General features: G+C 40.7%; 8 protein-coding genes and 1 pseudogene across 10 annotated transcripts; 3 read left to right on the top strand and 6 right to left on the bottom strand.

Moving 5' to 3' along the window:
• Positions 1–12,058: 12,058 nt before the first annotated feature.
• Positions 12,059–22,677, bottom strand: tmem74b (transmembrane protein 74B). 2 transcript variants are annotated; one of them, XM_080892700.1, is made up of 5 exons: positions 21,986–22,677; positions 21,685–21,854; positions 19,431–19,521; positions 17,560–17,832; positions 12,059–16,476 (listed from the first exon to the last, which is right to left on the bottom strand). In XM_080892700.1, exons 4-5 carry the CDS (start codon positions 17,782–17,784, stop codon positions 15,832–15,834), a joined length of 870 nt encoding a protein of 289 aa, XP_080748826.1. In that variant the 5' UTR covers positions 17,785–17,832; positions 19,431–19,521; positions 21,685–21,854; positions 21,986–22,677; the 3' UTR covers positions 12,059–15,831. The 2 variants fall into 2 exon arrangements, with proteins under 2 accessions (XP_080748826.1, XP_080748825.1); XM_080892699.1 differs by lacking the exon at positions 21,685–21,854.
• A 2,586-nt stretch (positions 22,678–25,263) lies between these two features.
• rbl1 (retinoblastoma-like 1 (p107)) lies at positions 25,264–42,615 on the bottom strand. The gene is made up of 22 exons (XM_080891296.1): positions 42,331–42,615; positions 40,076–40,209; positions 39,512–39,715; positions 38,725–38,789; positions 38,422–38,550; positions 37,787–37,950; positions 37,572–37,636; positions 37,323–37,482; positions 36,623–36,789; positions 35,359–35,471; positions 35,032–35,135; positions 34,584–34,721; positions 34,159–34,323; positions 33,294–33,444; positions 32,984–33,211; positions 32,419–32,609; positions 31,651–31,827; positions 30,930–31,001; positions 30,742–30,829; positions 29,419–29,570; positions 29,160–29,324; positions 25,264–28,156 (listed from the first exon to the last, which is right to left on the bottom strand). Exons 1-22 carry the CDS (start codon positions 42,490–42,492, stop codon positions 27,962–27,964), a joined length of 3,189 nt encoding a protein of 1,062 aa, XP_080747422.1. The 5' UTR covers positions 42,493–42,615; the 3' UTR covers positions 25,264–27,961.
• Positions 42,616–44,858: 2,243 nt separating this feature from the next.
• Positions 44,859–53,437, bottom strand: LOC308403283 (intermediate filament protein ON3-like). The gene is made up of 10 exons (XM_080892576.1): positions 52,952–53,437; positions 49,281–49,489; positions 49,097–49,157; positions 48,536–48,631; positions 47,866–48,030; positions 47,148–47,273; positions 46,921–47,064; positions 46,717–46,793; positions 45,573–45,619; positions 44,859–45,415 (listed from the first exon to the last, which is right to left on the bottom strand). Exons 1-10 carry the CDS (start codon positions 53,261–53,263, stop codon positions 45,297–45,299), a joined length of 1,356 nt encoding a protein of 451 aa, XP_080748702.1. The 5' UTR covers positions 53,264–53,437; the 3' UTR covers positions 44,859–45,296.
• A 6,473-nt stretch (positions 53,438–59,910) lies between these two features.
• On the top strand, positions 59,911–61,100 carry LOC308403079 (mast cell protease 1A-like; the record flags this gene model as incomplete). The annotated part of the gene is made up of 5 exons (XM_080892332.1): positions 59,911–59,971; positions 60,045–60,192; positions 60,272–60,407; positions 60,584–60,850; positions 60,939–61,100. 5 exons carry the CDS (start codon positions 59,911–59,913, stop codon positions 61,098–61,100), a joined length of 774 nt encoding a protein of 257 aa, XP_080748458.1.
• A 9,290-nt stretch (positions 61,101–70,390) lies between these two features.
• Positions 70,391–72,176, top strand: LOC308403078 (granzyme B-like; the record flags this gene model as incomplete). Its single annotated transcript, XM_080892331.1, has 5 exons — positions 70,391–70,486; positions 70,574–70,721; positions 71,235–71,364; positions 71,585–71,857; positions 71,973–72,176. The coding sequence occupies exons 1-5, from the start codon at positions 70,429–70,431 to the stop codon at positions 72,174–72,176; spliced, it is 813 nt and encodes a 270-aa protein (XP_080748457.1). The 5' UTR covers positions 70,391–70,428.
• A 119-nt stretch (positions 72,177–72,295) lies between these two features.
• LOC308402506 (deoxyribonuclease-1-like) lies at positions 72,296–81,862 on the bottom strand. The gene is made up of 10 exons (XM_080891409.1): positions 81,759–81,862; positions 78,119–78,211; positions 77,935–78,029; positions 77,750–77,827; positions 77,521–77,633; positions 75,298–75,410; positions 74,136–74,290; positions 73,235–73,331; positions 72,996–73,122; positions 72,296–72,733 (listed from the first exon to the last, which is right to left on the bottom strand). Exons 2-10 carry the CDS (start codon positions 78,197–78,199, stop codon positions 72,552–72,554), a joined length of 1,041 nt encoding a protein of 346 aa, XP_080747535.1. The 5' UTR covers positions 78,200–78,211; positions 81,759–81,862; the 3' UTR covers positions 72,296–72,551.
• A 1,351-nt stretch (positions 81,863–83,213) lies between these two features.
• LOC308402507 (deoxyribonuclease-1-like) lies at positions 83,214–92,203 on the bottom strand (annotated as a pseudogene). The gene is made up of 9 exons (XR_013974836.1): positions 92,064–92,203; positions 90,810–90,895; positions 90,313–90,407; positions 89,809–89,895; positions 89,314–89,417; positions 88,127–88,239; positions 85,876–86,027; positions 84,752–84,848; positions 83,214–84,644 (listed from the first exon to the last, which is right to left on the bottom strand). The product of XR_013974836.1 is annotated as a deoxyribonuclease-1-like (transcript).
• Positions 92,204–94,219: 2,016 nt separating this feature from the next.
• LOC308402508 (deoxyribonuclease-1-like) lies at positions 94,220–98,292 on the bottom strand. Its single transcript, XM_080891410.1, has 9 exons — positions 98,226–98,292; positions 97,624–97,722; positions 97,227–97,322; positions 96,985–97,070; positions 96,004–96,122; positions 95,716–95,828; positions 95,096–95,250; positions 94,654–94,750; positions 94,220–94,555 (listed from the first exon to the last, which is right to left on the bottom strand). Exons 2-9 carry the CDS (start codon positions 97,702–97,704, stop codon positions 94,502–94,504), a joined length of 801 nt encoding a protein of 266 aa, XP_080747536.1. The 5' UTR covers positions 97,705–97,722; positions 98,226–98,292; the 3' UTR covers positions 94,220–94,501.
• A 13,374-nt stretch (positions 98,293–111,666) lies between these two features.
• On the top strand, positions 111,667–113,163 carry LOC308402580 (granzyme B-like; the record flags this gene model as incomplete). Its single annotated transcript, XM_080891532.1, has 5 exons — positions 111,667–111,724; positions 111,813–111,960; positions 112,271–112,403; positions 112,615–112,869; positions 112,984–113,163. 5 exons carry the CDS (start codon positions 111,667–111,669, stop codon positions 113,161–113,163), a joined length of 774 nt encoding a protein of 257 aa, XP_080747658.1.
• Positions 113,164–131,640: the final 18,477 nt, after the last annotated feature.

Consider the following 131,640-nt stretch of genomic DNA (forward strand, 5'->3'; position numbering starts at 1 on the left):
AAGGCATGAATAAGCTTCCTGCTGGGATCGCACTGGATAAGTGGGAAATTTGTTTTGTTTTGTAACAGCAGAAAGTGGACAGTGCAAAGTTATATAGAAAAATTAGAAGAAAAAACACTGGAATAAGATAAGAATAAGATACTGTACACAACTGTACACAATATAATGAAATAGAATACAAATGCTATATACAATTGAGTATCATACAACGATGCCAGAAAGAGTAAAATGACTTGATTACAGCCTTAGTATGGTCAGTGAAACTTTGATCACACTAACATTTATCACATGGATTCAGGCTGTAGATTCAAGTTGCAACTGTGCATCTTTGTTTTAAACATGTCTCTCTTTAATTGAAGCAAACTGTGTTGCATCCAGACTTCCAGTTTTCAGGGCAGGATCAAAGTCGTTTGAATCTGGGTGTCGTTAGCATAGCTATGATAAGTGACCTTGTATTCTTGAAGGATTTTCCTTTAAAGAAAGCATGTAAAGACAACAGAGGCTCAAGGACTGATCTTTGGGGGACTCCACACAGTATTAGGGTTTTCTCTTATTCATAAGTAGAGAACATAATAATCATTATGAGGCCCAAATATGTTTCTAGCTTCATGCAGATTTTTTGTGGACCAAAACTTGCTCAAATAAACTGCAGCTCCTCTAATGACCACGTGAGGCTGTCACTAAAAGTGAGTCATACCCATGTTTAAATATCCAAAATCACAGCAGCAGCCCTTTTTGTTGTTGTTGTTGTTGTTTACAGCCGCCAGCTACAAAAATAATTTTGAAATCAAATGATTGTTTCTCTCTTCAAAACAAATGTGAGGTGTATTATATTTTATTTAGATTTAAAATTAGGGGTCTGTGTGTCCTCACACTTGGAGTCCCTGAACTGGATTTCGTTTGATGTGTTTGTGCATTTGGGGCATTTTTAAAGAAATTCTCTGATGCTTTCTGAGGTAAATGTTCTCACACATCAAGAAGAAGTTTGTGCTCGAGTACTGATGAGTATTTGTGTGTGTGTTTGTGCAGCACTCATTCAGCACTAGTTAGCAGCTCTTGTGTGTGCATTGTATCCATGTTGTTTGTGGAAACAGCAAGCTAACCAAGCTAGCTAAGCACTCAACTGACTTGGAAAAGCCAACACAGGAATGGCTGCATGGTGTTCTTTTAAAATGTAAACTGAGTTTACCCATTTGAGCTCATTAGAGTTTGGACTGTGAGGTATGTTGCTCTGAGATGTTGTCAGCACACAGTTTCCTCCATGCTTTGACTTCCTCCTCTTTAAAATTCATAAAAAGAACAGTCTGTTCCCATTTATTTCAGGATATTTTAAAAGTTATAGTTTTAGTTTAACACCACATAAACAGCCTTTATGTTTTGCTTTGTTAGGATGTAAATGGCAGCCAGAAGAGGACAGTAAAAAAAGAGTGAGTGGGAGTGACAGGGACATAAATCAGTGTCTGAAAATCAAAACACAGCTCAGTCAGATTCATCTGATGTTTCTCCTATTAAATTTAATGAGAGGTTCTGTGTGAGGCATACTTACCTTTAGATCGTCAGGGGGTCTTTACTAATGCTCCTGTGTGGGTAGAAAGATAGGCAAGGTTCTCATTTTGTCTTGTGGAAAACAGTAATCTGTGACATTTATGAGTCATGCTGACTGGGGATCTATCTGACTCAAGAGCATAAATAAAAGGGACAAGAAACAAAAACAAGAGGAGACATAAAAAGACGTCATGCAGCTTTAAGAAAAAAGAACTCCGTTTAAAGACTGACAGTAATAACAATGAGACAGAGTCCTGGAGACAGACTAGAACATAGAATTTAATGCTAAAGAGCAAAGTCAGTTTTTAAAAATCTAAAAATAATCCACAACCAGCTCAGCCGGGACACTCGGACACTTGAAGGGCGGAGTTTAAATATAAAATCCACTGCAGTGGTTAGATCTGCAGGCGTTTCAGTTAAGCTCCTATTGCTTACTTACCGTACAGTGTAGATGTTGATTGCATAGCTTTACAGCAATAACACAATTCAAGTTTATACTGGTTCCCTTAAGGCCTTCTATTTTGTTTTTTATATAGCCAGGGTTTATCTGCATGATGTCATATCCTTTTGTGAGATGAGTAACGATTAACAAAAAATATTTTTTGCAGCTTTTCCCAGAGAGCTGATATGAAGCCTCCACCATTTGTGATACTGTTTATACTATGATGATGATGATGATGATGATGATGATGATGATGATGATGATGATGATGATGTGTGGGTCTTTAAAAAGCTGCAACCTTCAAAGGTGTAAAGTTAAGCCAAGACAGAGAAACAGAAACTGCAGAGGAGGCCACTGGAGGCTGGCTGTAAAAGCAGGTCAGTCCCAGCAAACTCCCATATTAAAACATCGAACCCTACAGCAGAAATAATCAGGTTCATAAAAGTGCTTCAGTGTCTATAACTATTTTCTAACAACCTGACAACTGTATGAGTCACAATTATTTTATTTTGACATTCTTAACAAGTCAGCCACCCATTTGAATTTTATAAGGACTTGAACGTTTGCACTGCACATGCTCACACAGGCAGCTAGCTGATAGCTGTCTGCCAGGCTTCACCTCAGCTCATTCATCTCATACCTCAGTTTTAGTCAGTAAAATTTGGGGATTTTATTAATCCGTGACTATTAAACAGCCTTGGCCACAGCTTCCAGGTTAGAAAAGTGAAGCTGGTGCATAGCTGCCTTAAACTGAGATTCTTTCTGATGGTCAGCAGGGGGCTTTTCAGATTTTCCTATCGTTTCTTCTGTCCTATCCTATTGAATGCAATCATGCAAATTTAGCAAATCATGGTCTTAAAGTAAAAAACGAGTAGAAAGCGGGGTTTACTCTTACTCAGGGACAGCTCAAGCCCTCATCAGGTCTGATTTCAGAACTATGTGATAGTAACTGACAAAACATCCAAGACAGGATTTCACAAACCGTGTGGATGCGTCATGGTGTCTTCATCCATCTTTCACATACAGTCTATATCTGATACTCACCAGTGTGTAAGGTTGTTGTTATGTTTGATTTAAATAAGTTGAATTGAAGTTGGAAAAAGTTTTCTAAGTTTAACCCGGAGACAGAGGAAGCCTCCCTCTGATTGTGCAGTAACACCAGGTTGCACTGCTGCCACAGCGTGGGAGCTTAATCTGCAGGATGTTTGTCTCACCTCTGAACCTGATGAAATGCAAATAAGGTCCAGCAGAAGTTGAACTGCTAAATAAACACAGAGAGCAGCAGCCTGCATTAAAAACAACAGCAATTTTATTGGTCACGTTAACAAAATCAGACTTAAAAACCAGCATCGTCGTTACATACAGGACATGGCTCTTCAGTATGTACAGGAACAAGGCATCGGACCTTTAGAGCGTCACACATTAATAACATGCAGATTCACTGGCCTCCTGAAGTGCACAACGCAGCGTCTTTTAAAACCAAGTGAAGAGCAAAAACAGGAGATGGCAGATATATTTGTAGTTATCGCTGGAGTGAGAATATATTTGCTGAAATCAGTTACATTTGAAACTGTTACATTCAAACGCATTCACAGAAAGTCGTGAATCAGGATTTCAGAATTTTTAAGATTTATAAAATGGTAATGAACAACTCTCACTAATAAACACTGGTCATGGTAGAGCTTTAACAACACAACTCGGTTTGAGACTGTACAAAATCCTCTGTGCTCTTCATTCAATACATCAGTGAGCAAAACAGGTGTCTGTGCAGCTCGAGCAATTTAGATTGTTCTTAGGCGGGACGATAATATCAGCAAATATGCAATCTAATATTTATTATTGGATGAAATTTAAAAAAAAAACAAAGGTAAGAAAATCCTCTTCACTCTTTGTGGGACTGAGGTTTGGTTTCTTGTAAAAATCATACAAAGTCCTTAAAACTTCCTCTTTAGACAGAAAGAAGCTGATGTATATTTTAAAGAGCATCTGAATCCTCTACAGTAATTACCTGCAGTAACGATCCTTTGCAAGGATTCAAACTTGGAAAAACATACAACAGTTAGCAGCATTTTATGTAGGACTAAAGTTATAAAGGAAACACTGAGAAACATTTGTGAGACACCAGGTTCACACAGAATACATCACATGAATGCTGTTACAAATAAAACCAGCCTTTAATTATCCTGATCTGGTTGAAGATGGTTGCTTTATCAGGAGCTCAGGCCTGTTTTGGGGGCAACTAAAGCATCATAACTACCCTGTAATTCGAATGGCTCCCTCTTAATGACCGCTGGTTGAAGTTAAAGGGAAAACAAGCATCATAAAAGGATGATTTCCTGCTGTTTCTGAATTTCCACAAACTGGAGAAACTAGAGAAAAGGAAAACAGCAAACAGATTCCTGAGCCACATTCATAAAAGTCTGTGACAAAATCTGTGTCTGTACACAGCTTATAAAGCTCTGTGCATGCACGGTCCCGCTCTCTAAAGTCTTAATTACTGTGAAATTTCATGCATGTACACAAGCATAATTTGCACTCTGGTCTTTAACTGTAGGCGCTTCCGTAATTCAACCTTTGCATTTAAATTCTCTGTAAATTCTCGAGTTATTTTGGCAGGTAAGTAAACACCAATGAAGAACAACAATTTGTTGATCTCACTAAGAAACATCTAATGAAAACTGTAATGAGACCATCAACTCTGAAAGATAAGAGAAAAGAAATGGTGGTGCTGCAAAGTTTGCTCAATCCACAACAGTCTGATTGTGCAACTTTTATGCGTCTGGCCTTCTGATAAGTAAAGTTCACAGAAAATACAGGAGGAGCTACTGAGTCGAGTAATATCGAGATTTATTTGACCAGGTTTTCATGAAGACAGAGCTCTGTTCTTCTTTTGTAACAAGTAAACGACTTTAAGATGATTTTTACACAGATATTTGCAACTTAGCACCAAGAGTGAAGAGATAAATGTAGTTCTCTTAAATTCATGAATATAACAATAAATGTGACTATTTTATACTTGGAGTAATAAACCAGCATTATCTCACACACCGCCTGCTCTGTAACAGTCTCTGTAACCCTGGTTTTCGCTCAGGTTAAAGGGCTATGTCACCTTTCTCAAGTAATACAATCATTATAAGACTCAAATATCAACAGAGAGTTTATTTATTTTACTTTCTGCTATTTATAATAATCTGTAATCTATAAACGTTTCCATTAATTTATAATATAACATAACTAAAATTCCACCTTAAAATCAAAGTGATATATCCCTTTAAATTCTTTTTTTTTTTTTTTTGCTATATTTTGTACTAAACTTTACTTTCATTGTCATATATTCATTGCAAAAGACTCACAGACAAACACAAAACTTCTTTCTCAGGCCACATAATATTTTTCATAGTTTTTGTACACTTCTTAGACCTTAATATGCATCCCTTCATTCTGCTTTCATAAAGCGATATTTCACTTGGACAGAAATGTTTATTTTTTTATCTAAATTACTGAACAGTCAGCTGTAAACAGAGGCCGCCTCGGGGGCATCGCTCACTCTTTTATTTCTACTTTTTATGTAACGTCTGAAAATGTTGCTGCTGACACGATTCGAGGCAACGTGACCTCAGATGGTTTCCATGTTTACTTCTTTTAAAGCAGGAACGTCAAACTCATTTGAATGTAATAAACTCAGAGAAAAGTGCAGTGATAACTCAAAGAATCCCATCAGCATGTCCACTCAGGCTTTAATCCACACTATAAGAAATGGATCCATAAAATCACAAAAAAGTACTGACATTAGCCAGACTTTGTTTCCTGATTTAAGAAAAGAGAAATTTTCTGTTATATCACAGATAATTTCTGATTTCTCTTTAATGGAGACAGATGATATTTGATATGGTTCATCTATAAAGAAAAAACAAACTTTTCTGTTATTTAATGCTTTTTCTGTTACTTTTATTGGGATGTGGCAGCCTGAGGTTCAAGCCTTTGTCAGTAGGACCTCAGGCTCAGGAGACAATAACAGTTTGGAGTCTTGTGATTCTTACTTAATGAAAAGTTAAATTTGAGCCCTTCTTCTCTGCAAAGCACGCCGGGCTGGACCTTTGACGGGCCAGTTCTGGCTCTTGTTGTTTGGTACGTTTGACATCCCTGTTTTAAGGCTCCAAAATTAAACTCTCTTAAAACGTTTTTATTCTCATGGTTTGGTCATGATAGGAACTTTCTTTAGATTAAACATGACCATGCTGTGAGCATAAAGGCATTTCATTTGTTATTTAGAGGACAATGCCTTGGAGTTATCTGACTTTAAAGCCTATGTGTATATATCTCAATCAAAGATCCATCAAATCAGGCAAAAACAACATGAATCCTTTATCATTTCAGCTTCATGGAAACTGACTGACACTGAAGATCGTCCAAAAAACTTTCCACCGGTGTGAAATATCACTTTATCTAATCAAATATACATCTATTACCTCTGCATGTTTCAGAGAAGAAGAAAAAAAAAAGTACTTTATACTGAAGTCATGTGACTGTTTACACCAAACTGGCTCACGTGTGAACGACAGAGATCATGAGATTGGGCGACTCTGCCGTGATGCACCAGCTCCAGCGTTACAGTATTAGTTTGTACATTCATTGAGTCTCAGAGTGAAATGCTACTGTTGTTTGTCACATTTGTACATAAAGGGAAACATCGAGCCGCAGCCTGCAGAAGGAAGGACCTTTCAGAACGCTTACATTTCTGTTTTAACCAGGAGCTTGTTGTCACAGCGACCTGCGGTGGATTTTTTCTGAGGCGCCGGGACGTGTTGTGATTAATGAGAATCAAATCAGGGTCACAACCCTGTGTGCTGCTGAAGTGTCCTTGAGCATCGTTCTGAATCCCAAACAGCTGTGAGAATGCTGTGCTGTGTCTGAACTTTGACCTCTGACCACTCAGTGTGGAGAAATGAGGGAGGGTGAGGACGTTTTTTTCTCTTTTTGTGCAACCAGATTGTTTTTGTTCGTTTTAGCTCTGATATTTCTGCTTTAAACTAGGAAGGAAGGAAAATAAAGATATGCACTAGATGAAGTGGGGGGTGCAGGTGCATGCAGATATTTTTAAAAACATAGAGCAGAGCGAAGTCAAATTGTGCCTGATAACTGTCCGCTAGCATTCACCTCGTCATATTTAAGCTGATACCAGGGGCGTTATCAAAGAGAAACACCCGGCACCAAAGACTCCTGAGCTCTCTGAGAGAACTCTGATGGTAGAAATTCAACTTCCAGGGACAGTTTTAACCTGTTTTGTGTCCCATAGAGCACTGAAATTACACCTATTTTAGGAAATGCCCCCAAAAATAAGTCCCGAAGCATTTCATGATGACTGCAGAGTGGCGACTTTAATTTGGAATTGATTTGAAGAGCAAATTAGCAAATCACAGAAAGGGCGGGTTGTTCAGGCTGCTTTAACCTTCCCATACCTGAAATGCTACTGTAAGCTGCTTTGCAACCCACCTCCTCCCACTTGTTTTTCTCTTTCTGACTTAATCGGTGTAAAACTCTACCGCCAATGATGCCTTCTCTGTTCTGTGTCTGTGTGGAACAGAGCCATGCTGATAAATATAGCGACTGACCCTGACTGAACAAGGTTCATTTACATTTCCTGATTCAAGCCTATAAAAGGTGAGATTAGAAAATACATTTAACACCTTGTTTTGGTTAAAAAACAAAGTGGGTCGATTGGCAGCGACTTCTAAAAACACACATGAATGTTTCTGTACATAATCACCTTGATTTCCAATCAAGCGGCTGAAAAATGAAACCAATGCAAATGTGTAAACAAACAAACAACCTGCCGTTCTTCTGAATGTCCATTTGAGGCTGACTATGAACGTGAGTCAGTCCCCACAGACTCTGTTAAAATCTCCGACTTTACAGCAGAAATAAAATGTTTACAGCCTGATGCTAAAATTGTTTTGGCCTCTGTGGACGTTTGTCTTCATTCATAATGTGGCTGCTTTGACTGACTCGTGCTTACACCTGCAGCTGTTAGCTGTGCTGGCTCCACCTTCTCAAATTCAAGTCACTGAACTGGACCTCAACGCCTTGTTGGAGCATTTTAGTGCAATTATCAGACAAATATTATGATGCAGGTTACAGGTCGTCCAACCTTTGCTTCGGAAAGACCAACATGGTGACGGCCAAAACGCTCACGCTCGATTTTCAAAACCTAAAATCCAGAAACAAGCTGGTAAACCCTTCTCTTCCATGAAATGAAATTAGGGTATCATTTCTACAGTGGCACGTTTATCCAGTACTTGTCTTTACATCAATGAGAACAAAGCAAAAAACTTAAAGCTCACAGGTTATTCTGCAAATATTTCTTGGTGCTGGTTTGCCAAGTTGCACTCAGTGAATCAGGGAAACATTAAACCTTCTGTTTATATCCCATAAAACCAGATAAAGAGACTTAATATCATCATATTTTCTCTGTTGTGCAAGGAGTATTACATTTTTATTCATTTTTTAGAATCTACTGAGTATGTCTCAGATGCCAATAAAAGGAAATTTAAGAAAGTCTAGCTGCTAATATTTTATTCATTCAGCCCAGCAGAGTTTTTTGTCGGTTTTATCCTCATGCATTTAAAGTTCTGACTACTCAGCTAAACTCTCCTCTTAGCCTGGAGTGAATTAACGCTCTGATTCTTGGAAAATGTGTAATTTATTTATTCCCACAAAGGCTGAGTGTGCATCTCGTCCTAGCCAGAGGTTTCAGGAGACTCTGAGACACTGTCTCCTCTATCATGTCCTCACAAGGACTTTTCATGACATCCGAGAGCTGCTCTACCAACAGTCCTTTGATATAAATAGACTATTTCCATGGCAACCGAGTCATGGCGGTGCCCGCGGAATAAAGATTGATTTTCTCTCGTGTCTTCGGTCAAAGTTCTTGACATTCAAGGATGTCACAGAGGAAGTGAAACACAGAAACATAGTTTCACACTTTTCAGACGCTAACATCCTCCATCTGTTTACATCTGCTTAATTATAAAATCCATTTGTGCATTTAACTGTGACCTCACTCTTCACCCTTTGTGAGTGCAGCGGCGCTGTAGTAATGCCGTCAGGGCAGGAGTGCAGCTAATAAATATATGCAGACCTATGAGTCACTTTAGCAAACGAAGACAGTGAGTGTTTCTCACTCGTGACTCTTCTTTCCTGATTCCATCTGCATATTCACAAACAGCTCACCTACGTCCTCATTGCAGACTTCATAATGCCCGCCTTCAGGTCTGAATAATGAAGCTGGTGTGGAAGAGCCTCAAAGCTGTATTCCTGCTAATGACCAGCAGGGGCAACGCCCTCTATACTTTGATTGCACCTGTGAGGAAAATGACCCTACTTCTCAATTGATCTTAAACCAGTGCAGACAGTTTCCTGATGAGCTCACAACTTTGGCTGTCAAAAGAAAGCGACAACAGCACAAACAAATTTAGCCAGCATTAAAGGATGTGAGGAGAAGCTCAAGCGTTCGTTTGGTTTCTGCAAATCTGTTTTAAACTTGGCATTTTTCAAAGCTTCCAGCAGCTCAGATATTTATTTTTATTTGCAAAACCAAAATCTGGCAGAACAAAAATCCACAGCAGTCTTTTCTTTGTCTCATGTATGAAACATGTTATTTGGACTCTGAATTCTGTGCAACCTGCGACTGACATTACAAACACACTCAGAATGCAGCTCAGTGATGATTACATTTCTGAATTTCTGCTGGTTTTCTACCATTTTCACACATTTTCACATGTAGTTGATCAAATTCAAACCAATATGAGCTCTAAGACTGAAGTTTTGAAAAAATACTCTCATGCGTGCCCCCCTCCTCCCATCTGAATGAGCTTTTCGAAGTGTAATCCTCATTCTTTCTGTGTCCTCCTCACCTGACTGCATCCATCCACATAACTGAACTAAAGACCCTTTCAAGCCCTTTTCTTCCAGCTCTGTGCATCCAACCTGTGTGAAGTGACCGAGCACCAACAATCGTTCCTTCTGTGATGTTGTTTCTCCCCACTAACATGGACCTGCAGGGTCCACAGGCCTAATCTGTTTCTCCCCCAAAGAGAACCAGGTTCAGACTTGTTTTTTTCCAACCTTGTTAAAACCTTAAGCCTTGTCTTTTTATTTCTGGCTGCCCAGAGGCCAGCGGGGAAACATCAATGTGTCATTCAAAGTATTCATGCAGAGTCACTCCTCGTCTTCCCCGCTAAGCTGAAAATCCGCCTCTTCAAGAATCACCTCACGTCACCCGGCGACTCGGCTGCATCCCACCGCCTCGCCCACATCTCCTCCCCTCCTTCACTCCTCTCTACTTCATCCACACATGAATAGGAAAGCTTCAGCCTGTTTCCAAAGCAACACGATGACAATGAAGTGACACTTTGACCTTTGCAATCCTCACTTCTACTAGCATGACGCTAAAGCATCTCAGCCTGAAACTTTATCTCCATGTTGGCGTTTCTACTGTTTCTGAATCCAGTGCAACAGGAAAGAGTCTGAAAACCTGGAACGACTTTGACATTTTTGCACTTCTGCTTCTTCTGTCTTTTTTTAAGGTTTTATTTTAAATTCATGTCTCTTGTTAATGTCGATGAGGCTAAACAGGATTCAGAACCTGTGGAAAGGAGTGCTGGGGATGCTGCAGCGCTCCGTGGATGATTGCAGAAGAACTTGAGAAGAAGTTTGATTTGTCATTTCATTTTCATGTTTTATTTTATTGCAGTAAGTAAGTGATCAAACTATCATGAACTTATATATCCCACAGAGCGTCTCCAATATTCCAAAACCTGCTTTTGGCTGAGGGAAAAGTTCAGGACTTCTGGAGTGTGATGTAAAAGTAGCAGATGCTGAAAATGTGCCCGAGAAAGGTGTTTCTGACTTTTACAGTTACTGGAACATATTTTTCAGCGCTATGTCAGCCTTTTGTGTGTCTTTGGTTGTGCTCGCAGCCAACATGTTTGCAGCTTGGGAAAGTGAGAAAATTACTGTTGAAGGAGAAGCTTTTTAATGGACTACTGCTCTCAACACCAGACAGCATCAGCTGTGTCGGTCGGATCAGTGCATCATGACTCAGATTTGTTCTGAACCTCCATCACAGCCAGCGTGACTAATCCAGCAGAGACACGTTTGGCTAAAAGCGTGCCTGTAAAGTTTGAGTGAACCTCCAGTTCTCCTCCTCTGTCACAGTGAGCTTGGTGTGATCACACACTGACTGCGGAGGTGAGAAGGAAGCAGGGCAGCTTTCAGCAGCAGCGAAGGACGACAGCTGCTGAAAACATGGGAATCGTTCCCTCACGTGTGTCCCGATGTTAGCCATGAAGCCCCCTCACATGAAGGCGGCAAAGATCTCAGGTTTTGTTTTACTCAAGGACACTTCAGCGGGGGGGGGGGGGGGGGGGGGGGGGGGGTGGCAAGGACCAAATCTGTGACCCTCTGTTTATAAATGTTAACCTGCAGCGAATGAGGTTACACGCTGCACACCGTTAGCCTGGTCTCTACCTGGATGCAGCTCCTGGTAAAATAACAATAACACTATAAATAAATAAAAACCTTTAACAGGTTTGAATATTTGTGTCATCAAACATTTGCTGTTTGTAATTAATAAATATAATAATTCATGTAAAGTTAAAATATTTCTTTATGTCTTTGTTTTACTTTTTAATCACTGCTTACACTATCAATGTTTATAATTACATTAGTGTTGATAGATTCAATATATTTGAAGCTCATGCTTTTGTATATTTATTGGCCTTTTTTTTCTTATGTTAAATGTTTTATTACTAAAATAATCAGAAGACTCATTGAAAGCAGAAATATTTTATCGTTAGTTAAATAACAATAAAGTTATGGTCATTGTTGATGTCCTCAAATTCTTTGTTTCCAAAGTGTGATCATAGAAGGGATATTTAAAAGTGATAAATATATGTCTAGAACATTTTTTTATTGTCAGTGGGAGAAAAAAAAATCAATTTTAGTTTTTTCTGACATTTTAAGGCTCAAACGACCTTCACACCAGCTGATCGGCCGTAAGACCGTTTGTCTGTGACGTTAAAGCCATCATCACTAATAATTACCCCTAAGTCTGTGCCATCAACAATGGGACTTTCACTTTAAAATCGTTCTCTGATATCTTCACAGTCGAATGAAAAGTTTAATAATTCTGCTAACACACTTTGCGAACTAGTCACATTTCCATTTCAATTTTATTTTTATCGCGACCAATCACAACAATAATTGCCTCAAGGCGCTTTATGTTATGAGACCTAACAATAACAGAGGACCCAAAAGTCATTTTTTCTGTTAGGATTCGACCAAACCTCTGATCCTGTGATGGTTTAGGCCTCGCAGGGTTACTCAGCAGTTTGTGTGATGTTTATGAAAGAAAGAACTTGGTTCGCTGTGACTCGTTGTTTTTTTTTTATACTTTTGCATACCTGCGTCGTGTTTCTGGAGCAGAAGTTTCTGAAGGTCCTCCACATCCTGCATGTCTGCAGGTTATATTTACAGTATTTGTGAAAGAAAACTGTAAAACGTCAAAAAACAGCTGAGATTAGTATCAGTGTGTGCGCCACTGCAAGCTGGACTCAATAATGTGTGCATGTGTGTGTGTGTGTGTGTGTGTGTGTGTGTGGCTACATTACCCTTGGCTAACTGGCTCACTATACAGACCGTAATACGTTAGCATAATAATATCAGTGTATACACAATGTACAGTGCCGGTGTTTACTTGTTAAGGCATATCGTATCCTTACATGACATAAATAACATCAGTGTACATATTATACAAATAAGTGATGTCATTAAAGGTTCAATCCACTCAAAAACATCCACAAGTCACTTTAATGTTTCTTCTTTAAGATGAAATCAGCTTTTTACCCATTTTAGGCTTTTGACTCTTTCATAGACGTTCGGATTATAATCAGTGGTGGAGTGTAACTAAATACATAGGCTCCGGCTTCCCTGTGCCCCTGAATTGGATAAGGGGATGGATGGAAGTTGTGTAGGCACAAGTAATTAATTCTGGGAACCCACTGGGATGTCTGATAACTTAGCCACTGGGTATAATGGCTAATTTTGTGGTACCAGCCAGGCCACGATTTCCATTTGTAATTTTTTTATAATTAATAAAAAACTGTCATAAGATACTACACAATGGTTATCTAATATACTTTGACAAATGTAATCCTGCATTTCCTCTCTACATGAACTGTTTACCCGCATCTATCCAAAGCCTGGAGTACAAACAGAAACCAAAAGGCTTCCTGTCCCAAAAATGTCTTCATACTCATACAGAATCTGCTTTTTGGGATCATTATAAATTAAACACAAGTAGAGCTCAAACATTAAGTTATAGAAGTTAATTATTTTTGCCCCATGTTCTTTAAATTGTTTTATTAGCATGTTTTCTCCTACAGTTTTTACTCGATAAAATAAACACTCACTCTCTTTAACACCAACATTACTCTCGGTTGTCTAAATGTCCAAATGAAACAATGGATCTGTGCTTTGTAATCAGCGTGAAGTTTGCAAAATGTGCACAATTACTATCAAGGGAGCCAATTCTGCTCACATCCTGCTTCATATTTTTGTTCTGATGCTCACAGAAAATGCTGATCAGTAACCATGAGGCAACAGTTTTGGATGATGCAGCACGAGACACCAGATATGTGACACAATACTTATTGTTGATGCTGCATTCACTGACACTTTTTATGTAAAACAGGCTTGTTGGAGAAGTCGATTTTTACACACTTTCTTTTTTGGTTCTGTCGCTTGCAAAAATGAATGTGACCCCTGTTAAATTACTCATTGTTGTGGCTTAAAATTTTGATTTTGAAATGCTTCTGTGATAAAACAAAACAAACAAAAACAAAACAACAACAAACAAACTGTGTTCTTCATCTAGTGTCTGCTGTGATAAAACAGCCGTGATTTCCAACCAAGATCTGCTCAGAAACTGTTTGTCAAAGAGAAAAATAAGAAAATAAAAGAAATCATTACAGACAACTATGCTCTTTGACGCCTGGAGCAATGCTTTCTGGGTAACGTGTATCACTTCTGCACCTGCCAGGCTAACACCTCTCATCGTTACCTCTTAGCTCTCGCTGCAGCCAGCCAAACGTTAAAGCTGCATTAAGCAATTTCTGACCACAAGGGGGCATAATCAGCTTTTAAGCTGGTGAGTTAAAGACAGACCATGCACAGAGGAGTATTTCTCACTGGGCTGCCATTTTCTGTACTTACAGTGAGAGAAAGCAGCAGCAGCATGTGCTGTGTGGTTATAGACAGATGGATTCTGGACGTTTGAGGCCAATAAGAGAATCAATATTTGATGGCTTAAAAGTTCCCCGTGGAGGTTTTTTCCTGCCTCTGCTAAAAATCTGCTGGCAGAATATCAACAAAGACACAAACAGCTGTGATGAATCTGTGATTTTAAGAAAAACTTTCTTTTTATCATCTGAACATGAGCATTTCACCCGACACCTTTACAACAAATTAACTGAAAATTTAAGAAAGCTTGCAGCGTCAGATCCATTATTAGCTAAATCTGCAGCTCCTCTTAGATTTTCTGAGCTTTGTAAAAGATTTCTTCTTGTTTAGGTGTTTGTCAAAACCCTGATAGACAAAGCCAGAGGTGAGCTGGCGACCACAGGGCAGTGACGAGCAGCAAAAGAACAAGGTAGAGAGGGAATAATGGAGGAAAAAATAATCACAAACACAAGCAGAAATGAATCATAATGCTACTCTACAACTCTGATCAGCCCCAGCAGGCTGGCATTATAGAGAAAAAAAGGCAAACATCAAACGGGATGAAGTGGGAACACAGTGGAGCTTTTAGCAACTAAAAAAGATCAAAAACAAACTCCAACAAGGTCCCATTAATCATGTGGGCACAAAAATCAGCAATTATATGATAATAAATTTATATTACAAGTAAGCAAAGACAGTTTTACTACAAAAAAGTCACAGAAATATCAGATGGAACGAATTGAGACCTTTTCCAGCTTGAATCCACCTCCCAACATTAAACCACATCTGTCTGTGCGGCCAGAAAAACAAAACAAGCAGCTAAAAGGAGCCAAGCGAGCTCTGTTCCATCTTTTTAATCAGTCACTTATTTTGCTTAATGCAGGTTTAAACTGAACATTTTAAGCTTTTTTTTAGGGTTTTCTGCAGTTAACCTTCTGCATTAATGGCTGGAGGTGAACGTCGCCAAGCTTTCAAAACTGTTGCCTCTGTTTTTTGTATGACTGCGAGTTGCTCTTTCTTTTACAGTAATTTACTGTGAAGTCTGTTATAGTGCTATTCACAGCAGCGTTGCAAGCCGAGTATTTAGTGTGAGTGTGTTAAGGTGAACCTGCTGGTTAGGGCTTAAAATATGGCTAGATTTAATTACCGAACTTCCTTTCAGCATCAGTAAAGAATTTTCACAATAAAATGTTAATCTTACTTTCTGCGGTGCTTTATATCATAATGTGCTTTATATTGTATGAATCTGATTAACATACTAGGATTCAAAATCTTCATTTTAATCTTTGATATGCATCCGTTCATGTCCACATGTGCTCTTATCCACATTGCCACAGGCTTACCTCTCGTCTTCCACCCAGTTGAGCCCTCTGTTGTAAAGTCATACATCCCTTGTGATTGGTCAGAATAAATATCCCTTAAGCTCAGTTCATCCCTACATGCCGGGTAACAGCTCCGGCAGGAAGTCTCTTGCTTAAGATGGGGTTCTCCCCTCGGCACAAACGGGCGACCTGCATCCCCATAATGCACCTGGGGGATCGCGCAGAGGAAGGCAGAGGGTGGAGCTAGTTGACTCCACGTGCAGCAGCAGCAGAAGAAGAAGCAGCAGGAAGAGAAGGAGGAGGGTTTTTGCTTGGTCCCGGTACGGATTTAGAGTCCCGGCTCGGCTCTGGCTGTACGTTATTCCGCGTCTCTGCGCATTCCACCAAAACCTCCTCGCCTCCATCCCCGCCCTCACCTAACCTTGCCTCTCCAGTCGCCAGCTGCTTCATCCTCAGGTTGATGGAGCCGTAAGTCCTCTTGGGTTGAACGAATGCCGCCCTGCGTCGGTACATCTCGCCCCGGCAGATGGACACCATGAGCAGCACGGACAGGAACATCCCTCCCAGGGTCAGCAGGCCCAGGCCCGCGATGATGCACTTATCCAGGTGGGAGCCAAGCTGGGCGTAGTACATCTCCAGCTTCTCCATCTGTCGAGCCGAAACTGAGTCAGGGTCGACTTTGGGCTCCCGTGGGATGGTGTAGGCGATTACCACAAGGACGATCCCACTCACGAGGAACACCAGCGCCAAGATGAAGCCATAGTCTGCCGAGTGGTCATCAACGGGGCGAAATTCAGTGAAGTCCTGACCGTCCTCCTGACCTCCACCTGCTCCACCCCCGCCTTCCTCCTCATCATACGACTGTGGTGAGATCTCCTGACGATGATGCTAGTGAGAAAGGGAGGAAGGAAACAAGGAAAGAAGAGAATAGAGGAAAGAAAAATATAGAAATAAGAACAGAAAAAGGGGGGAATGAAGGGGTTAAGGAAAAGACAGAACAGATAAAATCATAAATAAAAGCACAAGGAAAGAAGGAGCGAATGAAGTGAAGAAACAGAGGGAAAGGGAAAGGGAGCAGGAACCGAAAGAAGGAAGGAATAAAGGGAGATAGGGAGAGGGAGGAAAGAAGGAAGGGAAAAAAGGAAGGTAGGAACAACAGACAGGTGAAGACAAAAAGAAAAATGAAAGAAAAAAGGGTCAAATAAAGGAAGTAGGGAAAGGAGGAAACAATGGAAAGAGTAAAGAAAAGAAGGAATATGAAGATAAAAGAAAGTAAAGATGTGACACAAGAAAGAGAATTTGAGAAAGAAAGAAAAGAAACAAGGAATGAAGTGGAGAGGGAGGAAAGAATTAGAAGAAGAAAACACAAGGAAAGAAAGAAAGAAGGATGAGATAAACAAGCCAGAGCACAGCGCTGAGGTCAGCGTTCACAGAAAGCAGTGAGATCACATCCAAAGAGGAGAAAATGCGTCGGCGCGACGACCTGTTACTGATGAATGTCGCCGACGTGTGTCAGTAAAAGCTGTACAGATACAGATGAGCTCCGTGGAGTCGTGACAGTCTAACAAACAGCACAAACAAAATAAAAGCCCGGGCGGGAGAGTGATGTCACCCCAAAGGCATCTAAACAGCAATCAGTACAAAGCCATTTTCCAATTAAGAAGGAAGCTTAAATCTGTTTGTTTCCTGAAGACAAACATGCCAGAAAACCCTGGACAAGTTCTTTTTCCAGGCCCGCAGCTGTACGCCAGCGTGTGTTTGTCTCTTCTCACAGGGTTCATCTTCCAAAGAGATGCCTGTGAAGCTGGATTTCTGGCTCAGGTTAGATTTGGAAGGTTACATCACTTTTGGCTACGGGGTTCGCTCTGTAACCCGAATCTGCCGAGGTCACATAAGGACTGTTTTAAGCGACTGCTTTAAAAACATCCAAAACAAATGTCTGCCACAACCACCAAACCCCACCGCGCTCACCTTACTGTTTCCTGATGTGGAAGGCGGATAACTCGTCGGCTGTTGCTCCTGCTGACGGAGGTCCTGCTCCTCATCCTGCTCGTAGGAGGCGTTCTCAAAGCCCCGGGCGGAGCAGCCCAGCGTTGCTGCTGTCCAGGGTGCTGAAGTCGGTGTCGGAGACGGGCCTCGCCGGGCTCCACTCCCTCGCAGCTCCCGGAGCTCTACGGTGTTGAAAGAGGACTCCATCGATATGTGCTCATGTCTTCATTGGACCTCCACTCGGCTTTATCCTCACTGAATAAATAGATTAAATATTATATGATTCATGACACATATGAAAGGAGTTATATAATCCAACGGAGCCCGACTTGACCTACAAAAAAAATCATTTTCTGTGTCTCTGGTTAAGACTGGATTGATCGTAGGCTCACATTAATAACATGTAGCCTTATAGTTTATTTATCAGTCATGGTCAGAAGTGGTTCTCAAGTTGTCAAAGGGTTACTTCAGATCCATCCCATTTTTTAGGAATCTTTGTAAAATTTCCATAAACGTACACATGAATTCATCGATGAACTGGTTAAACTTTTAACGTTCAAAGAAGAATCTGACTTCCTGTTTACCCTAATATTAAGCACACATCCTCTACTTTGTTCTACGATATGAACAAACGCACTGGGCCTCCAACACCTCACACCTACAGGAGCTGCTGTGTTGTGGAAACCCAGCAGTGCAGATTTTGTGCTGATGATGATGTCAGAGGAAGTTTGGTCAGTACGTACTGGCCAATCCCTGCTGTGGTTCCTGAATGCATCCACTTTGCAATAATACCACTTACAGCTGATTATGGAAACTCTATGAAGGAAGAAATTTCATGAACTGACTTTCTGCAACAGTGGTATCCTGTTAGAGTGCCACACTTGAATTGAGTGCACTCTTCAGAACGACCCATTCTTTCATAAATGTTTGTAAAGGCAGACTACATGGCTCAGCCTTCGCTCAGTGTTTATGCTCCTTTTTCTTGGTTCACCTCAGCGATCGGTAGTTTTCTTAAGGTTGAGCTCTTTTCAGATTGCACATGTAGAAATGCTTTTTATTCAACTGAATTTCTTCTGTCTTCAGAGATGATGGTTTAACTCTATCTTTCCAGGTTTTAATAACACATTGAACAGTTCTTAACCAGCTGTAGTTGCTTCAGTGTTTCTGTTTGGTTGTTTTCTTTGCTTGATGCAGGTCAATAATTTGATCCTCATGAAACAGAGTAACATGTTTTCCACTATGGGCTGTGTCTTCCTACGTGGTTGTTTAAGAAATGAGAAGCAGTTAGGATTGCATAACCTGCTGGCAGCTGAAACATATTAATAACTGCAGTAATTAAACACTGGATAATAACTGCTGACATTGTTTTTGACCAGGCAGTTTGTGTTACTGAGCTCTGTGCTGCAGACTCAAAATAAACACGTTAGTTAAAACTCATCCCTGACATTACTTCATTTTATTCTGAGGCAATGAGTTTGCATATTTTTAGGACATTTATAACAAGAAGTGACTGAGAACAAGTACAAATCAGCTCAAAATGAAAACTACACGTCTGTGTACTCATATATATATTAATCAAAACTAATTCCAGCGATTTATGATAATTTGATTACTTTTAATGGGTCTGTCTCACAAATGCATTAAAATAACATTTTTACTTTCAAATGCAAATTTTTACTCGACTGTTTTCACATTTGCTCAAGTGAAATAAACGTCTCGCTTCTTCTTCCGCCTCAGTGAAACCAGAAGAATCGTGCACTATTTGTCACACCTGAGAGGGGATTCATCCTGCAGGCCTGCTGTCTCCACACCACCTGCAGAATCCATCACACATTTAATCACACACGTCTCACCTTCATGGTTATTCATTCCCATTTCTTCTCCCTGTCATCACTGTCGCGCTGACACTTCTCCCGGTGATGGAGAGTTAAAACCAGCTAAATCCTAAAGTAAAGGAAGAGAGAGAGATGTTTGCAGCTGATTTCAATTCATTGTAAGCTCTTTAAACCAGGTCAAGGTGAAAACTGATATATGTGCACAGAGATGCGTTAACAGCAGGGAGCAATTTAAACAAAGTGAGACAATTGCTTTTACCTCCTAGGACCTGCCGTCCACATATGTGGACATCACATTTTTGGTTATTTAGACTAAAATACTCAATTTTGCTCTACATGCGCCTGATATCCACTTACGAGGACGTTATACTGCTACTGTTCTATCAAAACTTTAAACGAATATCCTCATATGTGGCTCTTATTTTTCTTAGAAACAAAAATAAGGTTAAAAAAATCTGGTAATTCTCTGTTTTTACATTCATCGGGCCCCAATGTGACCAAATATCAAAGAGAAATTAGAAATGCATGCTGTGAAAGAGTTCGGGTCTTAGGAGGTTAAAAATGCACTGAGTTATTTATTTTTGTTTCACAGAGAAGAAACTGTCTGCCTGTGCTGGTTAACACCTCAGAGCCCCGGGTGTGATCCTTATCAAGCACAAGCTGGTGTGAACATTAAAGAGGCTCGATAGCTCAAGTCTGAAGATCCAATGTGGGAGTATAAAAAACGCTTTTAGTTCATAGTCAAAATCAACCCAATTTGATAAACTGATCTCAAGTGGGCAGGAGAGTTAAAATGACTGGATAATAAAAGCTATTAAATAGTCTATTAAAGTCTTTGTTTTAATGAATTTTTAAAATTGAATGGCACAAAACAAGGCAGGGACCCTACAGGAAATCAGAGCGTTTGATTAAAAATAAAGTGTAGCGTAAAAAACATTACAGAAAAAATGGCCCCACAAGCATAGAAAACAATGTTTCATGTTAAGCAATGTTTAATAATGTTTTTCAAAGTGGTGAAAGAAGTTCTCCTTAAGTAAAATCTATAATCAGCTGTTACAATCATACTGTGCAAGTCTTAAACCTTATTAGTCCCTTATTTCTTTAGATTTTGCTTCCAAGGATCCAGAATTTCTGAAAGTCTTTCAAAGTTTTTCTTTAGACCTTGGCTGCTTTAAAAAACTTTTTTTGCTCAGCCACTTAACACTGACCCATGAATCATTCAAGCATAAAATGGGACCAGTGTTGTGTCTCCAGGCAGCTCAGCAAAAAACCAGTGGTTTTGCCAAAACTGATGCAAAGGCATCTGATGGGCAACGGCATCATTTTCAACATCCCAAACACAATAATGTAATTTCCTCTACACAGCACTCAGTCCCTAACACAGGATAACACATTCATATTGATATTCTTAGATATGTAATATATGACGTAATTAATGCTTTACAATAAATGGTATGAAGTAAAAAGCACTAAAATACTGACATCCAAAATACAGTGGAGTAAAAGTAGAAAGGAGCAACGTCCATTAAAATGATTCTTTAGTAAAGTACTTGAGTAAATGTACTAAGTTACAATCCACCACAGCTTGTATCGATTTCCTTCTAGTATAATTGTCCTGCTCTGGGCACGCCCCTGCTCTAAAGAAAATAAATGCAATGTAAACATGAAGTCTGACTGTTGTTCTTCTTACACGCGCAGGGATATTCACAGCGGCTCTTTAAAGGCAGAAAACATCTCCACGCGGAGTGTTTTGTAACCGAATGAGCAAAATATTACTTCTTTGTAGACCAGCAAAGCAACTTATTAACAATTATTCATCATTATGAATGACTTCCCAACAGCAGGCCACATGTTAGACAGGGCTGCTCTAACACAGCACAGCCTTTTCACCAAGCTGTGATTTCTGCTCCACAAAGCAGCGCATCACTCGTCTGTAATCTCCGGGGAGCTCCGGGCTAAAGTAGCCCACTGACACACTTCTCGTTTATCATCAGAGCCCGCCTCGATGGATCACATCTGGGAGCCCGAGTGCCCATGAGCAACCCGTCATTCCACCCTGTGGCTGTGCTCCAGCACCACCGTGACCTTGCGATGCGCCAAGCTGCCAAAACCTGAACCAGTGCACTCCGCCTGTGTGTGTGTGTGTGTGTGTGTGTGTGTGTGTGTGTGTGTGTGTGTGTGTGTGTGTGTGTGTGTGTGTGTGTGTGTGGAGATGATATCAGGATGAACCAGGGCAGATAAGCACCACACTGACTGACACGCTTTTCATTACCCCGAGCAGACGGCAGATAACACGGACCAAACGAGGAAGGAGAGTCCGAGTCTGCGATGATCGCATTCAGAGGTAAATTATGCAACCAGGCAGCGACTCAAGTGCGGATTTCTCTGGAGGGAAACACCGGGAAACGAGTCAGTATCCAGGCAGGCAGCATCCACCCCGCGCTGCATCCCAGGAACCCGAGAGAAAAAAAACAAAAAGAAAGGAAAAAAAGCCTCGATCACTTGCAGGGGCACCGATGAGAGGACCGGAGCACTGAGAGCGGGCAGTGATGGGGATGACAGCGGGGTCTTACCTGGTGCCCAGGGCGCGACCAGACAGGAATCCGACGGCTGTGGACATCCGGAGAGATGGATGCTGCTGGATGATGATGAGTGAAGAGGACGGAGAGCGAGAGAGGGAGAGAGAGAGGCGAAAAAATGACTGAGGTGAAACTGACCATGCGCAAAACCAGCTCGTGGCTTTCCCTGCTGGTGTCTGCTGAGCTGAGCTGGTGGTGGTGGAGTCACAGGAACCTCTCCACTCTGCGCCTTTTGACCTACATCACTTCACGACATTTTCCCTAATTTAATGAGGCAACAGCGCCCCCAAACCAAACTGCAGCCTGTTAATTGAGGCGTTTGTGATCTGACAGATCTGATTCTTCTCCAAAATCAGGAAATCAGGGAGTGATTTTACCTGAAACTGGCAGAAACCCTGAAAGAAAATATTCTTAGTTCATGAGTAATTTTAGTGTTAAAGAATTTTTTAACATTGGATATTTAAGTTTCTTCATTTTGGTGTCAAATTTACGTCTTTACCAAATCCCTTTATGGCAGAAATTTATTTATTTTTTTAAGTAAATAAACGACAAAAATCTCGCATCAGTTGAACAAATATTGCTTTTTTTCTTTCTCATTTAGTATTATCTCTGCGGAGGCAACACACAACCTTCTACACATTCAAAAGATGTCACACATTTCTGTGTTTTGGGAGGATTTTTACCAGTCAAGCACATCTAAACTCTGTTATTGAGGCTGATGGAAAACAAGAAGAAAAGACAACATTATATGACAGTTAGTCACAAAACGAATGTTGGACTTCCTTCTGCATTTTCTCTGAATCCTTGTACGTCTGAGGATACGTGTGTTTACCACAAAAGACATATTGTCTAGGAAAATGTATTAAATTGTATAGAAAAAAGGGAAGCATGTCTATTATGTCATCCATTTCTACCAAAATGATGCTCAAAATTTCCAAAAGAAAAATTTGTCCAAAATGTAATTTTTGGCCTGCAGGCTGATAGAACCATTATTTACTGTAGACAATCTCTCAAGAGCCCCTTATGAAGCTGCAAGTTCAGAGTGGGAGTTCTTTGGTCACAAGCTGAATGTTTTTTCAACCTAAGAAACTAAGGGCACCACGCCCTGTTTCATCCTTCTTCTGTACACTAATGGAGACCTCAGAGTTTTAAAATCAGCACTGGGTCTTTCAGTAAGGCTTGAAAATTTCAGATGAGACCATTAATTCATCAGTAAAGGGCAGACATCAGGGGAGCAGTAGAGCTGTTTTCTCATAGAAGTCCATACGGTCAGAGCAGTCGGCCCCTGCTGGCCATTACAGAGAATGCAGGTTTAAGGCACTCCCACGATGAGTCTTTCACACCCATAAGCTGTGTCCATCTGATAAATACAGTCTGTGCCTTGTTTAACAGCGTTGTATACTGTAGACCTGACTTTTGGATCTTGGATAAATGGCTGCCAGCAGTGGAAGTGAACCTACAGCGGTGATTTAGATCAGGGCGTCATGACTGTGAAAAGAACCTCATAAAGGAACAGCAGTGGCAGGTAAAATGTTAAACATCACAGGTTTCCTCTAACAGATTCTGAGCCCCCTGCTCGGTCTCAGTGAAGAAACACTGGCTGCTGGTGTGAAGTCATCCATGAACAAAGAGCCGGCAGGGTGTGAGACGGTGAATAATCTCATGTCACGACGACCGGGATGCATTTCACTGCAGCCTCGGGCAAATTATCAGCACTCACCTTGTGGAGACGTAAGGTGGGGGGGACGTGTGGCCCGTCAGAGACGCTGCACAGACAAACCACAGAGAGGATGACTCTCAGGCAGCTTCACAGAGGTGGCCTAAATACTGAGCCGGGCTAATTTTAGATCAGGTCTTTGTGTTCAGTTTAACAGGATAAAAACGATTGCATTCATGAGGATGAGGAGAATTAAGATTTTCTTCTTTTCCTCACAGTGTTTGAGTTGAGAGACAAGCTGCAGTTTTCTCTGAATACCATTAGAGTAACTTTAATACAAAGCTGCCCTTTGTCAGAATTTCAAGGCACAGCCAAAGAGATCCAGTCACAGTCTTTATAGTTTCGCGTCTGTACACAATCACGGTGGATTTTAAATCAAACGATTAAGATGTGATTGAAGCGCAGACTTTTATCTCTTATTCAAAGAGTTTAGCTTAATATTTGCAAACGAAAACAAACTTGGCAACATTTAACCCAGTCAGGAATTTGAAGAGATGATAGATTTATGATTGTCAAGGTCTGTCAAAGAGAAACCACCATAAATGGAATTAAAAACAAGGCGCAAAGCACTGTTAACCTCAAGAACAAGAGCCTGAACGGCTATTTCAGCTGCTTTTCTGTTTGGTAGCCATCCTTTGATGAACTGGTTCATCTCACGGAAATATATACACTTTTTTCCCCCTTTGAGACTCAAAGTGAGTCACGTTGTTATATTCTCCTCTGCCCAAAAAAAGACCCCCACCAGCTTCACTCCATAAGAACTACATTCTCCCCCGTCTTTCCTTTTCTTTGCAGTAGTTTCTTCGATTTCTGCTGAAATCTGCACAGCGTGCGGTTTGGTGTTGACTCAAAATTTTCCCTGTTCAGAAAAGAGTGGGCAGCCAGCACTTAACCTGTGACGACAGTCTTCTCTGCTTTCACTGGCATTTGTAAAGTCTGGCTTTTACCTAAAGTGCCCGGCCTGCGGTGTTCACTTTAGAGCCGATCAAAATGTCAGACATTGTCTCAGCATGCGAGCCCGGAGGACAAAGAAGAAAAATATGCCGCATCTCAGCAAATCATCAGAAAATCACAATGAATATATGAAAACAGAAAAAGTGAACAAGTGATGTCTTGAGTTACAGAATAAAACTGAATCTACCAAATAACAGTTGAAGTGTGGTCACTTCCTGACCAGTGGAACCTCACCACAAGGGCCATTTAGTGGTTTTCAGGAGCCTCAACTTACATTATCCAGTCATCCATCACTCTTCTTCTACTTATTCAATTTAGGGTCACAGGAAGGCTGGAGCCTATCCCAGCTGTCCTCGGGCCAGTTAACCTAACATCAGGTCTGGACTGTGGGAGAAGCCGGAGAAAAACCACGGCGGTGCAGGGAGACTCCACCCAGAAAGGCCTCAGCAGCCCGGTGGCCACTCACCCAGGACCTTCATGGTACTGATCACCCCCCCAAGTGATGTGAAAAGTCAAGAATTCACTTTTAAATTATTTTTAAAAATATTTTCACCAAAGAAAATTAAAAAAAATGAAATAAGGGGGACACATGAAAGCTAAATTTCACAATGAAGAGTTTTATTATACAAAACTTGACTATTTGTAGAAAATACAAATATCACTGAAGATGACGGGCGACGCCCATCGATCAGTGTTTTTAAGGCCTTCCATAAAACAACTCAACACCTTTTAAATGTTTATTTTACAAAACTTTTTTTTTTTAGCAATTATGAAAAAGCCACGGTAGGTAGAAGCTGAGAGACTGATTTCTAACACATCATAGAATAAAGTCGAGTGTAGATACTACACACCTGCGTACAAAAATGCTGCTTCAGCCGAGCAGAACACCTGTAATTACAGCACAACATGGTTCAAACCACAAAATAAAAAGAAACATTAAAACTAATAAAAGACATTTTCTCCACAGAAATCAAGTCTCCAAACAAAAAGGAGACATCTGCAGGAAGTGTAGTGAAAGACATCATCTCAAGGAAACGATACACGGTTTAGACGTTCAACTATTTCAGACATCTGAAAAAGGTTTCAGATACTTCTGCGTTTCCTTTTCTCCACTTATTTTCCTTAATACTGTTATTTATTTGCATATGTACAAAAAAGGCACCAACACAGACAGGCTGAGAGGTCTGACCCTGAAAACTCATGTATAAAGGCTCTCTGAATCAAAAAGTGTTCACATCAGATTTCTCTGAAAGAAGAGAAGGTGTTTATATTTTGTTTGTTTTGGAAATCATGTATGAGAGGTGTGGATGATTAGATACTCCAAATATCAAATATTCTTTGAGTCTGTTAAAACAAAGAAAGGTAATTCCTGCAGTATGAAAGAGAGTTTTAAAGTGCTGAGTCACAAACACGCAAACAGCTGTCGCCACACTGAAAAACAAAGTCTGCTACTACAGCTGCTTAAAGACCAACGTCTGACCCCAGACATGTCATCAAGCTGGCTGCATGTGATGCTCAGCTGGCGACTGTAATAAATGAGATGATCACCACCAGGCTCAGTTTACAGGCAGAGTCCACAGTTTGTCTGTTTTTAGGTGGGACTGCGACTGTGAACGACTCCATGGAGATGCCTCACGCTCGCCTGAGAATGACAAGTTACCGCTTGGCTTACAGAGTCCATTGACACAGACGCTACACCGATCGCTGTTACTGAGTGAAGCAATGCAAGAACAAGGCCGCCATATTGTTCAGGAGGCTCTGGGCTTCTAATGCTTTACGTCTGTGAAGGAAGAGGCCTATGCATAATTAAAAATCATCAGAATTTGCTGAAATTTCAACTGATTTTCAAGCAGTTACAAACGCTTGAATAGGTTTACCAAATTTTAGAATCATAGCTGATTATTTTCAGCTCTGTTTTGATGTTAAATATAAAAGTGGGACTTCTCCATCATTGAATCCAGTTTATCTTCCTGTCAAGTACTTTACATGAAAGTTGCAGACGAGGGATTCAGTCTGAAGAGCTGGAGTCCACGATAGTCTTCTGACTTTATCTTTTAGGAATCTGCACACAGATCAGCAGTTATGTGAACAACGCAGTGCAGGTTAACATATTTATATATCCAGCTACATATTTAACTTTTTAACGCTCGACCGGGTAATTTAGGATGACCACAGCTGACGAGCCAGTTAACATCCTTTATATGTCATAATAAGACTTGTAGCACAGCTTTCATAATAGTATTATAAAAGGTGTTTATCCTTCCTGACATAAGCCAACATTAGCTTATTATAATGCCAGGACATTGATTTAAACAAAAAGTCAGATTAGAGGAAGGATTACTTATTGTTATCTAATCAAACATGTTTCTCAAACAGTAAAATCTGTTAAAAAGAAAAAAAGAAATATATATAATTGGTGCTTTGATTTAGCATCTGTTTCTTTGGAACACCACAGAGCTGAAAAACAACTTTGCTGTTTAGTATAATAATGTGATCCAAAGTCAGTCAGACCTCCTGAATAAGACGGCGGCAGCAGGGATGCATCGTGTAAGCCCCGATTTGGGATCTACATGTATCTAAGGCACACACAGATTTTTCAGCTGCTAGGAACGATTTTAGAAACATTAATCCCTCCATCAACAAAATTTAAAACCAGAACAATTAAAACCGACCTCATTACACATCTTTTTTTTTTTTTTCTCCAGAGGTTTGCGGGAAAGCAAAAACCCTTTCCCTGTGGAATTTCAGGTGCATTACTACAGGTGGCCACTAGGACAAACTGGCAGTAAGTCTGAGTGGAGGCAACTGAACAATTAAAAGCTCAAAGATAAAAAACGGGACCTCTGATTCAAGCGGATTGGTTGATTAAATTAAAGGGGCGGGATTAAAACTGAAAGGAACTGAACGTGAGTCACACCGAGGATTGAACACGAATATAACAAGCACCTCTGTGCAAAGACGTAACGCAACTCTCAGTGAGCGTTTCGCCTCTTGTGTGAGTTTTGTTTCGTGATGTGGATCAAACAATGTGATCGACAGACAGGAAGCAGAACTACAACTTGCTGTGGATAAAACAAGAAAAGCATCAATATCGCTGTGCGTTCGGTGTCTTGTGCCCTTGGATTAAAATCAAATGTGAGACATAAAACAGGCACCTTAGCTTTACGTTTCCTGAAATCAAACACGTCTCTGTGTGTCGCTGGATTTTTCTTTTTGAACCTGAGGAGCCGTTAATCTTAATGCTTCATTACTTTCCTGGCAGAGTTTCAGGTTTGAGTTTCTGTCCCTCTGTCGGCCCATCAGTGACTCTGCCGCTCCGACACGACATCCTGGAGGCGCTTCAGCAGCACATCTGGGCTGCTGCCGTTCTCCGGACACGCCCTCTTACTCGGGGAGTCGCATGCCGACGACATCATGACGTCCCCCTCCATGTTGAAGGCTCTCTTCCTGCTCACGCAGCCCTGCCGGATCATCCGGTTGATGTCTGACAGCTCCTGCAGAGAGGAAAGGACACACTGAAGAATTGCTTCCATTTTATTTTTATAGTGTATTATTGTTAGTTATGAGTTTTAACTGCACTGTGCACTCTCACTATCTAATACTGTATTATCTAACACTTTCAGATAAAAAAAAAAAAAGAAAAAAAAAAGAAATTTCATGGTGTGATTCAGACAAATTCATATTTGTGGATGATATGAATGATAAATGTTTTTTTTTTTTTTAAATCTAATCTGTAGAGGATATTTTCCTGGAAGGATTTTTGTAAATCTGGATTTATGTCCCAGCTGTACATCAGAGCTCTTAACACCCTCCCAACACACAAACAGCTATTGATAACGACAACAAACTAGTACAAAACCTTTCATGTATCCTGAGCAGTGTTTAAAACACTTTTTTAATAAACTGTGAGGCTGTTTCTACAGACCATCAACACTTTTTAAGACTTTGTTCTAGATGATGACTGATTACACTGATGAGACCAAGGACCAAGATTTAAATGAGACTAAAATTATCAACAGAAAGTTTAGGAGTTACAGGACCTTACTCGGCTGAAACGGTTAAATACAACAGTCTTTTAGAAGCAAAACCCACCACTCTGCAGCCATCTTTGAAATGCTTCTGGGCACTTATTGCGAAAGGGGAGAGACCCCCCAACTATAAATTCACAAGAATATTAGAAGCGCCTGCATATAATCATCACTACAATGTGAATCGAAAAAGATGACTAAAAAGTTTTGGGAAGTTAAACAACACTGAACAACAGACACTTCAGAGAAAAGTGTAAAACAACACATTTCTGTGTCCCAATCAGGCCGAGTGATACAACAGCTATGAAGCACAGAACTGTTTCATCCATTTGGCTCAGAGTCTTCGATGGATGTGCCGTCCTTTACAACCTTATAGAACTAACGGCACATTGTGTTTTATCGCAGATACAGCCCGGTCCTGTTACAGAGACTCTTTGGCGCCTGTGTGTGAGTGACAGTGTGTTCTTGCCTTAGACGGGCTGCTGTTTATCCTGTAGGTGTAGGAGTTCGGCGTGAGACAGCCTGCTGAGTTCTTGTGAGGGGAGACGTAGAGCGAGTGTCTCTGAGAGATCCGGCGAGGAGACAGAGGCTGAGCCCGGACCGACGGAAACGGAGAGAGAGGAGGAGCGTCCGCCTGGAGGAACCGACACAGCCACGTCAAACAAGAACAAACATTCACCCACGCAATAATATCGTTACCTTGGAGACAGGTAACGACAGGAGCGTACCCGGTTATCGCTGGTGGCGTATCGCAGAGCAAAGCTCTTCATCTTCAGGACGTACACAGTGTTGTAAAACTGGATGAGGTCACCACGCTCCTCCTCCCCTCCTGATTGGCTGCAGTTTAAGTTTCCCGAGTGCTGATTGGTTTTCTCTGCAGCTGAAGAGAAAAGCAAATTAACGGTTTTGAGTAATTTATCAAATATCGAGCACCACTTTTTCCTTCCTCATATCATCAGCTTTTCAGCCAGCTGCTTAAAGTCCTGCTTTTCTATCACTTAACTACATCGTTAATTTCCCTCCACTGTTTCCTCTTCCTGTCATATACCTAAATAGTGGGTTGAATCAATTTTTTACTTTGGGTGGCATAACACAAGCTCTAGTATCTCCTCCTTCGGTCTGATCATACTCGATGTCGTGTTTTTCCTCATGTATTAAAACAACTTTGTCATTTCTCTATTTCTTTCTTTATTGGGACGTTTTCGTGCATATTTTCAAAGCACTCGTGCCCCAGAATTAGACTGGTCAAATCCCCTCTGATGAGTCCTAATATGGGACCATAACTGAAATAAAAGTATTCTGATTCTGATAATTTTAAAGCTAATTAGCATTTCTCTCAGTTAATCTAAGGCTGTAGGTTCTCAGCTGGAAAAGGGGGAACTGCCTGATCCAGGTGGGGAGGAAGGAGTAGGTGCTTTAGGTAGAGGAGATGAAGTCTAGCTGGGTGTTGTGCATGAGTGAGGGGAGAGTGAAGCCAGAGAGCTTCAGCTGTGGGAAGTCACCAGTGCACTTCCTATGGACGGTGTCTGGAAGGAGGAGCTCAGTTGAGACAGTTTGAGAATCTGAGACGTTTCCAGGTCTTAGTCAGATTTATCTACTGCAGTTTAAGTATTTTATGTTTGTACAGCATGAGTGTCGGCTGCTGGGGCAGATGGAGGTGGTAGAATACACACAGATGGATGTTCTCAGCTAATACATGTATATTTTTTATTCCCCTGAAGATAACACTATAGACTATATGTCTGATGAAAAGCATAAAAAAAGATGGATAATGTGTCAGCCATCAGAGCGCCATCTGTAAAAAGTCACAAGTTTACCTGAAGCTTTCAGCGTGTACAAATACATAAATAAATAATAGAGAATCCCTGACTAACCTCAAACATCTTAAAAGGTTAAATTCAGATATCAAACTGCTGTGCAGAAGATGCTGCCAGTTTTTAAATGCAACAACTGATTAGAAATGTTCATGAAATACGGCTGCCAATAAACACTGCTGCTTTGATGCTACATTAAAGCAAGTCATTATGAAACATATGTCTGTGAGAGCTTACATTCTCCACCTGAAACAGGATCCACCTCCATGTTTTCATCAGCCACCTGCTCTCTGGGAGTGCGACGCAGTAAGACGCTGCGGTACACCTACATGTATAAACACAGAGTGTAAGAGTGGAGCCTCTACAAACATAACATTACTGATTAAGAGAATCAGTAATTAGCTTGTGTTAAAGGGGTTTCTCACGTGGCTGTTGGCCTGCGGCTGGCTGCGGTAACATTTCATGATGTCCTGGAAGGTGTGAGTGTCTTTGGTGATCTACAAGGAAGGAAGGAAGGAAGGAAGGAGTCAAGAGATGTACAAACAAAATTGATTTCTTAAACTAGACGCCCTGTTCCTTCTAGTAAGTTGTTCTGGAGAAATATCACGTTAATACACAGGTGATTCTAAACTCAGGTATCCTTACCTCTACTACAAGCACATGTTTCTTTTGTTCTAGTAGTTGAATTTCCAGCAGTGGAAAAGAAACTTGGGCTCAATTATGAAAAGAACAAATGAACAGGATACATACACACTACTGCGATGATGTGACACAGTTGATGCTGCTCAAACTTTCAGCTGGGCTTCATTTGCAAGGTTAGTAACAGCCTGCATGTATTAAATGTATTCTCCATCGGAGAAACTATACTGACAGCTAAGACAGCTAAAGGATAAAATGTTGTGAATAAACTGTCTGCTTTTCTCTGGCTGACTCAGCCTGGTTTTCCTGCACAGGTCGCTGGTCACAGCAGCTGTCAGAAACACATTTCCCTCCGAGGAGAAAAATCATGATTGAGAAATTAGAAAACAGTGCTAAAATGCCAGAAAGACATTTCCCAGCAAGCCAGCGCAGCAGCCTCAGGCGGTTTAAAAACAGCTGCCATACGTTCTTCTTAATTAAATGTGAAGCTTTTCTCCAGGTTCTCACCTTGGAAATGATGTAAATGCTGCACAGCAGCAGCTGGTCGAGGTGCCGGTCCTTCATCAGATCGGTACAGTGGACCAGAGAGTGCTCGAAACAAGTCCAGATTTTCCCTCGCAGATCGGACGAGATGTCCAGCTTCACACACAAATCCCTCAGACGTACGCTAGCCAGGTGATACACCTGCAAGGGCAGAGGGACGAGATTTATATGTCCTGCAAATTTCATAATTCATCATTTCCAGCTGCTGTACAAGTAGAAAAATAAAATGTCAAAGATAAATGTATGGAGGGCAGTGGCTAATGCAGCTCATGTTACTCGAGTAAACATCTTAAAACTGAAAAGTATTTAGTTCTTACTTATTTTCATATTCAGAGAGAATGAAACTGTATTACTCTAACCACCAGTGTAATGCATGACATACAAAGTTCTGATCAAAGATCTGAAAGAGACATTTTATGTGAACAAAAATACAAATAAAAAAAGGGCTCTGTTTTTTTTTGAGCGGGAAGGAGGAAAAAGAAATCAAGAGATTAAATCTGAATTGTTGGTTGTAGCTTTAGTGGGATGTTTATCATCTAAACTGGAACCTGTATTATGTTCTGCACATTTTAAGGTTTATTTATTAACGCGTTTCTTTCCCAGACAAAAAGAGTAGAGTGATCAGGTTATAGAAACATAACAATATCAAATTCTAAATTCTTAAATTTATAACTAGAGATTTTTATGAAACCAGCCTGTCGTAAAATGTCACACTCCTTTCACAGTCTGTACCTTCCTGAAGAAGAGAGCGAGTGATCCTGTGCGTCTCGGTCGTCCATTTCCTGCTTGGGTATCAGAGGTCGTGGCAACGGCGGTGGGCCGGCTCGGGGAGGCGGTCAGCAGGAACTGAGCCGTGATGGGAGCAGAAGAATCACACGGCTGAACCGGGATCAGCGTGATGGTGCGGTCAGTGTTATTTGTACCTGCAGATATTCCCACAAACAGATGTTTAGCAGGAAAAACCAACTGCCTGAACGTTTATGTGGACTTATTTTAGCAAAGAAAACTATCAGCATGTCAGGGATAGAGGCTTAAATCCATGTCCAGCATCAGAGCAAGGTACTAACACCGTCTCAGTTTGAGGGTTTGACCTTCTTCTGTATGGAGCCTGAATACTCTGTGTAAAGAAATGCAAATGCGAATGCTCCAAGTCTCTGTTTTTGGTGGCAGTTCAGCTTATTCAGTGCCAGGGAGGTTTAAAAAAGGAAATAAATAAAAAATATGTAATTTTATCCTGTTTTGGCTGATGATGTAACCATGACAACAGTGAAACAGGAATGGTGTAAGGTGTAAGCACCTGGCAGTGGGATACTCAGGACGGTGGTTTGTGTCCCCTGTCCTGCGATCTTCAGGGTGCTGCTTGTGCCAAAGGTCAGCCTCTTTGCTGGAGAGGACATTGGGCTTAAGCCGGCGTTCAGGCCTGGTGACGGAGCTGGTGGGTCGTCACCGAAGAGACGCCGTTTCGCGCTGCCAGCTGCAGGAGAGCTGTACCTGTCATGTACGGACAGTGGAGAGGGAGGCACATCTGGAAGAGGTGAAGAGAAAACAAAAAATTTAACATTAAGTTACAAAAACAACCTGAAGACCCGCCCGGCTTAGAGACCCACCTTTACGGGCGCTGCCCAGGCCGGACCTGAACTCCCTGATGCGGGGATGGATGATGGGTGAGAGGGCCACCATGGGCAGGTGGGACTGCCCTCCACTGACAGAACAAGATCCAGAAGCAGAACCTGTGTCAAGACTGGAGGAAAAATTCACCTGCAGAAAGAGATGAGATTTAGTGTTTATTGAAGACTTCTCTAAACAGAGTTTTACATGTTTTTCTTTCCTACTCTTGGCTCTTCATATCAATTAGAGTGACACACAAGCCCCGCCCACCTGTTAGTTATGCGTTTCAACTGCACTGTGCACTCCCAACTTCCTGAATCTGATATGCTCTTATCTAATACTGTATTATCTAACACTTTCAGATAAAAAAAAAAAAAAAAGAGGGAAATTTCATGTTGTGATTCAGACAAATTCATATTTGTGGATGATATGAATGGTAAATGTTTTTTCAACTTGAAAGTTGACAGTTACAGAAAAAGTAACATTTTTCCCCCATACAATTGATGATCTCAGGAGCTGCACCAAGTTCTCAACATGTGATTCATGCAAAGCTGCTCCAGTAGAGTCCAAAGATAAAATTATGAAGCTGGAAATTAGTCTAATAGCTCCCACTTCAGTGATTTCCTATGTAAATCTTTCTTCACTTGCCTCTTGGCCTCATAGTCTTCACCAGTATCGTGTTTATGGGACTGATCCTCTTTATGATGAAAAATTAGACTTGAGACATTTTATGTTTATTAAAATTTCTATTTGAGCCTTTAGAGACAAATTATGCAAAGCACATTGAGAGAGCTTGTATTTCTAGACAGTTTGGAGGTTTTTATCAATATTATAATTATTATGGATTATGTGTGTTCCTCTGACCTCCTCCACTGTGGGAACCTTGTTCCCTGCAGCCTGCAAGGCGCTCCACAGGGCAGAGTCTGTGGTCCACGCCCTGCACTCCAGAACCTGCTCCTCGATGGAGTTCAGATGTTTCACCATGTCTCTGGACAGGCCCTCCTCGGAGCGGATAAACACCTCGATCACCTGTGCACACAAACACACTAAATCAATCCAGAGTGGTGAAAAACCCCAAACTGCTTGGGGAGAGGACAGGTTTTATTTACTCATCAATCCGGAAACAGGAGCTGTTCATTTAAACATCTGTACTGCATCTGGTTTAATGACTTTAAGCAGATGCAACACAGATGGAAATTGATTTTAGTGGTCTAGATATTTTTTTTTTTAACCCTTTATTCAGCAAAGGTTGTGTGTGTGTGTGCGCGTGTGCTCTAAACGTCTATTACCTTAAAGAAGTAGAAAGGAACCTGTTTGAAGACACTGATGATCCAAGGAAAGGTCCTCTGGGAGCTGTAGGCGAACAGCACCACCTCCAGACAGCACGCCATCAGGGAACAGTGGAAGATATCCTGCTCCAGCAAAACCTGACAACACAAACACACCTTTAAACTTGAGCCAGAGACTCTACAGACATCTGTGTTAGCATTCTTCTGTGTTTTCACTACAGTCTGGCTTGCTGCCCGGGTTTTGGGGGTGCTCGATATAAATTAGCTGCGTCTTCGATCCGTGCATCTCATCCAGTAGTTGACAACTGCATAATCGTTTTTGTGACTGACATATGAGTGAGAAACACTGAGTCTGATGCTACTACGCAACATAAATTTATATTTAATTATACCCACAGGTATGCGAGTGGCTCATTATTGTATGAAACACGCTCTGACTGCTGCTTACGCTCATGTCTCTGCCAGGCAGCCGTCTGGTCTCCTGGACCATGACGTTCTCCAGGATCTTGTAGTAGAGGATCTCAGCCAGCTTTAGACGGTTCTCTGCAAAGTCTGGAACAAAAGACACACATTCATTTATGCTTTACAGGGATTTTGGTGAGTCTGACAGCCAGCATAGTTTAATTAATACTATTTTAATTCATACTGCAGAAAAATGATTCAGTGATCGGAGTAGAAAAGTGCACAACAGTGAGATTCCATTAGTCATCACCAAAAACCTCTCGTCTGTTAAACACTGAAGACACCTCTCCTCAAACCACCGTCTGTGTTCTACCTATATGAGAGCCAGGCGTGTCCTCCAAGTCGTTGGTGTAATGTTCTTTGAAGGTTTGTCCCAGTGTCTTCACTCGGGTCAGTATGGACTCTGTGGGATCTCTGGAGCAGGACCTTCAATAAGAACAAAGGCAAAACAAATGTTTTTACATTACTGAGTATAGAAAACACCACAAAGGGACTGAGTGATACTGGTTTCAGGATCATGCGTCTTATGAAAAGCGCATTATTGTAACATTTGTTTCTGTAAACTCTTGTGTTATTCTTGGTTATGTCTTGTGCTTTCATCTACTGGAGGATGTAACTGTGACTCAAAAGAAATGTTCAAAGGATTTTTAATGATTCAGAAATATATGAAAATAGATCCATGGTAACTGAATGCTTACAGTCCATTTCACTAATATTCAAACTCTTATTGTTTTTTTATTTCTCTTAAATGATACATGAATTGCCACTAAATATTAAATACTTAATAATATTACTACTACTACTACTACTACTACTACTACTAATAATAATAAATATTAGCCTTTTTTAAAAATCTGTCTGAGAATTCAAGCTTTTCAAGATGAGGATTTTCTCATCTTACATTTCCCTACCTGCAGGCTAATCAGGGTGATGTTGTAGTTATCTACAGTATCATTCAGCTGAGTAATGACACCTTTCATTGTGTAGTACAATGGACCGCAGCTTCAGTGTCTTACACTGCAGCTGATAACAGATATCCTAATCCTCCTGGCACAATCACACCAAAACAAACCGGTTCATTTCCTGCTACACTGAGTTCATTAGCTAGCAACTGGAGTCCAAAATGGTAGAGTAGGAACAGGATGCTGGTGAAACTTACATATGGTAGCATTTCATAAACAATTTAAGAAACTCCTACTACATGCACATGCCCCACATTGCTCTGACCCCTCCCACCACAAGGTTCAAAGACTCTACAGACAAGAGGAGGTGGGGATCAAAGAGTCCTGCTCAAAACACCCTGACAGAAAAACTAAAAATGACTGAGTCAAACAATTTTACTCATAAAACCACAGACTAATGATCATGATTGAATCACTTTTTCTCCTTTTTCCTCTACTCTTTACTCACACTGTTAAATCTACAGTATACAGTCTTTCTCCTCTAATTTAAATGTATTCCTTTCACTATTTTCATGCTCAAGATAAGTACAGTACAGTACGAGTCTGAAGTTTGGACACCCTTTCACTGGTGCTGTAGTTCTGCAAAGACAAATAAAAAGAAGAAAAAAGACTGACTTGAAGATCTGCATCAGATGGTCACTGGGGGCCGTCCTTAAACCAGCCACCATGCTCTGCAGCCTGCTGACACTCTGTGTCGCCGAGGAGACGGGAGTGACGAGCAGGTCCTTCTCCTTCAGGTACACTCGTCCGGTCAGAGGGGTGGAGGGGGCGAGAGAGGCAGACTGCATAGAGAGAGGGAGAGAGTAAATTTCCTTGAAGTAACACCATAATGGTTTTTTCCATCTCTGTGACTTTTTATTGAGTTCGCTGATCCAGGTTTGAATCAAAGAAGGATCACACTTTTTGTAGTTGAGCTTTAGATTGCTGCTTCATATCAGATCTACTCCTTTGTTGGCTGCTTTTAAATCCGTGCTTAAAGACAAAATAGTTCATCCTGGGCTGGGCCCATTTATTCTTTATTTAAACTACATTAAAAGTAAAAGCAGTGGTTTTCCTGTTATTCCTTTTATTTTCTTAGTAATTTACTAACATTGGTCAATAATTGTTGCTTTAATACAAACTTTATCAAATGGATTTTGCATTCACCTCGCACTTTATTATGAAAACCTCGATTATTTAAATCGAAAATCACTTTTTCTTCTCAGTCTTATGTTTGATTTACTGGTGACCTGGTATTTTCTGGCAGGTGTTTCAAATCTTTTGTTGGTGACTATACCTTCAGTGTGTGTTGTTAATGGTGTGTGTGTGTGTTTACCTTCTCCACATGTTGCTGCAGCTGTTGGCTGGCAGGTGGCTCCTGAACGATCTTCCTTGGAGTTCCGATCTCCTCGTCGGCATCGGCTCCCAGAAACACTCGCTCATCGAAGTCTCCCACCGTCAGCACATACTCCTCATACTCCCTGTTTATGGCTTTACTGCAAACACACACATAAATGGATCTACATTTCTAAAACAGAAAGAAGAGGGAAGAGCACAAGCTGTTTTCTGTTCTCTTGTTGCTCACTTGTTATCGATGAAGTTCTGAGGATCCAAGAGTTCAGTCAAAAGCTCATCGTGACCTTTCAGGATCTGATTGGTGAGAAATGTGAGGTAGCAGCAGATTGGAGGGAAACAAAATTACTGCTTGAAAAAAATTAAAAATAAATAATGAAAAAAGCTGGAAAAGAACTGTAATGATTAAACACATGTATGCATGTGTTTAGGATAAATCGAATGCACCTGTTTCTGAAAGAGCTTCTGTATGTAAGGTTTGAAGTAGTGCTGCTTGATGCCTTTAGCCTCCACCACCAGCCCGTCGTGGAGCTCGCACAATCTCTCCAACACACATGGAGGAGGCTCATCAGAGGAAATATGTCCATCAGCACGGTACGCAGCAGGCAGACCTGCACACAGACACACAAATGAACCAATGTACTGTGAGGGTACTGGAGCAACAACAGCCTGTTCCAAAAAGCAGGTTTAGTGAAAACTCTGAGCTACTCGATCCTAAGATTACATTTTCTGCTTGATAAAACCTGATTTTAGATTTTGTGATCCTCAGCTGCTCAGAGTTTATTCCCCAAACTGAATTTCCCGAGAAGCAAATCAGTGTCTCACTGTACAAACGTAAAACACTGATCATATAAAAGGAATTTGTCATGTTGTGATTAATCGCCCTGATGTAACATTTCTGATCACAGCTGTAAAAGTGTAAACAATGATCAGCTGTTTAGGAAACAAAAACCTGAGGAGTTAATCAATGTAGAGCTTTCTGGGAATGCATTGTGGAAAAGATAACACATAACTGAAAGTTTTAAAAATCGGTCTTGCAATTAGTCTAAAAACGCTTTGAGACAACCACACAGGTCCCCCACCTCTGAACGTCGGGTTGATGAGGTCTTTCCTGTTGGCACAGAGCAGAGCATTTCCAAACACCAAGTCCAGACAGCAGAGAAGCAGGTGGTACGAGTTCACCAGGTCATCCCCAATCATACGGAAGTTCCCTTCACAAACAGAAACACACAGTTACATCATATATCACGGCTGTAATGAATAATAATTATTTTAGTAGCTGTATTTAAAGAAACTAAAACGGAGAAAAAAATTTAGCACATAATTATTTGTGAAATCAGTTATTCGAAAATGTAAAGTGTCCTTTCAAGCTTAGTTGTGGGTACCTTTAGTGTAGACAAACAGAGTCCAGCAGAACTTGAACACATCACTGATGTGACAGGGCAGCCGCCTGCAGACCCAGAGAGAGGACACGGTCATGCTGTGTGTATTGACTAAATGTGACAACGAGAATAAAATCTCTGCGTTTCCAGACTGAAGGCTGGTGACTAAGTGTGTGGTCAGAGTAACTAACCAGAGGCAAAGATGGTATGAGACAAGATCACAAAAAACAAAACAAAAACGACCCTGTGTCCAAAATCAAATGTGTTCTATCTTTCTGGTATGAGCTGCTGTTGACAGGAGGAAAGCATACCTCTGATAAACAGGAGAGCTTTTAAGAGAATTTGTCCTCTGTGATGTTCATACGGCTACATGAATTAACCAGCATTAGTGAAATTTAGGACTAAAAGGACGTCCTGTCCTCTCTGGGCTTAAAGTCACCAATAAAGTGAATTTGTGAAATTTACAGAAGCTTCTGCTAAAGACAGCCCATGTTTAGCATGGAACTACGCATTTAAATAAAGTGAGAATCCCTTCATTATTATTGCTCAGGTGCTTTTTTTACATGAAGCTCTAAAATACATTCACTACAAAATTAAATCTATAGTAAGTAAATTTATAGCTAAGCAGTGTCGAAAACTGAATGTACTTTAATATAATTTGCACTGCAAAGTCAGGCATCAGAAGGATTTAAAGCAAACACCTTCAAACTTAAATCTTAATACTTTAGATATTATAGAACTTTACAAGAATGTTAACCAAGGGTTAGACCAGCAGCTCCGTGTGTGTTACCTGTGCTTCCTGCTGCGTGGTTGCCGTGGCGGGTCGGTTCCCTGCGGATTCTGAAACATGTCCATGAAGATGGGTTCAAACTTGCGGAAAATCACCGTGGAGACCTCAAAGTTGCGTTCCAGGCGCTCCATTCGGAGCCTGAAGTCCTGCGAGAGCTTGGACATGTCGGCCCACTTCCTCATCTTGGAGAAGAACTGGATCAGACTGAGGAAGGGACAGAACAAGCAGAAGTGTACATGTTCAAACACAAAACAATGGAGGATAGGCTCCCATTAAAACTTAACTGGAAATGTTGTAACACACTTTTTAAAGGATTTCAGTTTGTAAACATTCATCGTTTATGGTCACATTTTTCTACAGATAATACAGAAAAATCTTTCACTTTCTGTGTTATCTGTAAAGAAGACACTGAATCTGAGTCTTTTCTTCACCATCAGTCATCTAAAACCAGGTAAGTTACCACCTCATAATTTATTCGGCACACTGATGTTTTCACTGCTTTATCAGTTGCTACATTTTTCTTAAACTGCACAGTCAGGTCGCGCAGAGCTGACAGAGATTCACCTGAGTTTCGAGGAGCGAAGAATCCTGGTCAGCGAGACACAGTTTCCCTCCATCAGCCCTTTGCCCACTGTGGGAGTGGACCCCTTCCTGCAGGCTGAATACAGCGAACATGCTAGCCAGTGTACAACATCCCCCTGCAGAGAAACAGCAACACAACATTTACACATCTGTCTTTGATACATAACATAAACAGAAAGCTTTGTGATCAAACAGCTGCGTGATGCACAATCATATTCATCTTTTTAGTCAAGAAACATCAAACTGATCAGAAAACATTTTGCTGTTACAGCTTCATAAATATGAATTAGGAATCAACATTATACTTATAAGAGTGTGTCTGTGTTTTTTAAAAATATCCTTTCCTGCTTTTATCCATGTTTAAATTTTTGGATTCTACTTAAGTTTTAATAATAATAAATTTTATTTAAAAGCACCTTTCAAAACACTCAAGGACACTTTACAGAACAAATAAGACAAGCATGAAAACAGGAAATGAACACAATAATGAAACAAAGTTTAAGAGCATGGAGTAGTTACACAGAGTAGGCTCTCTTTGCATGACTCACGGTTTCAAATAATTCCCATTTATTGTTTTTCATTTTAATTTTCAATAAACAACATTGCCATGAATTGTATGCATTTAAATGAATAAAAAAAATCTAAAATTTCATCAGTGGTGCATCCCTATACCACAAGCACTCTTTAAATTACTGCACAGCTTTACCCACCCACACTAGTACAGGGAGTGCAGAATTATTAGGCAAGTTGTATTTTTGAGGAATAATTTTATTATTGAACAACAACCATGTTCTCAATGAACCCAAAAAACTCATTAATATCAAAGCTGAATGTTTTTGGAAGTAGTTTTTAGTTTGTTTTTAGTTTTAGCTATTTTAGGGGGATATCTGTGTGTGCAGGTGACTATTACTGTGCATAATTATTAGGCAACTTAACAAAAAACAAATATATACCCATTTCAATTATTTATTTTTTACCAGTGAAACCAATATAACATCTCCACATTCACAAATATACATTTCTGACATTCAAAAACAAAACAAAAACAAATCAGCGACCAATATAGCCACCTTTCTTTGCAAGGACAAGGTAGCTCTGAAATATGGCCAAACTGGTGGCAAGTGGCATCTTGGCAGCTGCACGCTTGACTTTTCTCAGTTCATGGGCAGTTATTTTGCGCCTTGGTTTTTCCACACGCTTCTTGCGACCCTGTTGACTATTTTGAATGAAACGCTTGATTGTTCGATGATCACGCTTCAGAAGCTTTGCAATTTTGAGACTGCTGCATCCCTCTGCAAGATATCTCACTATTTTTGACTTTTCTGAGCCTGTCAAGTCCTTCTTTTGACCCATTTTGCCAAAGGAAAGGAAGTTGCCTAATAATTATGCACACCTGATATAGGGTGTTGATGTCATTAGACCACACCCCTTCTCATTACAGAGATGCACATCACCTAATATGCTTAATTGGTAGTAGGCTTTAGAGCCTATACAGCTTGGAGTAAGACAACATGCATGAAGAGGATGATGTGGACAAAATACTCATTTGCCTAATAATTCTGCACTCCCTGTATACAAGAACAGGCTTGACATAAACAAGTTAAGCGTCTTTATGTTTATTAAAAAAAATTCATGACCAAGGTCAGTGGTAACAATACGTTTCCCCCTTTTTGTTATTCAGTCCAAACCCTGATATGACCAAAGACTGTGGTTCTGGACAGTAGTTACATTCAATAAATAAAACATTACGATTACTCTAGTGTCTACTTTATCAGAAACTCACGCCATCACAGCAACCCAAACAATAAACAACATATGACAACAACAGCTCAACAAAATAAATGCCAAATAAATCTATATACGCTGTCTTTAGTCTCATCTATTTTTAGTTTATTATATTGTATAAATTTAGCTTGATCCAGCTGATACCTGCTGTAGCACTAAAGCTTCCCTTGGACATTAAGTATTTTTGCATTACAGAGGCTGAAACCAGGGGTGACTCTGACACAGGAATAAACCAGCACGATCATTTTACTGGCAATATAATTAGTTCATAAACAGTGGCGATCGACTAACCGGTGCGACTCCAGCGTGGAAAGTAAAAACAGAGCCCTTTAACTGCTGTATTCGTGTCCGGGTCTAGCATTCACTACACATGAAAATTAATCTACAGTAATGAGCTTAGCAGGAGTCTGACTCAATAAACAGCTACTGACTATTTAGAGGACATTATTCACCTCCAGAGTATATGTATTCCATATGGCAGTAAAGTTGTCCATAGCTTCTGTGGCCGTCTGTTCGTCCATGTTCAGCTCCTGACACAACGTCTCCAAACTCCTCCGCACCGAGCTCTCCTCCATCCTGCTCGACTCCGAATCCGAAGACTCTTCGCCCCGCATCCGCGACAGGTATAATTTCAACCTGAGTTCAAATCTAAAAACCAAAACACAGCGCCCCTCTTTCCCACTGCCAAACAACACAGCCCACCAACTTGTTCAGGACACAACAACTTCCGTTATCAGTCCCCCACAATGCAGCGCGTTGGCGCGAAAACTTCACGACCCGGACCAATCAGAGGCGAGGGGAGCGTCGGTCCTGAGCTGTTCGCCCAACCCCCTGTCACAAGCTGAAAGCTCGTGCTCAGCAGACGCTCTGGCTCTTTGCTTTCAGCAAATTAATGTTCAGTTAATTTATTTTAAATTTTGATTATTGGTAGTGATGGGTAGATGAGGCCTCGTGAAGCGTTTCAGCACATTCCCCAAACTGTATCGATACTGTGTCGACACAGTGTTGCTGTTTTGCTCCATACTGTCACCTGCTGGACTTTAAGTATCATTGCAGGCAACTTACTTGAGACTCACAACAGGCACTGATTCAATGACCTAGTCATACTTGTATACACTGTGAGGTATTGTACTTTCCATGGAATCATTTTATATTTTTTACATTGCAAATATTGTAGACATCTTTAAAATATATTGTGAATGACATTAAGTGAAAATTAAAATGAAGGTATTGTGAATGTAACATTACCCATTTAAATGTATTTGACTCAGAGTTTATTATAAATTTCTATTCAGAAAAACAAGTTCATCCAATGTTTTTGCATTCAGTCCATTGCGTTTTTGGACACCATTTCCTCAGCTCATAGGGCTCAGATGGAGCTGGGGTACACAAAAACTGTAAACCCGGGTGGAAAAGGTTCGGATAAGATGTCTTCCTATTTCCCCAGTACGTTAAAGGATCCTCTGATCTTGGAATGTTTCTCTCCAACACTCTCCACAATACTAAGGGATTGTCTTTTATAAAAAAAATAAATAAAAAAATTCAGGACTGCCTGGTCAAAAACAGTCTTCCTAGATGCTTGATTTCAAAATAATAAAACATATATTTATGAAAAAAAAAATGATGATAATGCTGCTCAATGTCTATATAGGCCTACCTGTGTTATTCTCGGTGTGTTTGTCTCCTCATTTTCATGTTTGGCTCTGTAATGCCTAAACATTGAGGAGGTGCTTTTGTTTGTGTAAGAAAGCTCCGCAGAACAGATGCGACATTTAACCTGCATAAAATGAAATAAATACTTTACACTGCAGGTCACATTGCTGTTTTTCCTATTCTGATAGATTACACTGAAACAAAGACAGACAGTTACCTTCTTTGCAGTTAAAAGATTGAAATGATCCCACACAGCAGAAACTTTTCTTTTTCTTTTGGGCTCCATTTTTTATGGAGAGATGTGTATTATCTGTTTCTTTGCGAGAGTAATTTTGGGTTTTTTTTGGTGGCGACTCATTCTGTTGACAGATGCAGATGTGGTACCTTTTAAACACAGTTTAGTGCGTTGGCAATGAGCGATACAGCAGCTGTATCGATCACGTGACTTTTTCTTAAAGCGACACACGCACCGATACAGGCTTCGCTCTGTGAGCTTGATACATGCGCTGGTGGGTCAGTGCTGCTGGACCCATCACTAATTTTTGGTATTTAATTGAACACGAGCAAAGCTATTAAATACGGAATAGAAAATAGAAAACGTTTTTGCGTTCCATTCCACGCCCCCGGAAGTTTAATGTAGGACTGAAAATATTGGAAAGATTGTAAAACAGTCAAAAACGTAGCCCTTGTAATAACCGGAAATTTTGACTTATGGGTGGCTTTTTTGTGATTCTAACTATGCATTTTTAATGTGTTGGATAACATTTATATTAAATTGAATGTAGTAATAAAATAGTGACGTCTACAGGCGTGTTTAAAATACGTATTGTGGCAGAACTTCCTTCTATTACTTTGAATCAAACTTTTAACTGCTAGAAGTAGCGACCCTAAACTGGATGAAGCTTGATGGATGGATTGAAAGGTATGTAGTTGTTTGTTTTACTTTGCCATGGGACAAACCTCTAACCTCAGCAGGGGCTCTGGTATTTTCAGATACTGTATATTGTTAACTCTGGGTATATTCATTTTAACTGCTAGTGCATGCTCATGCTGTAATATTGTTTGGTCTTTTGTAACAGTGATGCTTAATTACATTGAAAAAGGGGAAGATGGGGCTGACTGTATAAAAATAGCACATTTTTGTGGGTCCTCTGAAATGCTGAGTCTGTGTGTAGCAACGCGACAGAGACATCAATATAAATAAATCAAATGTGATGCATGATTAGCATGGTGTTTGTTATACTTTGAATTTTTTTTTTTGCTTTTACAGAAGTTTCAGAAACAGGAAAGAATAAAAACTCACGAACATTTTTGTTTATGATCACTTTATTTTTAAAAGCAACGAAAGAGTAACTTAGCCCCCTCAAACTAAACTACTTCTGTAAATAAAGAAAGTTAATGTTCTTTATAGTAGCATAAAAAAAATCTCTTTATAACCAGCTATCCTAAACTCTAAACTCCAATAGTTGTATGACCTTATGATCTCAGTAGATATTAGACAGTAAATAACACAGCACTCTACCACAGTGGTTATCAAAACCCCATATGATTAAAGCTAGACTACTCAGCACACTAAACTAAACACATTTAAATCCTTAACAGTATTAGAAACTAACAACAAACCCCAGCACTACTCCCACTCGGTTTTGTCATTTACATCATTTGTGTTTCCATTATTCTAAGTAAAGTAATGAAATGTCCCGTGGAGCCCCTCACACATTTAGAGACAGCTTTTAGAAATCAGAGCGGACCAGTGAGTGTGCTCTCAGTGAATGCTGTATCTGCTGTTATCTCTGGTCTCAATTGTCTTTATCAGCAGCTTCGGGGCAGGAGAGCTGGAGGCACTTTGGTAGCCATTAGTGCTTTTAGTACTTGAAGAGAAACCTGAAGAAAAACACATGAAGATGTGTAAAACAGAATTTCATAAAATACAAATTCTCTGTCTTTATTAATGTAACCTCTCAGTCCAGAGCATCAAGGGCTTAGTCATATAAAAACATTCGTATTCATACACTAAACTGCCTTAGTGTGTGACACTTACTGTAGTTGGAGATGGGCTGGATGTTGAGGATAGACTGTTGTCCAAGTCTGCAGAGGCAAAAAAGAAACAAAGAAAAGAAAAAGAGGTTATTTATATTTCTACTTTTGTGGACTCTTTAACTCTTCTGTTCCATCCTGGGCTGTAACCATGTGGTGTCAGATTCCCACCCGTAGAGGGCACTCTACCCTAACATTAACCTAAATTCTGTTTCATTTCATCCTGGTGTAGTTCTCACTGATGTCTCTATTATCGCTCTCTGTGGGGTATGATAGCCCTGTTGACCTTGAATTAGATACGCAGAAGAAAATGGGTGGATGAATAAATCATGATAAATCTCCGGCTTCATCTGGGAAACAAAGAGCTGCAAAATGGCTTATCAGCAAAAAGTATAAAAGTCATGAGCACCACAAAGGTTTATCTGGCATTAGCAGAAAGAGCTGAACCTTACAGCATTCACACAATAAAGACAAACAGGAACTAGTTGTTAGCAATACAAAAAACTTTCCATTGGAATCAGATCCTTGTCTGTTTCCACTGTTTCTAATTATTAATTTAAGATTTAAACTACATTATTATTATTGTGGCACACCGACAAATTAAAAAATGTTATTTATTGCAACATTTTCTTTGTATTCAGAGGTTTTCTGAGGGGAAATTTGGGCGCAGGAACAAAAACAGAGTATATAAAAAAATCCAAAAAGAATTTAGCTCCACTGCTTCATTCACTCATCTACAGCGACGTCACATTTTTGTGAAGCTGTTTAATTTACAAAATTATCATATGAATATTTGTATCCATAATATCAATTTTTAATTTAATCACTCTTAGTCTCAGTGCCGGTATGTCGCTGCCAATCTCATTCCAGTAAATCAAGCATCGAACTAAAATTACCCTAATGATGGTCATAATGGTGAAAGTCAGGCTCAAGGATACACACATCCATGCATACTCCATCCATGAGTATGCATAAATAAAGAAATGGTTTATGAAGTAGTTTACATTTAGTCAGAGTCAGCAAACATAAGATTATGCAAGTAACATTGTACATAAGCCCCTTGCAATTTATTCTTATTGGATTGGAAGGATGTATATTCTGGTGAACTCTCTGCAGTGGTAGAGTCTGAATGGAATAACCATAACCACCTGTCCTCCTCTCCTTCCAGCAGCTTCCTGTAGGTGGCGATCTCAATGTCCAGAGCCAGTTTCAAGTTCATCAGGTCCTGCAGGTGAAGACAGAATCAGTTTCACTTCACATAATTTCATTTCACTTATGTTCTATGTTTTCTTGTCTATCCTTTGTTTCTACTTATAGTTTATATTTTCCATCCATGTCTTCTCCTGACTCACCTGATACTCCCGGAGCTGTCGAGCCATATCCTGTTTGGATCTCTGCAGAGCTTCCTCCAGGTCTCTGATCCGAGCTTTGGCTTCTTTCACAGCAAGCTCTCCACGCTCCTCCGCCTCAGCCAGCTGGTTCTCCAGACTGGCACGCTGAAGAGAGGAAGGGAACAAGAGATCATCCATGAGGGACCTGAAATGCATTTTTCTGAGTTTAATGTTGCTTCCATGTGTACCTGTGCTTTGACCGCTTCTATCTCGCTCTGCAGGCGGCTGATCAGTCGGTTGATCTCGGCGATGTCTCCCTTCACGATGCGAAGCTCGTCCCCAAACTGGCTGGCCTGGACTGACATTTGGTCAAACTGCAAATAGAATAGCTGTGAATGGTACGGGGACCGCAAAAGAAAATTATTTCATGTAAAGGAGGGAATCGTGGACGTGCAGTGTTAGCACTGAAGATTATGCCTGGGACCTTTCTGTGTGATGTTTGCCTGTTTTTCCTGTGCGTGTGTGGGTTCTGTCCAGGTACTGTGTCCAAAGACACAGGTGTGAATTGTCTCTTTTTTGTGTTAGCCCGCAATAGACTGATGACCTCTCTGGGTGTACCCCGCCTTTCCATCTTGAATTGGATACATGGTTTCAGACTATTTTCAACCATCGGTTCTGCAGGATGTCAGTGAGCTAATGCTACTGATGTTTTCATCTCAGACACAGAAGCTTTGTGTGGGGCAGCCAGTCAGGAGAAAGTTGTCTTAAAGGGAGAAGAGCTAAAACAGTTACTTTGAGTCCTGGAAAAGCTACTTTTGTACAGTTCAAAATCTAGAACTGGAGCGTGACAGGACACATGTTTATGCAGGGGAACTCTGACAACCGCTTAAATAAGTGACTGTAAAGCGCTTGTGTTGTTAGCGTCACTCCTTTGGTCCAGGGATCATCCTGTTTTCTCTCCTTTACCTTATTCTTGTACCAGGCCTCTGCTTCCTCTCGACTGCGGGCTGCAATCTCCTCATACTGAGATTTGACCTCAGCTACGATCTGCTCCATGTTCAGACTGCGGCTGTTGTCCATCTGCACCACAACTGAAGTATCTTTAATGCTCGCCTGCAGCTCACGCAGCTCCTGGTCAAGTTGAGGGAAATCAAAGAGAAGCAGTCAGTATAAAAACCCGCAAGATCAACTATTGTCTCATGCATCTTCCTGCACTTGTGCCACCCCATGGGAAAAAAGATGATAAAAATATTTTACGTGTTGCTAATATGCTCAGCATATGGAATCACAATGTTAACACACAAACACACTGCATGTCTGGGCCTGTTTCAGTGATACTTCAGTGGTCTGAAAATCTCTCTGGTGACTTAGTGTGTTTTATTTTTATTAATTTAATTTAATTTATTATGAAGATCTCTAGAGAAGTCAGTTGACAACAACAAATGTTTCCGCAGGTTGGCATAAAAAGCATTTCAAAGGCAGACAGTGTTTTGAAGTTGACTCTCCAGTGAGTCATGATATAAAACAGAACAATGAACAAAGTGGAAATTGTAGCTTTATCCGAGAAACAACTGGAAACCAGAAAGGAAGAGTGTGCAAATCCAGGATTATGCCAAGCATGAGGACCTTTGTTTACCTCCTCATACGCGTTACGCAGGAAGTTTATTTCATCAGTCAAAGCTCCGACTTTATCCTCCAGATCAGCCTTGACCAAATAGGCTGAATCTACATCCTAAAACACACAGGGAAACACACAACTGATTAAAAGACACTGATTTTTGTGTTCAAAAATCCCCTGCACTTGGAGGAAATACTCCTGTTTGAGTCATCAGGAAGAACAATGAGCAGGATTTTGTTTATTCAGATTAAGAAAACTTTGAAGGTATGTGTGCAGACACCAAAATAATGTATTTTGGCTTCTTTTAAAGAGCAATTTGAGACCCAAAGTTGGAGCCAGAAAAATTGGGAAACTTATAGTATGAAGTCAGAAATCTTTGCTGAGATTACTGTAATGTCTAAGAAATGACACAAGATGCTGCTCGCACAGCTGCACAGGAAAGTTGCTAAATTATTTATGGATTCTGCGTGTGAGAATACAGGAGAGAAAATCTGGACAATGAGGAAGGACAATAGAGGGGCTTGTATTACTCGCCACACCTGTATGAATGAACATGAACGGATGTGTCTATATGCCAACCTTTTTTAAGATAACAAAGTCGTTCTCCAGGTTGTTTCTCTTGTTAATTTCATCTTCATATCTGTGACAGGGAGAGAACAGGGTATTTTATTACAATAAAACATACACCTGTGTATATCTGTGTAGGTTCTCCGCCATGCAGGTCGTACACCTGAGCTGAAAACTCTAAAGTGTCATTTTTTACTTGTGCTTGTAGTCCTCTACCAGACCCTGCATGTTTCTCAGCTCCCCATCCAGCTTAGTTTTGTCATTGTTGACCAGGTCCATCTGGCGCCTCAGACCTGCCATGTAGGCCTCAAACAGGGGTTCCACATTGGATCGGCTGACCCCCTGACCCTGCAGCAGCTCCAGTTTTGTCTCAAGCATCTTATTCTGCTGCTCCAGATACCGTACCTGGTGAGGGAAGAAGACCCAGATCATTTAGCATTTTCAAAGACACGGTGAAGGTTTGTCATAATGCACTTTTTGTTTCTGATCATCAGGATTGAAGGAACAGCTAGAAAACAAAAGTGACTCTATTATAAGATGTTTATCAACATAACAACTCTTGGAAAGTCTAGAGCTATGTCATTATGTCGTTTGGGCCGATTCAGTCAGGTCTTCCAGTGGGCATCTTATTAGTGGAGCTTTCATTACTCCAAGACGGGCACCAGCTATCCTCTAATTACAGTCTCTGAACTGGACCCATATGTCTGTGCCGTTGATTCCTTTTGGTTAAATAGACCAGTAGCACTCCACCCTCTCGACCAATTTGGGTCACTTCTGCCCCCCCCCCCCCCCCCCCCCAAAAAAAAACAACAACAAATAAACAAATAAACAAAAAACAAAACAGCATGGCAGCAGCCAACAGTTCAGAAAGCATTGGTGGCTTCTCTTCCAAAATCCAACTTTTAGTCCAGTTAATTTTGGTGCAGTGGCCAAACTACAACTGCTACAACTTCTATGTTCATACGTAAGCCACCTTTCTTCATAGATGGCAGAACTCTGCACTGATCATTGAATTTAAACTCGTTTAAAGTCACTATTACCCCCAGTGTTTCTTAACATTTGGAAAATGGCTATTACACCACATAGGTGGATTGTATGGCTCATTGCTCTTTTGTAATGTATTGCCTCATTGCTGTATTACGACACTGTTGTTTTTGCTGACAATTAATTTTTGTTTTTCTCCTTGTTTTTCACAATCTTCAGAAAAATGCTTTCAGTTAATAAATAGAGTTTTTGCTTTTTTCTTAAATAATTTCTGCTTCTACATTGAATCTCTTTAGATTTTCAACTAACTGCTTATTGTTATTAAGAAAATAACCATCTGTTTAACCATTAAAGACTGCAATCATCAGCAGCAGCTCCAGAATAAGGCACAGAGGAATGCCATAGCTCCAGCAGATAACCAGCTCGAGCTCAGTGTCAACACCTGAATATATTCCAGCCCTGTACTTGCCCGGCTCGTGTTTCTTACCTGCAGCCAGGTACATCCAGCGCCTATTATACCTTCCAACACAAAGCCCGTGTTCTGTTCATGACAGAATAACCTCCCTCTGAGACACAACCATACCGTGTCTAGTCTGATCTATCAGGTTACAAATTGAACTCAATGGGACGGAAATGGGACAGATAGCTTGAATATCCAGCATCCCAGTGCCATACATTCATGCAGTAAATGACCATTTAATCTCAGATGTTTAACTCCAACTTTGATGTTCACTGACGTGCAGCTTTAACTGGAGTCATTGTCTTACAACAAGTGAGACGTTGTCTTCCTGATGCATTTCACTAATTACTTCTCTGCATGAGAGAAGCAGCTCACTAATGTTTAATTTAAACAGTTCCTCCTAAGTAGGATTGGATTATAGTTGTCACTGCAAGGTCTGTTTATTTATCAATTCACTCAACTTTGCATTTTAGTAATTGTCCTCATCTGTAAGGGGGTCATTTTACAACATCCAGATTTTAATCCCAGGTTAAGCAGAAATCCAATCTTGGATAAATGAACAAAGAGGGGAAAACTGGGCTAGACATCTTTTAAAAGCCAGGTTGATTCTCGTGAGCTTCTGCAACAGAAGGTCTCTAAGAACAAAGACTCTTTGTGTGGGGGAAGTCACATAAGCCATCTCATTTACGGAGACGAATGGACGGTGTTTCCAAATGTTTTCTATGAACATTCACAATATTTTGTCTTATTCAGTGGATAGACTGTCTGGTTTTATTTTACAGCTCTGCAGAACTGCACACACAAAATATCAAATAAACTCCAAAAGCATTTAAAATGAAGATGTTTTGGTGATCTTTTAGTTTTTTAGCTACAATTTACACACTTTTAGCTGCTTCAAGAGGTATTAAATCATTACCTTAGATTTGTCATTGATGTCATTGTTATTGATGTCTTCATTGAACTGAATAAAAATTCTTATTATTAATATGTTTTATTCACTAATTGAATCTTCACAAAAATATTTGCATATTTTTGGGCATAAAGTTCTCTGTACATTTCTTTAAATGTGCACAAAAGTAATAGAGGTACAGGACATCAGAGAATATCAAAGATTGTTAACAACCTTTCTGATAAACATTCTCTTTGGGAAACTATGTCAACATTCACATAGCTCAAAAAAACAGGAGGTTTATTTTGCACATTTGGACAAACGGGCTTCCGTCCAGCTCAGCTCTCTGTTTCTGTACGCCTGAAGTGAATCTCCGCTGATGTGAGAAGCCAACAAAGCCTCTATTGTGAAAGTGTTACCTACTCCGTGAGAAAGCAGAGATGTTCCCTAAGTAGGGTATCGATGTCCAGTGTTATCACAGGGCCGATTGCTCCTTCTGTGGGAAATGTGTGCAGCCTGTGTCCTTCAGGAACTTCAACAAGGCATCTTCTCATTCACATTTACTCCCCTATTTGCTTTTTCATAACACTTAGAATAGAAACTTAGGGTCCTATATATGCTGCCCACGATAATGTTATTTCTACTTTCAATTAGCCAACAAGACTGCAGCTTTTTCATAACATGTCTAATAAATCCACAGACTCATAAATGCACAATCTTGATATCCTGGGCATGTCAAAGTTCATCTGCATTGTTCATAAACAAGAATTTTACAAATAGCTGCAAAAGCCACGATGATGCAACCTTAAAACAGCTTTTCCACAAATGTATTTTAAAAAAAAAAATGTGTAAGTGATTACTGCTGCCAGCCCAATAATGTTTAACCATCTCCTATAAATGTTCTCCTGTAAATTTGGACAAAACTAAACAGCAAGAAGAAGAGACTGATCTGAACTTTAGACTGAACACAATAAATAAGAAAAGGCTTAAAAAATTCTAATACTACAAATTAATGGAAATAAATGCACAATATTGGTGGTGAGAAAAGGGATGAGTCACAAATACACAAAATGAAAAATAAATGTCATTTAAAAACTTGAATGAAATATAAAATTGTAAAATATACGCAACTAATGCGGAACCTGGCTGAACACTTTATATCTTTATAACAGTTCTTTGAGCTAGACAGTGTTATGTTCCTCTGCTGCATGAAAAACAAGTGTAAACTGAACTTGCTGTAGATAATTAGTTTGAAATTGGAATAAAACAGTAGCTTAATTTCCTTTTACATTGAGTCAGTTTTTCATTCAAACTGAAGAAGTTACAGCTGAAGCTGCTCGAGCTTTTTAGTCCTCGTAGTAGTACCACTCTGAAGTAATCTAAACATAAAGATGCATTTTTATACTTTACAGCTGTGTGATGTTTAGATAAGAGGAATGATAAAACTTTGAAAACTATAATGTATATTTTCTTCATAAATTATCAAAATACTTAGTAATAATTTCTGAACCAGCCTCAGCAGAGGTCCCTTTACCTTATCTATGAAGGTTGCAAAGCGGTTGTTGAGGCTCTTGATCTGCTCCTTCTCGTGGGCTCGGCTCATGGACAGGTTTGGATCGATCTCCAGGTTAAGAGGAGCCAGCAGGCTCTTGTTGACGGACAGGGATGCCAGCGGAGCCCCCAGGCCGTGGTGATGCCCGTTGGTGCCCGCATACAGAGAGCTGCTGCTGAGGGAGATGCCACTGAAACCTCCCTGAACTGGACCGAAACCACTCAGCCTCCTGGAGCCGCTGCTGCTCCGAACTGAGTTACTGGAGCTGATTCGCTTGGTACGACTCAGACTCATGATGAAGCGAGATGGAGGATTAGATGAAAAACAGCTGATAAATGTTTGGATTGGCTGGAGATGACAGAGAGAGATGATGAAATTTGAATTGGACTGAGCAGAAAATGGACGACAGAAGCAGAAAGAGAAGTGAAACAGGTGAGTGCAGGATGTCTGAACACAGTAAGGTGTCTCAGGTGTCTCATGACCATTTAAACCTCCCCAGGGTGGAGCCAGAAGAGGAGGAGAGAAGCAGGGACACAACAGAGCTGTGGTGTAATATATCCAGTGTTTACAATTTAAGGCCAAAAAACTACAGCATTTTAACAATCTAAAGAGGAGACGAGACTTTGGACAAATTGTGAACTTCCCCTTTTGCTGATGTGACACACTGAAGACAAAAGGTCAATCTTCATGTTTTTGTGTCAGTTTTCCTACTTTTTTTCTCACTTTATTGCCTCGAGAAGGTTAACTGACCTGAGAACATGTTGGTGTTTCCATAGTTTCAGTGGCCCAAACATTGCTAATGCAGCAAGCCAGTTATACGTGTTAAAGTGTTGATCTCTAATGCAGTTTTCTTCTGTGACTTACTACTTCAAATTAAATATATAATTTGGGTCAATTATGAGATTTATTGAAAATAATTTAGACAGCTGTTTGTTCTAGTTTCATAACTGGTGGGAACGTTAACTCGGCTGTTTAAACTGTGGTGTCAGTGGTTTGTCAAGTCTCATTTCAGACATAGAAAGAGGTCATCGGTTGGAACATAGAGCAACACTGAAGTACATTGCTGTGTTCTGTGGTCTTCTAAACCTGCTCAATATAAGCGACACGTGGTGACTTTTACAGAAAGACAAGCAGAAAGGATGGTAGCCTCATGCATCTTGCTGCACCGTGCATGGGCATCTTCACTTTGCTGCGATGCTTCCTGGCTGAGGACCTCTATAACATTATTACATCAGTACTTATTATCAAAGTATAAACTATTAGCAGACAGACAGGAGTGCTGGAGGGATATTTTTAGAACTGAACCTTTTGTGAAAGTAGAAATATCTCATGAAGAAAACACCTAAAATTCACAGAAAAAAAACGTTTGTAGTCAATATCTGAAAGTGAAATTAAAATATCAATGGAAAAATTAATGTGGCGAGTTGGCAGAAAAACTGGGTAAAGTTTGTATGTTCGGTCAACCAAGTTTTCTCATAGATATTAACCTGAAAAAGTTGGAGCCCGGAATTCATTTCCATTCACTTTTATGTAGTACCAAATCACAAAAACAGGATATTGGAACGTAAAAGCCCTGAACCTTTATAAGAAAAGACACCTAAACAATGAAACAATCTTCTGTCAGCACCTGGTGACAGTGGGAAGGAAAAACACTTTTAACAAGAAGAAACCTGCAGCAGATCCTGGATCAGGGAGGGCCAACCATTTGCTGTGAGCAGCTGAGAGATGAGAAGAAAGAGAAAAGGAAGCACAGGACGACCGGCTGACCTTTTCATATGCCACTCTAACTCCTCTGTGTCACACATTTTAGCCAAAGTGGTTGGTAAGAAAAACCTAATTTGTTAACATGATCACAGAAGTTACATAAGGTTACTTGGATACTTGCTTATGCTAGCTCTGTTTCCACAAATGCACAGATTTTAACTGATTTCTTTTTTTTTTTTTTTTTTTTTTTTTTTTTTTTTTAAATGACATCAGAAACAGCAGTATGCGACATTACGTGATGGCAGAGCTTCAGTTCATCCTTTGTCATTTTTTTTTTTTTTTTTTAATAAATAGGACAGGGGGAATGAATGAGAGAGAGAGGGGGAGAGAAAGAAAGAAAACCAAAGGGGAGAAGAGACGGTGAGAAGGGGGGGGGAAGAGAGAGAAAAAAAAAAAAAACTCCTGGGTCACCTGTATGGAGAAAAAAAAAAAAAAAAAAAAACAACAAACAACAACAAACAGAGGAGACAGCAAACAACAAAGAGCAACATAATAATAGAGAAAACAAAGCACCATCACAATAAACTAGCTAGTCATAGATATCAGTATTTACTAAGTAATAAACGATATTGTGCAGCACGCAAGATAGACAGCGCACAGTGTGCTTTGAGGCAGCAGCCAAGAAAGCTTTAGTCCGCGTCTGTGAATACCCATGTGTGCATACCTGTGTGGATCAGCATGCTTGCATTCCAAAGGTTTCTCCATGTAATGATCTGCTAGGGAGTGTGGGGGGGGCCACAGCCCCGTCCTCCAGGGTGTGAAGCGGGTATGGAGGAGATCAAAACTCCAGACATCCAGAGGCCCCCAGAACACAAGAGACCATGGAAGACCAACAGAGGGGCAGCCGCGCCACTGTCCCAGTAAGAGCTGAGGAGAGTCCCAGATGAGGGCTCGCCCAGCAGCCGCGGAGCAGAAGTCAGGGGGAGTTGCAGTGACGCGCCCGTGAGCTCCGCCGGCCCCCAGCTGCGCCTGAGTGACCGAGCCCTAGGCCGAGAGGCCGGGGGCACCCCACCTCCAAAGGGGCCCGAGCGAGCCCCAGGCCCCAGGCCCCGACAAGCGGCCGCCAAGGAGTGAGCCGGTGTGCACCCGGACGCCCACCCCCAGACACAAAGAACCACCAACACACCGACACCTGAGGGAGTCCGCCACCGGCAGGGGAAGTGGTGGTGGGTGGAGATAGGCCTCCAAACCTTGGAGGGCCTGAGGTGTCCCCAGAGAGGTGGCGTCTGATACCCAACCTGACATATAGACACAGACATACAGGCACACACAGACACAAACATCCATTCCCACCCTCATGCTCTCATATGCACTCACTCCACACTCAACCAACGTGGAGACAGACATAAAGAGACGCTGTACACACAATCACACTCCCCAAGCGTACTCTACAAACCGGGTCTAGGTACCCTTGCCCCTGGAGGGGGGAATTGCACCCAGACCCAGGTGGTGTTACCCTTTTCCCTGCGGTGGGGAGAGGCAGACCACCCCGACTCCGCAGCAGCAGGGAGGCCCCACACCCCAGACCGCAGTCGGACGGCCAACTCCTCCTACTAGCCCTCCCGCTCCAGCAGGCCGCAGAGAATGGGGGTGGGAGAAGACTCCAAACCTCCCTCCACCCGCTCATTGTAGTGTTGATGCATATGTGTTCTAAGGTGCAATTAAAACCCAGGAGGGCATGGAGCTACCTGCCAAGGAGCAGCAGGTAAGCGCATAGTCCCTCCTGCTAACCCTCAATGACTAAGTGTATTTAAAATTGAGAGGTGGGCAACGACGTCAGGGGTGAGGTATACACCCTGATGGTGATTTGGACTCCGTGATTGTGCCCACCCCCAAGATCCTATATGTATGTGTAATGAGAGTGTGAATAATGTGAATGTCTAAGTTGTGGGATAAAATTGAGGCAGAGGCAGCCAGAAGGGGACGGGGGGGGGGGGGGGGGGGGGGGGGTAGCCTCCTCTGCACCCTGGTGACATACCCCCACTCCAAGGCCCTGCATGTGTGGGTGGTTGTGGAGGAGCGGGAAGAGGGAGGCAGCTGGAGATGGGGAGGGAAGGAAGGGAGGGGCAGGTAACCCCTCCCTGGGGCCAGCTCCCCCGCTGACCCCAGTAGGCACTCCCACCCTCCGCGACCCGCCAGGGAAGGGGGGCCCAGGCCCATCAGACCGGGGCCCAGTGCAGTAGCGCCCCCCGGCTCCACAGAGCCCTGGACAGTCCACCCAACCCCACCACAGAGAAAACTGCACCCACCCCACCATCCACTCATCTTCCAGACTACATAAGACGGTAAACGCCCAGGCTGAGATCTTCCTCCACCTCTCCTGTATCTCCCCCTCCTGCAGAGAGTTCCTGAGAGAAGAAAGCTCCTGCAAGATGTGACCATCCCCCCCACCAGTTGAAGAGCCCCCCAGGCGGCTCGATGCACCGGCGGCACCCTGCTCCAGGGCCGGGCCCCCATGCACCCACCCGCCCACAACCCCGGCAACACACCAACCAGGACCCGAGCCCCCGAGGCCCGGCCCGGGCCCCAGCCCAGAGACGGAGCGCCCCCAAAACCTCACGCCCATCCCGGACCCACCCAGGGGCAGCCAGGTTGCCAGGTCAGTAACCCACGTCCGTCAGCACAGACCCTCCCCTAGCCCCGCTGCACGCAGCCGCGAGGAAACAGTCACCTGAGAGCCAACAGAGCCCTCAACCGGACGTGACCGCTACCCCGGGTTGAGCCCCCCAAGGAAGATGCCTCCGGGGAACCCCCCGATGCCCTAAGCCTGTCCCTACCCCCTCACCAATCACAACAGTGAAGGCGGGACCAATTTTAACTGATTTCAAAGCAGTGAGGCAGAACCAGCGGCATCTTGTTCAGCCCTCTGGCCTCACAGATAGAATAAATAAAACATTCTGTAAGCTAAACACAGGTTATTATGATCTAAGCAGCTTACAGGCTGGAAAAATAAAGTCCCATCGATTTTGCCGTTGCTGCTGACTTCCAGACGGTTGCCCCAACCCCCAACGATGCCGGCCTTCTGCCTGGCTAAAGGTAGGACTCCAGCTTTTGCTGGCCAACCCTGTCAGTTTGTGTGTCCAGAGTGATTCAGTCACTGTCACCACGGCTGGTGTCACATCCTGCCACCTGTTTTGTTCACCTCCAGCCTTGCCTCCAGAAGGTCACCGTTACTGCTGATGCCAGCCCTCTGTCAAACCATTGTCTCCTCCTACTTCTTCGCCAGTCTCCAGAAGAGTCCTGTTTCTTCTCCCAACGCCAGCCTCCAGAGTTCCTCTATTTCAGTCACTGGCAAGCTGGTTGGCTTCCGGATTACTTGATCTCACTGTTGGCCTCTGCAGGTGAGCGTCTTGGATTGATTTTTGAGTTTCTAAGTAACAGCCGTAAAGCTCAGTCCTTTAGTTAATGCCTTGGGTCCTCCTGTGCCTGCCACACAGATGTACCCGACACTTTCCTGTTTAGCTGATAGGCTCAGTCACTTCTTTGTGGTCACACTGAATAAAACATTAAGTTTATTTTCTAAATTTCATCATGCGATGTTTAAGAAAGGAGGATTGTCAGTGTTAAGCTCATTGGCTAATGACTTGTGACTGACAAGTTGAGCAGACCTAATTTTTTTTAATCTTGAAATGTCAAAACAAGATTTCAGAAAATTGTGGTGGTTACATCTGCTTTTAATGCTGTCTGTGTTTAGCACCATGGTTTCCTGACAGTTTTTCACGAGGCCAGAGGTGTATCCACAATGCACCTGTGCAAAAACCCTAAAAAACATGCTAGACTCTAAGTTTGACAAGCTCCAGGCTGTGTTGAGAGGATACAGGCATGCTCACGACAAAACCCTTAACGCTACTGCTGGAAACTGTGGTTTAGATTCGGTTTAAGTGTTGCATCATGGCGCTCTGCACCAAAGAACATTTCTTTGTTCTGTTTTTTTTAAACATCCTTCACAGTCACCTTAAATTCATTTGATGTGGCTACATATCTGGTGGTATGCATGAAGAGAGAACACAAGAGAGAACAGTCAATAGCAAAACCTCTACATGCCCATCCCCTTTGACAAAGTTCTTATTTCCACAACCTCACTTATCAGAAAACACCAATCAGATTGTGATCTGATTATGATCATGCTGAGTCATTCTGTGTGGTTGTGTTTGCTCAGAGTTTCATTTTAAATGCTGCTCTCACCTTTTGTAATGTTTACAGTTACACCCTTATTAATTTAGCTTTTGTTTCCCATGTTTTGTCCAAAAAGCATGCAAAAAGGACAATGCAGATTTTTTCTTTTTTACATTGCTTTAAAAGACAAATGAGCTTATTGAACATGTAGATAGTTACACTGATTTAAAAAAAATCCCTATAAACATAAAAAATGTCCAAATCAGCATCTACATTTTTCACATTGATACTAGTACATAATAATAACAGACTGGTTAAGAATGTTTGACTGCAATTCTTTTGGTAAATGCTACTTTCATGCATCATATATTACTCTATTCCACAGTATTCCAACTTCCTTATGTGTTCTTTTTATCTGAAAATTATTTACAAATACCCGACTTCATTTTCACATTTCATAAACAAGAAAGTCTTCGAACCAACAGCCAATAAGATCACTGCCTCATTGCCCTTTTCAACATGCAGATTACTTACTGAAATAAATAAGCATTGTTGTTTGTTTATATTGTTGACTGATTCAATGACTTTAAGCGTTTTATCAGAACAGAAGCTGTAAGAAACTGCAAGAGAGCAAAGAGTCAAACCTAAAGCTTGTATGTGTGGCTTTTCTTACTCATCATCTACTCATCTAGCATTGGGTTTATCGTTGCCGTGATAGCAACCCACAAACAGGCTAAAGGTTTAAGTTTTTCATTTTGAAAGCCTGGAGAGGCATTTAAACGAAAAACACTCAATAGATGCAGGAGGAAAAAAATGTCACAAGCGCCTCATAACATGCTCTTTCCAGGCAGCACAACCACAGGCGTTGTATTTACTGAAACATTAGTATGGTCTGTGATGCCTCACAGTTTGACTGACCGCACAGGCTCATCATAGCGATCCTTTTAAAGGTTGCACTCATGCAGAAACGATATAAGTAAGAAGTCAAGGGCAAGCAGATGAAAACCACAGTCTGAATATCAGGGTCTGACTCAACACCTCAAAGACGAAAGTCTGAAAAGATGATGCATGCTGTGCACGATCTTATGTTTCTCTATCTTCTAACATGTCTTGGACAAAATGGTAAGATTGCAAAATGTAAGTACTTATCTATTGAAAAAATCCTACATTAACTTTTTTCCTCTCACTCTTGCAGGGCATGGAAGTGAAATCATAAATGGCAAAAATGTCCCACAGAACTCAATGCAGTATATGGCTTCTGTGCAGATCAATGGAAAACACGTATGTGGAGGATTTCTTGTCAGTGAAGACTTTGTGCTCACGGCTGCACATTGTTACAAAAAGTAAGTGAACAAGCTGTGAACTTTTATTTGTTTTTCTCAAAAAACCCAGCTAACACCTACTTAATATTCACTCGCTCAGTTCTCCTATGGAGGTTGTAATTGGAACCCACAACCTGAAGAAGGTTAATAACAACAAAATGAGATACAGTGTAAAGACATGCAAGCACCCACAATATGACAAAGTTGTATCTGGTAATGACATCATGCTCCTCAAAGTAAGTAAATATCTTTGAATGTGAATCATTACAGTCACAATCAAAAACAGGTCAAATGCATCACTGCTTTCAACAACTCCACTTGGTACTTCACCAAAGACTTGATATAAGATCAGAAATGTACCGAGTTGGTTTCTATCAGTCCTTTTATTCTTTTCCTTTGTTGCTTCTTCTAGCTCTCGAGGAAACTTCAACTGGACAAGAAAGTGAAACCGATACAACTGGCAAGGAAGGAGATTAAAGCAAAAGACAATGTAAAGTGTCAGGTGGCTGGATGGGGTTTCACAGAAACCAATGGCAAAGCTGTTGATGTGCTGAGATGGGTAGATGTGCCTCTTATTGACCTTAAGGTCTGTGAGAAACAATGGGCATTCGAGAAAGTTATTCTTCCAAAAGGTGTTATCTGTGCAGGAAGATCTGACACAAAGAGTGGATTCTGCCAGGTATGTCCTCTGTTCTTTTGGAGAAAGTATAATTTAACTTTTAGTCTTAAATAAAAGATAAATAAAACAAGTGTCTTCCTCCTTACAGGGTGATTCTGGTGGCCCTCTGGTGTGCAATGGAACAGCAGTCGGTGTTGCGTCTTTCAACATGAAAAAAAACTGTAACTACCCAAACCGACCCAACGTCTATACAGATATATCAAAGCACCTTTCCTGGATCAAAAACATTCTGAAAAAAAAGCAATGCTAAGTATATGGTTGTTACAGTATACACTGTAACAATGTGCAATCTGCAATATCTGGCATTATAATACTGTATGTGAACTGCAGGATAAATGTAAAATAGCTTCAGATATCTCTCCTGTATTGCAAAGATATTCCTGCTTGCTCTTAAATTAGAAATAAAAAATAATGAAGCTACTTTCAAATCATGTGTCATTTTTTCAGTTAGTTTGGTTTCACTGATGTTTTTTAGCGATAAAAACAAACAAACTTGTTTTTGTAGCACATTCATATCTGATGTTTGGTTTGCACAGAAATTTCCTGTGAGCCGGTGCTGCAGTGGTTAACATAGTCATGTCACCGTGAGAATCTTCTGGGGCTTTTCTGTGCTCAGTTTTATTTCACCTACTTTTAATTTTAAGACATGCACATCGAGTAATTTGTGACTGTAAACTGGCAACTCTCATGTGGCTTGTAGTCTCCCTGTTCTACCTCTGTGAGAGTCTTTTCTTTGGTTACCAGTGCATCATTCAGTTCAGTTCAATTAAATTTTATTCATACAGCACCAAATTACAACAACAGTTGCCTCAAGATCCTTTATATTGTAAGTTACAGACCCTACACCATGTTTTGATGCACTGGCAGCCTGTTGAGGGTGTACCCTGCCTCTCACACAATATTATGTGAGAAATGTTTCAGGCTGCTGAGACCCTGCTTGCATACACAGTAAAGAAAATGGATGGATGGACTCGTCCTGTTAGACCATAAGTCTCTTTTTCATATGTGGTGGACAGAAAATGACAAATGTCTGTTAAATCCTTGGCCATTTAATGTTTTAAATGAAAAAAAAAATTGTAAAGCATTCATTTCAGTGTGACTGTGAGAACACTGGAAACTGTGGTTCCTGTGGTTTAACTATAGCCAGAGAGAGATCCAAAAAAGTTCAGAAAATAAACAGTTCCGGAAGTCTCTGTCTCTGCACCTGAGATCTGTGAAATTGGTGGTCTCTTTCAAAAAGCAGCTAAAAACGCCTCTTTTAAAACTTGCTTTTAGTAATTGTTTGTTTGAACGATTTTGATAAGGATTTTGGAAGGGACTCAGGCGCAGGCCAGGTTTTTCTGTTATGCAAAAGACAGTGCGTTTATTTACAGTGAACACAATCACCAAGTGGCTATATACAATGTGCAGGGGAAAGGGGTCCAGGTCGCCAGGGTCCGTGGGGAAACAGGGTTAGGGGAAAAGGTGCTCCACACTCTCTGTACAAAAGCTCCAAGTCCTCCTCCTCTGCCACTCCTCTCGTAATCAGGTTCCATAAACGATCTACACACAAAAGGTCAGGTTAGTGAGATCATCACAAAAGCTTTAAAGATTCAGGTTTACAGATGCACAAGTTGACTGATAGCTCAACGATCCAGCGAAGACTGGCGCAGATCCGCCATCTTAAGCAGTACTGATCGCACCGGGCGATCCGCAGTAACTCGCTAACGGAGATTTGCCGCGTTAATGTGGTTATGGCGTTAACGTAATTTAACGAGATTAACACTGCCAGCACTAGTTTGAATGTTTTAACATTTTGGTTGTGAAGCATTTGTGATATTTATCTTGATAGGTGCGACCTAAATAAAAATTTTACTTTGAATGTCTCACCCATCTAGTTTATCACCTACGTCTGTGCCACAGTGCATCCACAGTGGTTGTGGGGGTTAAAGCAAAAGTTTATTCACACCGACTTAAAAGAAACAGCTTACATTTAACAGTTCTACTAGACAGACAGCAATTAGCAGTGCAATAGATAACAGCAGTCAAGTCATCCATCCAGCTAGACCCGCCCCTGCACAGTTACCAGCTGTCAGCTACAAAGGATCCTGGTGTTATTTGTCTCTCAGAAATAGTTCATAACTTCCCTTCAACTTGACATTGTTTATCTTTTCTTGTCTTTTGGTTTCTGTTTCTGTGTTCCATAGTTGCTGTCTCCCCTAGTCAAGTCCACGTCTGTTATGTTTCCTGATTTACTTTGAAAGTCTGTGTCCTATGTCACTGTATTGAGTTTTGCTTCCTCTTGGTCTTGTCATGTCAAATTACTCCCAGCTGTGCTCTCCTCCTGTGTAGCATTCCCCTCGTTATCGCTCAATGTATTTAAGCCCTGTGTTTCTCTTTGTCAGTGTCACGTCTTCTGTGATCCATCCCTGAGGTCAGGTTAACTGTTTTTCAGGATTTCATGCAGGTCATGGTCAAGTTAGCGAATTCATGTATTTCATAGTTTTTTCCATCCACCTGCACAAGTCTTGTCATTTCTAGTGTTTTCCAGTTTAGGTTTTGGTGATGTGATTGTTAGGGACAGTAGAGAATGACAGGAAAGCGGGGAGAGAGAGGGGGGGGGACATGCATCAAAAAGGCGCAGGCCGGCCTGCTCCTCCAACTGAGCTTAACCTGTGCTTAGAAATTATATTCTCTGTTAACTGTAGCTTGGATCAAAGGGGATCAAACGCTAGCTTATTTTGATAAACAACATTTTTATATGCAAAACTCGAGTGGCATTACGGGTGGCAAGAGATTATTTTAGGGTGGCACATGCCATAGCAATTTACATAGCATACTGCGTAAAATCAGTACATTTGAATGAGGTATCAGTGAGTTAACCCCTAAAGGGTGATAACTTAATATTGCGTTGCTTAATATAATTTCAAAGGCCATAATTTAATCTAAAAATTAGATTTGCTGAAGTAACTGTGATATCATTTGGGTTAAAAAAGTGTTTTTGTGCATTTTTATTCTGCACTTAAGTTCAGTAAATTTTCCATTCTTATGCTAAAAAGTTGTCTGGGTCGATTCTTTCGTTGGTGTCTAAACTGCAGGAAAGGGGTTTACTGTTAGTTTCTCTGATTCCTGTCTATATAAGAACTATTGTGGTATCTGTTCTACACTGTAAAATCTAATGAGTTCCCAGAACTAAAAAAAACTATACAAACTCGTTGCCTGAAAAAATTGAGTAAAGCTTACTTACTGTCCCGTTTAGTTCTTTAGCCATCAGAATTATTGTGTGAAGGCCAAGAAACATGCCCAACGGATTTAATTTACCAAGTGCATCATTATGGCCTTACCGTATTGGTCCATTTGACTGACCTTTGTTATTATTATTTATTTATGTGACGTCATTTCCAGAGTAAAACTGCAAAGGATTGTAGGTACAAGTGGTGAGCTAGAATGGCAAGAAGCGGTTGTATTATTAACTGCCATAGCCGGTCGCATGATTTGAACCTAATTTGTTGCGCTATGCTGCTTTATTTACTGTGGCTTTGCGGGCTAATGTTGGTTGTGTTTTGTAGGTAAACTAGCCAACAAAATGCTGGAATGCGATCCAGACTGGGCACCCTCTATCAACCTGGGTCATACCGGGTTTAAAACTGCTACCACAGATTTGATCGGTTAAGAGGTAGACCGATATCAAACAGTCACGAAAAGTCCTGCATTCCTTTTCATTCCATTTCTCCCTATTTTAATATCCTATGATATGATGGATATATTTCATGATATTTTCACAGAACATCATTCCACGGTTTTCTAATGGGTATTTCTGAAGACAATTTTTGTGACTGGTAAACTTACCTTTGTACAGACGACGGTCTTATGTTCTACTCTGAAGATTTCAAGGTCCTGTACCCATCCTTCAGTAAACTGGACCTGGGCTTGTTGCAGGGATCTGAAGTTACCAAACACTTCGTGAGTGTATGCACTCAAACTTAGGCCCATATAATTAATGAGCGTGATGAAAGCTGGGCAACACGCTAACGTCCTTGCGCCACTCTGTATGCTTGCATGGGTCTAACTCTTTCACTCCTTTGATATTTTCCTCACACTTTTTTTTTTCCTTTTCATCAAGCCTGTCTTTGTACGGACCTGCCGTGTTCTCCTTCGTTTTGTACATAACTGTTTTTGGGACAAATAAAATGCAAGTAGGGATTAAAACCACAGAATTAATGGTTACCAGTGTTGGAAATGCTAGAACTTGATGCAGTGTTTTGATTTTGCTGCCACTCGTACCTACAATGCAATGCTCGAAAGTCACATGGTCTGTCGATTTCTATATGTCTCGGTTGGTGAGGCAAGCAGTGTGAGGTTATTAAGAAGGACCCAAGATGCAGGCACAGACTTTGATGCGATGAGTGACACGAGGTGAAAATACAGACTGACACTGACTCACAAGCTATAACCTAAACTGGGAAAATCTAACGAATGAAACTGAAACCGTGGGCAGCACGGTGGTTAGCACTGTTGCCGCACAGCAAGAAGGTCCTGAGTTCAATTCCACCATCAGGCCGGGGTCTTTCTGTGTGGAGTTTGCATGTTCTCCCCGTGTTTGCGTGGGTTCCCTCTGGGTACTCCTCCCACTGTCCAAAGACATGCAGCTTGTGGGGATAGGTTAATTGGATAATCCAAATTGTCACTAGGTGTGAATGTGCAAGTGAATGTGAGTGTGAATGGTTGTCTGTCTCTGTGTGTTGGCGCTGTGACAGACTGGCAACCTGTCCAGGGTGTACCCCGCCTCTCGCCCTATGGCAGCTGGGATAGGCTCCAGCGCCCCCCGCGACCCTGAAAAGGATAAGAGGAAGCGAATGGATGGATGAAACTGAAAACTAAACTCATGGGAAGACATGCAGGGACAAAACAGAAAGAAGCGCAAAGGAAACAGACAGACCCGTGACGAGCACAAGAGGACACACACTATAAATACACACAGAGGGACACGCAGCTGAACTGAATTTACATGAGGAGACAGAACTTAGAGACACGACATTGACAGAACAAGGGGAAACACACGGGCAGGGATGACTAAACACTACGCCGAGGAAGAACAGGACCCAAAACCATAGCCAGAATACATAGTAATAATAATAACAAACACAAAATGCTGGGTTAAATAACCCAGGACAATGAAACAATAAACACGACACCACAGCAATAATAGATAACTAACTAACATTTAATACTAAATATTCAATGTTATTTTGTAGCATGTAAGACCGACAGCGCACAATGGGCTTTGAGGGAGCAGCCAAGAAAGATATAGTTTGTGTCTGTGCGCACCCATGTGTGCACCTGTGTGCATACAAAAGGTTTCTCCATGTAACGATCTGCTAGAAGGCGTGGGGAGCCACAGCCCCGCCCCCCAAACATGCTCTATACCGCACCTCCAGAGAGGTGATGGTGCCTAGACCCAGGAGATGTTACCCTTTTTCCTTGGGTGGAGACAAGCAGACTACCCCAGGTCCGGCAGCAGCAGGGAGGCCCTGCATCCAGACCCCGATCCGGTGGAGATGAAGCCAGCTGCAGAGGTGTGCAGGTGGATAGCGAATGAGCAACAGCTTCTAACTTTTCACTAGTACTCATTTATTTAGAATATCAAAAATAAGAGTGCTACCTCTACCACACATTACTTGAGAGCCCACTAGTCCGCATACACACGGAAGAATCCATTACAGAGATGATACAAAGAAGAACAAAAACAGGGGTGACACACCAGTTATGAGACCGGAGGCGCCACCATGCGGCGCTACACTGCATTACAACAGCAACTGCTACATGCTGCGTGCTGTTCTAAAGTGCATTTAAAACAACACTTATATTAATATTACACTGTATGCAATTAAAAAAAAACAATTAAATAAACTTCATGTAATCAGCCCAACTTTTATTTTTCAAATGCAAAAAAGTATATCAGCCAACATACTGGACACCGTTCTGCTGAACAACAAGCAATTATATTGCCATCATTGTTGTAATCTTACAGCAAAACAAAGTCTCCGATTTAAGATATAATTGCAAATGTAATTGCAGAAGAAAGTTTTTAACATTGTCCCAATTTCCCTTAAGTACAGTGGCAGTGGATGTGGGTTGGAGATGCAATGACCTTGAACATGCAGGTGACCATCTTCCCTGACCAACCATCTGTGACAGAGGACTCATCCTTCCTGGTGTCCTCTAAGCAAACCATCATATTTTAGAGCACTAACTTATTTGCTGTCTAAAACATTTTGTCTGCATTTGCTATAGAACAGAAAGACAATTCAGACAATCTCAGGCTCCCTCCCCATCCGAGAGCTGACATTCAATGTCCCGTTTGTCAGTCTGCATAGCCCTGACCACCAGTCAACACACAATAATGTCATGAAAGCATATTTTTAAAGAGGCTATGCAAACATGGGCAATAACTTTTCATTCTGATGATCTGCAGAATAATTTGGCTATAATCATTGGCTTCCTGTTAAATCCAGAATTGACTTCAAAATCCTGCTCCTCACATACAAGGTCTTAAATAATCAGGCCCCATCTTATCTTAATGACCTTGTAGTACCATATCACCCTATTAGAGCACTTCGCTCTCGCTCTGCAGGCCTACTTGTTGTTCCTAGAGTATTTAAAAGTAGAATGGGAGGCAGAGCCTTCAGTTTTCAGGCCCCTCTTCTGTGGAACCAGCTTCCAGTTTGGATTCGGGAGACAGACACTATCTCTACTTTCAAGATTAGGCTTCAAACTTTCCTTTTTGCTAAAGCATATAGTTAGGGCTGGACCAGGTGACCCTGAATCCTCCCTTAGTTATGCTGCAATAGACGTAGGCTGCCGGGGGATTCCCATGATGCATTGAGTTTTTCCTCTCCAGTCACCTTTCTCACTCACTATGTGTTAACAGACCTCTCTGCATTGAATCATATCTGTTATTAACCTCTGTCTCTCTTCCACAGCATGTCTTTATCCTGTCTTCCTTCTCTCAGCCCAACTGGTCGCAGCAGATGGCCCCGCCCCTCCCTGAGCCTGGTTCTGCTGGAGGTTTCTTCCTGTTAAAAGGGAGTTTTTCCTTCCCACTGTCACCAAACTGCTTGCTCATAGGGGGTCATATGATTGGTGGGTTTTTCTCTGTATCTATAAAGCGCCTTGAGGCGACTTTTGTTGTGATTTGGTGCTATATAAATAAAATTGAATTGAATAATTTGGGCACAAATCAAAATTTAATGTTCAAAAACTTGTGGACTTCACTATATACAGTTTAGACAGTTTGGAAAACCAAAAATACATACCACTCAGTTGATGTCTTTCTGTCTAACAGCTTATTTTCTAGACTTGTAAGAGTTTGATGTAATGTGGGGAGTGCTGGTCCTGAGCCTCAAAGACAGTAAGAAGCAAACAGAGGGAAAGAAAACCCTGAAAATTTTTTAGAACCTGTTTTGATCTTTAATGGCTGTGCAACTGTTATAACTAGGGTGGGTTTCAATTATCCATTTTCTGATTAAAATCTATTTCAGCTTGAATAACACAATATCGATTCATGAAATCCTGAATCAATTTTTAAATATAAATGTATTTCACCAGAAACGAAGGAATCTCAGGTTAAAGCTTTCATTTCGTCAACCACCAAAAAGCTAAAACAGTAAATGAGAGCAGGTAGACAAATTCCACACAAAGACGTAAACACAAAGCACAGACCCGATGCATCAGAATCTGTGAGGTGTCGGCTTTCTCACCCAACGGCACAAACATGGACACGCCGCTAGGGCTGAAAGCCGACAGCTCACAGATTCTGAAGCTGCAGATTTTGTCACTCTCCAACTGAAGTTTACTGAACCAGGAGCAAGAGAAGATCAAAAGTACGCTTCATATTTCTTAAACATCGTCATGAATTCTCCCTTACCGTTGCTGTTTTGCTTCCACCACAATAAAATCACTTCCTGCAAAGCTCTGTCTCTCTCAAGAACAGTTTCCCATCTCAAATTTCAGTTTTCTGCATTATTCGTGTCACGGGTTGCCGGGGCGAGCCGTATGAATTTAACAAAGGACCCAAGATGTGGATATGCAGTGAAGTGAGAGGGCTTTATTGACACAGAACCCGAGTGATAACAAACAAAAGGTGAGTGTGGCGAAAAACAGAACTTAGAAATAAACTACACTGGGAAAACTAAAACCTAAACAACAAATCTGAACACGAGAGAAAGCAATTTGCAGGGAGAGTTCACAGGATGACGGAGGGAGATTCACTGACAAGAAAACCCCAAATAACACAGACGAACCAGCAACTAACAGATGCAAACACGGGGTTTAAATACACAGAAGGATAACAAGGGAATGAGACACAAAAGGAGGGCACAGCTGGGAGTACTCAGGCATAACGAGACAGGGAAAAAGTAAACTGAACACACTGAGATCAGACACACACAGACTCAGAGACGCGAGCTAACACAGAGACCTTAATACACAAAAGGGGATACACAGGCAAAGATGACACCAAACAGAGGGAACACAAACTAAACCCAGGGAACCCAAAACACAACAGTCATAATACATAAAACTATCAAAAGTAAAAGTACAAAAACCAAAAACGCTGGGTCACCGACCCAGGACCATGACAATTCGCTTGCTTATTATGTGACAGTCTACCGTTGTGTACAGTGCTGTCAGATGATGGTTTTTTTTCAGTTCAACACTGAAGAAATGAAGAAGAAACTTTTGAAATTATGCCAAATTGCAATACGCAAATATTTGTGTCTCTAATAAAACCTCACTTCACTTCAGCAGCATCAGATTCATGATTCATGGTCTTCTTCCATTTTTGTTCTACTGCAGAATATTTTTAATGTTTATGGCCAGGAAAATCTCCTTCATGTTTTTCTGTGTTTTATCCTCAGTTACTTTGACTAAATGGCATCTGCTGTGATGCTCACACCGCTGACGAAGTATCACGAGTCTCAGTATTGATAACTGATCAGAATTATAATATTTCTGACTGTCTGAGGCAAAATTTCCCCAATTAAAATCTAATCTAATCACCGGTACCAGTCTGTGAGTCGTTTGGTACCGGGCCGCGAGAGTTGAGGCTCGGGTGTGAAATGTGTGGTTTTCAGGGTTTTTATTGGTTTTTAGCGTTATTTTGTTATTTTTATTGTTAACTCGGTTTTCCTGGGTCTTTTCACGTGTGTTATGAATAAATCTTTTTTTTTTTCGGTACCGGTACTAGTTTTATTTTGTTGTATTTATCCGCGACACCTTAAAGGCCGGTCCGTGAAAATATTGTTGGGCATAAACCGGTCTGTGGCGCAAAAAGGTTGGGGACCGCTGACTTAACAGGCCACTAATCTGGTTTATGCCTTTGGACTTTAGCTGTCTTTTGTTTGAAATTCATTACTGTTAGTGGGAAAGGGGTGCACATATAACAGATAGTAATAACGAAGTACTTACTGTAGAAAGTTTCAAAACCACACTTCCCTAGGAAGTGGTTAAAAGTCATGTGTTATAAATGTATAAACACATGACTCAAAAGGACTGACCCCTCGGTCTCAAGCTGACAGGTCAAGCCTTTCACCACCGAGATGTTTGCTCTGCAACAATTTGTGGTCGTTCATATGCTGACATTCCTCGGGCAAAATGGTAAGTTGCACCATGAATACTCTTCTCCAGCCTGCATGTGGAATATTAATATTTTTAATTAAATTCTTTTCCTCCTACTTCCATTAGTCCTTGGAAGTAAAATTATAGATGGGAAAATAGCCCCAGACAACGAAATGCTGTATATGGCATCAGTGCAGGATCACGGAGGAAACCATGTTTGTGGAGGATTTCTTGTTTCTGAGGACTTTGTAATGACTGCTGCACACTGTGACCTGTAAGTAATCACCTCTTTGAGGAAATTCCTGATTAGGAAAACAAATGATTGCCTTAAAATGTCCTATGCTTCTCTATCTATCTATCTATCTATCTATCTATCTATCTATCTATCTATCTATCTATCTATCTATCTATCTATCTATCTATCTATCTATCTATCTATCTATCTATCTATCTATCTATCTATCTATCTATCTATCTATCTATCTATCTATCTATCTATCTATCTATCTATCTATCTATCTGTCTGTATATATATATATGTATATATATATACTGTATGTGTGTGTTTGTGAGTATATGTATCTAATGATCATAATAATATAATAATTCTGATACCATCTGAATTATTGCAACAATCGTGCTAAGAACCTTGAAGTAACTGTTGTAGTGAATAAATAAAATTGAATTTAATAAAAAAGAAATTTATCATTTAGTTTTTGTTCATCTTGTTGTGCATGCAACTGCAGAAAATCTAATTCTGATGATCTCAGAATTATATCTTATTCAGGGATCTTAAACGTGTAGTTCTCGGTAACCACAACCTCAAGAAGGCTGATAAGAAAATGAAGATTGCCAAGAAATGCAAACACCCAGATTATAAGAATGTTGGCCATGGATATGACATCATGCTCCTAGAAGTAAGGCTTTTTGTCTTTTTTTGTCTTTTTTATTTTCTTAAATCACATAAGAATTTTTAAATTTTTGAGTGTTCTATTTTGCAAGCTGCTCATTTAAAACAAGGCATTTCTAGTTAAAGTATGAAGTACTTAAAAAAAAGATAAAAGATAAATGTTCTCTATTGCTGTTACATGGTTTTCACTCATTTATAATCTTTACTCTTTAATTCTGTGCCTCTAGCTGTCTAGACCTGTCCGACCAAGCAAAAGAATTCAATTCATTCGACTTCCCTTATGTGAAATGACATTAAAGGAAAATGAGAAGTGCCAAGTGGCTGGATGGGGTAAGATAAACACTTACGGTAGTGTTGTTGACGACCTGAGAGTGGTGAATGTGTCGGTCATCAGCCCACAAGTCTGCCAGAATGCTTGGGCTCAAAAGGTTCCTGGATACAATCTTCCTCCCAATATTATCTGTGCAGGTGGATACAACACAACAAAAGGATTCTGTCAGGTACCTTTTCTGTCCTTTCCTTGAAAAGTCATTGCTAACTGCTCTGTTGTTGAGAAATATATGAGCACTCTGCATTAAGTATCACATGAACAAAGTAAATACTTCCTCCTCACAGGGTGATTCTGGTGGCCCTCTGGTCTGCAAGGGAATGGCTGTCGGTATTGTTTCTTTCAACAAAAGCATTCCAAGAACCGAGCTGGGAAATTGTAACTATCCGGATGTCCCCAATGTCTATACGGACATCTCAAAATACCTTAACTGGATCACGAAGATTCTCAAGGGAAAAAATTACAAAAAGCTTTGCGTCAGCACACTGTAAGTGTTTACAGGAAGCTGTGCCTCTGTCAGCTTTTGCTCTCAATGCAGAATAAAGAAAATGTTTGAACAGTATTGTCTCTGTGCATGAAAAATATTTTATTATGACTTCAAAAACATGTCTATAAAACATTGATATCAGTTTGCCATGGAAAATGAATTCATGCAATACTAATATTTGTAAACAAATTTTTCATTGCTACAGTACATTCATCCTGATTTGTCGAGTACTATAAATACTAGAGACTAACAGAAGGTGTTTTGGTATCACAGAGAACCACCTGATGTGGTCTAATAAATCAAACAAACAGAAGCTTTGACATTTTAATACTATCTGCTCTAACTACAGTAACTCTACTTTTTTAAATTAATAGTAAGATCATGAACATTGAACATCCTGACGTCTTCTCTTGGTTGGTGTGTTGGATGCCCGCCCTCGCTTCCTTTTTGTTCTCACATTCTTCTTCTTCTGTTGTCTGTCTGGTTCATCTTTTTTCTTCTTCGGTGCTCCCGCTCGCTTGGGCGCCATCTTTGGTGACCCTGCTGGTTTGGTCTGTTTCACTGTTGTTTAATATTAGAAGAAGGAAATGTAAAATCTGCTCTCAGAAGCATCCAGGATACAACACTGCAGAACATGTTTGCTATAAATTTGTTACTATTAGTGTATTTCAGTTAAAATGAGATATGTCACATCACTTTGATTCCGAAACAAGCAGCAACTCTGCATAATTAATTAGAATGTAACTGAACTGAGATCAGCCCTGAGATTCATGAGGTATTTGCTCCTTTATAAAATTCATTTTTATTAAACCATCTCAGACACCTTTCTTCTGAGACTGTTCTTCCCCAGATGTCATCTCTGTCCCGTCAGGCACAGCCATCCTTTTCTGTCTTCCTGCTCTGGTCTTCAGCTCCACCTCCACGGGGTAATGGTCACTGATGCTGAGTGCCTTAGAGAGTAAATATAGTTGAACGACAACACTGATGCTGTCCTTTAAAATGATGTCAACTGTCAAATCATTTCTATCTTTCGGTTTAGACAAACACATAAGTGAGTCTCACCTCCTCATCAGTCAGCTTAAACTCTTGCTGGAAGTTGAAAGACTTGGCCGAGTTGGGGACGATGGCGTTCGACATGGTCTCTCCATACACAACAATTCTGTTTGAGGAAGAGGAGACACATAAAAAAAAATTAAGAACTTCTTTCTGTACACTTTACAGTGTGAAGCTCCAATAATTTTATCCCTTTATTTTTCTTTCAGTTTGAAATTCCCTAATGTCCCTAACATTAGACGTTAGCTGTGAGAGGCACTCTGTTTAATAATAAAAAAAAGGCCTGTCGGCCATGTTGCAGAGGCTTTGTTGTCGCTCAGCTCACAAAAATACACAAATAGTGCTTCCCCACAAAGTAAACTGTACAGACATCAATCAGTGATTCATGAATATTTTCCTATGTGAATTAGTTCGTCTGTTTCTTTCTCCTGGTTTTTGCTTCAGTGGTGCAGATTTCTGTCTTAAAAGAAAGTCGTCACTCCGTCCACTTTACCTCGACTTGTGTCCTTATATGGAGAATTGTGTTGTGATAGTGCAGATAGTATGAAGAGTAATATACTCACTAATTTTCATTAATATTATTTCTTGTAGAAGTATCTTCCTCTTTTTGAGCTCTCACATGTTCAAACTGCTGCTTTCAGGCAGGCGTTACAGACGCTGTTTACTAAACATGCTGCCACCACAGAGACAGTTTTTCCCCCCACGCTGTCACTCTGATGAACGCTGAAATAACCCGCTGCTTTTTATGTATGTGTGTGTTTGTGTGTGTACATATATAAACACACACATTTCTTTCACAGCATGAAGAGAGAAAAGTGAACCGGAGTCAAATTCCTTGTTTGTTTGCACAAACTTGGCCAAATAAAAATGAGTCTTTAGTTTCCTCCTATGTCATTATCATGTGTGTCACCTGTCGTAGGTGTTATCATTGTTGTTGCTAGCTGTGGTGTCGACATCGTCATCAATGAGCCAATCGTAGGACGGAGAGCAGATGCGGATCTTTTCCTTCTTCTTCTTGGAGAGATATCGTCCGTCTGCATTAAAGTCCCCCAAAATCATAATGTTCTACAAAAGAAATGAAAATGTCGACAGAGAGCAGAACTCACTTAATACAATGACAGATTCATTAAATAACAGCACCAAGGTTTATGTGGTGTCATATATTTATTATTATTGCATAATTCTGTGAGGAGCTGGCAGAACAATAACTGAATACCACTCTCTGTGGTTTACTGCAAATTACTTCACTGTAAGAGGCCAATTGAAAGGCACAGAAACAGGATACGATGAATCAGGAACTTTATGCATTTGTGTATTTAAAGCTGTTTTTTTTTTCAACTCCGCTGTTATCAGTTTGTTTACATGAAAGACAAAATCAAATAGTTAAAATATAATCTGATTCTGATTCACTATGTGATTAAAAAAAAGATAATATTAACATATAATATAATAATAAAAAGATATATTTTAAAAATTTGTCTTGCTCACTTTCAAACTCCAATGTTTCCTGCATAGCTTATCTTCAAGATGGTTTTTGGTCTGTGATGCTTTATCAAACCCAGACAGAATTTACATGTAATTAACATGCAAAACATCTATAAAATGTAATACAGTAAATGCATGCATGAAGTTTAAGTTTTTATATATATATATGTAACCAAGCTAAGATCCTGTGGGACTTCCAGATACAGACGGACAAAATGGTGGTGGCTAACCAACCGGACATAGTGGTGGTAGACAAACAGAAGAAGACGGCCGTAGTGATCGATGTAGAGGTTCCCAATGACAGCAACATCAGAAAGAAGGAACACGAGAAGCTGGAGAAATACCAAGGGCTCAGAGAGGAGCTCGAGAGGATGTGGAGTGTGTGTGTTCACACAATTTTTATAATAAAATAATTTATTAATGTATGCATTTCAATATTTTGCTACCGCTGAAGGAAAAAATAATCTCATCTACAACTCAACAAATTACTATGATCAAACCACGAAGCAACCAAAATCTAAAGAAGGTGTCTCAGAGAGGAGAGAAACACAGGAACTAAACTCTTAGTGCTCTTGTCTCAAACTTACATCATTTTTCCATTTCTTCCTGATGTCTTCAACCACATCGTGCAGCTCGTCCAGCTCCTTCAGAGTGTCTTCTGGCTTTGTGTGCACAGGGATCAGGACCAGATCTTGTACAACTGAAAGAGTTCACAAGCAAAGAGGCCTCAATACAAAGTACACCTGAATAGAGTAAATATTACAAATTCACAGTGTCAGTTTAGTCTTTCCATAAACACGGTTCAGGGGTCCTGTTCAGTGGCTCAACTTAGCCCAGGTGAGGACAAGTGGCAGCAAGCCCTCAAACATCCTTCAGCAATTCCGGGCCAACCTCATCTACCCCAGGGGCCCTGCCACCAAGGAGTTGTTTAACTGCCACAGTCACCTCACCCCCCAGTGATGGACAAGTCGTCCCCCTCATCCCCACACTCTGCTTGGTGACAGAAGACGTGTCAGTGGGAATATGGAGATCCTCAGAGTGTTTCTGCCACAACCCGACAGTATCCTCAGTTGACGTTAGAAGCACTTCCCCACCAGAGAGGCGACATTCCATGTCCCAGTCGTTAGTCTCGGTGTCACGATCCTGGGTCTTATGACCCAGTGTTTTGAGCTTTAGTTCATTTTGATGTTGATAGTATGTTTAAGCTCTTTAGGCCTCCTATGTTCATTTGCTTATTAGTTCCCCCTTGTGTTTCCAACCCATGTTAAGTCTCCCCTGCTCTTCATGTGTTTCATGTCTGTGTCTTACGTTGTCAAGTTCTGGTTGTCATGTCTGCGTCTCATTATGTTTCCTATTTTATTTTGAAGAGATCTTGTGTTTTTATATTATGGTTTATGTTTTGAGTCCTTTGTTGTTCTTTTTCTTGTTTCCCTAGGTCTCAGTTATGGTTATCATAGGTTTAGTTCTTTGGCTTTGTAATATGGCTTCCCTGTGTTCCATGTTGTGTCTACTGTGACGTTTGTTCTATGTTCTGTCTCCCCAGTTGCTGTTAAGTTTACATGTCTAGAGTTCAGTCAGTGTGTTTCCTGTTTTACTTTGAAGGTCCATGTCTCATGTCAGTGTTTCTAGTTTTGCTTCCCTTGTCTCGTCCAGCCTGATTACTCCCAGCTGTGCTCTCCTTCTGTGTCTTGTTCCCTCGTGTATTTGAGCCCTGTGTTTCTCCTTGTCAGTGTCGTAGTCTCCCTCATGGCTGTGTTTCCCTGTGTGTTAGTTATCCATGTCCCAGTTTGGTTTTCCATGCCATTCTGCAATAAAGCAGCTTTTTGAGTTTAATTTCGTTGTCGTGAGTTTTGCGTTTGGGTCCTTCTCCTGCCTGTACACAGCCGAAACATGACACTCGGTAGCTGGGGATTGATCTGCCAGGGTGCTTGTGCTCCTGGACTCAACACAGCACACACTGCATCCAACCCCTACAACTGCTGGTGGTGGACCAACAGGAGGGTGGGCTCATGTCCCCTGTTCGGGCTGTCCCCGGCTGTGCCCCATGAACTAAGGCCCAGCAGCCAGGCGCTCACCCTTAGGCCTGGTTCCAGGGAGGGACCCGGTAACTCTATCCTGGGCAAAATGAACTGTTTCCTATATTTTATACTCATAGGGGCTTTTAAATCACCCAAGACGAATTTGCCATCATAGAAAACCCACAACAACAGAGTCCTCAGGATCCCTGGGATACACAAACCCTCCACAGCGATTTGTTTTGCATTTCATTTTTCTGACAAAGACATTTCATTTAATTTCTGACATTATTTCCATGTAAGCTAGTTATTGAGAGATTTTCTGTAATTCCTAAAACTATAATTTCAATACTGTGAGAAGTCAGCTAAAGTGTCAGCTCAAATCAAAAAGATGCATATGTTCCAGCTTACAGTTCATGTTATGCACTACCTAAAATATGATTTCTGTAGAAATGTATGTGAAATATGTGTTAGTGTGCTACTGACTATATTCATGCAAAGAAAATGTGGATGAGGTGGTACTGTTTGTAACTGAAACTCAGTACAGATGACTGAAGACAAGAGCAGCATGCTGCTTCTTCATCTTGCCTCACAAACTCTCTATTTAAAGGCTCAACACTGATTAGTATGAATTATGAAACTGATAAAATAAAAGGATTTGTCATCAAAACTGGAGTACAAATAAGCAGTAGGGTTAAACAAAAGTTTTAAAATGTAGAACTGCAGTGTTTGGCACTTCCACTTGTTTTGTTTTGTAACCTAAAGCGTTACTGAAACACAGTAAAAAGCACAAACCTGTAGTTGGACAATCAAACCGCAGGATGAAGGGCTCTCTGGCAAAGGCATCTTCATCTCCAGCCTGATTATCTTCATACTGGTGTGAGTCCTTCAGCGTCACTTCATCTGGTCTGAGAGATAAACACAAATAGTCAGACATCAGTGTGTCTGGCCATGAATCTCACAAATTAAAGTCTGATTAATAACCACTGAGATGTTGTATTCGAGTGAACTTAGACTCACACACCTGTAGAAACAGACATACTGCTCCTTGTAGGTGTCTCGTCCCAGTTGTTTGCTGGCAGTTTTTTTGTAGGGGTGTTTTCTGTTAGTGCCGAGGAAAACAGAAGCAACTTAAACATGCAGTTTTCTACATAGAAATGTTGTAAATAAAATAATTAAATACACACACTATCACTGCAGGGAACTCACTCAGTTTTGTTGAGTTCTTGAAGTAACGTTTCCATGGCTTTGCCGCTCTTATCCACCACCTCCAGCAGGACAATCACACTGTACCGAGATATGATCTGGAGGAAACACATCATTTAAGTGTTACACATTTTGTCATTGATGTTGTATTTAAAGCTTTCTGTTGTAAAGGTAAAATTATTATCACCTTGGTGAGGTGTTTGACGACAGACTTGTCATGGACTTTCTTATGTCCCAGGTTCTTGCCATTAAAGGCTGCTATCTTCATTCTGACTTGATTCTGCAAGAGATCAACTCTGTTTTAGACGACCAACACACAGTGTGTGACGTATTGTTCAAACGTCTGCTGAATCAAAACAGAGGAAGAAAATGGAGAAGCGTGGCAGAAAAAAGAAGAAACCAAAGCAAAGGGAAGAAAGAGAAACTAAAACTTAAACACTGAAAAAACTGTGGTTGGTTGTATTGCGACATGTATATTCTAAAATATGTCTCTGATCACTTTAAAGCTACAATTTCCCAGGTGAAGGCCTGAGAAATTGCAGCTTTTATTGAAAATGGAGAAGTTCCAGGGAGTCCAGTTCCTCTAATGCGGTTTATCATTGCAGTAACATTTGGCACATGAAAGGTTTTTTTGACCTTGGGTAAGAATTCCCAATAATAAGTTTATATTAAATGTATGTTTAATCCTAAATAAAGGTTTCAGAGAGCAGGGATAATTTATGTTTTAAATGTTACACTTGTCCTTTACCAGAGATGTGGAAGTGTGCCTTTGTACTCCCACCACTGAAAGGTGGTGATTCTTCAATGGTTAATAATAATTACAGTCCAATTTCCAAACTCTGTCTTAGCTAAGGTTGGTTAATAATCAACCTTTGTTATCGGGAGTAAAATAGTATTTTATCTCCTTTCCAATCTAGAGTTAGGAAACTGCACAGTTCTGTCACAGCTTCCCTAAAATTTCTCAATGACCCCCATGAAGCCTCGGACGCAAATAAGTACTGTGCAGCTCTTTTTATTGATCTATTCAAAGCTTTTAAACAGTTGACTATAGAATTTTACGTCAGAGATAACTGGAAATTGGACTTTCAAACAAAGCAGTTGCAGCTCAGTGGTCTCTCTTCCAGTTTTTTTTTTTAAATGTCACTAATGGAGTCCCGTAGGGTTCTGTCCTGGGGCCTACATTATTTACATAGAAAATACTACTATTTACTATGTAAACAGTGTGAGACAAAATCTAGATGCCTGTTCATTTTTATGCACATGATACAATTACTTATTGTTGTGCTCTTTTAAATAAAGGGGGAAAAAAGTCAAGCTGTTCTCAAACAGAAAGAGGGTGCCGGCAGTACTTCCTTCTCTTGTATCTGCTCAAGGCATTTCTACTGAAACTGTGGCCTCATACAAATACCTAGGTATTGTGATTGATTGATTGATTGATTGATTGATTGATTGATTGATTGATTGATTGATTGATTGATTGATTGATTGAATTGTGCCTGAGTCTCTCCTTTAAGCCACACATTGACGATCTTTTAAAGAAACTGAGGCTGCAGTTGGGGTTCGTTTTCAAAAACAGATCATGTTTCTTTTTCACAGCCACAAAAAGGCTTGCTGCCACTTTTTTACCCATCCTGGATTACAGTGATATAATTTATATGACTGTCTCTGCTCACTCTCTTCATCTGTTGGATTCTGTCTATCATGGGTCACTATTTTTTATAACTGTCTGTAAACCTTTAACGCAACACTGTACTTTATTGTCTGGTAGACTGGTCCTCATTGGTCTTATGCAGGATGGTTCATCAGTATCATTTTATCATTTTATTGGTATCAGAGTACATGTTATGCAAAAGGTTTAGTCATAGACTGCGGTCTCAGGCATCATTACAGAAAGCATTCTCCTTTTCTGCCCCGACTTCTTGGAATTCATTGCAGAAGGATTTGAAGCTCTCTCAATTGATTTGACTTGCAAAAGACGTACAAATGTTTTGGTGATATCGTCTCTGGGGACTTGTTCTTGTTTTGTACTTTAGACATATTTAGCCATTTTATTGTTTGTTTTATTATTTACTTATGTCTTTTTTATTGTTGTAACTGTATCTGTATCTGTAACATGCAACTTCTTTCGGTGCTTTGCTACTGGAAACTGAATTTCCTGGAGGAACCCACCCGAGGGATTAATAAAGTTTCATCTAATCTAATCTAATTTTAATATGTTTGTCTGCAACAGGTCTCTCTTGTAAATGAGACATTGAGTCTCAATGGGACTACCTGTATGAATAAAGGTGAATAAAAAATAAAACTGATCAGTCAAAGTGCTTTTAACTACAAGTCACACACACACACAGGTGAATGGAGAACATTCAAACCTCACACAGAAAAGCCACAGCTTGAATTTGAATTGCCACGGTACTGGATCACGGACCAAGTGCTTTGTATTTATTGGTGAACTGATAATTCTAAATATAATTATTATGATTTATGGTTTTCTGTTACATCTTTAGTCCTTGGATTGCGGTTTCTGTTTTGTATCATCTTTGTGCTTCAGGTTCCTATGTTCCCATGTCTTAGTGTCTAGTCTGTGTCTTGGTGCTTTGTCTTTGTTCCCTGTTTTACTTTGGTAGTCCTTGTCCCATGTTTATGGTTTCAGTTCTGCTCCCCTGTGTCTCGTCATGAGTGCATTTCCCTCCTGTCTCCCATTCCCTGATTACGCTAGTATGTGTTTAAGCCCTGTGTTTTTCCCTGTCGTTGTCGCGTCCTCTGCGTTAGTTGTGTTTTCCTCAGTCGTCATGTTTTGTCAGGTTATGTCATGCCAAATCATGAACTCCCAGTTTAGATCATACTTCCTAGTTTGAATTTTGTTTTAGTGCTCATGTAAAGTTTGTTTTCTGCCAGTGAATAAATATTACCGCCTTGAGTTAAATATTCCATCTCTGAGTCCTGCGCGTGGGTCCAACCAGCCACACAGCTCAGCGTGACATGAACCAGGAAACCTCTTGCTGTGTGGTGACAATCGTAACCACTCCACCATCCTGTTCTAGTGTCTGGGTCATGGCAGCTTCTCTCTAGGCACGCTCTGACCTCGGTATGACCTCTGTATGATGTGTGCCATATATGACCACTCCTATGCTACTTTACTATAAAAATCTTTTGAGATTCCCAAATAATCCTGTCTCCATGGGAACCTAGACAAATATGGCGAGAACAAAGACAGCTCAAGTGACAGTGTCAAGATGGCATCAAGATCCCCAAAAACCAACATTTTCCCTGATTTGACCAATACTAAACTCCACCTGTCTAATTCATCAGCAGGTTTTAGCAGCAAAATTAGCTCAATGTAGCAAAAGTAATAGATTGAAGCTCAGAAATAGTTTATTAGTAATGAGGCATATTATTATATGTAGTATTCCAAACTAAGATAATGGCATGTTTGCTGTTTAAAACATTTTTATCCGCGCAGAATAATTGATGTATATTTTTCTTAAAAATATAGAAATACAAGGAAGTTAAAAAAAACCCTTATATTTAGTTCCTTGTTTTATTTCACTTGAATTAAAACTTTTTAAATAAGGGATTCTTTGAATGGCCACTAAGTAGAGATATAACTCTATAGATATAACAGCTCTTTGTTCATTCGCTGACATTGTAGGTTTTCAAACATTACAAATGAGCACAAACAGAAGTATTTGGGTTTCATTTTGACTCCCCTTATAATGAATGCAAAACATATTTTACTCATTTTTTTAAAGTGAGGAATTCTAACTAACGCAGATGACCATTTAGTTTTATAAAAGTAAGAAAACTAAAAATGTAAAAATAATACTCACGAGTGTGGGTAAAACAGCAGAATGAAAAATGAAAGAAGCGGCTAATCTGCCAGCAAACAGACTGAAGCTGACTTTTGCAGAAACAAACTGGACCAGGAAGTTCTTAACCATACACACACACACTACATATACAGCATATGCAAAACCACACCACGCCTATCTGTGTCTGTTTCCTGTGTTTGCATACAGCTGAGGGGTTTATCATCAACCCGCAGCACTCTGCTGCAGTCATGGGAAAACGTTTACCTTCAGTTAACCTAAAATACCCGTTTCATGTTCACTGGCTGGTAGACACCAATAGAGGGCGCCCTGTAGTCATCAGAGATACAGGCCTCCAGCCCAAGGAGGAAAAAGGGAATCTTGTATTGTGCAGTGCCAAGAACTGTAGTTCTTTTTGTGACCACTTGAAGTTGGATTCAAAAGGAGGTCAATCACCAGACTTGAGTGTTTAAAAGAAACAATTTTTTTTCCAGGCTGTAAGAAAAAAAAAAAGCAAACATCCTGAATTAAACCAAAAAGGTTTAGTCTTTAAGGCTATTTAACCAAGTCATAACGTCATAACAGCTGTACAAGGGAAGAACCACAGTGGATTTTACTAAGGTTTAACTTTATGCACGTGGCTGCTTTGACTGACAGCTACCCTGACAGTAGCTCCTGCACCCAGTCAATGTTTGTTGGCCTCACCTCCACTAATATGATTTACTGGATGTTACGCAGAGAGGTGTGGTGAGGAAAACATCAGACATCATTCTGCCTTAACTGAAGTATTTCTGTATGTGCAATCTTTTGCACATACAGACAGCAACTTCTCAAAATGGCCCCCTATCCATTTCTTTCCAGCTTTGAATACTCTAGAGACCACGCCTTCTCAATCCAGACTGGCCTATAAAAGAGCTGCAACTGAGGCGGGCCTTCTCCTTACAAGGAAAACAAGATGGCCACCACAGAGGCAACCTGAGAACACCTTGCCACATTAGTGCTTCCCAACATTACCCACTACCCCTTATGGGTAATGTTTGTATTCATGCTTGTATTCAAAAGGTTCCTTCATGTAACGATCTGCTAGAGGGTGTGGGGAGTCATAGCCCCGTCCTCCAGGGTATGAAGCAGGTATGGAGGAGATCCAGGCTCCAGACATCCAGAGACCCTCAGAGCACAAAAGACCAAGGAAGACCAACAGAGGGGCAACCAGAGTGGACCGAGCCCCAGAGGCCAAGGGCACCCCAGCCCCGAAGGAGCCCGACCGAGCCACAGGTGCCAGGCCCTGACAAGCAGCCACCAGGAGTGAGCCGGTGCATACCTGAGCGTTGATGTCTTTTAGAGTTTTTTTTATTGTGGAAAAACAAAATGCAAAAATTAATAATCTTTCAAACCAGATTTAATTCTTTCAGATTAGTTTATTGCAGATAAAACAATAAAAACTCTGTGCAGCCTTCTTCTCTGAACCTGTTTGATGTAGAGTCACAAAAAGGTACAACGAAAACAACAGAAGCAGAAATAGAATTAATCTCATATAAGCATTCAAAGGTTTTATCAATGAAAGCTTATGTGTACAGCAACTTCCATGCAGGTTCAAAATACTTCAGTTAAAAGCGAATAATACGATGTGACAAAATGTGATAAAACAGAAAAAATTTATATGAACTGATTAACCACAAAAAATGAATTAAAACACCCAAACGTCACACAAATAGAACACACGTTAAACTACACTAAAAGCAAAGTAAGAATATTTCAATAAAAAATAAGAGAAATTAAAAAAATATGAAATGATTTGTTCACATCTGATGTCGTGAGCAAGAATAAAAATCCAGCTGTGATAGTGACTTGAAGTGCTCTCACCCTGATGACGTTAACATCTACACAAGGTTCATGTTTACACAGACTGATACCCTCCCCTTTGTGTATGAAAAATACTAATTTCAGGTCTGAGTTCATTTGAGTCACTCTATCTTCTGCTTCAAAAGTCTGACATTTTGCTGTGCCAGATCTGGACAGGCATCAGATGGATCACCTCCCAGTTTGTCTGAATTCAGTGTACGCCTATTTGGGGATCACAGAAGTTTTCATTGAGTGCTTTGATAGCATCTCCTCCATAATGTCAAACTCTTTTGTTGTCCCACATAAACAGATGATTAACTGTGTCAGACATCAGAGCGCTCATCCAGAACCAAGGAGAAAAAGTCACATTTTTACATGAAGGAACATTTATTATTTATATAATTTTTTTAACTGAAGCTTCAGATTTCCTTCTGTCCCCGATCCATCTTGTTATACTTTTCACATTCTCTCATTCTAGCAAAGCAGGATCTACCAAACACTTTTTTTTTCAGAGAATGTCATGTTTTTCGATTTTGTGTGAAAGTTGGATCCATAAAAAAGTCATTGGTGCTTTTGCAGTTTTTGCTAACAAATTTCCTAATGTCCATTCTCGCTCTGCATCACTTGAGTTCTTGTTTTTATTTGCATCATTAGTCTCATAATCTGATTCAAATTGCATGAAAAAAATGCATGATATGCACTTATTTTGTTTTGGATCCTAATTTCTCCTTGACCTCACACAGGAAGAGGATAATCGATTAGCCAGGTGTGATCCATGTGTGCTCGGGTCTGCGTTAGATATAAATGGAAGTGTATTTGTAGTTTTCTTTTCAGTGAGCAGAGTGGGCTTTTCTTATTTATTATGTTTTCTACAAAGGTCTCCTGAGGGGATTGCTATCGCTATTGTAAAGTTTAAATATTTCTGAGGTGACCCATTCACCTATATATTCCTCATAGGGTAAAAATTACCTTTCTTCCTTGCTGGAGGTTCAATGAGCTCATTTTCAAATGTTAATCCTCTTCAAGCTCCACCTCCACAGGGTAGTGATCACTGATGGATTGAGCCTGAATATAATCAAGTCAGAAATCCTTTTGAAGACAGCATGGTGGAGAATGCACAACGTTATAATACCAGTGTTTGCATGTGAACACTTTCATGTGAAAAGTCTTACCAATTTCTTCTTTAATTTGTAGGCTTTCTGGAAGTTGAAAGGCTTCGCTGAGTTAGCAACAACAGCATCATACATCTCATCTCCATACACCACGATCCTGTTGGCAGAAAATACAGTCACCATTCTGTGCACTTTCATCGACACCATTGTGCGTTTATTTGAATTGAGAAAGATTTATATGTGATCAGATCATTCACACTTTTCTAGTGACATGTAGCAATGCAGGGAATCCAGTTTATACAAATGTTTTCAGTGATACACTAAAGCTCAAGGCAACAGCTGTCCACTGTTCTTCAACAGCAGGCGGTTAAACAGATGTGTTTTACAAAAAAGCAAGCTGGTCTGCAGGGCTGCTGAAATATTTTGTACTGTTCAACCAAAATTTTCTGTAATGTACTGGGTCAATAAATAGGTTATGATTGCACTTGTTCCTCACTTCCAGTGGGTGCTTACTGCTCGTCTACATCTGGGGGCAGCAATGAGTCCGTTAACGCTCAGTGATTAAGAAAACTAGACTGAAATATTCAAGTTCATTTTTATTGTGCCAAATCACAACATGTTGGTTTATACTGCAGCATAAGGACCACACAGTATGTGGAAGACACATTAATTAGCGAGCAGTGATATATAAATACCTGAGAAGTAAAGAGAGACTTAGTAGAAAAGAAATGCTGTCCATCAGTGTGTCACAGGAAGTCACGCGGCGCTCTAAGACCATAGCAGCATAACCAAAGGAAGGTTCAGGGTCACCTGATACAACCCTAACTTTATTCTTCATCAAAAGGAAAGTTTTAGTCAACCTCCCAAATCAAACTGGGATCTGGTTCCACTGTAGAGAAGGCCCCGCCCCCCTGTCTACTTTTAACACTTGATAACTTGAATTATGACACAAAGATGAAATTTTGGATTAAATCTTATAAATGTAACTTGACCTTAAGTTTAATTCTTTATTGTCATACTATGTACAATCGTACAGCGTACTGTCCCATATTGCTGCTAAACGACCATAAATATATATACAAAATACAACACACACTATATCCAGAGATGAAGAATATGTGAAAAAAATACAGAGTCCCTGCAGACAGTGACAGTAGAATTAGACATGGCAAATCTGAATAAACCTGTCATAGGTATGGTCATTAGCCCCAGTAGTGGTGTCAGCATCTTCATCTATCAGCCAATAATAAGGAGCAGAACTGATGCTTAGAGCTTCCCTAGTTTCATCATTCAGGTAACGTCCATCTGCATTGAAGTCGCCCAAAATCATGATGTTCTGCAGAAAAAAGCAAAATTAAAATTAGCATTGTTAATTAAAACACATGTTGATTACATCAGTGCTATTATCGATTTTCATTTTACGCTTTTTATTATTCTTTTTTAATTAAAAATGTCTTTTAAATTCACATTAGTATTTGGAAAGTGTCAATTAACATTATATAATAACTTTTGCAAGATCCACTAAATTATGGCTGGAACAATATAAACAATGTAACACCAGCCGAGGCTTTTTACAATCCTATTATGAAGCCTGTAAATACCCACATTAATCCATTTTTTATGCCCAAACACAGTTTGAGCCGATGTAAGTAGTTAGTTAATGTGGCCATTGGTGTTATGAATGAAGGAGAGTGTCACGGTCCCCGTGTCTCTCTGGTTGGCCCACGCTGGCTACAGGTTTTGTTGTTGTTAGTTTTGGTTTTTTGTCTCTCCTCCTCCTCTCTGCCTGGGTGGAGCTCATTACGGGCTCTCACTCTTGGCCCACGCACCCCTGTGGATGGTGTCCACCTGCGGCTGATCTGGCTGATTTCCCCAGCTGCTATTTAAGGCAGTGGCACAGAGCAGCTCACCGCTGGAACGTTGAACCACCTGAGTTCGTGCTCGCGGCATATTCAAAGAAGAATCGCTTACATGTGTTTTTTGTTGTGGAACTAACCTTTGACCTTCTGTCTGTAGATTCTGGACCGAATCACCGGACCTGTCCAAGTGGGGCAGTGTGTGGAGTGTTGGAGCGAGTGCGGCTGAAGAGGAGTGCGTGTGTGCGGAGGAGCGGTGGCGGTGACTGAGTGGAAGAGGAAGCGTGTGTGTGGATCCCCCCCCCCCCTTCTCTCCCTGGAGCCCTGGACCCCCTCCCAACTCACAGTACATATATTTTGCACTAAGGTGATCCCTATTGTAAATAAATCCCCTTTTTGTTTCCTTGAAAGAACTGTCTGCGCGTGAGTCCGTTCAGTAGCCATGACAGAGAGGTTCAGACTTGAAGCTGCGCTCTCCCTGCCTAATGACTGAGATGTGACTGATAGGATGTTAGCATGTGAGCATATCATGGATTATTGTTTTTTTCAGACACTTCAAATGACTACAAGGCACAAAATGAAATTATCGTTTTATTGAATATGACTTAAATGAGTGACTGAGATAAAAGTCATCAAGAAAGTGTTTACTGGGATTAGGGCAGAGGGTTTTTTTTTTTTTTTTTACCTATTATAATGATCAATTATTATTTTTAGAAATAACGGTATCTTTTATGCTGTCAGTTCAAAATTATTAAAAAAACAAACATGGTCCATAATACATGTAATGTCAGACAGGCTGGCTTTGAGCCAACAGTAAATTAAGTAATGGCACAAGGCTGAGATGTCATCTGATCTGATATTTGCTGTTTTCACTATGTGCATTTATTTGAAATGGTGTTTTTGCTTTAACATGTTTCATAATATTGCATTTAACTTTATACAAGGAATTCGTTTTTACTTTAATAATGGATCTGTTTGGTTACATTGTAAGTCGAATGCTCTACATAGGATTTATGTCTCATATTTCTTACCTCCTGCACAAAGGGAGCCTCCTATCTATGGTTGTGAACAGACCGCCACACAGAGCACATATATTGGCATTAAAAACTGGGATTTAAAAAACATTTTAAACTTGTATAATGATTAAATATCTAATTATATAAATTATATAATTAAGAACACATGTAATTCTTCTCTATCCTACCTTATATCAGCCGTATAACCCTGTGTACAAACCAGGTCAGTTTATATCAGTAGGATAAGTAATGATATTCAGGACAATAGCTCGGGCGCTTGAGTTTGAACCTTCAGTGTGGGCATTTCAGGTTTTTTCTTAACGATATTTTTATTAAGTTAGTTTTATTTTGATGTACCTTCATCCTGCTTACACCTTTTCAGTTCTGTGTCTTATTATCAGCTTGTCTAACATCAGCAGAGGTAATGAAGAATTTTAAACTGCACTAACTTGTATGAAATGTGCTATGAAATAAAATGTGATTGCGTGATAATCAAATAAAATATTTATTATTTTTGTACCATATTTAACATATCGATTATATGTTATTGATTTAAAGCTTACATCAGTTTCCAATGTTTCCCTTGCATCTTCAACCACATCATCCAGAGCTTCCAGCTCATTTTCAGCATCATCTGGATCAATGTGGACTGGGATCAGAACCAGATTCTTCACAACTAGAAGCACAAAGAGACGTTATAAACATACGATTTACTGATTTACTTTTGATGAGGTGGCACTAGTGACTTTAGTAAGTTGACTGTATTGGGTGGCACAGACTGAGCCTGAAATATGGTTTGCCCCGGTGCCCCTTGTCTATAATACTGTAAGTCTTACAGTGAAAAATCTGTTGCATTCAAGCATTTTCCTGAAGTACAGCTTTAATATTCTTGCACCTTATTTCTATGCTTTTTACTTTCTTCTTTATTTTGGATTCCAAAATACTGCACACCAAAACAATTGTTACTTTTAATATTTTGAAATATAAATCTACTAATAAATGATATATTAAGATATAAAGATGATTCTGTTCACCTGGATGTAGCATTTTCCACTGAAAACGTTACAGAAACTTTTAGAGATTTTCTACCTGGATGATTGAGCATCAAGGCATCTATTGGCCACTTTATGATGGTTAAAGCTACAAAGTATATGAGTAATTCATATATGTTTGAGAAATTCAAAAAATCCCCAGCTATAATATTAAAGTAATGTACACACTAATTTTGCAGTCATCTCTGGTATGAATCTACTGGCTGGCTGGGAGTTTCCTGTGTTTACGTGTCCTCGCTGTGACTGCATGACCTCTCTTCATGTACGCTGGCTTCCTCACACAGTCCAAAGACATGTATGCTATGTTAACTTGTGAATTTAGAGTGTGAGCATCAGCGGTTGTCTGTAGCCCTGTGATGGGCTGGTGACCTGTCCTGAATGTGCCATGCCTTTTGCCAAAGGGCTAATGAGATGGTACACACGGAACACCTGTGTCGCCAAATTAGATAAGTAGTTAAGAAGATGGATGGATGGTTAATATATGATCCTACATAATGACTTTATTTACTTTGGGCACTTAGAGTAGATTTTTATAGTAAAATTGTTGTACTTCTTCTGTTCTTGGTCATATCTGTGCCATTAATTTAACAATAATAAATAATATATTTAAATCATAGTAAATGGATTTAAGTGTTTATCCTGAAACGGGAGAACCAAGTCAGACTGATCTGAAGCAAAGATCATATACACATACATACCTGTATTTGGACATTCAAACATCACAATGAAGGGCTCTCGGGCAAGCACATCTTCGTTTTCTTCTTCATACTGGTAGTAATCTGTCACGTTTATTTCATCACGTCTGAGACACAAAGATAAACAGCTGTATTTTAATCTTTTCTGGGGATGATAGATTGACAATGATTAATTTCCTGGATGCTAAACAGAAACACTGAAATATGAAAAGGACTTACTTATTGCTATGAACAACAATTCCTGTACTTTTGTGTTATTATTTCATATTCATATTTATTTTTAGTTTTAAGATTAAAATTGAAGTTAATTTGTTAGTTTTTTCAAAAACTGGTTCAAAGATTTCAGTTTAACCTTTTAAAAAGTTAAAAGAAAAAATAGTTTTCGGTACAAAATAACATTTATTCCCTTTATCTGTGATACACACACAAACAAATTGTAATGTTTTTAATCAGTAGGTGGTGCTACAGAAACACAACTGTGAACCTCGTGATGGATACCTGTAGAAGAAGACAAACCGCTCCTTGCGAGAGTTTCGTCCTATTGGGTCACTGCTCAGCATCTCAAATGGATGATATTTGTTTTTTCTGTTGAAAAACACAGCTCAGCTCGATTTAACTTTTATTCTTTATTGTGTGACTAAACGTGTCAGCGATTTAAATCCCAGTGAAAATGTGACGCACAGCTGCTGAAACTTTACAGCTGGTCTTCATTCTGTGGTTTCAGTAACAAACGATTTAACAGCTTTCAAGTATCAAACCTATTCCTTGAGCATAGAATCTATATTGAACGTACATAAAACATGCTGTATATGAAAAAATCAGCAAAAACATGAAGGTTCCAGCCAGTTTTAAACCAAAACTCCTCCCACCCAGTTTAATAACTGGCTAACAGCGGTAGTCACATTGTTCTAAAACAACAACTCGCTAAGCCACAGTTGCTCCATCGTAAACCTCTCAGATGTTCTGTGATTGTTACAGGTTATATAATTTGAGATAAATCACCCATATTTATTGAGCTCCGTGAGAAACTTTTTCATCGCATTGCCAGTGGGATCCTGAACTTCCTGCATCACCACCAAACTGTACCGGGACACAATCTACGAGAAACACATGAACACGGTAAAAAACACGTTTAAAGACTGTAGCATAAAAGAAAATATTAGAAGTAATTTGAAGAAGCTTCAAAGACAATTTAGCAAGCACCACAAATTTAAACAATGCATCAGCTTTCATGAGCCAGCGTGAACAAAATCTGGAAAATGAAAGGAATAAATGGTCCTATAATCAGCTATGTGTTGTTAGCATTTAGATAATATACTTATTTTTGTGAGATATGAAAAAAAGGAACAGGGCACAGACTGTAGTGGTGGATTACTGTGTTTAAAAACAAACAAACAAATTTAACCTCATGTTGCATTCAATAGCACAAAACTAATAAACACAATCAAAACTCTAAGTAAGTCAAAAAGGTCACAGTGTGCTCCACGACTATGATTTACCTTGATAAGGTTTTTCAGTATATTGTCATTATTGACTTTTTTCATTCCGAGGTTCTTCACATTAAACGCTGCAATCTTCATGGTCACTGTAAAAACAAAATTAACAACAGAGACTTCAGCAACAACAACACCGTTTAGCAACTTATTAACAACTCAGGGATAATGGAGTGTGCTGATGTTCTCCATGTTTGTCTAATAAATTACAAATATTGGTAGTTCTACACCCAAAGTATTAGTTTAAACATTTTAAGATAAAAAATATATATATTTAAATCAGAGCACAAGAACTCAGGCGATGATAAAAAGATGCAAAGCAGGGAGGTGCAGAGCCAGGGGATAGCCAAATTTAGTCATTGGAAAATTAACCAGGAGCAACTATCTTGATTAAATTTACACATTTATTGTTTGGGACGGTGAATCTAGAGAACAACTTGGCTTTACCGTGTGTAACCATGATCACAACCATACAGAAGTGTACAGAAAATAGGATTATTTAATTTATTATCATATGTGTTTTATTAGCATGGAAAGATTATATCATTTAGCCTTATCTTTAAATAAAATAGAGTGAAAAAGTACAAGACAGTAGAAGAAAAAAGTGCAAAGCGTTTTTCTTAGTGTGATTTTATTCATTAATAGCCACAAGAGACATAAAGCAGACAGCAGTGTTGTTGACACGTTACGAAGAAATACTGACACAGGAGGATGCACATGCTATTCATAAACACTGTTCATGAATAGAAATTAACTATTATTCATTCAGTCTATTTAAATTTGCAGGTGCAGATCCTCAACAGTTCACTCAATAGATGAATAATAAAGTGATCATAGCAGTGAAGATAACTCTGCTTCACTAAAACTGGCACACTGTGCGGTTTTCAGACAGGAAACTCTTTCATTTAAAACTGAAACAAATCTGAACTGTCAAAACCAGTCGCGTTCTTCTAACAGTTCCTGAAATATGTATTTATTAACACACTTTTTATAGTATTATAGTATTTTTATTATTATTATTACTATTATTATTACTTATTACTTTCTTTTTCTGCTTGGCTGACTTTAGCAGATAAATATCTCCCACCTGCAAAAAACTTCCCCTGACAAAATGCATATAATCTGAAAATCATTTTGGCAGCTTCACAGCAGTCGAGCTGGTTTCCCGCCAATTCTAACTTTGAATTACACAATGCAAATTTTGCAAGTCCAGTCAAATAAACAGCTGCTCAATTGCCTGCAATTATTTCTCAAACTTACCTTTTTCTGTAGAAAATGCAGAAAACTAAGAACAGGAATTCACCAATCTGGCTATGATGTCCTTTTGAATTGTCCTTGCTATCAATGGGACTGACTGACTGTTTCTGCAGGCAGAGAGACAGCCCATGCAGTATGAGCATGCTCATACATGCAGCAGACACTTCCCTGAGAGATGGCACAGACCAAATGCAGAGCTAACATGGCGAGTAATCAAATCATAAAATCATTGATTACAAGCAACATTTTCACAACTTTATATTTATCTGGTGCCTCCTGTCAGCACAAGACGAGAGGACGTTCTTTTGTGGAAATGATGTTAAAAAGGGCCTCAGGATAACACATAGATGTCTAAAGGGTCAGTGAGGTATGGCTGTGTGACATGTTTTTATCCATGGCTGTGTTCATGACAATCCATTCATATACCAAATAGATAATATAGTTTCCTCTATCCTCAGAGATATATAAAGCTTCACTTGGTAATAAAAAAATCTTCTTTCCTCCACTGTGACTCAAGCTGTGCCTTTCATCTCTTCCTACACACAAATATTCCCGCTCCTTTCTTGCTTCCCGGTCATTTTAAAATACAGGATGCTTCCTGTTGATGTGCAAAAAAACAAAAAATGTCCTTCCACACCCACACCACTGAGACATCTTGTCTGGATGGTGCGGCTGTTTCACAAACGCTGTGGTAGCAGCTGTTTCCTTCCTGTTATGTTGCCTGTCTGAAACTGCATAATAACAATGGCAACAAAGTATTAACAGAACAAAAGAGTCATGCTAGTTGGGTTCTTAATTCTTTGTTGGACAAAATACTAAATATAACCAAACAAAAGGTATAATGCTCACAGCTCCTTTGCATCAATATCATTAATAAAATGAAAAGATTAAAAAGTGATGTTAAAATGTTCTACAGTAGAACAAAATGTTTACAGCTTTCTTCTAAAGACATTTCTGTACAAATTCATACAGAGAATTTACAACTTCAGTATAAATATAAACAGACATTTGTTTTCTTCAACTCAGCAACTTGGACTGTTTTACCTCAGAAAGTCAGGATGTCTGCTGTTCAACAAGTTTCTCTTCTAGTTTTGGTAAAATTAGAATACTTTATTAGTTTGTTACTTACAGAGTATGTAGAGCAGTTGTTATCTTAACACTACATGACATTGTCGCTTCTGTCTCAAATAAACAAAACAATACAGAAAGGCAGCAATTAAAACAGCCAATGTGTCCATGGGATACGTGAGAGGGGTGTATTTTTCTCACAGAAGAATATTACATCTATACAGTTAAGTTAAACTTGCGACCGGGGCGTTAAATTTCTGTCTGGTGTCACTTTTGTCTGCAAGGACTGCTTCAAAGATAACATTTATAGTTGCATTTGTAGCCCTGCCACTGTCTGGCACCCTGTCGAGACCTGTCCAGGGTGTAACCTGCTTCTTGCCCTGTGGCAGCTGGGCCAGGCTCCCTCCCCGGGTGGAAACATTAATGAGGTAACTGGATACATTTGCAAAATTCAATCCAAATCAAAAATACAATAAATAAACAAAATGATTATTTAAAATGTAAAACTATATTATTAAATAAAACCTGTAAAATCACTTAGATAACCATATTTCATCTCATTCATGTCAGGGCTTCGTGTGTGGAGGAGAGGAAGAGATGACTCAAAACAGGCACGACTTGTGGTGAAAGCTGGTGTTTAGTGCAGATGGAGTGAATGAACAGAACAGGAGCAGGAAATGGCTGACGGACGGACAGACGGACGGACGGACTGAATGACTGAATGAGCAAAGCATACAGTGACAACCTAACATCAAAAACAATGACACGACAATGAACTGATGAATCTGAGGGACTTCAATACACAGACTGAATGATTAGTGATTAGAGACCGGTGAGTGAATGGTTGAACATAATCTAACTAATGACACATAAAAGTAACAGGAACAGAACAACAGAAAATGAGAACGAGTGACAAAATAAACTGAACCTGAACAAGCTGAAAACACTGGGTTACTGACCCAGGAACCCTGACAATTCATGCTCCACTTGTCCAGTCATTGCATAAAATTGAACATGAAAGAAAAACAAAGCAAGTTGTGCGTGGATGTAAAGGTTTATTTGCCATTGTGTTGGTTGATTGAAACCCAGGGGATCAATTCAATCCTGCTTTTTTCTTTGAAGTTCCTCCAAAAACACAGTTGTTAATTTTACTAAAAGGCAGAGTGCCTCATTTACTCTTCTTTGACATAAAATTGCACATAATATGAAAAAAAGACAGCAAAAACTATTTTAACATGAACCGTTATATAACTACACATATAAGACACATACATGGTTCCTGATTAAAACTGGGGGTGAAATTTGTTTGCTATCTCACTTCAAGGCAGGTTCTCAATGTAAAAATAAAGCTTTTTTCTATAATTCTTCATACGTTAATTGTCCCGAAGCTCCACCTCCACGGGGTAGTGGTCACTGACGGATCGAGTCTACAAGTGGAAAAACATGGCAAACAGCGGTGAAGTGAGATGTTTGCACGTAAACATTGCCATGTTGAATTAAATGTTTTTAATATTAAATGTCTTACTGTGTCATAATTTAGGCGGTACGCTCTTTTGAAGTCGAAAGGCTTTGCAGAGCCAGGAACAACTGCGTCATTCATCCTCTTTCCAAACACAACAATCCTGTTGGCAGGAAATAGAGTCACAATCATGCATTCATTTGACTTTGCCTGTTGTTTAACATGCAGATGACAATTTGCCATCAAGAAGCATTTCACTTTCTTTGTTTTAAGACTGTAATGAAACAGAACTAGGGAGGTGTAGGCAGTGAAACCATTGTGAGGCAGGAGGGGCGGTGATTGTTTTTTCAGCATAGAAACAGATCTTGCCCACCCTGATTTCCTAATCTTAAAATAGGAAAGTATTTATATTTATAAATAATACTATTTAGATATTCAAATATTTTCTAAGCTAAAAATAAAATCGTGTGACTCTGAGCAAGACAACAACAACATAAAGAAAAGATACCTGTCATATGTATGGTCATTAAGGTCACTAGTAGTGGTGTCAGCGTCTTCATCTATCAACCAAAAGTAGGGACGAGAGCTCATTCTGATGTTTGTCCTTTTAGTACTTGACAGATAACGTCCATCTGCATTGAAGTCCCCCAAAATCATGATGCTCTGAAAGACAATATATATGAAAATACAAAGGTAAATATTTTATAACAATATCATTTAATATAATTTTGTTCTCCAGTCTTTAGGTTTGAGCACATTTCAGATTTTTCATTTTAGTTACGCTCATATGTCAAACATAATAACGGCACAGGTTTGGTTTTCAAAGAACAAATTAATTTAAATAACTTGAGAAGCAAATTATTTTGACTTCTTGTCAACAATAACTTTATCTTAACAAATAAAAATAGTTTACTGTTATAAAATTGTGCTTTTATAAAACTAATTTGTCCACAGCCTGCTGTTGTGAAGTGCTTGAAGAGTCTAGAATGACAATCAGACCAATGATTGTAACTATCAATCATTTCATGACCTTTTCTGCTCTAATCAACATATTATTGTTATTATTGTTATTTAGCATTGTAAACAAATCCATTCTGTAAATTCGTCACTCTTTCATTTCCAGCCTACATTAGTGCCCCATCTCCTTCTTGCATCTTGGACCACATTATGAAGAGCACGCAGCTCATGTTCAGCATCCTTTGGTTTGGTGTGGACGGGAATCAGAACAAGCTTCTTCACAACTGGAAGCACAAACATAACCAGTTAGTTACAGGTGAACATGCACAGTAGTACTTGTTTATTTGTATACTTGTATGGACATTCATGGACAATTTATCCTGTATCCTGGAAGAAGGAGCAGCGTCACCAGTTTCAAACTGGTCCCTGTGAATGTAGAAGTAGAGGACAAAAGCTCACACTCATACATACGTCTGGCTGAACGGCGGCGAAACTGCACAATAAAGGGCTCTCTGGCAAGCACATCTTTGTTTTCTTCTTCATATTGGTAACGGTCAATCACACTCATTTCATCCTGTCTGAGACAGAAAATACACACACATCTGTTTCCCTCATGCTAACATATAGCCAAGGTCTCAGCCCAAACTGAGATGACTTATATCGTGAGAAGTTGCTTATTGTTGTGAATCTTGTGCTGTCTGAGGAAGTCTGAGGCCAGGAATAGGGTGGAGTCCCCACTCCAGGTTTTTGACTCTTAGTGTGTCGGGGTGTTGGTGTATCATGTCTCTCTGCTGGCTGGGGAACGCCTCCGTGTCCTCCCAGAACAGCTGGAGTAGGTGAAGAAGAGGAGGTGATTTTTCTAAAAGCCACGTTCACCTATTCTCTTAAACATTCATAGAGTGCTTTTATTTCTTTTAAAGGAAAAAATATCTAATGCAATAAATGTTGAAGAGTCTCCCCTTAGACCAGAGGTGGGCAATTCCAGGCCGCGAGGGCCGGTGTCCTGCAGGTTTTAGATCTCACGCTGGGTCAACACACCTGAATCACACGATTAGTTCGTTACCAGGCCTCTGGAGAACTTCAGGACACGTTGAGGAGCTAATTTAGCCATTTAAATCAGCTGTGTTGGTTCAAGGACACATCTAAAACCTGCAGGGACACCGGCCCTCGAGACCTGCAGTTGCCCACCTCTGCCTTAGACTGTTGCTCCTGCATTCTGGACCCGGATAAGTGGCATAAAATGGACGGTGAATAAAAGTTAATATTTTGGTTTGAAGAATATCTGAAATCATTTCTGTGGATTATCTTAAACTTTTTAAAAAATGTTTTATTTTCCTTAAAATCTTCTCCTAAATGCAATGATCTGTCTTGACAGATTTGAGCTTTTAATTCCGGACATGTGAGACATCTATGAAACATATGAATGTCAGATGATTGTACCTGTAGAAGAAGACAAACTGCTCCCTGTAGGAATGTCGTCCTACTGGGGCACCGATCTCCATCCTGTATGGACGAGATCTGTTCCCCCTGTTCAAAAACAGACATAACTGTAGTTCAGTTTTATTTTTGGGAGGTTTTGTACATATTGTGTGTTTGGCATTACAGCAGGAATACTGTTGTTGTCAGTTAGTTCCAGTGGTCAGCAGGTGTAAATGCCTGTTAATGTGGTTTGTGATGACTTTCCTGTGTCTGTTGAGCTCTGTGAGAAATTTGCTCATTGCCCTGTCATTGGGATCCCGGACCTCCAGTAACACCACCACACTGTACCGAGACACAATCTAAGAGAAACACACAACCCACTTAGTAAAAATACATTTAAGAAATAAAAGTCTGGTGCAACAGTTCAGCAACCACTGGGAATCCAACACATCAACTTTTACAAGCCAGTGTGAACAAACTTAAATAACTCTGTATACTGCAAAAATGGCCTGACGTCACACACTTAAAAGTCAGCAACTCTTATTGTGGCAATACGTTCTATAATTAAGTGTTTGAATATGTTGATGACACAAACACACTTCAACAATAAAACAGCATCATAATTTAATCAAATTAAGTTGTAAATGTCTCATGACTTACCTTGATTAGATTATTTCGTACAATATCTTTGTTGAGTTTTCTCCCTCCAAGATTCTTGACATTGAAGGCTGCGATCTTCATTCTGACTGTAAAACCAAACTTTTGAGAATATCACAGCATTTACATAATTTCAGAGGCTTTAACATCAATGAGAATGCTAACCATACTTAGACACAGTGCTTTGTGTCTAAGCTCACACTTGCCCAGAGCGACCTCTGAAAGGCGTCAGCCCTGACTTTAACCCTTACTCAGGTAAGCTACTAAGAAGGTGATGGTGGTGGATGTATTAGACCTGTCCTTTCACTTTTTAGTTTGGTTTGGGCACCTGGCTGCCAAATTGATAATTGTTTGACTTAAAATAAACCATTTTACAATGTTAACTAGAAGTCAAACTTCAAAAGTAAAATTCAAATTCAAAGAAAGAAAAATGAAAACAACTAAATATAAGAGGCTGAGAGAAAATGTCTGGCTGGTTTCCCGCCAATTCTGACCTGGCATCACACAATCAAAAGTCCAGTAAAATGAAAAGAAGCTCAATCACCACTTTGAATACTGAAGCAATTTTTTAAAGAAAGAAACAGAAAAGAAAGAAAAGAACTCACCAATTAGGTTAAGATCAATAACCACAAATGTCTGAAGACAGAGAGAGCTGAAAGAGGTCCTTCACTGTCAGTGGAAAAAGGACGACTGACTGAGAGTCTAAGCAGGAAAGGAAACGTCCGTGTTAAACCACACAGCCAATAAAACTGGCTCACAGACACAGTGAGAGAAAAGCTGGCACGGATCATTTAGCATTTGAAAAACTGGATATTTCCCTTTGGAGCGGTGGAGTCCAAAACTGAGCTAAAAGAGAAGTAAAAATCTTTAAATGGAAACAAAGAACTACACATTTCTTTGACTGGATGTGTAATTTTATGTGATAGAATAATACACATAGGCAAAGTGCACACATAACCCTGGGAGCCCTTTATGTATGTAATATACATGTATGCTTTATGTACATTACATAATTGTATACATGTACTTATGTGAACAATTATAACATAAAGTGTAAAGGTATCTTTAAAAAGTCTGTAAATGATTGAATCATGTTAAAATAATGAGAACTATTAATCAGATGTTAAATGTGTTCTGTGAATGTTTATGACACACCAGAGATAAATCTCATGTCAACAGTCGACATTTTCCTAAGAATATTTGATGCTTTCAACATCTGCCAAAGAGAATATACTCTTTGTGTAAAAGTTCAGGATGTATGAAATGAACTGAGGATTTCACTGAGACACCTGAAGGGCCTTTGATGGTCAGTGAAATGGAAGCGTCTGATAGTTTGACTTTAAACGTCTGATTGTATATTTTCTCTAAAAACAAGAAACGTTTTTCCACTGCTGTTTTATTTGGATTAAAGTGTGTGTGTGTGTGTGTGTGTGTGTGTGTGTGTGTGTGTGTGTGTGTGTGTGTGTGTGTGTGTGTGTGTGTGTGTGTGTGTGTGTGTGTGTTGTAGTACAAGACATGCACAACATCTTGCTGTTGTTCTTCCATCCCAGCTGCTGCTCATAAAGGATCTCAAACATTTCAGGGTTTTTATTTTACAGTACAGGTAAGTAATTGCCTTGAAATGGCCGGTTCCTCATTAGTTGTTAGAAACAGCTTCTTTCTGTCACCTCAAAATATCCACAATATTTACACAAACTTTCTGTTTGAAAGTATGAAGAATTTTAGAGTTGTTCTCTGAAACAATTGGTGCTGTTTTCAGTGGACTGTTTTTTGTGGTTGTTTTTTTTTTATATACTTTTGTTTTCTTTCTTTTTCTTCAAACAGTAAAGTGGCCGTTGGTACTCCTCAAGCTGGCTCATTGATAATATCTGGAGAAACATTGTATATGAATCAGGGCAGATTTTTGTCAACTGCATAAATCTTTGGAAACTTAAAGCATCCCACCAGTGATGCGACTCGATCAGAGTGGTTGGTTGAATGAAATAAATAACTGGATAGTTAATATTCAACGTATCGACATCATTAACGTCATTAACCTTGGAACAGAACCTTTTGTATTTGTTCTAACGATGTAAACTTTAAACGTGTGTTTGCAGTTTCAGTTATAGATAAAAATGACAAATATATGGCCAGTTATCAAGATGAGGTACCGTTAGTTGGGCAAGACCTTTTTTTAGCAAACGCTGTAGCAAACTGATGTTTCCGTCTTGTCATATTTTCAAGGGGAAACTGTTTAGTAACAATGGTAACAAAGTGTTTACAACAAAGTCAGTCATGTCACTTGATTTCTTCCATGTTTCTGGGAAAAGCAAAATATAGAGCACTCATACAAAATGTTATATTGTGGTCTTTTAGTTCTCCCTGCTGACATCTTCAGGTTTTGTCTCGTCTCTTTCTCTCTGCTTCAGTTTCTGTCTCTCCTCTCTTCTATCTGTGATTTTTGTTGTTGTTCGTGCTCCCTGTTGGGCCTTATTTCAGGGTCTTGGCCTTTGCTCTACACACCTGAGGAAATCACCCACCTGTCTCACATGATCTTATCAGCTTAAGGTAGTGGCTGGCACCTGAAGTCATTTGCTGGCCTTTATGCTTTGAGGAAACTTACTGTGTGTTTTTCCCTGTGTACAGACTCCCTGTAGTGCGGCGAGCCTGCATGAGTTAAGAGTGTACTGACCCGAAGAGAGGTGGATGTTATGGATGCCTGTTCCCTTTAAGAACCCTAGATCCCCATTCCCCATTAGTTTTGGATTATATCTTAAAATCCTTTCCAAGGACTACTTTGAACCTTTTATAAAATGAGTCAGAGCTCAAATGAAGCTGTTTGGTATGACACACAAACCTGCAGAACTGTAATGGGTTTCCACCTTTAGGTGGTGCTGTAGAAACACCAGAGACAAGCAGATTAAACTGTTCAAACATACTTTTTTAAATCCTATAACATGTCATGCTCTACTGCTGTCCTCCGTGTATATTTCCCCAGTCACGTTTGTGTTTGATCCCCCACCCCCTCACAAGGACAGAGGAAGACCTTTGAAACCCCCTCCCCCTCCCCAGTGTCTACCTCAATCTATAGGTGCTGTTTTGTCTCCCTTTTCTGTTCCCATGTTCCTCTCCTTGTGTTTCATTCCATGTCTCCCCTTTCTTCTTATGAAAAGCCTTGCTCTAAATGAGCTTCTTTTTCATATGCCACTCTAACTCCCGTATGTCACACATGTTAGCCAAAGTGGTTAGTAAGAAAAAGCTACACTACAGAGGTTCCTTAAGGTTACTTGGTTACTTGCTAATGCGAGCTCTGTTTTAGCAAATGCACAGACTGTAACTGTTATAGACAGTGTTGTTGTTAATGTATGTTTGGGGGCGTTGCACCCCGGAACCTTCAGTGGTTTTTCAGGGTTCTCCCTGCCGGAATGTTATGTGTGGGACAGTTTCCTGTATGTATGCGACTAGCTGTGGTTGTTTCTAAAAGTGGTCAGTAAACGTCCTAAAACTGGCACTTGAGTTTCCGAGTATTTTTATCCTGAGGTTATAACAATAACTAATTTCACAACCATTTCTTATTTGGCCCTCTGAGCTCACAGAGAGTATAAAAACATCTGTCGCAGCCTGTAAGCGAAACATAGCTTTTAAACGAAATTGTCACGGCTTGCTGGGGCAGACCGTGTGTGTGAGTGAGTGAGTGAGGACACGGAGGAGACAAAACTGAGTTTAAACGAAAAGCAAGCCTTTATTATGGCTGATGTCTCCAAGCATGACATCCCGGTGCATTTCAGACCCAGCAACACGCTCAGACAAAAACTGGTTCACCCGAAAGACAAAACGCCAAAACACAGACTTAACAATGTGGTGTATGCGGTACAGTGCAGCGAGGAATGCCCAGACCTCTACATTGGAGAGACCAAACAGCCACTTCACAAGCGCATGGCACAACACAGAAGAGCCACCTCCACAGGACAAGACTCAGCAGTCCATCTGCATCTTAAGGTCAAAGGTCACTCTTACGAGGATGCCAATGTTCACATTTTGGACAGAGAGGACAGATGGTTTGAAAGAGGAGTGAAAGAAGCCATCTATGTCCACTGTGAGCGACCATCTTTGAACAGAGGCGGTGGTTTACGACACCAACTCTCTGCCATCTATAATCCAGTTTTGAGATCCCTTCCCAGACGCCTTAACGCCCACTCACATCCTGGGCCATCTGACCTCAGGAATTCGCATGATAAGGTGGGGCCAGGTTTCACAATGAACTCACCCGAAACTCTGGCTGATTGGGACCCACACCCAGTTTCACACCTTGGCTCAGGCGATTAGAGGATCATCAGGGGGTCCTTTTGTCCCTCTGTGGGGGGTCACTCCCACTAGGTTTATATCTGGGACTCTCCACCATTTGACCTTAGAACTGAAGAAGCTTCTCGGATGAGAGGTGAAACGTCTTCAAGTAACTTAATTTCATTGTTCTTGACAATGACAATAAATAAATAAATACTAAATACTAAATACTAAAGAAGTCCAGACGCTTTTCTTTGCAAGCTCCTTTGACTTTTCTTTGTACACATGACAATAAATGTGTTGAATCTTGAATCTTTAATGACTTGTAATTGGCAAATTTAGCAAGCAGTTTCCCTGTCAAACCCAAACCTCCTGATCACGACTATTTTTGTTTTGTTTTTTGCAACCATGGTGACAGTTTTGATGGTGACGGTGATAATGCTGAAATTTCAAAAGAAATGGGTTGGGGTTTTTTTTTTCTTTCTTTTTTTTTTTTTTAGAAATCATTATGGTGACAGTTATTCTTGAAATTTAAAGAAAAAGAAAAAGATATGGGCTCATTTTTGTGGTCACATTAAATAAATCATGAAGTTTATTTCATAAAACTTTGTCATACAATGTGTAAGAAAGGAGGATTATCAGTGTTAAGCTCATTGGCCAATGACTTGCTCGACAAATCGAGCAAACAGTTTGACTGTCAGCTCGAGATCTCCTCATCAGGTCTGTTTTTTTGTTCTTTTTGCAGCCAGGATGATGAAGGCAATAATCTTGAAACCTGTGATGGTTACATCAGCTTTTCATGGTGTCTTTGTTTAGCACAGTGGTTTCCTGTCAGTTTTTCATCAGGTGTGTCCACAATGCATCTTTGCAAAAACCCTAAAAAACCGTGTGACTTTTTTGGGGGGGGGGGGGGGGGGGGGGGGTAACAACAATAACATTAATCATATTTATATTTATAAAAAGGTGCAATAATGATAATAATGTTTAATAATAACAGTGTGCAATAAACATACACTTATTCTTCTTGTTATTACTTAAGTTAAGTTATTGTGTCTTGTCGTGTTGTGTTGTACGTAGTGCCAACGTGGGACAGTTTTCCAATTTCATTGTACTATTGTACTATGTATGACTGTGCAGTGACAATAAAGTTATCTTATATTATTTTAGGTGGAGGTATGCGAGAGGGCGAGGCAAGATCGTGGAGGTCTGGGCAAGTATGTGAATGATCCAGTCCAGAAAGAATGTGGTGAAGCAAGGAGGCAGGTAGGTGAGTGTGAGTGTAGAATCCATACCAGAGATGTTGCTGAGAAGGCAGCAGACGAGACCAGTGATCGAATGGTGAATAACTAGGTAGTTGGAGGGAATGATCTGTGGACTCGACAACAGACAAAGGGCAAAGGACTCGTGATCACCGGTTTAAACTGTGACACGCAGAAGGTCAGGTGAATACTTTAGTTTTCAGGCCCCTCTTCTGTGGAACCAGCTTCCACTTTGGATTCAGGAGACAGACACTATCTCTACTTTTAAGATTAGGCTTCAAACTTTCCTTTTTGCTAAAGGATATAGTTAGGGCTGGATTAGGTGAATCCTCCCTTAGTTATGCTGCAATACATGTAGGCTGTTGGGGGATTCCCATGATGCACTGAATATTTCTTTTTCAGTTACCGTTCTCACTAACTATGTGTTAATAGACCTCTCTGCATTGAATCGTGCCTGCTTTTAATCTCTGTCTCTCTTCCACAGCATGTCCTGTCTTCCTTCTCTCACCCCAACCGGCCGCAGCAGATGGCCCCACCCCTCCTTGAGCCTGGTTCTGCCGGAGGTTTCTTCCTGTTAAAAGAGAGTTTTTCCTTCATGCTTGCTTGCTTGCTCATAGGGAATCATCTGATTGAGTTTTTCTCTGTATGTATTACTGTAGGGTCTACCTTACAATATAAAGCGCCTTGAGGCGACTGTTGTTGTGATTTGGCACTGTATAAATGAAATTAAATGAAACTGAATTCAATTAAGTTCAACTGATAATTTTGTCCACCTCGAATTGCTCAATGTACTGAGGCGACGGCTTACGGGACTCAGTTCTGGGCAATATGGGAATATCCCTGGAAGCCAGCCATACCTTTTGTTCAGGAGCATACGTGGGTTTGGCTGAGCGGTGCTGGTTAGCATACTGGCGCTGGCAGCTGGCTGACCTGAGAAGCGCTCGCCATGTTCATGGGGTGGGGTGGTAAGGTGTCTTTAATGAATACCTCTGTGCGTATAAGAGAGAGATCTGTGACGGATTCACTGGTGCTAGTAGATTTGACTGGCTCTGGGGGACACGCCAATACAAGGCAATTTACATGACAAAAAAGGCTCTAGCTCGACACCCTTTGCCCCGCCCAATCTAGATGGGCATTTTATACTTTTAACCAAAGAAATCCTAAAATGAGACGGGTACTAGGGGACTGGTGTGTAAAAATCGCTAGTGTTTCTTTGTTATTTCCCAATGTAACTAGTTTGAGGGGTTCAGTTTGGTGCGTGATATGAGCAAGGATGCGATCATTTAATGCCTTGGCGGGAATGGTGGTGGATTGAGCTAGCATAGCGGAAGATTCAACTGTTGTGCAAGGCCAGAATCTATTAGATTTTGCTCAGCCCAAGAATCGACTAGGGCTTGGAACGAGTGGGTATCTTGTCCTACCAACTGAGAGACCGGAAGCTGAAGATGGGGTTTATGGTTACTGTGTGTACCCCCGAATCTGCCGGCAGGCAGATCCTTTTAGTTTTTTTGGATGCGAAGAAATTAAATGTTCAAGCTGTCCACAATAGAAGCGCTCTCTGTCTTCCAGGGATAACTGCATCAGCTCTGGGACTGAATCACTTCTTTTGTTTTTGTTTTTTGAGCGAGGCAAACTCCTCAAACGATGATGGCTTGTCGCATGAAGCGAGTTGATCTTCAAAACGTCATTTAGGGATTGTAAATAGACCCCCTGAAGTGCGTGATCGGAGCAGCCGATCAACTGTGCCTCAACTGGGGCAGTACGAAAATCTATGAGATGGTCCGCCATCCTGCATCTGCCCTGATGGAATCCTCACAGTGTAACAGGGTCATAAATCACATCTTGTTATAATTACACAAAATGTGTTCTAAACCCCCAAACTGTTCCTTTTATACCTGCTTTTAGGACCTCCAAACCTGTAGTTATGTTCATTATCAGTTAGCGCCCCTCCTCATTGTTCTTCTTCGTTGGTGCAACCCTATAAATACAGTGTACCCCTTTTGCCTCTCCCCTTTTCTACAATTCCCCTGTGGGAGAGGTTGGTGTCATTTCTTTCCAACACTGTAAAACACACATATAATTCATATTTAGCCACCCTGATGTTTCTGATTGCAATTTTAGTTCAATTATTGTCATCATTATGCCTGTTTTTTGTTAGATGCTTTAAATGTGTAGTACGTGTGTGCCACATATGTGTTCTAGGAAACGTGAACGCTAGCATGAATAGATAATTCTTGCTAGCTTGGAAGTTGTGGTGGGTTGAGCTAACTCTCTTCCCCAATGTTTGTATTTGGTCATAGGAGCTGGAGTGGGCAAGCTATGGAGGTACTGAGATCCAGCAGGAAGCTCAGAGGGGACAGGGCCATCTCTATCGTGGCTCCTAAATTGTGGAATAATTTGCCCTTGAACGTTAGAGAGGCCCCTTCACTGTCCACTTTCAAATTGCGTTTTAAAACCCACTTTTATTCTTTGGCTTTTAATCTCAGTGAGACTTAGTATTCGCTTGTAATGAAATTATTTAATTAATTATTTTACTTTTTCTTTTATTTATATCTTATGTACTTGTCATGGTCCAGGTGAGTGCTGGGTTTTCCTGTGTGCTAGTAATCCATCACTGGGCAGTCACAACACCCCCCTCGTTTGTGGCACCTGTGTGTAATCAGCTGGCAGGCTCTTAAGATCAGCGTTCTCAAACATTCATCGCCGGAACGTCAGCTAACCCACCTTTTCAGCGGGTTTTGAGTCTCGCTGTCATTAACCACTCTACTTCCTGTCACTGGTTTGTTTTCTGTACTCAGCGCTACTCGACTGCCTGCCTCCCTGCCCAGCACTTCACAGTGTGGTGGGCAAGGAGGCGAACTGTATGCGCACTGGTTTAGCCTCACCCGGACCTCTATTTTCCCCAAAGCCTCGCCTTCTACCCAGACAATGACTTTGAGAGTGTAACCCTGTAACCCTCTACCTTGTGTGCCTGCTCCGCACAATACCTAGTGTCGTGCTCAGGCTATTTTCCCCAGCCAGCTAAAGAGACTTTTTCCCTTTGGATTCTGCTGCCGCACACGCGGTGTGATTCTTGTGTTCATGCTTGACTATTATTGTGGAGATTGTTCTAGCCCAGTCGAGTGCTTCATAGCTTTGTTTACTTTCTCAGCATCCCTCGCAGGAGTTTTGTCTTGTAGTTTTTGCCAGTCTCAGTGAGTATTTAGTTACAGGTACTTAGAGCCCATATATGAAGCTTGCGTTAGTTTATTAGGTTGATTTAATTCAGAGGTCAAGTGTTTTCCCTCTCGCCCTTTTTTCACCACTTTCACTGTGTGCCACTTTTGTGCCAAAATTGCTGCTGGTATGTTGGGGTTTCTCCCAGTGGACGAGAGGGTTGGTTCCCTTCGCCTTCGGGTCAGGGAATGGGTCCTGACAGTCGTCTGTGCTTATGTGCCGTGCGGCAGTTCAGAGTACCCAGTCTTCTTGGAGTCCCTGGGTAGGACACTGGAGGGTGCTCCCCCAAGGGAACTGTGTTGTTCTGCTGGGAGACTTCAATGCTCACGTGGGCAAAGACAGTGAGACCTGGAAGGGCGAGATTGGGAGGAACGGCCTCTCGGATCTGAACCCGAGTGCTGTTTTGTTATTGGACTTCTGTGCAAACAATAGTGGTGCAACGGATCACGGTTGATCCGTAATCCGAACCGATCCCACTCCACGGTTCGGCACGCAAGTGATCCGAAGATTCGAAAAAGAAGAAAAAAGTATGTGTATGGTGCGCGTGGTCAGTTTGTCCAGCGATAGTTATGGCCAGCACTGGAGGAGCAGAGGAGTTTGCAGTGTTTAAGCAGCCTTTTGCTGCCCTATCCGACTGGGCTAAAGCTATTGCAAAAGCTATTGGGGTGTTTAGCTGCAGACGGGAGGCCGTATTCTGTTGTGCAAAACAAGGGGTTTAAACTAGACAACGCGTTAGTTGACTCATTGATGCCGTGCAGCTGCGTTAATGCAGGTGGAGTCTGCTTCTACATTAATGAAGGTTGGTGTACTGATGTCACAGTGTTACAGAAACACTGCAGCCCACACTTGGAAAGTTTTTTCATCAACTGTAAACCTTTTTATTCACCGCGGGAGTTTTCTTCCTTCATGCTGGTCGGAGTTTACATCCCTCCACAGGCCAACGCGAACAATGCACTGTGCGAGCTGGCTGACCAGATTACTACCCTGGAGAGGAAATTCCCGGATTCCTTTACAATTATTCTTGGGGATTTTAACAGAGCAAACCTAAACTACGAACTCCCTAAATACAGACAGCATATAGACTGCCCCACCAGGGACAACATCATACTGGATCACTGCTACACCACTCTAAAAGATGCCTATCGCTCTGTGCCCTGGGCAGCTTTGGGACATTCTGATCACTGCATGGTCCATCTTATTCCAGTTTATAGGCAAAAACTCAAACGTGCCAAGCCTGTAGTCAAAACTGTGAAGAAGTGGACTAACGCAGCAAAGCAGGAACTGCAGGACTGTTTCGACTGCACTGATTGGACTGTTTTTGAAGCTGCATCTGAGAACCTAGACGAGCTCACGGACACTGTGACATCATACATCAGTTTCTGTGAAGACGTGTGTGTGCCAACAAAGACCTTTTGCACATACAACAACAATAAACCATGGTTCACTCCTAAACTCCAACATCTTCGTAAGGCCAAGGAGGACGCCTACAGAAGTGGTGACAGGGCCCTCTACAAGCAAGCCAGGAACACACTGACCAAGGAGATCAAAGCAGCTAAAAGGATCTACTCCCAGAAGCTGGAAGAACGGCTCTCAGCCAACGATCCTGCATCAGTGTGGAGGGGCCTGCAGGAAATCACCAGCTACAGACGCCCCCCACCCACTATTGAAGCAAACAAAGACCTGGCCAACGAGTTAAACACTTTCTATTGCAGGTTTGAGACGGACAGACTCCCACGCCCCACCCTCCCCTCCCCAGGGACATTGCTTCAGACATTGACCCCCAACACACCTTCCACCTCTCCCCCCTTCACCCTCCCCAATCCAGCCTCAACGACCACCCTCACCCTCCCCAATCCAGACCTAACGACCACCACCGCCCTCCCCAATCAAGACTCAACGACCACCCCCACCCTTCCCAATCCAGACTCAACGACCACCACCACCCTCTCCAATCCAGACTCAACGACCTCCACCACACCTCTCACCCCCCTTTCCTCCTCCCTGAAACTCAGAATACACACTCAGGATGTGAGCCGACTATTCCAGAAACAGAAGCCCAGGAAAGCCCCCGGACCAGACGGCGTCTCAAAACCTGTTCTGAACAGCTGGCTCCCATCTTTACTCGCATCTTCAACAGATCCCTGGAGGTGTGAAGTTCCCTCCTGCTTCAAACGCTCCACCATCATCCCTGTTCCCAAGAAACCCACCATCACAGGACTGAATGACTACAGACCTGTCGCCTTGACGTCTGTGGTCATGAAATCCTTCGAACGACTGGTGTTAGCCCATCTGAAAGACATTACAGGCCACCAGCTGGACCCTCTGCAGTTTGTCTACCGGGCAAACAGGTCGGTGGATGATGCAGTGAACATGGGGCTGCATTACATCCTGCAACACCTTGACCGCCCGGGAACTTATGCCAGGGTCCTGTATGTGGACTTTAGTTCGGCTTTTAACACCATTGTGCCTGAACTTCTTTCCTCCAAACTCTCCCAGCTCAGCGTGTCACCAGCTACCTGTCAGTGGATCACCAGCTTCCTGACAGACAGAAAGCAACAAGTGAGGCTGGGGGAGATCACCTCTGAAACCCGGTCCCTCAGTATTGGTGCCCCTCAAGGATATGTCCTCTCACCACTACTGTTCTCCCTCTACACTAACGACTGCACCTCCAAGAACTCGGCTGTCAAACTCCTAAAGTTTGCAGATGACACCACTGTCATTGGCCTCATTCAAGATGGTGATGAGTCTGCATACCGGCAGGAAGTTGAGCGGCTGGTACTCTGGTGCAGTCAGCACAATCTGGAGCTGAACACTCTTAAGACTGTAGAGATGACAGTGGACTTCAGGAGACATCCCTCAACTCTGCTCCCCCTCACCATATCAGACAGCCCTGTGTCAACTGTGAAGACCTTCAAGTTCCTGGGTACAACCATCTCCCAGGACCTGAAGTGGAAGACCAACATCAACTCCATCCTCAAAAAGACCCAGCAGAGGATGTACTTCCTGAGACAACTGGGGAAGTACAGTCTTCCACAGGAGCTGCTGATCCAGTTCTACACTGCGGTCATTGAGTCTGTCCTGTGCTCCTCCATCACAGTCTGGTATGGAGCAGCCACAAAACAGGACAGGAGCAGACTGCAGCGGACTGTACGGGCAGCAGAAAGGATCATCGGCGCCCCCCTGCCCTCCATCCAGGATCTGTACCTCTCAAGAACCAGGAAACGGGCAGGGAAAATCATCACAGACCCCTCACACCCTGGACACAGACTTTTTGATCTGCTGCCCTCTGGCAGACGGTACAGAAGCCTGCAGACCAGGACCACCCGACACAGGAACAGTTTCTTTCCCCTCGCCATCTCCCTTCTTAACAGTTGACCTGTCACACTGCTCCCACTGCCAGACTGCAGCTGCACCTTATGTACATTTTGTAGTATTCATTCCACCTCATTCATTTCTGTATTTTATGTATATAAGTTTAGATTCGTTATTTATAGTTGGTTTACACAGCTTTGTGTATGTATGTGTAATGTGTATATATAGACACGTGTGTGTGTGTGTGTGTGTGATTTACATTACTGTGCTTGAGAGCCACCATCTACCGGAACCAAATTCCCTGTATGTGACTCTGCACATATACTTGGCCAATAAACACGATTCTGATTCTGATTCTGGTTATGGCATTAACGTCATTTTAACGAGATTTACGCTGACAGCACTAGTTTAAACTATGATGAAGGTGCTTGAGCCACGCTATGACATCCCGTTGCGCGTCCACCTTAGTGACAAGATTGCTCCAAGCATGTATGAACAGGAAAAGTTTAAAGTTATGGCTGAGGCATCTTCTGTTGCCCTAACTACAAATGGGTGGACCTCCAGGACAACGGAAAGCTACGTGACCGTGACCGCTCATTATATCACAGCGGAGTGGTAGATAGAAAGCCCTGCACTGCTCTATATTACTTAATTTGTTTTTATATAATTGCGTGGAATGAGTCTTGAGTTGAATGATTTTAATAGGCAAAAAATACTTAAATAAGTAAATGGCAAGTTAAATTTTTGTCTTCTTTTTTTTTCTGCTGATCCAAAAATTGATTTGATCCGTGATGAAAAAACGTGATCCGATCCGAACCGTGAGACTTTTGATCCGTTGCACCACTGGCAAACAACAGTTTGGCCATAACGAACACCAGTTTTAAATATTAAACTGCACCATGCTTAACCATGCTGAAATTGGGTTGATTTTTTTTCTAACATGAAACATAAAAACCGGAAAACACTGCCCACAACCACCAAATGGGTGGACCTCTAAACAAACACAAACCTGGTTTTAGAAAGAAAATACGCACACAAATAAGAAAGAGATGGTCATTTCAGCATTTGTAACTGAACACAATCTGGAACCCAAGCCTTTTTCTGCATATTTGTAATAACCTAAGATCCAAATTTACTTATTTCTATTTATAGTCATTTCAATAAGCTGAGAGAAGATTAGTCAGTCCATGAAAGGATCAAATGTCACAGATATCAGTGGCAACAGGTCTGAATCATGAATCCAATATAGACAGAGGAAGTCAGGAAGGAGGTAAAATAATGAGTGTCTACATCCATCCATAAGAATGGATGTAGACAGGGATAGCTCAGTAGGTAGAGTGGTGGCCCCATGATCGGAAGGTCGGGGGTTCAACTCCACTGAACGGCTACCCTGAGGTACCCCTGAGCAAGGGACCGTCCCTACACACTGCTCCCCGGGCGCTGCATTGGTGGCTGCCCACTGCTTCACTGGGTGAATGGGTTAAATGCAGAGGAACTATTTCCCTATGGGGACTAACACATTACATTACATTACAAGAAATGGTGGTACATTTCAGCCAGTGGAGTTTTTATTCATCTTGCACTACCATCTGGAAAGCATCTAATTTACTCTTTCTCCAAGATTGCAGCATGACAACATGACTCTTGTTAAAACAAAAAACAAATGTGAAAATCTTCAAGTATCTATTTGAGCCCTGCAGTTTGATTTTGGTTTTTCTAGTTCCAAGCTAAAGCATCTTGTCCACCCATAGAAAAAGAAAGAGAGTAAGCAGAACATTTAGCAGTACTTTGTTTGAAATTCAATACTGTTAATGAGAAATGGGTGCGCATATAACAGATGGTGATAGATAGGAGTAGTGAAGTATTTGCTGTGAAAATTTTCAAAACCACATTACTCACAGGAAGTCGTTAAAAGTCAGATATTAGTCAGTACAAACTGCTTAAAAGGACTGACCCGTCGGTCTCAAGTTAACAGATCGAGCATTTTACCAGCGAGATGTTTGCTCTGCAACAATTTGCGGTGATTCATGCGCTGACATTCCTCGGGCAAAATGGTAAGTTGCACCATGAATACTCTTCTCCAGCCTGCATGTGGAATATTTATGTTTTTATTTTCATTTTCTTTTCTCCTAATGCTATTAGCCCTGGGAAGTGAAATTATAAATGGGAAAATAGCCCCAGACAACAAAATGCTGTATATGGCATCAGTGCAGGATTACAGAGGCTACCATATTTGTGGAGGATTTCTCGTGTCTGAGAACTTTGTAATGACTGCTGCACACTGTGACCTGTAAGTAATCTTTGCTCGAGGGAAATTTCTAATTAGACCATTTTTTTTCCCAAAATGTCCCAATGTCCTATATAAATATATATATAAATACATGTATATATATTTACTACTGTATAATGCAATGGTCATAATTTAAGTTACAGTTCTTCCTTTACAAACTGAAACCATGAGAATTTTTGTAAAACTTGTGCTAAGATCTTGAAGTAAAACTGAATTTAACTATAAAGAAATGTATCCATATTTTATTCATCATGTTGTTTATGTAACTTCAGAAAATCTGCTGATGATCTTAGAATTATATTTTATTCAGGTATCCTACATACGTAGTCCTTGGTAACCACCATCTGAGGAGTGCTGATAAGCTCGTGATACAGATTGCAGAGAAATACAAACACCCATGTTATCGGAATGTTGGCCGTGGATACGACATCATGCTTTTAAAAGTAAGGTTTATTATTTTTGTTTTCTCACATCACACTGGAAGTTTTATATCTTTGAGTGTTTGCATTTACAATATGCTGATTGAAAAACACATTTCTAGTTGAGGTAAAAAGTGCTTACTTAAAAAAAAAAGATAAATGATAGATGTTCTGTATTGCAGTTACATGGTTTTCACGTATTCTTAATCTTTACTCTTTAATTCTGTGCCTCTAGCTGTCTACACCTGTCCGACCAAGCAAAACAATTAAATTCATTCGACTTCCCTTCCGTGAAATGACATTAAATGAAATTGAGAAGTGTCGAGTGGCTGGATGGGGTAAGATAAACACTCGTGGTAATGTTGTCGATGACCTGAGAGTGGTGCGTGTGTCGGTCATCAGCCCACAAGTCTGCAGGGAAAGATGGGGTGGTCTTCCTCCCAATATTATCTGTGCAGGTGGATACAACACAACAAAAGGATTCTGTCAGGTACCTTTTCTGTCCTTCCCTTTTAAAATCTTGCTAACTGCTCTGTTGTTGAGGAATATATGAGCAGCCTGCATTAAGTATCATATGAACAAAATACATACTTCCTCCTTACAGGGTGATTCTGGTGGCCCTCTGGTCTGCAAGGGAATGGCTGTCGGTATTGTTTCTTTCAACAAACGGCTTCCTGGAACCGAGCTGGGAAATTGTAACTATCCGGACGTCCCCAATGTCTATACAGATATCTCAAAACACCTTCACTGGATCAGGAGGATTCTCCAGGGGGAAAAAAGTTAAATCTTACACAAAGCTTTGCATCAGCACACTGTAAGTGTGCAAGCTATGCCTCTGTCAGTGTTTGCTCTCAATGCAGAATAAAGAAAATGTTTCAAATATTGTTTTCTTACACAAACCTTTGCATCAGCACACTGTTAGTGTGCAAGCTATGCCTCTGTCAATGTTTGCTCTCAATGCAGAATAAAGAAAATGTTTCAAATATTGTTTCTGTGCACGAATAATATTTATTATGACTTCAAATAACTACCTAAGTAGTTTACCATGGAAAATTAATTCCATGCATTACTAATATCTCTAAACTCCTTTTCACTTCTACAGTGCATTAATCCTGATTTATCTAGTACAATGAATACAAAAGACTAACTGGGGGTATTTTAGTATCACAGTGAACCACCTGATGTGGTTTTCAGTTAAATCTCTAATAAGCCAAACAAATAGAAGCTTTGACGTTTTAATACAAGTACTACATCTGACTACAGTAACTCTTTTTAAAATTAATAGTAAGATCATGAATATTGAACATCCTGACGTCTTCTCTTGGTTGGCGTGTGGGTGCCTGCCCTCGCTTCCTTTTTGTTCCCACATTCTTCTTCTGTTGTCTGTCTGGCTCATCTTTTTTCTTCTTCTGTGCTCCCGCTGGCTTGGCCGCCATCTTTGGTGACCCTGCCGGTTTGGTCTTCTTCTTTTCCCCTGTTGTTTAATATTAGAAGGAGGAAATATAAAGTCTGCTCTCAGTAGCACCCAGAATACAACACTGCAGAACATGTTTGCTATAAATTTGTTACTGTTAGTGTATTAAATACACTAAACCAAATCCAAAGTGGAAGCTGGTTCCACAGAAGAGGGGCCTGAAAACTGAAGGGTCTGCCTCCCATTGTACTGTTAAATACTCTAGGAACAACAAGTAGGCCTGCAGTGTGAGAGTGAAGTGCTCTAATGGGGTGATATGGTACTACAAGGTCATTAAGATAAGATGGGGCCTGATTATTTAAAACCTTGTAAGTGAAGATCAGCCCCTCAGCGGTCAGGCTGAAGTTGCCTGCTTCCCTTAGGATTCACCCGACCTTCTGCGTGTCACAGTTGAAACCGGTGATCACGAGTCCTTTGCCCTTTGTCTGTAGTCGAGTCCACGGATCATTCCCTGATGATTTTTCTAATGTGAAATATTTGCCGTGGCTCATAAAAGGGAGGTTAACCTTACGAGATGTCTGGGTTAAAGGGAAAAAAAGTGATTTTCTCATTGACATCAGTGCTATTGCAACTTATAGTGTTATTGTAAACTGTATGAGAGCATGATTGTGAGTGTTCTTAGTGAAACCATGCAAACTGTGTGAAAGAGTGATTAGAGTGTGACATGAGAAAGGACTAACTGTCCTGAAATTGCTCACAGCAGACTGTGGGTTTCTAACTGGAAGGAGATCCATGTACATGAATTATTTTTGAACTGCTTCAGGCAATAAATGAGTGAAAACCTGGACTGCGACTGAAACTCTCTTTTACCTTAAATAAAAATAACACGCAACAACTGCCTATTGAATAAACATTTCTTATACGGCATGAAGAGAGCAAAGTGAACTGGAGTCAGAGTCCTTGTTTGTGTGCATAAACCTGTCCAAATAAAGGTGATTCTGAACTCAGGGGAAATATCTGAGCAGAACTCAACTTAACTGTGAGAAGCCATTTGAAAGGCACAGAAACATGATGTGATCACTCAAGAACATTTTTTTAATACATCAGCTTTACAAGCCAGTGTGGACAAACTTGGAAGTGAAAGGCTTCAGCCCTGACTTTGACTCAGGTAAGCCACTAAGAAAGTGATGGTGGTGGATATATTAGACCTTTCCTTTCTCTTTGGTTTCATTTTGGTTTCGTTTCAGTTTGGGCACCTGGATGTGTAACTGTTATTGTTTGACTTAAAATAAACCCTTTTACAATGTCAACTTGAAGTCAAACTTCAAAAGTAAAAAAAACACCCTAGCAGGTTTCCTGCCAATTCTGACCTGGCATCAAACAATCCAGTAAAATGAAAAGCAGCTCTATCACCACTTTGAATACTAAAGCTATTTTTTAAGCAAGAAACAGAAAATAAAGAAAAGAACTCACCAATTAGGTTAAGATCAACAAACTCAAATGTCTGAAGACACAAAAAGCAGACAGAGATCCTTCACTGTCAGTGGATAGAGTACGACTGAGAGTCTAAGCTGTCGGAGAGAAAGGAAACTTCTGTGCTAAACCACACAGCCACAGAAATTCTCACAGACAGACTCACAGATACAGTGAGGGAAAAGTTGGTACGGTTCATATAGCATTTGAAAAACCAGGTATTTCTCTCAGGAGTGGTGGAGGGCAAAACAGAGCTAGAAGAAAACAAGTTACAATCTAATCGTTATGTGCAAATAAACAAATAAACTGTTTTGTTTTGTTTTTTACTTGATGTGTTAATGTGAAGCAGATACATCATAAACTGGTAATTTTAGCCCCAAGTGCGATAGGAGAAGGATTGTTGAGTGCGAGAGGAACTGACCTGAAAGATAGGATCATGGTAGTGATGGGTCCAGCAACACTGAGGCACCGGCGCATGTATCAAGCTCACAGAGCGAAACCTGTATCGGTGCGTGTGTCGCTTTAAGAAAAAGCCACGTGATCGATACAGCTGCTGTATCGCTCATTGCCAACGCTCCAAACTGTGTTTAAAAGGTACCACATCTGCATCTGTCAACGGAATGAGTCGCCACCAAAAAACAAAAACAAAATTACTCTCGCAAAGAAACAGATAATACATATCTCTCCATAAAAATATGGAGCCCAAAAGAAAAAGAAAAGTTTCTGCTGTGTGGGATCATTTGACCTGCAGTGTAAAGTATTTATTTCATTTTATGCAGGTTAAATGTCGCATCTGTTCTGCGGAGCTTTCTTACACAAACAAAAGCACCTCCTCAATGTTTAGGCATTACAGAGCCAAACATGAAAATGAGGAGACAAACACACCGAGAATAACACAGGTAGGCCTATATAGACATTGAGCAGCATTATTATCATTTTTTTTTCATTATGTTTTATTATTTTGAAATCAAGCATCTAGGAAGACTGTTTTTGACCAGGCAGTCCTGAATTTTTTTTATTTATTTTTTTTTATAAAAGACAATCCCTTAGTATTGTGGAGAGTGTTGGAGAGAAACATTCCAAGATCAGAGGATCCTTTAACGTACTGGGGAAATAGGAAGACATCTTATCCGAACCTTTTCCACCCGGGTTTACAGTTTTTGTGTACCCCAGCTCCATCTGAGCCCTATGAGCTGAGGAAATGGTGTCCAAAAACGCAATGGACTGAATGCAAAAACATTGGATAAACTTGTTTTTCTGAATAGAAATTTATAATAAACTCTGAGTCAAATACATTTAAATGAGTAATGTTACATTCACAATACCTTCATTTTAATTTTCACTTAATGTCATTCACAATATATTTTAAAGATGTCTACAATATTTGCAATGTAAAAAATATAAAATGATTCCATGGAAAGTACAATACCTCACAGTGTATACAAGTATGACTAGGTCATTGAATCAGTGCCTGTTGTGAGTCTCAAGTAAGTTGCCTGCAATGATACTTAAAGTCCAGCAGGTGACAGTATGGAGCAAAACAGCAACACTGTGTCGACTCAGTATCGATACAGTTTGGGGAATGTGCTGAAACGCTTCACGAGGCCTCATCTACCCATCACTAGATCATGGCCAAGCTTGAAACCTGGACCCCCCGTACCAAGACTACGTGAAGCCCCTCAGAAGGTCTGCTAGATACAGGCTACAGCCACCATTACCGAGACTAACAAGCCGATCTACAATATGGCAGCAGTGATCAGTGAGATGCTTGTCTACAAGTTTAACAGCCACAAGGGGCAGTACCCTCCATGGAGAAGGAGGCTAGAGGCTAAGAACAAGGTAGCACGGAGGGAGGTTAGCCAACTATCGGAGTTGCAGAAAGGTACGATGAAGAAGGTGCCTCTGAAGTACAGCAAGCTGTCCATACCTGAGGCCTTGAAAACTGCTAAGCAACGACTCGCAGCTTGAAGAGGTACACCAGAGAGATCGAAGGCAGGAGAATAAACCAGCTGTTCTCCACAGAAACAGCCAAGGTGTATACTCAGTAGCAGGGGAATATGAGAACAGCACCTCCAAGGCTGGAGACTGAGGAATACTGGAAAAGCATATGGGAGAAGGACGCAACCCATAACGGTAATGCTCAGTGGTTAGTGGATCTGGGGGCAGACCACAGCGACCACCCTGAACAGGGTCCAGTAACCATCACAGTGGCAGACATCCAAGAGAGGGTTTCCAGTATGGAGAGTTGGACAGCACCAGGCTCTGACATGGTTCACGCCTACTGGCTTAAGAAGCTGACTGCACTCCACGAGCGTCTGGCAGCACAAATAAACCAGCTGCTAGCTAACAAAAGACACCCAGATGGGACTCAATTAAAAACAATCTAATTAATTAGAGGCTTTGTAATTAATTAATTAATCTTGATTAATCACATTTAATGACACAAAGCACAAATGTTTTTTAACTCAAAAGGGTTTTATCAAATCAGTTTCGAATCAAATCCGTTTTATTTATATAGCACTTTTTAAAAGAACAGGTGTTGAACAAAGTGCCGTAGGCCTACAATAAAATAAAATTCTACAAAATTTTTAAAAGAAAGTAAAATCAAAGATGAGAGAAAAATTAGAATAAAATAATGACAGACTCATACAGAATTAAAAGCCAAGGAGTAAAAATGGATCTTTAGAAAGAGTTTTAAAAGTATCTGATGTTGAAGAGGTCCTGATATGTAAAGGCAGTTTATTCCACAGTTTCGGAGCAGTTGCAGCAAAAGCCCAATCTCCTCTGTGTTTTAATCTAGACCCAAGGACAACTAGCAGCTTTTGGTCCACAGACCTCAAAGATCTCCCCAGAGTATACCAATTTAAAAGATCAGAAAGACAAATAGGAGCTAGTCCATGCAATGATTTAAAAACAAGTGTCAAAATCTTAAAATCAATTCGAAAACTGTCAACCAGTGTAGCGAGGCAAGTATAGGAGATATGTGCTCTCATTTGCGTGTGCCAGTCAGAAGCCTTGCCGCAGCGTTTTGAGCCACCTGTAGTCGGCCAATAGATGACAAGGTAACACCAGAGTAGAGGCTGTTGCAGAAGTCGAAGCGAGAGTGGATCGCATTGGGGCTCCGAAGACAGGAAGCAGGAGACCACGTCCTATTGTGGCCAAATTCGGCCACTTCAAGCAGAAGGAGCAGGTGAAGAGTCGTGGCAGAGAGCTGAAAGGAACGGATTTCAGCGTGAACGACCAGTTCCCCAAAGAGATCCTGGAACGACGCAAGGTCCTGTTCCCAGTCTAATGTAGTTTTATCCAGAAAGGCTCCCGTCATCGCCGTGGACCGGCCCTACATAGACGGACAGATGTACTGCGACCCCGGCACCATTCCGTGGCTGTATTGACCGCACACTGCTACACTATTCTCTTTACTCACACTCTCTTGTATTAACATCTGTTTAACTTTGTAATATCAGTTTGCTAATTCAGTATACAGTCACTGTCACTCTCAGTCAATGCCTTAATTTGGATGTTTCCGTTTTTATTCCTTTTTTCCTCTCTCTCTTCCTCTTTTTCTTCTCTTTATTTACAAACAAATGATGTGTTTCCATTTTCCTCACCCGTCTAAGCGAGACACACAGCGTACATCATTCACCATACACACACAACTATGGTCGCACTAAGATTTGTCACATGGAATGTGCACGAAGCTGGCTCCAGAGAAAAAAGGTTAAAAAAAAAAATTTAACCAACTTAAAAACCTGCAGGCAGACGTTGTTTTATTACAAGAGACTCACAGGCCTGTCACAGGTTTGAATGAACTTAAAAACCTGAGTTTCCTAATGTGTTTTCAGCCTGTATAATTCTAGACAAAGAGGAGTAGCAATTTTAATCCATAAAAATATTAATTTCACAACTGGGTCCAGAGGGCATCCTAGAACAGAGCTGGCCCTTCGGATCAGCATGTTCAGTCTCTTCCTGTCCCCGGCAGAGATGCTGCCACCCCAGCAGACCACACCATAAAAGATGGTTGAGGTCACCACAGAGTCATAGAAGGTCTTCAGGAGTGGGCCCTTCACTCCAAAAGACCTGAGTCTCTGCAGCAGCTACATTCCAGACCCCAGTCGGAAGGCCAACTGCTCCTCCTAGCCCCCCCGCTCCAGCAGGCCGCAGAGAACGGGGGTGTGTGAAGACTCCAAACCTCCCTCCGCCCGCTCATATGTAGTGTTGATGCATGTGTGTTCTAAGGTGCCTTTAAAACCCAGGAGGGCATGGAGCTACCTGCCAGAGAGCAGCAGGTAAGCGCATAGCCCCTCCTGATAGCCCTCAATGTCTACGTGTATTTAAAATTGAGAGGTGGGCAACGACGACACCCTGATGGTCTTTTGGATTCCGTGTAGCGTGCCCACCCCCAAGATCCTATATGTATGTGTTATGAGAGTGTGAGTAATGAGAATGTCTAAGTTGTGAGATAAAATTGAGGCACAGGCAGCCAGATGGGGACAGAGGGGGGGGGGGGGGGGGGGGTGCCTCCCCTGCACCCTGGTGACACATCTTTACCCCAAGGCCCTGCATGTGTGGGTGATTGTGGTGGAGCGGGAAGAGGGAGGCAGCTGGAGATGGGGAGGGAAGGAAGGGAGGGGCCCCTCCCTGTGGCCAGCTCCCCTGCTGACCCCAGTAGGCACCCCCATACTCTGCAACCCTCCAGGGAAAGGGGGCCCAGTGCAGCAGCGCCGCTCAGCCCCACAGAGCCCGGGACAGCCCACCTGACCCCACCTCAGAGAAAACTGCACCCACCCCATCTTCCACTCATCTTCCAGACCTTTTTCTCACTATCTGTTTATGCAGGTATGACCAGAGGGTGAGAGGTGGTTGCCACAGTGATGGGTGAGGTGGCGTCTCCACATAATGAGATGCCCCAAAAACTGCAGAAGAGGAAATGTGAGCTGAAGTGCTGGATCTCAGCCAAATAAGGAAACCGTGGCTTTCATCCAATTTTTTAACAATCACCTCAGTGTCCTGTTTATCACACATAATAAAAAGCATTTACAGTCTGGGTATGGTGCTCTTTGTTCCTTTAGATCATCTACGGAGCAAAGAGATTTTTAATTCAAACCTTTGATAGTTTGAATAAAGGAAAGATAAAGTCATATTTAGAGTCTGTGTGGATCGTCTTCTTTCATAAAAGAACCAACACATGTCCTCTGTGTATATTTCCACAGTCATGTCTGTGTTTGGTCTTCCTCTGTGTCCATGATTGCTCTCTCCCCCTCAGTGTCTCTCACTCCCTCGTTCTCCAGGTCCTAATCATGTCCTTATGTTTTGTCTCCCTTTTCTGTTCACATGTTCCCCTCCTTGTGTTTCATTCCATGTCTCCGCTGTCTGTCATGTGCATTCTCCCCAGTCCATCATGCTTCTTGCCCTCTCTATCTCTTCTGTCTGTCTCATCCCTATGTCTGTTTCTTTCCTCCTGCCCTGTGTCAAGCCGAGCGTATAGTACTCATGGACATTACATTTTATTTATTCATCATATCTCTATTTATACTATAATGCAACCAACCTTCCTACCTCTGTAAACTGTATTTGTAATAACCATATTTATTATAGTAGCAACAGCACCCCCCACCCCCCACTCAATGTGGGATATCACTGATCACACGCTGCACCTCACAATGCACCTGCTCCTCAGATGGCATGCATGGGTCTGTATAAATATGTGTAAGTGTGTATGTGGAAATATGTGTGTGTATGTACGTACGCATGCGTATGCATGTATATATACTAGGGGTGCAACGATACACAAAATTCACGGTTCGGTTCGATATTTTTTCGATACAAAAAAATGTTCATGCCTTTTTAATTTGTCATTTATTAAAATTATAAATATATATTTTAACTCAAAAGTACAGTTTTTAAATTTAACCCTAACCCTTGTGCATGTTTTTTATTTTGACAGCGAATGCGCACCTGCGGACCACTTATGTGCAGCCCTGGTTATTTAGCTCGTCATATTGCAGCCACAGAAATTCTTTTGTCCATGAAACCATAAAGCTGCACTTTCTTTTTGCCTTATAGTCTGATTTGTCATAACTTCTCCGTTTTGTGGTAAGCTTTTCTTTGGCTGTCACTTCTTCACCCTGACCTGTCTTATTTGGCTCAGCAGAACTAAAATATATATCTGTCTGTGAAGGTTCTCAGTCATCCAGGTCATCGTAGTCAAATATAAATCCTGCTGCTTTTACACACGTACTCACATAAGCTCAGCGATTCTCTGCGCGATCAACCTCTCACATGTTTAAGCTGCGGGAGATTTCACTTGTCATGTTTGCATAGTAAGCTAACGATTAATAAGACGATGTCAGAGGAATTGGTGCACAAATTATCATCACTCACAGATCAGTGCTGTCGCTCTCTATACACAGTTCGCATGATTGCAAAGTGAAAGCAAAAAAACAAGCGCAAATTCAAACGCGATTTCAATATGTCACATATTGACAGTGGCTCACCGATGCCAATGACATAATTGCCCAGCTACATTTCCGAAAGAATGCAAAAGCATTGACATATATTTTTCCTACAATAGCCCGACAGGCAGGGCAGAGATAGATTTTGGTAGCCTGACTGAAAAAATCGCTAGCTCCAGGACGTCGGGCTAGCGATATTGCGAGCCCTGTATCTGATTGAGGAATCACTCATCTTTGGAAAAGAGAGTTTATTACAGAGAAATGTCTCTTTCCAAAATAAAAGCTATACTATCCGCTTCTTCTGGGCTTCTTCTCACATGTTTAAGCTGCGGGAGATTTCACTTGTCATGTTTGCATAGTAAGCTAACGATTAATAAGACGATGTCAGAGGAATTGGTGCACAAATTATCATCACTCACAGATCAGTGCTGTCATTGCAAAGTGAAAGCAAAAAAACAAGCGCAAATTCAAACGCGATTTCAATATGAGGCTCCTGAACTCTCTGCCCCCCTCTCACGGACAATAACCATATCCAACTTCTTAATAGCAATGAACTGGTCTGCATTGGTGCATCATATCTTTATTCTCTTCCCCCTCCTGCCCCCCCCCCCCTTTCTTAAATAGATAACTATCATATCTGATATCATATCTCACAGTACAATAATATTGAATGGGTTGCATTGTTGTATTTTGTCATGTTTCTCAGGTCTTTGTCTGAATTTCTACGAACATTATTGCTAAGGATTGTCTTATTGCATTGGAGTCACACTGGGTTAAATATGTACACTTGGGTTTTAAGGGGTATTTATTATTTTCTTCTTTTTTTGGGTTGTATGGAAGCCCCAAACGCAATTTCATTGTTCTTGACAATGACAATAAATAAATAAATACTAAATACTATGTCACATATTGACAGTGGCTCACCGATGCCAATGACATAATTACCCAGCTACATTTCTGAAAGAATGCAAAAGCATTGACATATATTTTTCCTACAATAGCCCGACGGGCAGGGCAGAGAGATTTTGGTAGCCCGACTGGAAAAATCGCTAGCTCCGGGACGTCGGGCTAGCGATTTTGCAAGCCCTGTATCTGATTGAGGAATCACTCATCTTTGGAAAAGAGAGTTTATTACAGAGAAATGTCTCTTTCCAAAATAAAAGCTATACTATCCGCTTCTTCTGGGCTATATTCTCAGCAGCATAAGAAGAATCACGTGCTAACAGCTGTCTAAATGACTCGGCTAAAGTTAGTAGCATGCTTGTTGTTTTTGTCTTTGCACTAGGATGATGTCGGCGTAAATGTGCAGTCATATTCGTTGTGTTCCCACTAGTGCTTTCAGGTTAATCTCGTTGAAATGACCTTAACGCCACAACACGGCAAATCTCCGTTAACGAGCTACCGCCGATCGCCCCGTGCATGGGGCTAGACGGCCAACACGTTAACGAGCTAACTGTGCTAACACACTAGTTCCCACCCATGTAATTGAGCATTGCATGGCACATCCAACATACTGTTTTACTTTAGTCCATGACTCGCTTACCTTCAGGGTCATACATCACATGAAAACCAAAAAAATTCCAAACGCCAGATCTGAATGAGGGTGGGGGAGGTGCCCTGCGCTCTTCCTTCTGACTATGCTGTCTGTGTTGAGCGCTCAGTGGATCTGCGCTCGACAGTGCAGCCTAGGCGGAGTAGTCGAACGCAGATTCACTGAGCGCTCAACACAGACAGCATCGTCAGAAGGAAAGTTGATAAAATAAATTACAAATGTTGTATTGTTCGATACATATGCGTACCGAACCGAAAGCATTGTATCGAACGGTTCAATATCGATACGAATATCGTTGCACCCCTAATATATACATATGTGTATGTATGTGTATGTATGTATGGGTGTATCTATATGTATGCAGGTGTATGACTAAGTTGTACATATCTTTCTTGTGTAAATGTAAATCTGTCTGTGTTATTATGTAAATACTTACTTAGGCTATTGTGTATTTCACACGGAGAGATGCCAAACTGACTTCCATTGTTCTTGTAACAGTGACAATAAAGAGCTATTCTATTCTATTCTAATTTCAAAGCATTTCTTGTTCAGTTCTCTGGGCTCACAGAGAGCATAAAAACATCTGTCACAGCCTGGAAGCAAAACATAGCTTATAAATGAACTAAATACCTTACAGGCTGGAAAAAATAAAGTCCCATCAACTTTGCTGTTGCTGCTGGCTTCCAGAATGTCGCCATCATCAACACTGTTGCTGACCTTCTGCGTGGCTACTGGTAGGACTCCAGCTTAGTTGCCGGCCTCCAACACAGATTTACCTGACACTTTCCTGCTGACTTGATGGGCTCAGTCATTTTTCTTTTCTTTTCTTTTTTTGTGGTCACATTGACTAAATGAAGTTTATTTCATACAGTCAAAGGAGCTTGCAAAGAAAAGAGTCTGGACTTCTTTAAGTTGCTTGAAGACGTTTCACCTCTCATCCGAGAAGCTTCTTCAGTTCTAAGGTCAAATGGTGGGGAGTCCCAGATATAAACCTAGTGGGAGTGACCCCCCACAGAGGGACAAAAGGACCCCCTGATGATCCTCTAATCGCCTGAGCCAAGGTGTGAAACTGGGTGTGGGTCCCAATCAACCAGAGTTTCGGGTGAGTTCATTGTGAAACCTGGCCCCACCTTATCATGCGAATTCCTGAGATCAGATGGCCCAGGATGTGAGTGGGCGTTAAGGCGTCTGGGAAGGGATCTCAAAACTGGATTATAGATGGCAGAGAGTTGGTGTCATAAGCCCCGCCTCTGTTCAAAGATGGTCGCTCACAGTGGACATAGATGGCTTCTTTCACTCCTCTTTCAAACCATCTGTCCTCTCTGTCCAAAATGTGAACATTGGCATCCTCGAAAGAGTGACCTTTGCCCTTAAGATGCAGATGGACTGCTGAGTCTTGTCCTGTGGACGTGGCTCTTCTATTTCATACAACTTTGTCATAAAACGTGTAAGAAAGCAGGATTATCAGTGTTAAGCTCATTTGCTAATCAACAAGTCAAGCTCGAGATCTTCTCATCAGGTCTGATTTTTTTGTTTTTTTTGCATCCAGGATGGTGAAGGTGATAATCTTGAAATTTCAAAAAAAGATTTCAGAAACTTGCGGTAGTTACATCGGCTTTCCTTGCTGTCTGTGTTCAGCACAATGGTTTCCTGTCAGTTTTTCATCAGACCAGAGATGTATTCACTATGCATCTGTGCAAAATCTCTCTAAAAACAAAGAAAAAAAAAGCTAGACTATAAACCTGACCAACTTCAACATCCTAACTTCTTTTACAGCCATCTTTAATTCCTTTCTTTAATTCAGCAACCCCCCATAAAGCTAGGACATCTTATTAATTATCACTGAAGAAAATAAGAACAACCCTAGGTTTCTCTTCAGCACTGTAGGCAGGCTGACAAAAAGTCAAAACACTGTTGAGCCAATCCTTTAACGTTAACTAGTAATGATAGATACTAGTAATAATAAAGGAAAAAAAATACTCATAATTGTGTCTCACAGACGTGACATTAAAGACAGCTATTTTCAGTACCATTGCAGTGGTTTTTATCATATCTATCTATTAGATTACAATTTGTTCATGCAAATGGAGAGTCTTCTTTACACTATAAATTTCTAATTATGGAGCGCCACAGGGTTCCAGTTCTACACCATTTTACATTATACATGCTTTCCTTAAGCAGTATCATTCAGAACACAAAGCATACATTTTCACTGCTATGCAGATTACACCCAACTTTATCAACCCATGAAGCCAGATAACACACACCAATAAGTTAAACTGCAGGAATGTTTTAAAGACATAAAGACCTGGATGACGTCTAACTTTCTGCTTCTTAATTAATAGACCTCTCTGCATTGAATCATACATCATTATTTCCACTGGCACGCTTCCACAGCATGTAAAGTAAGTAAGTAAGTAAGTAAGTAAGTAAAGTAAGTATGTCTTTTGCCCTGTCTTCCTCCTCTCACCCCAACTGGTCACAGGAGATGACCACCCCTCCCTGAGCCTGGTTGTGCTGGAGGTTTCTTCTATTAAAGGGAATTTTTCCTTCCAATTGTTTCCAAAGTGTTTGCTCACAGGGGGTCTTCTGATTGGTCAGTTTTGTTTGTATGTTGGGGGCGCCTTAGAAGTGCTTTGAGAAGACTGTTGTGATTTGACGCTAATTTAAATAAAATTTAAGTGAATTGAATTGAATCAGTGGTGTGTGGTGACTTTTACAGAAAGACAAGCAGAGAAGGTGGAGTCCTCGCGGATCTCCCTGCACTCTGCACGGACATCTTCACCTTTCTGCTCTCCTTCCTGCAGACCTGTCTAACATTATGTGAGTAGTAATCATCAAAGTAGTAACTATTAGCATATAGTAATAGGTGTTGGAGGAATGGTTTTTATAATTGTTTCTTTTTTTGTGAAAGCAGATAAGCCACATTAAGAAAACATCTAAAATTCACAGAAAAAATTTATAATTGCACTTAATTGTATTTAAAGTAGGTTACAGTAACAGACATACTGCTAAACTATCACGGTGCTGGGTCTGTGACCCAGGGTTTTATGTTTGTTGGTTAATTTATGTTCTTTGATTATTGTTACTTTCATTCTCTTTATTGTGTTCCGCTTGTGTTATTCTTAGTTCCTTAGGTTTCTGTTACTTTGCCTTCCCCGTGTTCCTCGTGTAGTCACTTGTCTGTGCCCTCTGTCCCCCCAGTCAGTTGTCTCAGTGTCAAGTCGGCGTCTTTGTGAATGTCTCTTGTTTCCTCTTTTTCTTTGATAGTCTGTGTCCTGTGTTTTAAGTGTTGCCCCTTTGTCTTGTCATGTTTGATTAGTCCGAGCTGTGCTCTCCTCCTGTTTCCCATCCCCTCGTTATTCCCTGGTATATTTAAGCCCTGTGTTTTCCCCACACCGTACCTCCTCATGTATTGTAAATCTGGCTGTCTTTCTGGTTTCCAAGTGGTTTAGTTTAATTTTCATGTTCAGGGTCTTAGTTTGTTTCTATGAATGATTCTCCCAACAATAAAGCTACCATTTTAAGTTCACTCTTTGTGTTCGAGTCCTGTGTATAATCATGAATTATATTCTAAAATGGTTGCTTTTTAGTGGCTTTCTCGTGAGCACCATATATCTTTAAAAAGTAGCTTTTATTGAATTCAGAAAAACAAGTCTATAAATATAATAACAAAAAGAACGATGAAAGCTGAATTAAAAGGTTAGAGCACATGGTTTGAAGTGAATCTTCAGGAGAATAAATATATTAATGGAAAAAATCAAGGTGGTGCTTGTAATTAATTTCCATTCACTTCTGTTTATGTTGTACCAAATCACAACAATAATGTATTGTAATTTAAAACCCCCAAAACCTTTTAAAAAATAGAACCTAATCAATAAACAATCCTTTGGTGACAGTGGGAAGGAAAAACTCCCGGTTAACACGAAGAAACCTCCAGCAGAGCCTGGATGAGGAAGAGCTAATTATTGCTGTAGGCAGCTGAGAGATAAGAAGAAAGTGAAAAGAAAGGGGGGAAGCACAGGGGGATTGGATAATCTGTTTAGCTTACCTGTTTTATTAAAATGGACAAAGCAGGTTTTGACCCTTATTAAAGCTTTCCTCTAAATTTGTTTTTAGGTTTCTTCATTTGTCACTCTAACCCCTCTATGTCCCACATTGTGGTCAAAGTTGTTGGCCTCTAACCCTCCACCTGCCACACAGATGTACCTAACACTTTCCTGCTGAGTGGATGGACTCAGTCACTTTTTTGTGATCACATTGAAAAAAACATGAAGTTTATTTGATAAAACTTTGTCATAAAATGTATAAAAAAGGAGGATTATCAGTGTTGAGCTCATTGGCATGACTTGTAATTGACAAGTTGAGCAAACTGTTGTTTCCTTTTTTTTTCTTTTTTTTTTTGCAACCAGTATGGTGACAGTGATCATGTTGAAATTTCAAAAGAAGATTTCAGAAAACTGTGGTAGTTACATCTGCTTTTTATGCCATCTGTTTTACCACAATGGTTCCATGTCAGTTTTTCATCAGGCCAGAGATGTATCCACAATGCATCTGTGCAAAAACCCTAAAAAAAATCCATTCTTAACATCCTTCACAAAAAACCCCCCAAAAACCCCATCCATTCTTAATGTCCTTCACACCCACCTTAAATCAATTTGATGTGGCTCCATGTATAGCAGTATGCATGAAAAAATTTGAACACAGAGAAAATTCACTAGCAAAAACTCTAAATGCCCATTCCCTTTTCCAGCAAAAGTCACTATTTCCACACCCCACTCAAAAAAATAATTCATTGGATGAACGTAATTTTATCTTGCCACTTATATTCCATCGAAACAAATCATGTTCTATTAATCCATCTTGAATGTGTTGTTTCAACACGATATGTTTGTAGGTTTAACATAATAGTAACATTAACATTCAATTAAGTTGACTTTTATTCAATCAACATGTTTGTACCAAGTTAGTCTAATTAAATTTATTTATTTTTTATTTTATATCACTTTGGCACATCAAAATTCAGTCTTGTTACATGACCTAGTAAAATATTTGTTTGTTACACCAACGATAATCTTCTTAAATGAACAAATGTAACTTACATCTGTAGTACATGTTGTATTCATATTACATAATGTTCAACAAAAATTCAACGGATTTACAGCAACTTCCAATCCACCCATCTTCTTATCTATCTGGGCTCCGGAAGTGATTTGGTAAGAGGGGCAGGTTACATCCCGGAGAGGTCAACAGCACGACCCACCATGGCATTGAGCTGTTAATACAGACTTAACAAATGTAGGAAACCTATGATGCAGAATTTTCTTTATGTTTTTGTCCTTGACAAGTTAAACCATAATAAATAGTAACAGCATACACGTGGTGTGTGTGTGGTTGTCTTCCTGTGGTTTGAAATCTCGTGTGTTTTTGTGAATTTCATGAGTCCAGGCAACTAACCACTCTTCCTAGATTGTGTCATGTCATCTGAACAAGAAGAAAGTTGTTGAATTTCATGCAGATCCAACATGATTTAATTGTGTTCTCCATAGAAACACAAAATTATTTTGTTCAAATGACAAGTTAGACTTTTGTAAATGTAACAACTACCCAATTTCCTTTTTTTGAGTGCAGAAGATACCAGTGAGATCATGTGACCACAACTCCCATTGATCAGTTTGTTCACACTGTTATCATAATGTTTCATGCATCACTCTGTATCTGTGTATGTTTATTAAGTGTCACAGTTTGATGCTGATCTGATGCCCGTGTCGATGAGCTCTTGGACCGACATTTTGTCTCTACACTTGATTTAACCAAGGGTCACTGGCAGATTCCCAAGAGTCTTCTTCACAACGTGCAGTGTTTACGAATTTATCACACTTCTGTTCTTGTTCAGAGCACCAGCCACCTTTCAACGCCACATGGAATGGGTGCTGAATGTACACGTGGCATAATGTGCTGCTTTATTAGGAGGATGTTATCATCCACAGCGACACCTGGGTGGGGCATGTCCAGCGAGTGGCCGCACTACTGGAGTCCCTGGGCCATGCTGGACTTAAACCTAATTTGAAAAAGTTCGCAGTTCAACAGAGAGAGGGACTCTATCTGGGATATCTGGTGCTCTCGCAGATGGATACAACAGCAGCCATCATATCCTGCCCACCTCCCATGGCCAAAAAGGAGGTGAGGCGGTACTTGGCGCTGGCTGACCTGAGCAGCCCCTTGACTGATCTCACCCTAAAGGGTGCCCCAGATCTGGTCCAGTGGACGGAGCAGTCCCAGGAGGCATTCGTGCAGGTTAAGAAGGCTCTCTGTAGGGAACCCCTTCCCCCTCCCTTTTATTCTGCAGAGAGACTCCTCGAACAGGGGGGCCGTTTTGCCCCTGCAGGTAAGGGGGGCACCACCCTGTGGTGTATATCAGAAGGACCCTGTTGGAGGAGACGCTTGGTTCTGTGCGGTGAAGAAGTAGTTCATGGCCATCCAATGGACAGTCGACTCTCTCTGCTATTAGGATGCCAATGCCTGGATCGCCCAGTGGTACGTGGCTCTCCAGCCTTTTAAATTTAAGGTGGTGCATAGGCCGGGGACACAGATGGTCAAGGCTGATTTCATCATCTGCTCACAGAGGTGGGGTGTGGAGTAGGCTAGCCCAGATGGCTCCCTATCCTAAGTTGGGTAATGGGCAGAATGGAGAAAGCAATATTATCAGTTTTAAGCTCATTGACTTACGGCGTGTATTTGACAAGTTTAGCAAACTGTTTCACTGTCAAACTTAGACCTCCTTATCAAGTCTTTTTTGGTTTGTTTATTGTTTATTGTTTAGAAACCAGCATGGTGACAGTGATAGTTTTGAAATTTCCAAAGAAGATTTCAGAAACCTCCAGTAGTTGCAATCACTTTTCATGGTGTCTTTGTTTAGCACAGTTGTTTCCTGTCAGATTTTCATATCCGCAAAAACACTGAAAAACATCAAAAGATTTTTTTTAAATCATTCACAGTCACCTTAAATTAATTTGATGTGGCTACATGTCTAGAGGTGTACATGAAAACTGAGAGAACAGAAGAGAGAACGATCAACAGCAAAGCCTCTAAATGCCCATTCCCTTTTCCAGCAAATGTCACTATTTACACACCCCACTAATTAGAAGAAACCAATCAGATCATGTGACATTCGAGTGTTATCAGTTTGTTCAAACTGTTTTCATGATGTTTAATGTGCTACTCTGTATATTTACTTATTTTATCATGTCGATCTAATAGACAGTGGGAAGGAAAAACTCCCTTTTAACAAGAAGAATGCTCCAGCACAGCCTGCATCATGGAGGGCCAATTATTAGGTGCCAACAGTAATAGGTGTTGTAAGAATGTTTTTTAGAACTGCTCCTTTTTTGGGAAAGCAGAAAAACCTCAAGAAAGAAACAAGTAAAATTCACAGAATGATTCTCTAATTGTACTTCAAGTAGGTTACAATAATGAATTATATTCTAAAATGGTTTTGTCATGAATCGCTGTGTGGCAGGCAGGAGTTGGACCCAAGATGCAGGCACTCAGACTCGAGGCATGAACTCAAAAAACTCAGCTTTATTTGCTGACAGGGGAAAAGCATACTAAACTAAACTGGGAAAACTATAAACTCACACTTTGCAGCGAGGCACACGAGGAAACACACAGCTTGAGGGTACGACGCGACACTGAGCACAGGAAAACACAGGACTAATATACACAGGGTGGTAATCAGGGAATGGGCAACAGGAGGGAGACACAGCTGGGAGAAATTGGACTAACGAGACAGGGGGAGCAAAGCGGCACACACTAACATAAGACATAGACTTTCACAATAAAACAGGAAATAAGACACAAGGATGCAGACTAAGAAACACAGACTTAACACGGGCAGAACTAAGAATAAACCAGAATAAGCTGGAACATAGAACATCATCATAATCATCACAAGCACTAAGAGAATAAGGAAACAAACACACCAAAGTAACTTGAAAGGCAGATTCATCATAAAACCCAACAAAGCACCAGAGAAACATAAAGAACAATCATTCAAAAATAAACCAAAACATAACTCAAAATACTGGGTCAACCTGACCCAGAACCGTGACAGGTTTGTTTTTAGTGGCTGACTTGTGCGGACCATATATCCAAAAGCAGCTTTTATTGAGTTCAGAAAAGCAAGTCTACAAATATAATAACAAAAAGAAAGATGAAAGCTGAATTAAGGGGAGCCTGATTGTCTTGGAAGGACATTCCTTGCCAGATACACGATGGACGGGTGGAAAAACTGGAGTGTCGTGTGCCTGGCGGGACTGTCGATCGAGGACATTGAAGATGTCTACCTTTTTGGGATAGATGTGGGCCGAG

This window comes from Rhamphochromis sp. 'chilingali' (assembly GCF_963969265.1).
Source record: "Rhamphochromis sp. 'chilingali' genome assembly, chromosome: 9".
Classification (NCBI taxonomy): domain Eukaryota; kingdom Metazoa; phylum Chordata; class Actinopteri; order Cichliformes; family Cichlidae; genus Rhamphochromis; species Rhamphochromis sp. 'chilingali'.

What these genes read in the sequence shown, in the direction of transcription:
- tmem74b (XM_080892699.1), bottom strand. Translation starts at nt 17,784, where the DNA reads ATGGAGTCCTCTTTCAACACCGTAGAGCTCCGGGAGCTGCGAGGGAGT. An exon ending in CCACATCAGGAAACAGTAAG is followed by an intron (nt 16,477 to 17,559) that starts GTGAGCGCGGTG and finishes CTTTCTCACTAG; the next exon opens with CATCATCGTCAGGAGATCTC.
- rbl1 (XM_080891296.1), bottom strand. Translation starts at nt 42,492, where the DNA reads ATGCGGGGCGAAGAGTCTTCGGATTCGGAGTCGAGCAGGATGGAGGAG. An exon ending in TGCCTGGCAGAGACATGAGC is followed by an intron (nt 34,722 to 35,031) that starts GTAAGCAGCAGT and finishes TTGTGTTGTCAG; the next exon opens with GTTTTGCTGGAGCAGGATAT. An exon ending in TTCCTTTCTACTTCTTTAAG is followed by an intron (nt 34,324 to 34,583) that starts GTAATAGACGTT and finishes TTGTGTGCACAG; the next exon opens with GTGATCGAGGTGTTTATCCG.
- LOC308403283 (XM_080892576.1), bottom strand. Translation starts at nt 53,263, where the DNA reads ATGAGTCTGAGTCGTACCAAGCGAATCAGCTCCAGTAACTCAGTTCGG. An exon ending in GTAGAGGACTACAAGCACAA is followed by an intron (nt 49,158 to 49,280) that starts GTAAAAAATGAC and finishes TCCCTGTCACAG; the next exon opens with ATATGAAGATGAAATTAACA. An exon ending in CCAGCCCATCTCCAACTACA is followed by an intron (nt 45,416 to 45,572) that starts GTAAGTGTCACA and finishes GTTTTTCTTCAG; the next exon opens with GTTTCTCTTCAAGTACTAAA.
- LOC308402506 (XM_080891409.1), bottom strand. Translation starts at nt 78,199, where the DNA reads ATGAAGATAGCAGCCTTTAATGGCAAGAACCTGGGACATAAGAAAGTC. An exon ending in CAAGAACTCAACAAAACTGA is followed by an intron (nt 77,828 to 77,934) that starts GTGAGTTCCCTG and finishes CGGCACTAACAG; the next exon opens with AAAACACCCCTACAAAAAAA. An exon ending in GTTTGATTGTCCAACTACAG is followed by an intron (nt 75,411 to 77,520) that starts GTTTGTGCTTTT and finishes GAACTCTTTCAG; the next exon opens with TTGTACAAGATCTGGTCCTG.
- LOC308402508 (XM_080891410.1), bottom strand. Translation starts at nt 97,704, where the DNA reads ATGAAGATCGCAGCCTTCAATGTCAAGAATCTTGGAGGGAGAAAACTC. An exon ending in CAGAGCTCAACAGACACAGG is followed by an intron (nt 97,071 to 97,226) that starts AAAGTCATCACA and finishes TTTTTGAACAGG; the next exon opens with GGGAACAGATCTCGTCCATA. An exon ending in AATGACCATACATATGACAG is followed by an intron (nt 94,751 to 95,095) that starts GTATCTTTTCTT and finishes TCCTGCCAACAG; the next exon opens with GATTGTTGTGTTTGGAAAGA.